Source organism: Leptodactylus fuscus, chromosome 11 (assembly GCF_031893055.1).
Source record: "Leptodactylus fuscus isolate aLepFus1 chromosome 11, aLepFus1.hap2, whole genome shotgun sequence".
NCBI classification, from domain to species: domain Eukaryota; kingdom Metazoa; phylum Chordata; class Amphibia; order Anura; family Leptodactylidae; genus Leptodactylus; species Leptodactylus fuscus.
This window is the reverse complement of record NC_134275.1, coordinates 57,998,817-58,131,647: the sequence shown is the minus strand read 5'-3', so window position 1 is coordinate 58,131,647 and position 132,831 is coordinate 57,998,817. Positions and strand designations below refer to the sequence as shown.

Sequence of the window (132,831 nt, the reverse complement as noted above, 5' to 3'; positions counted from 1 at the left end):
CCTCACAGTGCCAGGGGCCACAGCCACCTATCTCACATGAGAACGTGCAAAATCGCAGAAAGGTGTGGAGAGTAAGCAGAGAGCAGTGTAGGGTGTTATTCACACTCTGATGCGTCCCGCCCCTACCCATGGGCATACTTTAGGTGCGGTACTGCAATACTAGAGTAATGTACGAGAGGTATGTTCACATGCAGCAGATTGTGTTGCAAAAACCTATGTCCTGCATTCAAAACAAACATTCATATGAATGGAACTGATTTCTGCAAAAAGTATGCCCTGTGTGAACACAGCCTAAGACTGAGCTCTGCAGGGTGTAATGGTGAGCTGGGGGCAGATAGTGTGCCAACTAATGACACCCCAAAATACTGAAGAGGGGGCGCAGAGGTCAGATCAGGTACTGCAGAGCGGGGCCCAATCATATGACCAAGTTCTACCACAGTATAAAGGAGGGCGCTGTCTGCTGTATTCTCTGTATTAGCTGATAGCTGGGGGTGTCAGGATTCAGATCCCCCCCATATGATATACCTGATGACTAGTCCATAGGATATTCTAATTGTTAGGCTGTGTATCTAATCCTATCATGTGTGATACTGACTGCTGAGCTGTGTATCTAATCCTATCATATGTGATACTGTCTGCTGAGCTGTGTATCTAATCCTATCCTGTGTGATACTGTCTGCTGAGCTGTGTATCTAATCCTATCCTGTGTGATACTGTCTGCTGAGCTGCTGTATCTAATCCTATCATGTGTGATACTGTCTGCTGAGCTGTGTATCTAATCCTATCCTGTGTGATACTGTCTGCTGAGCTGTGTATCTAATCCTATCCTGTGTGATACTGTCTGCTGAGCTGTGTATCTAATCCTATCCTGTGTGATACTGTCTGCTGAGCTGCTGTATCTAATCCTATCGTGTGTGATACTGTCTGCTGATCTGGGTATCTAATCACTTTTTATGTATGATACTAAATTCTGTATCTAATCCTATCGTGTCACGCTGTCTACTGGCTGCTCTGTGTAATCCTTTTATGTGTGATATGGTATACTGAGCTGCTGTATCTAATCCTGTAATGTGTAATACTGGGCGCTGCGCTGTTGCATCTAATTCTATCATGGGTGATTTTATCCATTAAGCTGCTGTATCTAACCTTATCATGTGTGATACTGTCTGATAAACTGTATCTAATCCTACCATATGTGATACTGTCTGCTGAGCTGTGTATCTAATCCTATCATATGTGATACTGTCTGCTGAGCTGTGTATCTAATCCTATCATATGTGATACTGTCTGCTGAGCTGTGTATCTAATCCTATCACAGAACCAGCAGACAGTATTACATAGACGTCCTGTACTGGGGGGGGGGGGGGGGGGGTCATACCTGGGGCCTCTCTTGATGTTTTCCTGGTGACTATTGGTGAGCAGATGTGACACTTACGTCTTTGCTGTTTTTTAGACAATGCAGTATTTGGAATGTCACAGATTTGCGGCCGTTGCCTTTTATGACTCTTCTCAGTGAGGTGTTTATCACTTTTATGTGGCTGATTCTCAGTTTGTCGCCTGTGGGGACATTGTGGTGGAAGCTGCAGCAGTCAGAGGGTTAATCCTCCCTTAAATAATGAATGGAGCTTGGAGCAAAAGAATATACAACCGCCCCTGGGCTGCCATATGAGCTTATTGTCCGACAGTCTGTCCATGGCGCACCTCCACCTGGGCGACAGTTCTGGACTCCTCCATGGGCCGGTGAGGAGGTGACCTGGGGGACATTTGCCCCCATACCGGACTCTATAGAACAGCAGACTGCAGTGTCAGAATTTGGTGACAGGTGCCCTTTAAGACCCAAACAGAAGCCCCAGAGTCGTCATCTTTTGCCCCCATCTCTAATATGTGTGTGACAACCTGTGCAGCCGCCATTACAGCCTCCACAGTAGTAAAGCTGGCTCATACACCCAATGGTGGTCTCATTGTCGCAACCGAAGCCTCAACATAACTGTCTTGTGCAATGATCTGCAGGACCTGCACAGGCAATGTCACATGACCATGGTCCTGGAAAAGATTGTCAGCTGCTGTATAAGTCTATGGGCAAAAGTCTGTATTCCTTTATTCTCTACTGGGGTGTTTTAGAGATGGTGATAGGTCTGTATGTATTTTGGGGTCTGAATTCATAGATTGATAGAACTCTGCATCACATTCTCCAGTCACCAGGAAAAATCTCTCACCTACTACACCTAATACAGATCGGATTTCTCTACTAGGGTTTACTGCACCTCTAGTGGTGGGTGTGGGTACTGCTGCTCTAGAAGGAGTCATAACACAAGGACTTCAGGTTCACAGACTTGTCCTCAGTATAAACAGCCTGGAGCCCTGTCCTGTCCCGCACTGAGCAGTGACTGGACACTGGAGAGGCCGCAGCTATAACATCTGGTCTGGTGACTTTGTCTGCCTGGTGCAATAATTTATGGCGTGTGAAAAATTTACAATATAACTGCGCGCCCCAAGGCAAAGGTGTCCTGAGTACTGTCATGTGTAGGACTGACTCGCCTACAGCAGCTCACCAAATCCCTAGATAGTACTACTGTATATGTCACGTCACCCCAGATACTACCTCTACCCCTCAATACTACCTGCACCCTCCACATATTACCTCCACCCCATATTATACCTAACCCCCCCAGATACTACCTCTACCCCTCAATACTACCTGCACCCTCCACATATTACCTCCACCCCATATTATACCTAACCCCCCCCAGATACTACCTCTACCCCTCAATACTACCTGCACCCTCCACATATTACCTCCACCCCCATATTATATGTCACCCCCAGATACTACCTCTACCCCTCAATACTACCTGCACCCTCCACATATTACCTCCACCCCATATTATACCTAACCCCCCCAGATACTACCTCTACCCCTCAATACTACCTGCACCCTCCACATATTACCTCCACCCCATATTATACCTAACCCCCCCAGATACTACCTCTACCCCTCAATACTACCTGCACCCTCCACATATTACCTCCACCCCATATTATACCTAACCCCCCCAGATACTACCTCTACCCCTCAATACTACCTGCACCCTCCACATATTACCTCCACCCCATATTATACCTAACCCCCCCCAGATACTACCTCTACCCCTCAATACTACCTGCACCCTCCACATATTACCTCCACCCCATATTATACCTAACCCCCCCAGATACTACCTCTACCCCTCAATACTACCTGCACCCTCCACATATTACCTCCACCCCCATATTATATGTCACCCCCAGATACTACCTCTACCCCTCAATACTACCTGCACCCTCCACATATTACCTCCACCCCATATTATACCTAACCCCCCCAGATACTACCTCTACCCCTCAATACTACCTGCACCCTCCACATATTACCTCCACCCCATATTATACCTAACCCCCCCAGATACTACCTCTACCCCTCAATACTACCTGCACCCTCCACATATTACCTCCACCCCATATTATATGTCACCCCCAGATACTACCTCTACCCCTCAATACTACCTGCACCCTCCACATATTACCTCCACCCCATATTATACCTAACCCCCCCAGATACTACCTCTACCCCTCAATACTACCTGCACCCTCCACATATTACCTCCACCCCATATTATACCTAACCCCCCCAGATACTACCTCTACCCCTCAATACTACCTGCACCCTCCACATATTACCTCCACCCCCATATTATATGTCACCCCCAGATACTACCTCTACCCCTCAATACTACCTGCACCCTCCACATATTACCTCCACCCCATATTATACCTACCCCCCCCCCCGATGCTACCTCTACCCCTCAATACTACTTGCACCCTCCTCATATTCCCTCTACCCCCATATTCTGCATCAACACCTCCCAGATACTACCTGTTCCCCTCAATACTACCTTCACCCCCAGATCTTACCAGTAACCTCCTTATTTTTGACCCCTACCCCCAGATTTCGTCCCCCTTCCCATTCTACCGTTCCCCTGACACCTACATTCTGCTTATACTTACTATTATGGTCACATGACACAAGGTAAAGTACAATTTAAGAATAATCCTAAACCTAGAACTCCACCTGCTTCAACCCCCACATGGATGACGTCAATCCTCATTCTTTACATACTTACATAGATTTTTTGGATAATTTGAGATGAAGAAAACCTGCAAGTTTTTTCTCCATGTGACACAAGGCAGCGACTCAAGACAAGATGGCGGCGCTTAGTAATCCTCAGTAAATGCAAACCATTAAGGGTCTGGAATCTTCTTGCTGGAGTCTTGCTGACATATCTGAGAGTTTGTTACATTGTATACAGTAACATTTTTGATCTGAAGACGGCAACAGCAAAAATCTCTCCCAAGGGCTCTGGGATCTCAGCTACACTGATACATTGTAACGAATCCTCAGCTGTGTGAGCAAAGTTCCATTGAAATAATGTCAGTTATCCTTTAAAGGGGCACCCCACCTTATAAAGTCATGGTGTATCACTAGGGGGGCCTACACAGATCCTGGTCTGCAGTCCTTGTCTAGTGTTGTGGCCCCTTCACTCTTTCCACACATGCCCCCTCTGGTTATGTAGAGAACTACAACACGATCCCATTCAAGTAAATGGAGTTATCTGAAAGCTATGCAGGAAAAAATAAGCCGGGGATACAGCGCTACTTTCAGGATCAGAGGGCGAGACGCTACCAGTCTTAAAGTGACAGCATATCTATGATGTATAAAATGGGACTACCCCTTTAAGGTATATATGACTATACGGTATATACTGGTTTCCCATGCCAGGTAATCCCCATGTGAGCTGGGTGTTCGTGTCTCCTCTTTAATCCACAGATGAGTTTTAGAGTCTAATTATTTTTATGCAATATATTTATGAGGAGCAGAAAAAAGTCTCATAAGACGTCTCCTCCTGCTCCAGAAATGGAGTCAAACAAGTTCTCGCATATGCCCCAGAGCCGGAGAGAAAGAATGAAACATGTGACATACATGGGCCCTGGAGACTGCACATATGTAGTACGACACCTAATGGTGGACACTGAGCCCCAAATGTGTCTCCTGCCCCGTGATGGACCCTGAAACATTACACGTACCATTCTATTATACAAGTCATGTGATACATCCCTCCATTATTGTTCAGGAGTCCTGTATACTGGTCGCCATATTGAGGTAGGGCTGTGTGATCAGCGGGATCTGACCCCAATAGTCATGAGCATGGGAGTTGTGTGCCCCCCTCCTTTTGAATAGGGTGGAGGTCGAGCCCGTGCAGGACACTGAATGAGAATTTATTGGATGACAGGTACAGTGGAGAGCAGTACAAGGCTATCTCCGGTAGTACCCCGCTCCATTGAAAATGAGTACACAGGATCCCCATTCTCATGACCAGCGGGGCTCCCTAAAGCACTTTGCTGATTTGTATATGGATAAAATACTGTATACTTTCATAAAAATGGAGCTGCAATGAGGAACATGAAAGACATCTTTGGAAAGTGTAGAAGCCGCCCTACAAGATACTGTCATTAGTCTGATACCGATTTTCTTGCTGACAATCTCCCTTTGCAAAATCACTGCATAGATTTGCCATTCAGGTGTCTTGGAAATCTGGATTTGTCATGGCAAGACAGAAGCCAGCTGTGCTGCAGTGCTCTGTGCTGCTGTTTATAAGCCTTCAGCTCACTCCACCCAAACCTAAGCTCAGGGAGTGCGGGCGATATATTGTAGATAATGTCAGTGCGATTATAAGTCACAGCCCTGTATACATTATGTAATCCTCTGCCAGACTTGTTCTATCCGCACCGTCAGTAAGTCTGTGATTTGAACATAAAGAGTATTATGAAGCAGCCAATCACAGCTCAGACCTCGGTGTGATCGCAGATTTAAAGGGGAAGTCCATTTGATCAGGACAACATAAGTGCAGCTCCGCCCCTTCTTCTATAGTACTTGAGATTTGTGGGGACAATATTTAAAGGGGAATTTCTCCTGCAGATACCAGAAAAGTCATAAGTGACCGGAGTGAGCTGGGACGTCTTAGGGAGCAGCCAGAGGAGTTGTGTGTTATCTGTAGAGGAGTTGTATCACCTATAGAGGACTTGTATGTCACCTGCAGACTTGTGTGTTGTACCTGTAGAGGACTTGTGTGTCACCTGTTGTTGTGTGTCACCTATAGAGGAGTTGTATCACCTATAGAGGAGTTGTATCACCTATAGAGGAGTTGTATCACCTATAGAGGACTTGTGTGTCACCTGTAGAGGAGTTGGGTGCCACCTATAGATAACTTGTGTGTGACCTGTAGTTGTGTGTCACCTGTAGAGGAGTTGTATCACCTGTAGAGGACTTGTGTGTCACCTGTTGTTGTGTGTCACCTGTAGAGGAGTTGTATCACCTGTAGAGGACTTGTGTGTCACCTGTTGTTGTGTGTCACCTGTAGAGGACTTGTGTGTCACCCGCACATCCAGGTTCTTCTCACTCGATACATTTGGAATGGACACATTTATTTCTCATTGTATCTGATGTCTCTGCAGATACAATGAGATTCCCTTGTGTCCATCTGTCAGCCGCAGCCTCCGCCCTCGCACAGAATATTGTGCCCCGGGTGACATCTCGCATATTCTCACCTTCATTCACTGCATTTTTCTTTAAAGTGAAATCTCACAGGAATTTTTTTTTTCTACTCAACTGATTGTTTTGTGTGAACTTGTTTCAGGGTGGAGCAGAGAAGACTAAATCCATGTACAAGTAATGATTTATTGGCCTACAAAAGCATAAGGATATATCCGAAGTGCCCCAGAGAGGAGAAGGGACCTGTCACCGACCTCTGACAACCCCCTCGCTCCTACTGACAACAGCTGATTCATGATAAATAATATACAACAGCTTCTGTGCCAGGGCCCCTATGACAACACTTACTACCCCTAAGGAAACTGAGTTGTATACATACATGGAACCTCCTACAAAGAACCGTCAAGATCTTTCTTTTGCTCAACTTGAAGTTGAAGTTCATTAAAATCTGCAATTTTCTTCTCATCAGATTATTAAGATATTAATGTAATGAAGCGGAGAATATTTGCTGCTCGTAAATCCAGTTTATAGGTAACACTTATAACCTCCGAGGAGTGGCTGCACATTAAGGCTTATTTGGTATTTCGCTCCTCGCTGCTGTTGTTGGATTCTTGCCCTTAAAATTAAATGAGGAGAAAATTCCTGCAAGAACTTGTCCAAAGTAACAAATCAGGAGACACAAGTAACACGAGCGAAGGAAACTGGAACAAGACAATAACACTTATCGGCCTCCGCCCTGCACAATGGGAGGCCGCAACCAACCAATCACAGGAGGCGAGGAGGGGAAAGCAGCCAATCACTGAGGGCATAGACCTGGAGATACCCAGGTTATACCAGGAGGGTCTATGTCACTATATACAAGGAGATGTATAACATATATTATTATTATTATTATTATTATTATTATTTATTTATATAGCACCATTAATTCCATGGTGCTTTACATTTGGGGGTTACACACAATACACAGAATATACAGGTAGATATAATACTAACAGTGACCGACTGGCACAGTGGGGCAGAGGGTCCTGCCCGCGAGGGCTTACAATCTATGGGGGAAGGGGGGTAGAGACAGAAGGAGAGGGGGGAGACTGTACAGATGGCAGTGCGGTGATAGTGTTATTGGAGGTTGTAGGCCTTCCTGAATAGGGGAGTCTTCAGGGCCTTCTTGAAGCCTCTGATTGTGGGGGTCAGTCTTATGTGTCTTGGTAAGGAGTTCCAGAGTATGGGGGATGCACGGGAGAAATCTTGGAGACGGTTGTGTGAGAAGCAGATGAGGGCAGAGCGGAGTAGGAGGTCATTGGAGGATCTGAGGTTACGTGTGGGCAGGTAGCGGGAGATGAGGTCAGAGATATATGGAGGGGACAGGTTGTGGATGGCTTTGTATGTTAGCGTTAGTAGCTTGAACTCAATTTGCTGGGCTATAGGTAGCCAGTGGAGGGACTGGCAGAGGGGAGCAGCCGATGAAGGTGGGGGGTGAGGTGGATTAAGCGAGCAGCACAGTTTAAGGTGGACTGGAGGGGGGCGAGGGTGTTAGCTGGGAATCCATGCAGAAGGGTGTTGCAGTAGTCTAGGCGGGAGATTATGAGGGCCTGGACGAGTATCTTGGTAGTTTCCGGGGTGAGGAAGGAGCGGATTCGATGGATGTTCTTGAGCTGGAGACGGCAGGAGGTGTTGAGGGTTTGAACGAGTGACTTGAAGGATAGGTCAGAGTCCAGGGTTACCCCAAGGCATCGGGCCTGTGGGACAGGGGTAAGTGTGGTTCCGTTAACTTTGATAGATGGGTCAGGTGGAGGGGCCATGTGGGGTGAAAATGATGAAGTCTGTTTTCTCCATGTTGAGTTTGAGAAAGCGGGAGGAGAGGAAGGAGGCTACGGCCGCTAAACAATCTGGAACTCTGGCCAGCAGGGAGGTAATGTCTGGTCCAGAGATGTATATTTGGGTGTCATCGGCATAGCAATGGTATTGAAAGCCATGGGATTCTATGAGTTGGCCCAGGCCAAGGGTGTAGATGGAGAACAGGAGGGGTCCTAGGACGGAGCCCTGGGGGACACCTACAGAGAGAGGGTGAGGTGAGGAGGTGGTGTGCGAGTGGGAGACGCTGAATGTGTGGTCGGTGAGGTATGAGGAGATCCAGGAATGGTCCAGGTCTGAGATACCAAGGGATGAGAGAATTTCTAACAGGAGGGAGTAGTCAACTGTGTCAAAGGCAGAGGAGAGGTCAAGGAGGAGGACAGAGTAATGGCGCTTGGCTTTGGCGGTTAGCAGGTCATTGGTGATTTTTGTTAGGGCAGTTTCAGTGGAGTGCCGGGGTCTGAAGCCTGACTGAAGTCTTTCAAAGAGCAGGTTGGATGAGAGATAGGAGGAGAGTTCGGAGTGGACGTGTTGCTCAAGAAGTTTTTAGGCGAACGGGAGCAGTGAGATGGGACGATAGTTGGCAGGAGAGGACGGGTCAAGGGACGGTTTCTTAACCACATGAGGACCGCCGTACGTAAATTTACGGCCTAATGTGCTGGTACCTAAAGACCGGACTATTGCCGAAATACGTCCGGCCTTTAGGTACCTTTCTGGCGGGGGGAGTGGTGCGGGGGGGACAGGGGTTAGGTGTTACTAACACCTAACCCCTTCCTCCATAACGTCCAGTCGGAACTGAGTCCGACTGGACGTGTTAACCCTTTCGATCGCGCCGTCAAACATCACGGCGCGATCGAAAGGGATCCGCCGATATTTGAAAGTGATCGGCATCCCCCGCGGCGAGATCAGGGGGTGCCGATGTCAGTAGAAGGTAGTCTGGGGTCTGGCCAGTGACCCCAGACTACCGGAGCCCCCACATACCTGGTGATCCTGCCAGGCGGTGGAGGAAGTGAGCGATGTGTCTCACTTCCTCTGCAGCTTACAGGACACGAGCAGGCTCATGTCCTGCTCGTGTCCTGTCTGCTACTGTGCTGAATCAGCTGATGCTTTCATCAAAGCATCAACTGATTCAAGTGTCCTAAAGGGACACATGAAAAAGTAAAAAAAAAAGTTTTAAGAAAAAAAAAAAGTGTATGAAAAAAGTAATAAAGTTCTAAAGTCCAAAAATCCCTTTTTTCTATACAAAATGAATTATATAAAAAAAAGCACTAAAAATTAAAAAAAGCAATGCATATTTGGTATCGCCGCGTCCGTAACAACCTGTACAATAAAACTGAAATAATATTTAATGTACACGGTGAACGTCGGGAAAAAAAGACGGAAAAAACTCGCCGGAAGTAATGATTTTTCGCCATCTCACCATACAAAATATGCTATAAAAAGTGATCAAAAAGTCATATGCATCCGACAACAGTACCAATAAAAAGCACAGGTTGTCCCGCAAAAAATAAGCCCTCAACCAACACTGTCAACCGAAAAATAAAAATGTTACGCCTCTTAGAAGATGCGATGCAAAAAACATTGATTTATGTCCCCAAATGTGTTTTTCCTCTGCAGAATTAGTAACACATAAAAAAATAATATAAATGAGGTATCGCCGTAACCGTACCGACCCGCAGAATAAAGGGAACATGTTACTTATACTGTACGCTGCATGGCGCAAAATTAAAAAAGTAAAACTCAATGCCAGGATTGATTTTTTTTTTTTTAAATCCAGCAAAAAAGGGTTAATAAAATGTATTCATAAAGATGTAGACACCCAAAAATGGTGTCATTACGAAATGCATCTCATCCCGCAAAGAATAAGCCCTTATATGGCCGTGTCACCAGAAAAATAAAGAAAATATAGCATCTCACAATGTGAAGACAAAAACCCTCAAAAATCGCCAAATTATTAGAATACAACTGGCGGCGTCAGGAAGGGAATATATAAGCTGTGCAAGCGAATATCAGGGGACACCCCAGATTTACAGCTTATGAGGGAACAGACACCAGAAGTGACCCCCAGAGTGACCCCCAGAGTGACTCCCCCAATCATAGGAGCTACTGGGACATAGTAGGGAATTTGGTGTTTGCAATGTCCTCCGCACAGCTTATATATTCCCTCTTCGCCATCCGCTGTGCAGTCACGTCCGGGATACTAATACTCACTACACCCCCTGATAAATTCTTTGAGGGGTGCAGTTTTCAAAATGGGGTCACTCCTGGTACCCCATGGAATCCACTTTTCTGGTACCTTACAGGCTCTACAAACATGACATGGCGTCCAGATACCAAACATCTGAATCTGTACTCCAAAAGCCGCATAGCGCTCCTTCCCTTCTGCACCCTGCTGTACGTCCAAACTGCAGTTTATGACACATGTATGACACATGTATGACACTGGTGTACCCCGGATAATGCACGTAATGTCATATGTGGGTATAAACTGATATTAGGGCACAGCCGGACACAGAAGGGAAGAAGGGTCATTTGGTTTTTGGAGCACAGACGGTTTGGTTTTTGGATGCCATGACACTTTTGTAGAGCTGAAACGCTAGTAAAGTGGAATCCCCTGATATGAGACGTTATTTTGGAAACTACACCCCTGAAGGATTTCTCCAGGGGTACAGAGAGCATTTTTAACCCCCAAGTGTTGCTATAACTTATTATCCATAAATGAATACGAAGCGGATTGTGAGAGGTGAAAATGACCATTTTTCCAGGAATACGTCCTTTCAGTGCGTAATATGTTGTGTCCACCTTGTATCAGAGATGAACGCTCTAAAAGCTGTTGTGCCTGGGATACCCGTTTAACAGTTTTTGGAGTGTCTCTGCTGACATAAGTCGGGCACAACATGTTGCACGCTGAAATGGCAAATCTGTAAAATTTTCATTTTTAACTTCTCTATCAGTTGCGATTTCATTTCTGGAAACTAAATAAATGCAACACTCAAGGGTTAAAAATTCTCGCTACACCACTTGATAAATCCCATCAGTGGGGTAGTGTCCAAAATAGGGTGACATGTCTGCGGATTCCACTTTATTGGCAATTCAGGGGCTTTGCAAAAGTGGCATGACGTCCAAAAACCAAACTGTGCTCCAAAAACCAAAATAGCGCTCCTTCCCTTCTGTCCCCGGCTGTGCCCAAACAGCCGATTCTACCCACATATTGGTATTAAGTCCGTTATCCGGGGTACACCAGTGTCATACATGTGGGCATACACTGCTATTTGGGTACCCAGCAGGGCGCAGATGTGAAGGAGCAATATGTGCTTTTGGAGTGCAGATTTAGATTCTTCGTTTTTGGACACCATGTCACATTTGCAGAGACCCTAAAATTGCCCCTACAAAATGGGGTCACTTCTTGGTGAATTCCAGTTTACTGGCACCTCCAGGGCTCTGCAAAAACAACATGGCACCCAGAAAGTCCCTCTAAATCTGTACCCCAAAAGCTAAAACGCACAGTGGTCCTTCCCTTCTGAGCCCTGCTGTGTGCCCAAGCAGCAGTTTACACCCACATATATAATTTTTTGACCCCCGGGATGGCCCCTTAATAGTTTTAGGAGTGCAGGTCTCTGACAACACAAAGTGGGTGCAACGTATTGGGCACCGAAATGGCATATTTTTAAAAATTTCAATTTTCATTTTGTACATTAAATTTTTGGGAAGCATTTTAGGCTCAAAATGATAATACCTCTTGATACATTCCTTGACAGGTGTAGTTTCTAAAATGGGGTCACTTTTGAGGGGTTTCCAGTGTATTGATACTTTAGGGGCTCTGCAAATGCGACATGGCCCCTGAAAACTATTCCAGCAACATCTGCCCTCCAAAATCCAAATAGCGCTCTTTCCATTCTGAGCCCCACCATGTACCCATACAGCAGATTATGGCCACATATGGGGTATTGCCGTGTTCAGAAGAAATTGTGTAACAAACTGTGGGGGGCTTTTAATTCTTAAACTATTTGCAAAATTAAAACTATGGCGCTAAATGGACGATTTATTGGGAAAAAAAGTAATTTTTCATTTTCACGTCCCAATGTTAATAAAATCTGTGAAACACCTGTGAGGCCAAAATACTCACTCTACCCCTAGACAAATTCTATGAGGGGTGTAGTTTCCAAAATGGGGTCACTTATAGGGGGTTTCCACTGTATTGGTACTTTAGGGGCTCTGCAAATGCAACATGGGACCTGAAAAATATTCCAGCAAAATCTGCCCTCCAAAAGCCAAATAGCCCTCTTTCCATTCTGAGCCCCGCCATGTTCCCATACAGCAGATTATGACCACATATGGGGCATTTCTGTGTTCAGGAGAATTTGTGTAACGAACTTTAGGGAGCTTTTTCTCCTTTATCCTCTTGTGAAAATTAAAAATTTGGGGCTAAATTGACAGTTTGTTGGAAAAAAAGTAATTTTTCATTTTCATGGCCCAATGTTAATAAAATCTGTGAAACAGCTGTAGGGTCAAAATGCTCACTCTACCCTTTAATATGTTCTGTGGGGGGTGTAGTTTCCCAAATGGGGTCACTTTTAGGGGGTTTCCACTGTATTGGTTCTCTAGGGGCTCTGCTAATGCGACATGGCACCTAAAAATAATTCCAGCAAAATCTGCCATCCAAAAGCAAAATAGCGCTCCTTCCATTCTGAGCCCCGCCATGTTCCCATACAGCAGATTATAGCCACATATGGGGTTTTGCCGTGTTCAGGAGAAATTGTTTAACAAACTGTGGGGGGCTTTTACTCCTTTAACCCCTTGTGAAAATGAAAACTTTGGAGATAAAGTGACATTTTAGTAATTTTTCATTTACACATCCCAATGTTAGTAAAATCTGTGAAACAACTGTAGGGTCTAAATGCTGACTATACCCCTTGATGAATTCTGTGAGGGGTGTGGATTCTAAAATGGGGTCACTTTTGGGGGGGTTTCCATTGTTTTGGTACTCTAGGGTCTCTGCAAATAAGGCATGGCGCCTGAAAATTATTCCAGCAAAATCTGCTGTTCAAACACCCAGTGTCCCTCCTTCCCTTCCATGCACTGCCGTGTGCCCAAAAGTCAGTTTATACCCACATGTGGGGTATTTCTGTGCACGGGAGAAATTGCACAATAAACTGTCAGATGCATTTTCTCCTTTAACCCTTTGTGAATGTGTTAATTTTGGGTCTAAATGAATGTATTAGTGAAAAAAAATGAAATGTCTAAATTTCACTGCCATATTATTTTTATTCTTATGAAATGCTTAAAGGGTTAACAAACATCCCAAATGCTGTTTTGAATAATTTGAGGGGTGCAGTTTTGAAAATGGGGTAATTTATGGGGGTTTCTATTATACAGGCCTTTATAATTACTTTCAGAACTGAAGTGGTCCCTAAAAAATTGGTTTGGAGAATTTTCTTGTAAATCTGGAAAATTGCTGTTACACTTGTAAGCCTTGTGACGTCCAAAATAAATTAAAAGACAATCAAAATATGATGCCAATATAAAGCAGAGATATGGGAGATAATATTTATTCATGTATTTGGATGGTATGACTATCTGCCTGAAAAGCAGATAATTTCACATTTTGAAAATTGCAATTTTTTTCAAATTTCCATCAAATTTCCTAGTTTTTTTATAAATAAATGCAAAAATATTGATTAGTGTTTACCACTAACATGAAGTATAATGTGTTACAAGAAAACAATCTCAAATTCATTTGTGTAAGTTAAAGCGTCTCAAAGTTATTGCCATTTAAAGTGACACATGTCAGTTTTGAAAAAAGAGGCCTGGTCTTTAACATACTTTTGGGCCTGGTCCTTAACCGGTTAAGTATAGGAGTGACAGTGGCGTGTACCAGCTGTACATATATAATTATATACAGTATATACCCAGGTTATACCAGCATGGTCCATATCACTATATACAAGTAGACTTATAATCTATACCATCTATACATATATAACTATATACAGGAGATACCCAGGTTATACCGGCAGTTCATATATGGATATGATGTACATAAACATAGTAGATCGGAAGATTAGACTCTTCTGTCACTAATGTAATTTCTTCAGAGAATGAATTATATAGGATTAGATTATAATCTCCCAGTCAGGAGCTGCACTGAATATTACAAGAGGTAAAGATGGAGGGAAAATAAACCATTAACACACCCAGGATATTATGCAGGAGCCAGGACACAGCAGGAGATGCCAAATTTATCAAGGGCTGGGTGTAGCGGCGTCCTCAGCTCACATAATAACTAAGACTCTGTGCAGCGGCCAAGAACAGAGCACAAAACAAATTATCCCCAGCACAAATCTCTGATTGTTTACACCACACAGGGATGAGTCCAGCCTGGCCGGCAAGATCAGCACATTCCTCTCCTGAAATACTCTGTGCTGCTGAGACCCTGCTCCATCTCCTATGTAGCTCTCAGACTGTGATCTCCTCTATGACATCAGCACATTCCTCTCCTGAAATACTCTGTGTTGCTGGAGACCCTGCTCCTTCTCCTATGTAACCCTCAGACCCCATTCACATCTGCGTTCGGGTTTCCATTCGGGGAGTCAACTTGGGGACCCATCGAGCGGAAACCTATACACATTAAAAAGCGGTTACCTGGGAAACCTGCGGACTGTCTATGGGGTCCATGGGTTTCCTTAGGTAACCGCTTTTTAATGCATATAGGTTTATGTTTAGGGGGTCCCCAAATGGAAACGTGAATGTGGTCTCATTCTATGACCTCCAATATAAGATCAGATCAAGCCTCTCCTGAAATCCTCTGTGCTGCTGGGGACCCTGCTCCCTCCACTATGTAACTCTCAGTCTCTCATCTGCTCTGATCCTCACCAGTCTCTTTGCTGGTAGACTGGGTGGCGCAGGGTGTCGGGCTCTCACAGGAGGGCGAGGTGACAGGTGACTGGCACATGTCCAGCAACATGAATAATGTCTCTAATTTATCCTAAGTATATTCCCTCATCCAAAGTGATTATGGCTGTGATGCAGGGAGGAGTCTCACACATTGTAATGAGCAGCGGCGCTATGGAGGATGAGCGGCAAACCCCACAGCTACAAATCACCTGGACTATAACTATGTAGAGAGGAGTCCTGATCATATACTCTGTATAGAGGAATCCTAACATCACAGTCTCTGTATAGAGGAGTCCTGATATCACAGTCCTTATAGAGGAGTCCTGATATCACAGTCCTGTATAGAGTTGTCCTGATATAATAGTCCCTGTATAGAGGAGTCCTGATATCACAGTCTCTGTATAAAGGAGTCCTGATATCACAGTCTCTGTAGAGAAGAGTCCTGATATCACAGTCCTTATAGAGGAGTCCTGATATCACAGTCCTGTATAGAGGAGTCCTGATATAATAGTCCCTGTATAGAGGAGTCCTGATATCACAGTCTCTGTATAAAGGAGTCCTGATATCACAGTCTCTGTAGAGAAGAGTCCTGATATCACAGTCCTTATAGAGGAGTCCTGATATCACAGTCCTGTATAGAGGAGTCCTGATATAATAGTCCCTGTATAGAGGAGTACTGATATAATAGTCCCTGTATAGAGGAGTCCTGATATCACAGTCTGTATAGAGGAGTCCGAATATCACAGTCACTGTATAGAGGAGACCTGATATCACAGTCCCTGTAGAGAGGAGTCCTGATATCACAGTCCTTATGTAGAGGAGTCCTGATATAAAAGTCCCTGTATAGAGGAGTCCTGATATCACAGTCTCTGTATAGAAGAGTCCTGATATCACAGTCTCTGTAGAGAAGAGTCCTGATATCACAGTCCTTATAGAGGAGTCCTGATATCACAGTCCTGTATAGAGGAGTCCTGATATAATAGTCCCTGTATAGAGGAGTCCTGATATCACAGTCTGTATAGAGGAGTCCGAATATCACAGTCACTGTATAGAGGAGACCTGATATCACAGTCCCTGTAGAGAAGAGTCCTGATATCACAGTCCCTGTAGAGTTGAGTCCTGATATCACAGTCCCTGTAGAGAGGAGTCCTGATATCACAGTCCCTGTAGAGAGGAGTCCTGATATCACAGTCCCTGTAGAGAGGAATCCTGATATCACAGTTTCTGTATAGAGGAGTCCTGATATCACGGTCCTTATGTAGAGGAGTCCTGATATAAAAGTCCCTGTATAGAGGAGTCCTGATATCACAGTCTCTGTATAGAAGAGTCCTGATATCACAGTCTCTGTATAGAGGAGTCCTGATATCACAGTCCTTATAGAGGAGTCCTGATATCACAGTTTCTGTATAGAGGAGTCCTGATATCACAGTCCTGTATAGAGTTCTCCTGATATAATAGTCCCTATATAGAGGAGTCCTGATATCACAGTCTATGTGTAGAAGAGTCCTGATATCACAGTCTCTGTAGAGAGGAGTCCTGATATCACAGTCCCTGTAGAGAAGAGTCCTGATATCATAATCCCTGTAGAGAAGGGTCCTGATATCACAGTCTCTGTAGAGAGGAGTCCTTATAACACAGTCCTTATGTAGAGGAGTCTTGATATCACAGTCTCTATATAGATGAGTCCTGATATCACAGTCCCTGTAGAGAAGAGTCCTGATATCACAGTCTCTGTAGAGAGGAGTCCTGATATCACAGTCTCTGTATAGAGGAGTCCTGATATCACAGTCTCTGTAGAGAGGAGTCCTGATATCACAGTCCCTGTAGAGAGGAGTCCTGATATCACAGTCTCTGTAGAGAGGAGTCCTGATATCACAGTCTCTGTATAGAGGAGTCCTGATTTCATAGCCCCTGTAGAGAAGAGTCCTGATATCACAGTCCCTGTAGAGAGGAGTCCTGATATCACAGTCTCTGTAGAGAAGAGTCCTGATATCACAGTCTCTGTATAAAGGAGTCCTGATATCACAGTCTCTGTATAGAGGAGTTCTGATATCACAGTCCCTGTAGAGAAGAGTCCTGATATCACAGTCCCTGTAGAGAGGAGTCCTTATAACACAGTCCTTATGTAGAGGAGTCTTGATATCACAGTCTCTATATAGATGAGTCCTGATATCACAGTCCCTGTAGAGAAGAGTCCTGATATCACATTCCCTGTAGAGAAGAGTCTTGATATCACAGTCACTGTAGAGAAGAGTCCTGATATCACAGTCTCTGTATAGAGGAGTCCTGATATCACAGTCCCTGTAGAGAAGAGTCCTGATATCACAGTCCCTGTAGAGAAGGGTCCTGATATCACAGTCTCTGTAGAGAGGAGTCCTTATAACACAGTCCTTATGTAGAGGAGTCTTGATATCACAGTCTCTATATAGATGAGTCCTGATATCACAGTCCCTGTAGAGAAGAGTCCTGATATCACAGTCCCTGTAGAGAAGAGTCCTGATATCACAGTCCCTGTAGAGAAGAGTCTTGATATCACAGTCACTGTAGAGAAGAGTCCTGATATCACAGTCTCTGTATAGAGGAGTCCTGATATCACAGTCCCTGTAGAGAAGAGTCTTGATATCACAGTCACTGTAGAGAAGAGTCCTGATATCACAGTCTCTGTATAGAGGAGTCCTGATATCACAGTCTCTGTAGAGAAGAGTCCTGATATCACAGTCTCTGTATAAAGGAGTCCTGATATCACAGTCTCTGTATAGAGGAGTTCTGATATCACAGTCCCTGTAGAGAAGAGTCCTGATATCACAGTCCCTGTAGAGAAGGGTCCTGATATCACAGTCTCTGTAGAGAGGAGTCCTTATAACACAGTCCTTATGTAGAGGAGTCTTGATATCACAGTCTCTATATAGATGAGTCCTGATATCACAGTCCCTGTAGAGAAGAGTCCTGATATCACATTCCCTGTAGAGAAGAGTCTTGATATCACAGTCACTGTAGAGAAGAGTCCTGATATCACAGTCTCTGTATAGAGGAGTCCTGATATCACAGTCCCTGTAGAGAAGAGTCCTGATATCACAGTCCCTGTAGAGAAGGGTCCTGATATCACAGTCTCTGTAGAGAGGAGTCCTTATAACACAGTCCTTATGTAGAGGAGTCTTGATATCACAGTCTCTATATAGATGAGTCCTGATATCACAGTCCCTGTAGAGAAGAGTCCTGATATCACAGTCCCTGTAGAGAAGAGTCCTGATATCACAGTCCCTGTAGAGAAGAGTCTTGATATCACAGTCACTGTAGAGAAGAGTCCTGATATCACAGTCTCTGTATAGAGGAGTCCTGATATCACAGTCCCTGTAGAGAAGAGTCTTGATATCACAGTCACTGTAGAGAAGAGTCCTGATATCACAGTCTCTGTATAGAGGAGTCCTGATATCACAGTCCCTGTAGAGAAGAGTCCTGATATCACAGTCCCTGTAGAGAAGAGTCTTGATATCACAGTCACTGTAGAGAAGAGTCCTGATATCACAGTCTCTGTATAAAGGAGTCCTGATATAATAGTCCCTATATAGAGGAGTCCTGATATCACAGTCTATGTGTAGAAGAGTCCTGATATCACAGTCTCTGTAGAGAGGAGTCCTGATGTTAAAGTCTCTGTAGAGAGGAGTCCTGATATCACAGTCTCTGTAGAGAGGAGTCCTGATGTTAAAGTCTCTGTAGAGAGGAGTCCTGATATCACAGTCTCTGTAGAGAGGAGTCATGATATCACAGTCTCTGTAGAGAGGAGTCCTGATATCACAGTCTCTGTATAAAGGAGTCCTGATATCACAGTCTCTGTATAGAGGAGGCCTGATATCACAGTCTCTGTATAGAGGAGTCCTGATATCACGGTCTCTGTAGAGAGGAGTCCTGATATCACAGTCTCTGTAGAGAGGAGTCCTGATATCACAGTCTCTGTAGAGAGGAGTCCTGATATCACAATCTCTGTAGAGAGGAGTCCTGATATCACAGTCTCTGTAGAGAGGAGTCCTGATATTAAAGTCTATGTAGAGAGGAGTCCTGATATCACAGTCTCTGCAGAGAGGAGTCCTGATATCACAGTTTCTGCAGAGAGGAGTCCTGATATCACAGTCCTTGTATAGAGGAGTCCTGATATCACAGTCCCTGCAATTTCCCCCTCTCTGCAGATTATCTCTAATATCCCAAATGGTTTCTGTTGCACATCTGCAGTATGGGGGTGGGGGTGGGGCTCATTGTACAAATACTGGAGGATTGGATTGTGTCCTGTCCCTGTAGATCGCAGGAGTCACTTGAGTTACATCATGGTGTTATGGTGCAGATTTTGGATCTTTTATATGCAGTATTTTTCAGTTTATCCACTCACATATCACTACTCATATCAAAGTCCTTATATAGAGGAGTGCTGATATCACGGTCTCTGTATAGATGAGTCCTGATATCACAGTCTCTGTATAGAGTAATCCTGATATCACAGTCCCTGTAGAGAGGAGTCCTGATATCACAGTCCCTCTGTTGTGTGAAAGAGGAGTGAAAATTCAATATAAGAGAAATTGAACAGTTGCATTTTACACTGCTCATTATACCATGATAGTATTATCAGTTCTCTTCCTGCTGTGAACAGGAGTCTTATATTTACCGTGTGAAGTAAAATCCAGCTTCAACTGAAGTCCAACGAATCAGACGTACGTGGTAGAATAATATTTAACTTTTATTTTAGAAAAAAATAATAAAACCGTCACATAATGACCAGGGAGTCAATGTTACAGATAGAGCTCTGTCTGTAACATTGACTCCCAGGTCATTATGTGACGGTTTTATTATTTTTTGCTAAAATAAAAGTTACATTTTATTCTACCACGTACGTCTCATTTGTTGGACTTCAGTTGAAGCTGGATTTTACTTCACAAGAGAATATATTCTTTACCTTGGATCCAAAAAGGTTTCCCTGTCGTCCCTACCAGCGGCACAATGTGGGGTATTTCGTGCCCCTGTGTGCTGGTAGGACAGGCGGAATTTTAATTAGCCATGTATTAATTTCACATGGCTTGTTCCCTTTAAGAGGGCACAGATACCTCCCCCCTGTGCGTTTTTTTCTGTCCTGTGTAAAGGATCGGACAGGTGGGGAGGACTCTGTGTCCTCCTAAAGAGAAAGAGTAAGAAGAAGTTTCAGGTACTTACCTGCTCAGACCTGTTCAGGTGTCTTCAATGATGCACTCTGCCCCTTTGGACTTCTGTCGGTCCTGCAAAGAGAATAGGTAAGATTAAAGTTACCTATTTTGCCCACCTCCCTCACGCAATCCTACCTCCTGTTCCCCGGCATCCAGTCCTGCTGGGCTTCGGAGCCGCGCGCAGCCAGCCGGCGTGTTCGCGCGGCTCCATGAGGGGAACTTCCGGTTTTCGCGGAACCTTTCCTCTGCGTAGGAGGGTTCCGGCCGGTCGTTTAGAAGTGTAACACCGGCAACTTCCGGTTTTTCGGCATTCGCCGCTCCGGGACCACGCGAACAGCAGCGTTGGACACTGGAGGTCCTCAGGAGATTAAGGTACGTGCCAATGTAGTTGGCTCAAGGGGGGAGCGTGACTTGAAGGGCTAGGAGTGTTATGAAGGGCAAAGGAACGGAGCTTTTGACTAAGGCCACGCCCCTTCCGGATATGGGGCTGTAAAAAGGGGGCAGGTTGCATCCCTCATTGCCTGCTAGTCTAATCCCTAGCTGGTTTCTGCGCTGTGGCTTGTGGTTACCGCTTCAAACTGCATTTATTCTACTGCAAACTCTGCTGAAGGTTGGTAAGTGGTCTGCAGAAGCTGGGTGAGTCTCCTCATATGGTTCCTTGAATGTACTCCTCTGATGTTTCATATTCCATGCTTAGGTATCGCTGAAAGCTAGCTTCTATTTGTCATGTCTTCCTCTTCTACCCCTCCCGGGGATCAAGTAAGACGGAAGAAGTCTTCTAAAAGGAGACACCTGGCTTGCATTGATTGTGACGTTCCACTACCTGATGGTAGGTGCGTTTTTTTCGTCTGCTAATTCTCCCAATGGTGGGAGTATCCTGAATGTCATTGTTTTGCCTTTAGGCTATGACTGGTCATGCTGCCAGCAATGCAGGGGACCTCTGCGGGAGGAACCCGTTACCAGTGATATGGTAGCATGGGTCAAGGAGTACATGGTGAGTACGGTTGCCGCAAAGAGGGGAAGGGTCCCCTCCGGCTTCTAAGTATCCTTGTGTTTTTTGCAGGATGATTCTTTAAAGGATATCCGTACTTCACTGGCTCAGCTCACCAAGAAGCAGCGCGTGGAAAGGCGTTCTGCTTCACTGCCCTCCCTGGAGCGCCTCCAGGTGGAGGAGGTGTCCATATCATCGGACGATCAGTCCTCCTGTACCAGCAGACCAATTTTCCATCGGGAAAAGACTAATAAACTGCTGAAGGCCATCCGGTCGTGGGACCAGGTTGGCGAGGGGGAAGCCTCTGCGTCCACCTCTGGGAAGCGGAGGGTTTTCCAAGTGGACGCCTCCATGGCCAGCCTAATGGAACAAGAATGGAAGCAGCCGGAGAAGGCTTACGTCACCACCAGAGCTTTCAAAGCAGTGTATCCGATTGATCCCTCCCAGCTGGATCGCTGGGGTCCACCACCCAAGGTGGATTTAGCCATCTCTAAGCTTTCCCGTCGCACTGTCGTGCCCATCGATGACGGGTCAAATCTTCAGGATTTGCTTGATAGAAGAGTGGATTCAACGCTCAAGAAGGCGTATTCGTCTGCTTCAGCCCAGGTGACGGTGGGCATCGCCTCAACGGAAGTAGCTGATAAGCTTCAAGCCCGGCTGGACCGCCTGGAACGGGATATCGACTCCGGGGTTAACAGGGACGACATCCTGGCATCCATGGGGGAGATCCGTCTCGCTACGGATTTCCTGAGAGAATCGGCAAGACAGCAGGTGAAGCTGGCTTCCAAGGCCATGGCCCTCAATACCGCCGCCAGGAGGCCCTTGTGGCTCAAACCTTGGCGGGCTGATGTCGCCTCCAAGTTTTCTTTGTGTTCCCTCCCCTTTCAACCTGGGAAGGTTTTCGGCCAAGGGCTGGACGATCTGATGGAGGGATTGGCTGATGGTAGAGGGAGATCACTACCACAAGCAACCAGAGGAGGAAGGCCTCCCCCTTCTAGGGGTCGAGGCTCCACGTCTCAATACAGGCCTCAACAAGGAAGCCAGAGACGCCCCAGATACCGTCCGAAAGGGGCGGGTCGCGGGATCCCCAAGGAGGACCCTAAGAAGAAGGGGTTTTGAGGAGACGCCGCTCTCTGTGACCAGCTCTCCCGTAGGAGGGCGCCTTTCGAATTTCCTTGTGGCATGGCATCTTCGCATTCTGGACCCATGGGTCTTTCAAGTTGTTCAGCGAGGATACGCAATAGAGTTCTCCCATCCTCCGGTGGATCGTTTCATCACTACGCGGGTCTTACCAGCCCTACAACAAGACTGCCTGGAGGCTTCCGTCGCAGAATATCTCTTAAAGGGGGCCCTGGAAAGGGTCCCTCCTCCCGAAGTGGGTCAAGGAGTTTATTCACCCGTGTTCTTGGTTCCAAAGTCCACAGGAGGGTGGCGGATGATTATAGATCTTCGGTTCCTCAACCTCTTCATAAAGAAAAAACCTTTCAGGATGGAGTTCATAGACTCAGTAACCAGTTTCCTATTGCGCAACGAGGTCATGGTCACCCTGGACCTGAAGGATGCCTACTTACATATCCCCATCTTCCCGCCACACAGGAAATATCTACGTATAGCCGTTCTTATGGCTGGTCACAGAGAGCACCTACAGTTCACTGCTCTGCCATTCGGCATATCGTCAGCTCCGTATGTATTCACCAAGATGGTCGCACCAGTTGCCGCCGCTCTCAGACTTCAAGGCCTCTTCGTGGTTCCCTACCTCGACGACTGGCTTATAAAAGCTCAGTCTACTTCAATTCTCCATCACCACCTCCAGATAGCCATCGCCTTCCTCCAGGAGTTAGGTTGGCTGATCAATTGGGAGAAGTCAGAAATAGTGCCATCCACCCGGAAGGAATTCCTAGGGTTTGTTCTGGATTCCCAGAGCATGCAGATTTTCCTATCTCGTCCAAGGCGAGCAAAAATAGAAGCTTCGGTTCGGGGCCTCCTCAGGTCCCGATGGATCACCATTCGCACCGCCATGCGGGTCCTAGGCCTGATGTCTTCTTCAGCCAAGGCGGTCCCTTGGGCTTTATGGCACTTGCGTCCCCTTCAGATGGAAGTGTTGAGAGCCTGGAACGGATCTCCACGGGGACTGCACAGGAAGATCTGCCTTTCTCCCGGTACCCGTCTTTCCCTCAGATGGTGGAGACACCTGAAAGACGGAAGGTCCTCGGTTCAACCTCGTTGGACCCTGTTGACAACAGATGCGTCCCATTCGGGATGGGGAGCCCACCTGGACGGCAGGACTGTCCAGGGTCTGTGGAGGAATCCAGAGGTAGGAACCTCCAACCTGAAGGAGCTAAAAGCAGTGTATCTGGCGCTGAAGTACTCGCCCCCTTTCTCGAAGGGAAGGCAGTCAAGGTCCGGTCAGACAATATGACGACGGTAATATACTTGAACAAACAGGGCGGCACCAGGGTTCCAGCCCTACTGAGAGAGGCGAACTTGATCTTCACGTGGGCAGAGAAGAATCTGACCCACCTATCCGCTGTTCACATCAAGGGCTCCCTGAACATAGTAGCGGATCAGTTGAGTCGGGGTATCCCTGTATCAGGAGAATGGTCTCTCAATCAAGACATATTCCATCAGATTGTCCAAACATGGGGCCTTCCGGATGTCGACCTCATGGCAACCCGACTCAACGCCAAGGTGGAAACCTTCTGCTCTCTGTACCAGGAGGACAATGCCTTGGCAGTGGATGCCCTGTCCATCCCATGGAGGTTCAGGCTGATATACATTTTCCCTCCAGTTTCCATCATACCCAAGGTATTGATGAAAATCAGACAGGACCAAGTCTCGGGAATTGCCATAATCCCGTTCTGGCCGAAAAGGACTTGGTTTGCCCAGCTCATGTGGATGAGTCAAGGCAGGTATTGGAGGCTTCCCCCCCTCCCAGATCTGGTGACACAAGGAGAGCTGAGACACCACGATCTGAGGAGATTCAATCTGACAGCCTGGAGGTTGACCAGTCCCTATTAAGGAATAGAGGACTGTCTCAAGGCGTCCTAAGGACTTTAGCCAGCGCCAGAGCCACCTCGACCAATAAGAATTACCGTAGGATCGGTAATATTTTCCAGGCCTGGTGCACGGAACACGAAGTGGACTCCTCCGATCCCCCTGTGAGGGCGATCCTGGATTTCCTTCAGGACGGCCTAGACAGAGGGCTTGCAGCTTCTACCCTGAAGGTACATGTAGCCGCTTTGTCCGCCTATCTGGGGAGGCGGTTGTCTCAGGATCCTTTAGTGAGCACCTTTATCAAAGGGGCAACTAGGCTGAGACCAGCAGTTTCTGCTCCTGTCCACCAATGGGACCTCAGCAAGGTCCTAACGGCACTTTGTGTTGCTCCATTCGAACCTCTGGAGGAGGTGGATCTAAAGTGGCTGACCTATAAGGTATCTTTTCTCCTCGCTATCACCTCGGCAAAAAGAGTAGGGGAGCTTCAAGCACTCTCATCGGAAGCTCCTTACATTGCCTTCTTTGAAGACCGTGTTCAGTTGAGATTTCTGCCAGGATTCAGGCCGAAAGTTTCTTCTAGGGCGAATGTGAGTCAGCTCATTTGCTTGCCAACCTTTTTTCCCGTGCCCACTTCCCCTGAGGAGGAGAAGTGGCATACCCTAGATTTAGTCCGGAACCTGCAGATTTACCTTCAGCGCACACGCGCTTTCAGGAGATCTGAGAACTTGTTAATAAATTATGTAGGGGGCCATAAAGGCCGCAAGGCTTCTAAGACCACCATCTCTCGCTGGGTGAAGGAAGCAATCAAGTTGGCGTTTGTGAGTCAGAGCTTACCTCCGCCGACCGTCCTAAGGGCCCATTCGACGCGGGCAGTATCGACCTCTTGGGCAGAGGTCAAGGCTCTCACATTGGACCAGATTTGTGCAGCAGCATCCTGGTCTTCAGAATTGACCTTTGTGAAGCACTACCGACTTGATCGGTATGGCTCAGAAGCTACTGCCTTCGGGCGTACTGTATTACATTCTGCTTGTGTTTAATCTCCCACCCTTATGGGGATTACTTGCTATTTCCCCACATTGTGCCGCTGGTAGGGACGACAGGGAACAAGGGATTATGTAGATAATCTTGTTTCCCTTAGTCCTAACAGCGGCACAAGGATTCCCCCCCTATTGTTGTTTATTTTGGAATGTATGTATTATTACTTGTTATTTACGCACAGGGGGGAGGTATCTGTGCCCTCTTAAAGGGAACAAGCCATGTGAAATTAATACATGGCTAATTAAAATTCCGCCTGTCCTACCAGCACACAGGGGCACGAAATACCCCACATTGTGCCGCTGTTAGGACTAAGGGAAACAAGATTATCTACATAATCCCTTGTTCCGTGCTTGCTGGTCTTGACAATTCATATTCTTGGAGAAGGGTAAGCTGGATTTACTAGTTGGTTCTGTACTTATATTTACCGTGCCTTGTCTAAGTGGAGTGAATGCGCCCCCTGCTGGTCTGCCATTAGATGACAAGGTTTCCAGAGCTGTAGATAGAAAAGACTTCAGCGTGAAGCAGTTAGTGCTAGATGGCGGCAGTGCCAGGCAGAGGCTATATGGCCAAATATTATCCTGGGGCCAAGTTATTAATAGTGATGAAAATATAGTTAACCCTAAATGTAAAAACCCATTAAGTTACATGCAGGTAGCCCAGCCGTGACTGAACAACATGGATGACATACGTGTGTTACCCGCGCCTGCTCAGCCCCGTATACTACTCTCAATGAGTCCAGGCTGTTACATCATCTCAGTACAGTGAATATCAATGATATAATGTAATATTAATTATTTTATTTTACATGTAGGATTTAGCTGTCTGCTTGAAACATCAGACATCTTTGTGAACAGACACTTAAGGACAGACACGGACAGTAAAGGACACTCCATGATGTCCCATTTAAAATAATGCAAAATGTAACGGACACAGCTAGTGTCCCATGCTAATGTACATGCAAGATTTTACACGGACATTAGCATCGGACACTAGCTGTCAGACACCGACGGTAGTGTGAGCCCTGCTTTACTCTAAACTTTTATAAAGGCCACTCACACTTTCCCTGTGATCTGCCTTTCATGAATCCCCCTATAAAGGGCTCTCCCAGGTTCATGGCCCAGATATCAGACCTGCCCCATATATTGTGACTGTTCTCTAAGGCTCAGAGACACAGAAACAAAAACTACAACCGAAATACAAATGAAAGTGCCCGAATATTATCTGCAACTGTGGCCGTGTACAGAAGGCAAGAAAGAAATGCTGAAACCTTATTTCACATACGACCACCAGATGTCACCCGGAGATTGTGACAAGGAAATATTCAGTATATTCCCAGGAAATACGTGAGACTGCAAATATCTATACTGTGCATTATATACAGCATTACATAGGACTGCAGGTGACATCTACTGCATTACCTGTACTCAGAGAGGAGAGTTATCACTGTGTTATCTGTGGTGTTACATAGGACTGCAGGTGACATCTACTACATTATCTGTACTCAGAGAGTTATCACTGTGTTATCTGTGGTGTTACATAGGACTGCAGGTGACATCTACTACATTATCTGTACTCAGAGAGTTATCACTGTGTTATCTGTGGTGTTACATAGGACTGCAGGTGATATCTACTACATTACCTGTACTCAGAGAGTTATCACTGTGTTATCTGTAGTGTTACATAGGACTGCAGGTTACATCTACTACATTATCTGTACTCAGAGAGTTATCACTGTGTTATTCTGTGGTGTTACATAGGACTGCAGGTGACATCTACTACATTATCTGTACTCAGAGAGTTATCACTGTGTTATCTGTGGTGTTACATAGGACTGCAGGTGATATCTACTACATTACCTGTACTCAGAGAGTTATCACTGTGTTATCTGTAGTGTTACATAGGACTGCAGGTGACATCTACTACATTATCTGTACTCAGAGAGTTATCACTGTGTTACCTGTGGTGTTACATAGGACTGCAGGTGACATCTACTACATTACCTGTACTCAGAGAGTTATCACTGTGTTGTCTGTAGTGTTACATAGGACTGCAGGTGACATCTACTACATTATCTGTACTCAGAGAGTTATCACTGTGTTATCTGTAGTGTTACATAGGACTGCAGGTGACATCTACTACATTACCTGTACTCAGAGAGTTATCACTGTGTTATATATGGTGTTACATAGGACTGCAGGTGACATCTACTACATTATCTGTACTCAGAGAGTTATCACTGTATTATCTGTGGTGTTACATAGGACTGCAGGTGACATCTACTACATTACCTGTACTCCGAGAGTTATCACTGTGTTATCTGTAGTGTTACATAGGACTGCAGGTGACATCTACTACATTATTTGTACTCAGAGAGTTATCACTGTGTTATCTGTAGTGTTACATAGGACTGCAGGTGACATCTACTACATTATCTGTACTCAGAGAGATATCACTGTGTTATCTGTGGTGTTACATAGGACTGCAGGTGACATCTACTACATTATTTGTACTCAGAGAGCAGTTATCACTGTGTTATCTGTAGTGTTACATAGGACTGCAGGTGACATCTACTACATTATCTGTACTCAGAGAGTTATCACTGTGTTATCTGTGGTGTTACATAGGACTGCAGGTGACATCTACTACATTATTTGTACTCAGAGAGTTATCACTGTGTTATCTGTAGTGTTACATAGGACTGCAGGTGACATCTACTACATTATCTGTACTCAGAGAGATATCACTGTATTACCTGTAGTGTTACATGGGACTGCAGGTGACATCTACTACATTATCTGTACTCAGAGAGTTATCACTGTGTTATCTGTAGTGTTACATAGGACTGCAGGTGACATCTACTACATTATCTGTACTCAGAGAGTTATCACTGTGTTATCTGTAGTGTTACATAGGACTGCTGGTGACATCTACTACATTATCTGTACTCAGAGAGTTATCACTGTGTTATCTGTGGTGTTACATAGGACTGCAGGTGACATCTACTACATTATCTGTACTCAGAGAGTTATCACTGTGTTATTCTGTGGTGTTACATAGGACTGCAGGTGACATCTACTACATTATCTGTACTCAGAGAGTTATCACTGTGTTATCTGTGGTGTTACATAGGACTGCAGGTGACATCTACTACATTACCTGTACTCAGAGAGTTATCACTATGTTATCTGTAGTGTTACATAGGACTGCAGGTGACATCTACTACATTATCTGTACTCAGAGAGCTATCACTGTGTTATCTGTAGTGTTACATAGGACTGCAGGTGACATCTACTACATTATCTGTACTCAGAGAGTTATCACTGTGTTATCTGTAGTGTTACATAGGACTGCAGGTGACATCTACTACATTACCTGTACTCAGAGAGTTATCACTGTGTTATATATGGTGTTACATAGGACTGCAGGTGACATCTACTACATTATCTGTACTCAGAGAGTTATCACTGTATTATCTGTGGTGTTACATAGGACTGCAGGTGACATCTACTACATTACCTGTACTCCGAGAGTTATCACTGTGTTATCTGTAGTGTTACATAGGACTGCAGGTGACATCTACTACATTATTTGTACTCAGAGAGTTATCACTGTGTTATCTGTAGTGTTACATAGGACTGCAGGTGACATCTACTACATTATCTGTACTCAGAGAGATATCACTGTGTTATCTGTGGTGTTACATAGGACTGCAGGTGACATCTACTACATTATTTGTACTCAGAGAGCAGTTATCACTGTGTTATCTGTAGTGTTACATAGGACTGCAGGTGACATCTACTACATTATCTGTACTCAGAGAGTTATCACTGTGTTATCTGTGGTGTTACATAGGACTGCAGGTGACATCTACTACATTATTTGTACTCAGAGAGTTATCACTGTGTTATCTGTAGTGTTACATAGGACTGCAGGTGACATCTACTACATTACCTGTACTCAGAGAGTTATCACTGTGTTATCTGTAGTGTTACATAGGACTGCAGGTGACATCTACTACATTATCTGTACTCAGAGAGTTATCACTGTGTTATCTGTAGTGTTACATAGGACTGCAGGTGACATCTACTACATTATCTGTACTCAGAGAGTTATCACTGTGTTATCTGTAGTGTTACATAGGACTGCTGGTGACATCTACTACATTATCTGTACTCAGAGAGTTATCACTGTGTTATCTGTGGTGTTACATAGGACTGCAGGTGACATCTACTACATTATCTGTACTCAGAGAGTTATCACTGTGTTATCTGTAGTGTTACATAGGACTGCAGGTGACATCTACTACATTATTTGTACTCAGAGAGTTATCACTGTGTTATCTGTGGTGTTACATAGGACTGCAGGTGACATCTACTACATTACCTGTACTCAGAGAGTTATCACTGTGTTATCTGTGGTGTTACATAGGACTGCAGGTGACATCTACTACATTACCTGTACTCAGAGAGTTATCACTGTGTTATCTGTAGTGTTACATAGGACTGCAGGTGACATCTACTACATTATCTGTACTCAGAGAGTTATCACTGTGTGTTAACACTGTGTGGTGTTACATAGGACTGCAGGTGACATCTACTAAATTACCTGTAGTAATAATAATAATAATAATAATAGTAGTAAGAAGAAATAATAATAATAACATCACAAATAATAAAAATAATAATAATAATAATAATAATTATTATTATTATTATTATTATTATTATTATTATTTCTTTAGCACCTGATTGGAGGAATTTGTCTTTTCCCCTATCAGTACAACTGTAGGAGGGCTTGTTTTCTGTGGGATAAGTATGTATTGGTACCTTATCAGGGTACATCCAGAAGACTGCAAAAAAATGAAGCGCTGGAGCGTTGGTCCAACTTGAATAAATCTTTATTTCAAATAGGTGGAACACACAACGCACTTCGGGTGAAACCCTGCCTCAAGTGTGCTTCATAACATAAAAGGAACTTGAGACATATATATATATATATATATATATATATATATATATATATATGTATAAAATTTTTATTTTATTTTATTTTTTTCAAAGATAAATGATTGCAGCAGCACCAGCAAATCTGGGGATCATCCCACAAATTGCACAACAGAAACCCTTCTCCAGGCAAAAGGGTTTGCAATATAAAAAAACAATTTGGTCTGCCAACAACTTGTATGGATGGAAAAACATCCTTTTATTGGAAAAAGCAGTACACCACATATCAGTCCACACTGGGACCTTTCTCAAGACCTTCCCCAGCCATCAATAAAATTAAAATTAATGTGATTTTTTTAATCTCAGACATTTATTATTAATCATTATTATTATATCATGAGGAGGAAGAATAATAATAATGAAACAATAATAATAATAATAATAATAATAATGAAATAATAATAATAAACCTTATAAATATTCCATAGAATAGAATGTCATAAACAATTATTTGGTCTTTTATTATGTGACAGATACAAACGTTACAATGAAAGCAAAATATAGAAATTAAAAAAAATACTTACAGAAACATTTTTTATGTGTTTTTCATATAACTTTTTTGGGGGTACTTCTCTCATTAACCCCCCTCACACTCTCATTAACCCCTTCATGTATCGCTATTTACTTGACTGCTGCGATTATGGGAAGATTTTCGGCATCCTCAGTATTTCCTATGGACAGAGGTTTTTGTAGTGTGACATGACGTCTAGGTGGAGCCCCAGGATTACAGCACACTCGAGACTCGGTTCACACAGGGCGAATAAACTGCTGAATTTCCATCATGGACCCGAGCATCGTCTATTTGTGAAAACCATCACTGGAAAAAATATCCAAAATGGGTTGGTTTTGTGGCAGGAATCTCCAGGGTTCTTCCTCTCCTTCCAATCTTTGCATTGCTTTGAAATCCTGCAGCACAGGTGAGGAGATTTTATATATATATATATATATATATATATATATATATATATATATATATATATATATACTGCAGGTCTTAGTTGTAGGTTGTGGATGCCATCGGGCCTGGTTACGTTGCAGATTTGCTAAATGGAAGGTTCAGTTAGATGGAAAAATTCTACAACTTCTAAACTACTTTGTGGTTCTGCGGTCGGGGTCTTGGTTACGTTGAGAGTCAGACTTTCTCTTGTACGTAGCGAGTCCTGCTCGGAGGGATTGTCACGGCTGTATACAGACCACACAACGCTCTGCGAGCTAAACACAAGGATCTCATGTCACCATTTGCTGAGACTTTTCAGGTCTTGTATCTTCTGCTCATATCTCTCTGTCCTTTTCATTGGTACCATTTTGTAGGAGGAATTTTGACCATTTTTTATTCCATTTTTTGGGAGGCGGATGACTAAAGTACAAGAGGTCTGGAATTACTTTAGTTATTATTTCCTGCAGTATGCACCATGAAAGTGAATTTTATAGTTTGGGTCATTCTGGATGCAAACAGATGTTTTTTCCTTTAAATTTTTTTCGTCCAGCTATGGGACCAGACTAAGTGATAATACACCCCTGGTATAATGCACTATAATACTTCTGTATTGCATTTAGCAGGGTTCACTATGAGCACTAAGATGGCGGTCATTGTTCTGCTTCTGACTCTTAGCAAGTATTGGCATCCTGAAATTTTATCATGGGGTGACAAAGGGATCATCTTCACACATTGACCCCAGGATCTAAGGAGTTCAATGGTGGAGTTATCAGGGATCCTGGCTGTTGTAGAAGGATCAAGGATATTAGTCACAAATGGGCTCCTGCAATGAGTGCAAGGACGGCTCCTGGGGCCACATGACCACCATGACGTAAGATTATGTTAATTTATGTTAACAGGCTCCTTGCGATGAGACAAAATAAGCCATAGGCAGGAAGGTGTTAATGGTCACTTACATTGGAGTCCATTGGATCCATCATTCAGTACAGATAGGAGTGTCTTCTGGCTCATGGACATGCAGTGCCCTCAGCCACGTGTTAAACTATATCAGGATGTGGGGTCCCAACTGGCATGCAGGTCGACTTGCTATGTGCAGGAAGCCATGGCAGCCCCATAGGGCTACAGTGGGACGCACCAAGAGTCAAACCCAACTAGGGTGGCTTCTGCCACATATTAGATCCCGCACAAGTCTGGAGGAGACCTCCTTGTCTTCCCAGTGTCCTCTACACCCTAAATCCAATCACCCTTCGAAAAGTGAAGACTCTCCTCCATGTGTCACCCCAAGAAGAGCAGATTATTCACAACGATGGACGTCGCCCATCCTGGACTCTTTTGAAGATCTTTCTTGAGCGTCGTCTTCCACCACCAGACGTGAAGGAATCTTATGTGACCCCGTAGACTCTTCCACGTCCAGACGTCGTCTTCTGGAAGTTTCTCCGGAATAAAAAGTCGAGAGGAGTGAAAGTTGTAAGAAGTCGTTTGTTGAACTTTGTGTATGTGATGCAGCAATTTATTCCGGAGAATAGCAGAACGTTCCGGCACATCGTGATGTTCATACACAGACCCCAACGTCTGATAACTTCTCTTCTTCCGATAGAAAAATTTACCTGGGCGCGTTTCATTGTTTTCCATACATCACAGGAATTCATTCTGAGGACAGGGAGAAATGATACAGTCAAAATTGAAGGCGCTCATCTCTGTTCTAGCAGAAACCTTATTTATTTTCCCGGCAGTTCACAATATCGGAATGAAGTTATTCTTGGCGTCGGCCAATTGTGGAGCCGCAGCCGGCGAGGCGAGCCATCAAACACTCCGTCAAACTGGCCTCAATTGTCCCATTCTCCCGGGAGAAGCGCGCTCCGGGCCTCCGCTCAGATTAGATTGCTTCTGAAAAGAATTCCTCTCAGTAACCGGACGACTTTCTCCTTAGATCTTCCCCTGTCATCCTCCGTGACAATGGACCTGTCAGCCGCGGGAAGCCATTTTGTGGGCTGAAGCTGCACGAGAGTCATTCTTCATCATTATATTCTTCTCTGATCTCGGGAAGTCTTTTAATTTCTGAGATGTCTCCGCTAATGGTGCCTGGAGGGGTCAGCACCCAGCTTTCTATAGTCCCTGAACGTCAGTATAAATCTGCTATAGGGTTACACTCTTCCCATTTTGCCTGGGCGTCAGTAGCCCATGCCATTCTGTTTATGAACCAGGAAGCACAGGATGAACAGACCTATAGGTGACGGCCATGAATATGTCTGTAAACTCACGACAAACCAGCGGCGATATAGGTGTTTGCCCCCATTCACCCCGAGGGACACTTCCCCTTTAAGAACCTTCCTCTAGCCACGTCTGTTTCATCGTCTGGTCTCCCCACCGCTGATTCTCCGGCATATATTAATTTGGCGCAGTTTTGCCTACAGGTCTGTATGTAAATAGTGGAGACATTTGTAGCTGAATGTCAGGATCTGTCGACCATTAAACTCGCCGTTTTCTCATTACAAAAACTCAATAAACAGAAACATTTTGTAAATGAAATGAAAATGTGGAGTTAAAGGGGCAGCGCACGTCTTATGGCACCTGCACGGGAGTAGCTACGTCATACAGGACCTGTAACATAAAGGGGACCTCTAACCATAACACATCCTTCCTGGACATATAGCTGCTGCCACCATCAGCTATGAATAGTATCATGGCTGTCCATGTAATCCAAGGACATGCCAGATCTGCCACCACTATAGACTGGGGTTATTATTATTCTGCTTTCAAGTCTATTCCTTCTCCTTCCTGCATCTCCTTCTCCCTTCTCTCACAGTATCCAGACTCAGAGCCAGATATCTCCTCTCCCCTGTCACAGTATGCAATCTCATACATAGACAAATTGCCGTTGTATCTTCCCCTTTCCCATCTCGTTGTATACAGACTTATGAACAGATAAGCTGCAGCTGCATCTCATCCTCTCCCAGTATGCAGACTCTTAGCCAGATCAGGTGCATCTCCTCCTCTCCCCTCTCATAGTGTGAAGACTCATAGACAGATAAGCTGCAGCTGCATCTTCCCCTTTCCCCTCTCATAGTATGAAGACTCATAGGCAGATAAACTGCAGCTGCATCTCCTCCTCTCCCTTCTCATAGTGTGAAGACTCACAGACACACAGACAGATAAGCTGCAGCTGCATCTTCCCCTTTCCCCTCTACTAGAATGAAGAGTCATAGAAAGATAAGCTGCAGCTGCATCTCATCCTCTCCCAGTATGCAGACTCTTAGCCAGATCGGCTGCATCTCCTCCTCTCCCCTCTCATAGTGTGAAGACTCATAGACAGATAAGCTGCAGCTGCATTTTCCCCTTTCCCCTCTCATAGTATGAAGACTCATAGGTGGATAAACTGCAGCTGCATCTCCTCCTCTCCCAGTATGCAGACTCTTAGCCAGATTAGGTGCATCTCCTCCTCTCCCCTCTCATAGTGTGAAGACTCATAGACAGATAAGCTGCAGCTGCATATCCCTCCTCCTGTCTTGTCAGATTTTTTTAGGACTAGGAGGTTTGTGAACATGTAGTGGGAGGCAGCAGGCAGAGAAGGAGGATCTAGAGACTGCTGGAAGGCGAGGATTAGATATAGGTGCGCATACACACTACGGATATCTATAATAAATAGTATGCTACTACCTAATGCATTTTACTGCTAGCTGTCAATGAAGAGGAAGCTGCAGTTTGTTACATTGTATCAGTATTCATCAGACTAAACACAACTTTTTACTATATTTCCTCTCTTCCTGCAGTCTCTAGTTCCTCAAGGATTTCTATAAATATTCACAAACCTCTTCAGTCCCAGAAAAATCCACCTAGTGTAAAACAGTAACTAGTTGTCAGGAGGAGGGGGATGCAGCTGCAGCTTGTCTCTGAGACTGTGAGACTGCATGCTGCCAGAGTGATGGGCACTCTGGGAAAAATCTCTCTTCTGCGCTGATATTATGTTACAATATATCAGTCTGGAGTTCAGAGGATTGTCTAGACTGGATACAAGTGTAGCCTTGGTTGGATGCACCATATGTAGAGCCTATAGAGATGCCCCGCTGCGGTGGCACATGACTGGAGGAGGCTCTGGACAGAAGCTCTATGACCAGACCATCACTAGCTGGAGGTAGATGACAACCTGGGCATGTGCCCACATACTGGCGGGGGCACCAAAAAGCCACTTTTATAAATTTAGATACACGGTGAGCTGAACATTCATCTCAGGTGATGGAAAGCTTAGATACAGCCTTGGGAATGATATTCCCATTCACTGACGGCAAGCAGAAGTCTTACAGATGGTGTAAACTAGAAACACTAAGTGTATGAAGACTCTGCTGCTGTGAGTATTGTCAGGCGATAGAACCCGGAGGGGGGTGAATACTTTTTCTCAGCGCTGTTCATACACGTAGACCCCACATCTATCTCACATTCCTGGGATTTCGGGGGCCACCGCTTTTCATACATTAACAGCGCTGAATTCTGATCTGCGTGGCCCCGGGAAACAATCAGGAGGTTTTATTGAGAGTTGTTTGCAATTAATAATACACAACGAGACAGCGCGGAGGCACGGAGTGCGGTGACAGCGAGGGGGTCGCGGCGCCTTCTCCGCGCGTTATGTGTTTAATAAACATGGCTTAAACACTGAGATTAGAGCGGCTCATTATTATTAGCTCTCGACCCCGCTCACCTCCGCCTCAGTACTTGATTCAATATCTTCCCGGAGACGCGCAGCGCTGAATGGCGATAGAATTAAAGAAGTTTATTTCAATAGGAACCATGAAAAGAAGCGAAAGAAGGAATCGCTCGTATTATACACAGGAGACAATGCTCTGCGCGGAGAGCGGAGCGAGGGCGCCAAATCTACCGCTAATTGTCAGACGCCACCAGCTTTATAGAGCTAATTCACACATAAGCAAGACTTGTGTAATACAAAGCGGGGGCAGGGCAGGAGCAAGAGCGGGGGAGGGACAATTCCTCAATGTCTGACATAATGACAACCCGATCACGCAATGTAATGCAATTACATCATGTGACCGTAATAGGGCGGAGGTTCTCCTAGGTTATATGTAATCTGTGGTGTTACATAGGACTGCAGGAGACATCTACTACATTACCTGTACTCAGAGAGTTATCACTGTGTTATCTGTGGTGTTACATAGGACTGCAGGAGACATCTACTACATTATCTGTACTCAGAGAGTTATCACTGTGTTATCTGTGGTGTTACATAGGACTGCAGGTGACATCTACTACATTATCTGTACTCAGAGAGTTATCACTGTGTTATCTGTGCTGTTACATAGGACTGCAGGTGACATCTACTACATTACCTGTACTCAGAGAGTTATCACTGTGTTATCTGTGGTGTTACATAGGACTGCAGGTGACATCTACTACATTACCTGTACTCAGAGAGTTATCACTGTGTTATCTGTGCTGTTACATAGGACTGCAGGTGACATCTACTACATTACCTGTACTCAGAGAGTTATCACTGTGTTATCTGTGGTGTTACATAGGACTGCAGGTGACATCTACTACATTATCTGTACTCAGAGAGTTATCACTGTGTTATCTGTAGTGTTACATAGGACTGCAGGTGACATCTACTACATTACCTGTACTCAGAGAGTTATCACTGTGTTATCTGTGGTGTTACATAGGACTGCAGGTGACATCTACTACATTACCTGTACTCAGAGAGTTATCACTGTGTTATCTGTAGTGTTACATAGGACTGCAGGTGACATCTACTACATTATCTGTACTCAGAGAGTTATCACTGTGTTATCTGTAGTGTTACATAGGACTGCAGATGACATCTACTACATTATCTGTACTCAGAGAGTTATCACTGTGTTATCTGTAGTGTTACATAGTACTGCAGGTGACATCTACTACATTACCTGTACTCAGAGAGTTATCACTGTGTTATCTGTAGTGTTACATAGGACTGCAGGTGACATCTACTACATTACCTGTACTCAGAGAGTTATCACTGTGTTATCTGTAGTGTTACATAGGACTGCAGGTGACATCTACTACATTATCTGTACTCAGAGAGTTATCACTGTGTTATCTGTAGTGTTACATAGGACTGCAGGTGACATCTACTACATTATCTGTACTCAGAGAGTTATCACTGTGTTATCTGTAGTGTTACATAGGACTGCAGATGACATCTACTACATTATCTGTACTCAGAGAGTTATCACTGTGTTATCTGTAGTGTTACATAGGACTGCAGGAGACATCTACTACATTACCTGTACTCAGAGAGTTATCACTGTGTTATCTGTGCTGTTACATAGGACTGCAGGTGACATCTACTACATTATCTGTACTCAGAGAGTTATCACTGTGTTATCCGTAGTGTTACATAGGACTGCAGGTGACATCTACTACATTACCTGTACTCAGAGAGTTATCACTGTGTTATCTGTAGTGTTACATAGGACTGCAGGTGACATCTACTACATTACCTGTACTCAGAGAGTTATCACTGTGTTATCTGTAGTGTTACATAGGACTGCAGGTGACATCTACTACATTATCTGTACTCAGAGAGTTATCACTGTGTTATCTGTAGTGTTACATAGGACTGCAGGTGACATCTACTACATTATCTGTACTCAGAAAGTTATCACTGTGCTATCAGTGGTGTTACATAGGACTGCAGGTGACATCTACTACATTACCTGTACTCAGGGAGTTATCACTGTGTTACCTGTGGTGTTACATAGGACTGCAGGTGACATCTACTACATTATCTGTACTTGGAGACGTCTTTTACTTGCACACATCCTGAATTACATTGTGTTTGCTCCAGTGACATCCAGAGCTGCAGTCACAATTCTGCTGGTTGGGTGTCTGTCTAGCTGCGGCTGCGCTGCACTCTGGTAGATGTAGTGTACAATACATATTAGTTATACCACTGATAATACATTCAGTCTCTTGCTGTATATTCTCTCTATGTGGCAGCCCAGTATACATGAATATATACGGTCATCGCTCTCTGACTCCACAATATATAGAATTTCTCGGAATTATTGAGGACGATTCTTTCCCGTATCTTCCATCCTTCCGTCTGCAGCTCTGACACCGCAGCAGATGGTACTTGGGCTGTGCAGGTGAAATCAAACGCAGGCAGCAGCTGGCGCGAGCAGCGGGGAGATCTGAGGAGGACGACAGGATAGAAATTAACGTATTCCTGGATTTTCAGTAATGTCAGAAATAGCGCATGCAAATTAAGATGAATCAAGCGGCAGATCGCTCACATGATGAATGGCGCAGCGCGGCCCACGGTCGGGTGCAGGATGATTTATGCACTGTGTATTGAGCAAGGAGCTGCTGTACATCTGAGATATAATTTATGGTGTAAATTATGTTCATGCCCCTGAAGCCCCACCCACTTTCTATAAAGGTGGCAAAGGCGGCACAAAACTGTCATAAGAGTTTTGCTAAATTCCCCCCAATATCTTTATTGCAGTCAGAGCTCCAGTGATCCTAGTTACACAACACAATTCTCACTGCCAGTAGTCACCACTAGGGGGAGCTCTCATACCGTACAACAGTAAAGCCAGCTGAGGACATGTGATAGATTTCTGCATTATGGGCCGACTACAGGAAGTAACTGCTCTGAAACGTGAGGCTGCACTACTGCCGGATCCTCCTGACAACACTTCTTAATGTTTGTCAAGTTTGCACTGTCATAAAGCAAATAAGTACCCATATTGATGCTTCATTTCTTTTGGATTTTACTACCCCACAATCCTGGACACCGCAAACACCCCCGCCTATCTGATAGCGATGGCCGACCCTAAGGATTGGTCATGGACATCATTTTTTGAATTTTATGCTTAAATGTATAGCGCCATCATATTCTGCTGCGCTTTACAGACGTAGTCAGTCCTATATAGGGCTCACAATCTACATTCCCTATCAGTATGTTTATGGAGCGTGGGAGGAAACCCAGGGAGAATATACATACAAGAGGGCATGCTGGGGTTTGTAATTCCTGTCCCAGTCTGCAGGTCCTTGCACTGGATGGTACAGTCCGGTGTCTGCAGATCTCTATCCTCCGGTGTGTCTGGGCTTCCCGCAGCCCGGAATTATCTGCACAATTATTGTAATCAGCAGAGTCAGAAATTTATGAGAAATCGCCCAAAAATAACTCTTCCCCTCCCCCCTCCTGTTAATTAAATTGAGAATTTGGCGCGACGGCTGGAGAAAATTATTACTTTGTTTGTCACCTGGTCATAAATATTGAAATGTGTGGAAATCACAAGGAATCTTAATTACATCAACATTAGACTGAAATGAAACAACTTGGCGACGAGCAATCTGCCAAAAACCGTATGTGGAGGGAGCGGCGCACAATATAAGGTCACATGGTGCACAGCGGCAGCGAGCGGAGGACGCAGGAACCTATCAAAGAAATCACAGGGACCCCAGATACGAGATACAATGTAGCTAAGAGGACCCCAGAAAATCTGCACTGTACAGTGACAAAGATGGAGCCCAAAGATAGCGCACCCTATATGGGGAGCATCAAACCTTCTCTGCTCCAGCTAAGATATACCACCATACAGTACCCATAATACCCCCTAGTACCGCCACAAGGCAGCACAACAAACCTCCCTAGCCCCAAATACCAGGGCGCAGCCGAAAATATCAACCAGAAGCGCCAAACACCAAAGTGCAGCACAAACACACAGGGATAACAATGGCGCCACGCACTGCACAATTTTGTTTGTGTTAAGCCATGCCCCTGACTTCACCAACTTGAGGTGCCAAGTCCCTTGTGTCCACACAGTAACTTACCTCCACATAGTATAATGCCCCATAGTGGCGCACACACATAATGCCTCTTAAGTGGCGGACACATAGTATAATGCCCACTTAGTGGCCGACACATAGTATAATGCCCACTTAGTGGCCGACACATAGTATAATGCCCACTTAGTGGCCGACACATAGTATAATGCCCACTTAGTGGCCGACACATAGTATAATGCCCACTTAGTGGCCGACACATAGTATAATGCCCACTTAGTGGCCGACACATAGTATAATGCCCACTTACTGGCCGACATAGTATAATGCCCACTTAGTGGCCGACACATAGTATAATGCCCACTTACTGGCCGACATAGTATAATGCCCACTTAGTGGCCGACACATAGTATAATGCCCACTTAGTGGCCGACACATGGTATAATGCCCACTTAGTATCCGACACATAGTATAATGCCCACTTAGTGGCCGACACATAGTATAATGCCCACTTAGTATCCGACACATGGTATAATGCCCACTTAGTGGCCGACACATAGTATAATGCCCACTTAGTGGCCAACACATAGTATAATGCCCACTTAGTGGCCGACACATAGTATAATGCCCACTTAGTGGCCGACACATAGTATAATGCCCACTTAGTGGCCGACACATAGTATAATGCCCACTTAGTATCCGACACATGGTATAATGCCCACTTAGTGGCCGACACATGGTATAATGCCCACTTAGTATCCGACACATGGTATAATGCCCACTTAGTGGCCGACACATAGTATAGTGCCAACTTAGTAGCCCGCATAGGTTTATCACCTTTCCTGTTCTCTTCATCTACCCTCCATGCTGAAAGGAAGGTCATACATGTGCACACGCATGGTCTGACCGGTGACAGCTCACACACTTTGCGTCTACTACCTTGTTTATAGAAGAGATGGCAGGACAGTCCATTCTCCTTGTGCCCCTCTCTCTCCTCACAGATTGTAAGCTCTTGGGAGCAGGACCCTCGCTCCTCACTGAATGGCCACCTTATTAGGGACTCCCATCCGTTTACAATTGGCCTCCCTTGTATGGACATTAAAGCTGTGACCCTATAGCGCAGCATAGCATCCAGTTCTTGCAGTTCAGCTCCAGTATGAATCCACAGTAGATCGGAACGAGACCTGGTCATCGGTACGAGACCTGGTCATCGGTGCGAGACTAGCTGGGGCCAGGATTTTATACACTGTCACCTTGTGGGGTTTCCTGGTGCAGCAGTGTGGAGAGTATACGAAGAATGGTGAGATCAAAGAAAATCATTGAGCAATAGGTGATCTTGTAGATGGAGACAACTCGTGGCGAAGGGATCAGAGGAGGATGTGAGGAACGTTCTGAGGATCAGGCAAGAAACCCGCAGCCGGATACAAGGCTGGTGTCCGACTAACATGTCTGAATGTGCAACTTGCTGGACTGACTATACAAGGGAGTGAGCAGGGCGAGCGCCATTACTGTGTACGGAAACAGTAAGACTCTGTGGGGGTAACAGAGCAAAGTGGTGGCAGAGAAACAAGGCCTGGTCAGGAGGTTTCTTGGTACACCCTGGGCCCTCGGATATCTGTGTCGCCAACTACTGAGGTTCAGAGGAGGCCTAAGGCGCTAATACACAGGGGTCTCTAATAAAGTGGCCATTCAGTATAAAGATTGTTATTACTGATAACACATGCTGCATTATACAGACATCTTCACATTGATGTTATAGTTCCTACACATCTTGGCTGGTGTCGCCACCTTGGTCTCCCTTTCCATAGAGTCTGACGCCAGGAGCGCGAGAACATCATTTAATGACAGAAGTGATAAGAAAACGTTTGACACTTGTTACATTGGATGACATGAGATAATTTAAGACAAAGCAGCAAGACAAGTAGACAAGACCGTATCTTATCCCCGCCAGCCACATAAGCACAAGGCGCTGGGGGTGTCAGGCACGGATCTGGGGTCATTCCTCCTGCGGCGACTCCTCCACATCAGATACGTTTTCATGTGATGTTTCCACATTCAGGTCAACTGATGGGTTGGGCTCCTCAGGGCCCGGCTGGGCGGGTTCCCCATCATATATAATGTCTTCTGGGTTAGGAGCCGGAGGACAGAACTCCTCCTCAGGATACATCTGATGGAAGATATTCTCTGCCTGCCAAACAGAAAGAATCACGATGGATACAGAAGGTAAGTGCAGCTTGGTTATATACCAGAGGTAGTGTATATACCACTGCTCAGTTACATATATGAGGTAGTGTATATACCACTGCTCAGTTACATATATGAGGTAGTGTATATACCACTGCTCAGTTACATATATGAGGTAGTGTATATACCACTGCTCAGTTACATATATGAGGTAGTGTATATACCACTGCTCAGTTACATATATGAGGTAGTGTATATACCGCTGCTCAGTTACATATATGATGTAGTGTATATACCACTGCTCAGTTACATATATGAGGTAGTGTATATACCGCTGCTCAGTTACATATATGAGGTAGTGTATATACCGCTGCTCAGTTACATATATGAGGTAGTGTATATACCGCTGCTCAGTTACATATATGAGGTAGTGTATATACCGCTGCTCAGTTACATATATGATGTGGAGCTTCTATCACACTTCAGTATATCACATGGATGAAGAACTCCATAATGACCTCACCTGCTGGACGGCAGAATCATAACCAAAGCAGGCGTCAGGTCCGCTACACACGAACACGTTAGAGGGGAGTCCTGTATACGTTCCGCGCTCTATTCCAGATGAGTCTCTCATATTAAAGTACAGAACACACAGGGCCTGTGGCTTCTCCTGCTCCGCACCCCGATCTACAGGCAAAGAACAGTGATGTCATCAGTACTAAAGAGAGCAGAAGTGATGTCATCAGTATTAGAGGAGGAGCAGTGATGTCATCAGTAGTAGTGGACTGTTGAAGTACTGAATTTGATTAAAAATCAATGCAACTAAAACAATCCCCTTGAAATATTATCTGATGCACATGTGAACAATGTGTCCCCCTTAAAGGGGCAGACACTGTAATAATATCTGCAATAATTACAATGACTTTTCCCTTCAGATAAATCACTAAAATGTACAGACCTCAGACATGAGAAGAATTAGGAAAAGGCATAGAAGTAAAAGGCTGCCATTCAGAGACAGCAAACAGTGATCTTAAAATAATAAAGATATCAAAGAGAAAACATTTCGCGATACAATGAGGGGTTATTTACATAAAACAGTACTGGCCCTTTAATGACTAGAACAATAGATGAGCGGCCGACATGTCCACAGCGTTCCAGAGGATAAATGACTTTCATGATCAAAGACACTGCTGAGTGGAAGAAAACCTGAAGTGAGCGCAGCCTCGAGTATGAAGACACACAAAATAAACAATGTGGAAAGGATGCTTTTTTTTGTTGCAGATTTTGACGTGTTTCTTTGAGCCAAAGTCTTGAATGGAATGAGCAGAAGAAAGAAGAGAACTAGAACAACTAGCAGAATAGTGAGTGCAGCTCTGGAGTATAATACAGGATATAACTCAGGATCAGTACAGGATAAGTAATGTAATGTATGTACATAGTGACTGTACCAGCAGAATAGTGAGTGCAGCTCTGGAGTATAATACAGGATGTAACTCAGTATCAGTACAGGATAAGTAATGTAATCAGAAAAACAAAAAATAGAAGTCGGCACTCCAATTAATATGCAAAAATTAAAATATACTTTTAATGTCCATAATTAAAATGAATAAACCAACATAGAAGACCAGTGCAAAAATTTGAAAAATACAAAAAACAAACACTTACAGCATGATGAAAAAATAGACGTGCTCAAAGCATGAATGAACCAGCGTTAGTAGCCTACGCGTTTCAGGGCTTTAGCCCCTTACTCATGGCAGAATGCAAGTTTAGTGAGACACACAGTAGATGTATATATACGTCAAGCCTTCTTACGTAACATTAGATAGACAATGGGCTACATGTGTGACTCACAGAACGTGCATACAAACAAACCAACGGAATTGAAAGAGCAAACAACACACCAAATGCTGAGAGACATAAACTAGTTACATATAAAAAACATATACAAAAAGAATGCCCCCTACAACCCTACTTATGTGCAATACGTAAATAAAAACATTGTATACAAAATACATAAGGGTGTTGTTATATCCCTTGCTTGGCTCTATTCTATTTGATTATGATAAGGATAAAGATAAAGATAAATCTTCTTATTTCCTTTTATTTTTGCCAACTTGTGTTAAAGTCCTATATAAAGATAATTGAATGGATATCCATACTGCGTTAATCGGCCAAAAACCGCAAACATATGAAACAAAGCAATATTATAAACATTTTGCACCGAATTTTGGACTAGAGAACGTGAGCTTCATATATGTATTGAAAATGCTATATGCAGGCCTGTTTGGCCATATTATGATATTAAATAAAAATTAGTGAAATGAAAAACAAAAAGAAAACGTGCAGAATAATGAGCACGAAATGACACGAATAAGACACATTATTCGAAAAGAGGAGGAGCTATCATAATGAAGTTTGATGACGCTATATAAGCTAGAACCCCTTTGCAAACTAAAACAGATGGTAATAATATAATATATAATCATATAATTACTTGTAAGTAGCAAATGCTACACTACTTATGATGTAAATATCAAAAGGCTACCTATACACGGATAACTGAAAATAAACTTGTCCGTAAAACCCAAAACACAAGGATTACATGTGTGTGTATCAATGAGCCATAATGACTAAAGATGATAAATGTTGCGGTGCCTAAATCTAAAGGAAATGTGTGAAACTTGTATATGTGATATTATATGATATTGAACCTAATGTTAGGTATATTATGGCCTTCCCAATAGTGATCACAGATATTAAGAACTACATGAATGATGTTATCAGATTAAGCCGAAATGAAAAAATGTACTAATAAAAATATGAAAGATCAGTCTTATAATTAAGACCTTTTGGGAATCTGGTATCCAATTCTAAGATCCAATAGAATTCCCTTTTTAGCAACTTACGCTTCCAATTTCCTCCTCTTAAGGGTCTACTCACTCGTTCTATAGCCCAAAATTGCAATGTATCCATATTACCTTGATGCTTCTGAGAGAAGTGCTTGGAAGCTCCCGATGTATTAGTTGCAAACATTTTGATGGAATCCGCAATGTGCTCCGCTATTCTGATTTTTAATGCCCGAGTAGTGCATCCAACATAGTGCAACTGACAAGCACTGCACCATATTGTGTACACCACATGATCTGATCTGCAGTTTAAAAAACTGCGTATTTGATATTTTTTGTCGGAAAATGCATTATAAAATTCTTTAGTTTTTTTAGCATATTTACACATTTGGCACCTTGGCATACCACATTTGTGGAAGCCTTGTTTGTCCAACCACGTACTTGCAACAGGTTTACGTTGTTTGGGCATCATACTAGGAGAAAGCATGTTATTTAGACTTTGACCTTTACGAGATATAAAATTGCATCCCTCTTGAACTATCTCCCGAAGAACCGCATCTTGGTATAGTATGGGCAGATGTTTGCGTATAATTGTCGTAATCTGACTATAATTGTTGCTATAATTAGTACAAAAATATACATTGGTATTTGAATCTTGATATCTGGTTTTGTTTTTATTGTCAGGATTATCAACTAAAAGAGCTGATCTATCTCTTTTTTTGGCCAAGATTGTAGCTCTGTCCAAAGACCACTTAGGGTATCCCCTATCCTGTAGTCTACGATAAATGTTCGCGGATTCCACAGAGAAACTGTTGTCATCTGAACAAGTGCGTCTAGCCCTCATCATTTCTCCCATAGGAATGGCCTTCTTTGTATGGAAAGGGTGATTGCTGCTAGCATGTAGGACTGTATTGCCTGCGTTCGGCTTTCTGTACAGAGTACTGATGACCCTCTCATTGACACTATCTCCCTGTAGGGAAATGTCCAAAAAGTCCACTGTAGTCCTATGCACATTGTAAGTGAATTTTAAATTCAAATGATTATCATTCAAATACTGCACAAAAGCTGGCACGGCCGCTATATCACCCGACCACACCAAAAGGAGGTCGTCTATATAGCGGCCGTACCAGCAAATCTGTGATGCAAATGGATTAGTGTCAGCATACAAAAAAAGCTCCTCCCACCACGCCATGTAAATGTTAGCGAGCGATGGCGAGAAGCGGGCCCCCATGGGGGCACCACAAATTTGGAGGTAAAATTGTTCATCAAAGCAGAAAAAATTGTGTGTTAATAAATATTGGGTGACCGAAACAACAAATTCACACAATTCCTCAGAATATTCTGTGTATCGATACAAGTGATGCGATAAAGCTGATATCGCTAAATTATGAGGTATGCACGAATAAAGACTGCTTACGTCACATGTAATCCAAGCATAGTTGCTTAGCCACTTAAAATTGTCAAACCTCCTGAGAACACATTTTGAATCCTTCAAAAAACCAGGTACCCTAGCTACCAAAGGTTGGAGAAGGTTGTCTAACCATAGACATATTCTTTCATTTAGGGAATTAATCCCTGAAATGATAGGGCGTAGTGGTGGGGGAGAAATGCCTTTGTGGACCTTGGGCACCCCATAGAAAACAGGTATAACTGGATTCTCAGGAACCAAATAATTACCCTGTTTATCCAATAGGATGCCCAAGTCCACTCCCTCCTGTACCAAATTCTGTAATTTGGACTTAAAAATGTCTGTTGGGTCCGAGGACAATGATTTATATGTGGTAACATCCTGTAGAATTTTCAAAACCTCACATATATAATCTTTTCTATCCAGGACAACCACTAGGCCTCCTTTGTCTGCCATGCTAATTAGAATAGAATCATTTTGTGCTAGCTGTTGTAAAGCTAGCCGTTCTTTATGTGTAAGATTACCTTTTTTACGATTGTTTATCATTTCATTGTGTAAAGCTTTTAGTTCACATTCAATAGCATGTTGAAACTGATCCAAACATGGTACCCTAGACTTGACCGGATAAAAATATGGATTACTGGTTTGAACTCCTACTGTATGAATATGTCGAGTGGTACCTGTGTTAACCAAAGACTGGAGATTTTTTAAACATAATTGTTCCCCAAATAATAAATGAGAAAATTCATTCTGTATATTGGGGATATCTATTTGTTCCTCTTGACTTTGCTGGATAGTTAACCCCTCTCCCTCCTTATCACCTGAAAAATGACGTTTAAGTGTTAATGATCGCACAAATTTATTGACATCAATCAAAGTCTCTGTCAAATTGAAATTTTGAGAAGGAACAAAATTAAGTCCCTTGTTTAGTAATGTAATCATGTCCCCCGTGAGAGGAAAGGAAGACAAATTCAATACTGATGATTTGCTTGATGATTGTAATTTTGTTATTGATGACGTGGCATTTAATGTGACTCCTTCGTTTTGCGAGTGAAATATCTTGGATTTTTTCCTTTTATGTTTTCTGCCACCTCTGCGTTGTCGTTTTTTGACCCTCTTTTGTTATGTTTGTATTTGTCTTGAGTCGTCATATTGATGTTTTTCCTTGTACTATAAGATGCCTCCTCCATAACTTCAGATTCCGAGGAACTGAATGACACCTTTCTAGATGTAGAAGATGCATTTGAGGAATTGCCCGAATAATTGGATTTCCTCCTCTTTTTCAGTATAGGTTTAGGAGTGGAGGAAAAAGTGTTAGAAGACCGACTCCAGTTGTACACTTGATCCGCTTCATAATCAGCTTTATCCCGATTAAATTTCTTTTGTTTAGTGGAAATAATGTTGTCTTCTAGCTGTTGGATCCTGCTCTGCATAGCAGGAAACATCTCCTTGTACATAGATGAATTTTCATATTTAGATAGGTCTCCTTTGATCTTACTTAGTTCCTCTTTATACGTGTCCAATTTGCGGATTCCATCAAAATGTTTGCAACTAATACATCGGGAGCTTCCAAGCACTTCTCTCAGAAGCATCAAGGTAATATGGATACATTGCAATTTTGGGCTATAGAACGAGTGAGTAGACCCTTAAGAGGAGGAAATTGGAAGCGTAAGTTGCTAAAAAGGGAATTCTATTGGATCTTAGAATTGGATACCAGATTCCCAAAAGGTCTTAATTATAAGACTGATCTTTCATATTTTTATTAGTACATTTTTTCATTTCGGCTTAATCTGATAACATCATTCATGTAGTTCTTAATATCTGTGATCACTATTGGGAAGGCCATAATATACCTAACATTAGGTTCAATATCATATAATATCACATATACAAGTTTCACACATTTCCTTTAGATTTAGGCACCGCAACATTTATCATCTTTAGTCATTATGGCTCATTGATACACACACATGTAATCCTTGTGTTTTGGGTTTTACGGACAAGTTTATTTTCAGTTATCCGTGTATAGGTAGCCTTTTGATATTTACATCATAAGTAGTGTAGCATTTGCTACTTACAAGTAATTATATGATTATATATTATATTATTACCATCTGTTTTAGTTTGCAAAGGGGTTCTAGCTTATATAGCGTCGTCAAACTTCATTATGATAGCTCCTCCTCTTTTCGAATAATGTGTCTTATTCGTGTCATTTCGTGCTCATTATTCTGCACGTTTTCTTTTTGTTTTTCATTTCACTAATTTTTATTTAATATCATAATATGGCCAAACAGGCCTGCATATAGCATTTTCAATACATATATGAAGCTCACGTTCTCTAGTCCAAAATTCGGTGCAAAATGTTTATAATATTGCTTTGTTTCATATGTTTGCGGTTTTTGGCCGATTAACGCAGTATGGATATCCATTCAATTATCTTTATATAGGACTTTAACACAAGTTGGCAAAAATAAAAGGAAATAAGAAGATTTATCTTTATCTTTATCCTTATCATAATCAAATAGAATAGAGCCAAGCAAGGGATATAACAACACCCTTATGTATTTTGTATACAATGTTTTTATTTACGTATTGCACATAAGTAGGGTTGTAGGGGGCATTCTTTTTGTATATGTTTTTTATATGTAACTAGTTTATGTCTCTCAGCATTTGGTGTGTTGTTTGCTCTTTCAATTCCGTTGGTTTGTTTGTATGCACGTTCTGTGAGTCACACATGTAGCCCATTGTCTATCTAATGTTACGTAAGAAGGCTTGACGTATATATACATCTACTGTGTGTCTCACTAAACTTGCATTCTGCCATGAGTAAGGGGCTAAAGCCCTGAAACGCGTAGGCTACTAACGCTGGTTCATTCATGCTTTGAGCACGTCTATTTTTTCATCATGCTGTAAGTGTTTGTTTTTTGTATTTTTCAAATTTTTGCACTGGTCTTCTATGTTGGTTTATTCATTTTAATTATGGACATTAAAAGTATATTTTAATTTTTGCATATTAATTGGAGTGCCGACTTCTATTTTTTGTTTTTCTGTTTATATGGCCTGGACCGGGAGGTATGAAGCCTTGAGCACCCAAGCAGAGTATTTCTAGAGTATCGCACACTATACAAGCACTTGGCACGGGGGCTGTGTTCACTTTCCATATGTTTCTAAGTCTATCCGGTTTTTCACACGTGCCCAGTGTCAGTGCAATTAGTATGGACGTACAGATTTCCAAATATATGCAATTGTAAACTAGTGCGATTTACCAGAAGACCAGTGGCATATAGATATTTTTTTTCATTTTTTTCCTTTTTCATTTTTAAACACTACAGCACTATATAGACATCAAGACATAGTAGTTTTTTTGTCCAACTTGTGAATATACACAATTTTTGATCAATTTAGAATGGATTTGGAAGCCACAGAGGATACTAGATCTAGGAAACTTGCGGATATGTTCAACAATGTCACCAGTGATAACAATGAAAATATGGACTGCAAGGAATTGTTTAAAAAATTTGAAAAAACATGGTCCGCGGAAGTGAGAACCTGGTGGGACTATAACACGTTAAAAAAATATACGGACAAGTCAATGATCCCTAGAGGCTTAAGAATGAAAAAGTTCCCTACCACAGTGTTCAATGATGCCTTTTGTACGAAATGGGAGCAGATTCTATCTCAATGCTCCCTAGACCTAATGGGACTCATTATACAGGAGGAGAAGATCAAATTGGACACGTATAAAGAGGAACTAAGTAGGATCAAAGGAGACCTATCTAAATATGAAAATTCATCTATGTACAAGGAGATGTTTCCTGCTATGCAGAGCAGGATCCAACAGCTAGAAGACAACATTATTTCCACTAAACAAAAGAAATTTAATCGGGATAAAGCTGATTATGAAGCGGATCAAGTGTACAACTGGAGTCGGTCTTCTAACACTTTTTCCTCCACTCCTAAACCTATACTGAAAAAGAGGAGGAAATCCAATTATTCGGGCAATTCCTCAAATGCATCTTCTACATCTAGAAAGGTGTCATTCAGTTCCTCGGAATCTGAAGTTATGGAGGAGGCATCTTATAGTACAAGGAAAAACATCAATATGACGACTCAAGACAAATACAAACATAACAAAAGAGGGTCAAAAAACGACAACGCAGAGGTGGCAGAAAACATAAAAGGAAAAAATCCAAGATATTTCACTCGCAAAACGAAGGAGTCACATTAAATGCCACGTCATCAATAACAAAATTACAATCATCAAGCAAATCATCAGTATTGAATTTGTCTTCCTTTCCTCTCACGGGGGACATGATTACATTACTAAACAAGGGACTTAATTTTGTTCCTTCTCAAAATTTCAATTTGACAGAGACTTTGATTGATGTCAATAAATTTGTGCGATCATTAACACTTAAACGTCATTTTTCAGGTGATAAGGAGGGAGAGGGGTTAACTATCCAGCAAAGTCAAGAGGAACAAATAGATATCCCCAATATACAGAATGAATTTTCTCATTTATTATTTGGGGAACAATTATGTTTAAAAAATCTCCAGTCTTTGGTTAACACAGGTACCACTCGACATATTCATACAGTAGGAGTTCAAACCAGTAATCCATATTTTTATCCGGTCAAGTCTAGGGTACCATGTTTGGATCAGTTTCAACATGCTATTGAATGTGAACTAAAAGCTTTACACAATGAAATGATAAACAATCGTAAAAAAGGTAATCTTACACATAAAGAACGGCTAGCTTTACAACAGCTAGCACAAAATGATTCTATTCTAATTAGCATGGCAGACAAAGGAGGCCTAGTGGTTGTCCTGGATAGAAAAGATTATATATGTGAGGTTTTGAAAATTCTACAGGATGTTACCACATATAAATCATTGTCCTCGGACCCAACAGACATTTTTAAGTCCAAATTACAGAATTTGGTACAGGAGGGAGTGGACTTGGGCATCCTATTGGATAAACAGGGTAATTATTTGGTTCCTGAGAATCCAGTTATACCTGTTTTCTATGGGGTGCCCAAGGTCCACAAAGGCATTTCTCCCCCACCACTACGCCCTATCATTTCAGGGATTAATTCCCTAAATGAAAGAATATGTCTATGGTTAGACAACCTTCTCCAACCTTTGGTAGCTAGGGTACCTGGTTTTTTGAAGGATTCAAAATGTGTTCTCAGGAGGTTTGACAATTTTAAGTGGCTAAGCAACTATGCTTGGATTACATGTGACGTAAGCAGTCTTTATTCGTGCATACCTCATAATTTAGCGATATCAGCTTTATCGCATCACTTGTATCGATACACAGAATATTCTGAGGAATTGTGTGAATTTGTTGTTTCGGTCACCCAATATTTATTAACACACAATTTTTTCTGCTTTGATGAACAATTTTACCTCCAAATTTGTGGTGCCCCCATGGGGGCCCGCTTCTCGCCATCGCTCGCTAACATTTACATGGCGTGGTGGGAGGAGCTTTTTTTGTATGCTGACACTAATCCATTTGCATCACAGATTTGCTGGTACGGCCGCTATATAGACGACCTCCTTTTGGTGTGGTCGGGTGATATAGCGGCCGTGCCAGCTTTTGTGCAGTATTTGAATGATAATCATTTGAATTTAAAATTCACTTACAATGTGCATAGGACTACAGTGGACTTTTTGGACATTTCCCTACAGGGAGATAGTGTCAATGAGAGGGTCATCAGTACTCTGTACAGAAAGCCGAACGCAGGCAATACAGTCCTACATGCTAGCAGCAATCACCCTTTCCATACAAAGAAGGCCATTCCTATGGGAGAAATGATGAGGGCTAGACGCACTTGTTCGGATGACAACAGTTTCTCTGTGGAATCCGCGAACATTTATCGTAGACTACAGGATAGGGGATACCCTAAGTGGTCTTTGGACAGAGCTACAATCTTGGCCAAAAAAAGAGATAGATCAGCTCTTTTAGTTGATAATCCTGACAATAAAAACAAAACCAGATATCAAGATTCAAATACCAATGTATATTTTTGTACTAATTATAGCAACAATTATAGTCAGATTACGACAATTATACGCAAACATCTGCCCATACTATACCAAGATGCGGTTCTTCGGGAGATAGTTCAAGAGGGATGCAATTTTATATCTCGTAAAGGTCAAAGTCTAAATAACATGCTTTCTCCTAGTATGATGCCCAAACAACGTAAACCTGTTGCAAGTACGTGGTTGGACAAACAAGGCTTCCACAAATGTGGTATGCCAAGGTGCCAAATGTGTAAATATGCTAAAAAAACTAAAGAATTTTATAATGCATTTTCCGACAAAAAATATCAAATACGCAGTTTTTTAAACTGCAGATCAGATCATGTGGTGTACACAATATGGTGCAGTGCTTGTCAGTTGCACTATGTTGGATGCACTACTCGGGCATTAAAAATCAGAATAGCGGAGCACATTGCGGATTCCATCAAAATGTTTGCAACTAATACATCGGGAGCTTCCAAGCACTTCTCTCAGAAGCATCAAGGTAATATGGATACATTGCAATTTTGGGCTATAGAACGAGTGAGTAGACCCTTAAGAGGAGGAAATTGGAAGCGTAAGTTGCTAAAAAGGGAATTCTATTGGATCTTAGAATTGGATACCAGATTCCCAAAAGGTCTTAATTATAAGACTGATCTTTCATATTTTTATTAGTACATTTTTTCATTTCGGCTTAATCTGATAACATCATTCATGTAGTTCTTAATATCTGTGATCACTATTGGGAAGGCCATAATATACCTAACATTAGGTTCAATATCATATAATATCACATATACAAGTTTCACACATTTCCTTTAGATTTAGGCACCGCAACATTTATCATCTTTAGTCATTATGGCTCATTGATACACACACATGTAATCCTTGTGTTTTGGGTTTTACGGACAAGTTTATTTTCAGTTATCCGTGTATAGGTAGCCTTTTGATATTTACATCATAAGTAGTGTAGCATTTGCTACTTACAAGTAATTATATGATTATATATTATATTATTACCATCTGTTTTAGTTTGCAAAGGGGTTCTAGCTTATATAGCGTCGTCAAACTTCATTATGATAGCTCCTCCTCTTTTCGAATAATGTGTCTTATTCGTGTCATTTCGTGCTCATTATTCTGCACGTTTTCTTTTTGTTTTTCATTTCACTAATTTTTATTTAATATCATAATATGGCCAAACAGGCCTGCATATAGCATTTTCAATACATATATGAAGCTCACGTTCTCTAGTCCAAAATTCGGTGCAAAATGTTTATAATATTGCTTTGTTTCATATGTTTGCGGTTTTTGGCCGATTAACGCAGTATGGATATCCATTCAATTATCTTTATATAGGACTTTAACACAAGTTGGCAAAAATAAAAGGAAATAAGAAGATTTATCTTTATCTTTATCCTTATCATAATCAAATAGAATAGAGCCAAGCAAGGGATATAACAACACCCTTATGTATTTTGTATACAATGTTTTTATTTACGTATTGCACATAAGTAGGGTTGTAGGGGGCATTCTTTTTGTATATGTTTTTTATATGTAACTAGTTTATGTCTCTCAGCATTTGGTGTGTTGTTTGCTCTTTCAATTCCGTTGGTTTGTTTGTATGCACGTTCTGTGAGTCACACATGTAGCCCATTGTCTATCTAATGTTACGTAAGAAGGCTTGACGTATATATACATCTACTGTGTGTCTCACTAAACTTGCATTCTGCCATGAGTAAGGGGCTAAAGCCCTGAAACGCGTAGGCTACTAACGCTGGTTCATTCATGCTTTGAGCACGTCTATTTTTTCATCATGCTGTAAGTGTTTGTTTTTTGTATTTTTCAAATTTTTGCACTGGTCTTCTATGTTGGTTTATTCATTTTAATTATGGACATTAAAAGTATATTTTAATTTTTGCATATTAATTGGAGTGCCGACTTCTATTTTTTGTTTTTCTGTTTATATGGCCTGGACCGGGAGGTATGAAGCCTTGAGCACCCAAGCAGAGTATTTCTAGAGTATCGCACACTATACAAGCACTTGGCACGGGGGCTGTGTTCACTTTCCATATGTTTCTAAGTAATGTAATGTATGTACACAGTGACTGTACCAGCAGAATAGTGAGTGCAGCTCTGGAGTATAATACAGGATATAACTCAGGATCAGTACAGGATAAGTAATGTAATGTATGTACATAGTGACTGTACCAGCAGAATAGTGAGTGCAGCTCTGGAGTATAATACAGGATATAACTCAGGATCAGTACAGGATAAGTAATGTAATGTATGTACACAGTGACTGTACCAGCAGAATAGTGAGTGCAGCTCTGGAGTATAATACAGGATGTAACTCAGGATCAGTACAGGATAAGTAATGTAATGTATGTACACAGTGACCAGCAGAATCGTGAGTGCAGCTCTGGAAAATTCTTCCTTTACGTGACATGTCCGGCTCTCATCTTGTGTCACAGATACCCCAGGACAAGCTACTGCTGTTGATGATGATGTCCGCAGTTTTATCTCACCCCTCCCAGTCAGCAGACTATAATCCGTTCCTTGTATACAGTACAATCAGTGCTGATACACTGTAACCCCCAGAGCTGCACTCCTCGCTCTCCACACTTCATCTCCTGTCATTATCTTACAGCGGTTGTCAGATACTTCCCAGAAAACAGAAAATCTACATAAGTACTGGGTGTCAGCGAGAGCCGCCCGGATTTACACAATTACATATTTTGCAGCATCCGACAAAACTGGATTAAATCCGTTTTGTATTATTCCTGGGATGTAAAGAACGCGCCGAGTTGTCAGGCTGAAATGTCAAGGAAGTCATTAATACAAATGTCAGGGTACGGCAATAAACACGACGAGGGGGCACCGGGGCTAATGGATTCCACTAAGCAGATGAAAGGCTCCCAATATCTGGTGTAAGTGACTCTCCGCCGCTCCCACAACCTGTTTATTATGTGTCATTTCTTCATATGATAATTGCTTTCTTTTCTCTCCTTGACAAAGCAGAGTCCAGAGCAGAACTGTGTGATAGTAAAAGAACAAAGACCGAAGACGGCGGGCACGTAACGGGCGATGTCACCGCTCACAGCCGAAGCGGGTGCTCAAATGGCTGAAAGAACTTTTCAATCATCCTCATGAACACCTGACACTGCCCACAAAATTAAAGCCCCGCTCCATTAAAGGGGATGTTATCTATTGATGACCCAGGATAGGAAATCAATAAGTTATTGGCAGGGAAGTCGATACCCAGGATCCTCACAGATCAGCTCAGGCATCACGGTCATTGGTCACCTGGTACAACAGCAGCTCAGTCCTATTCAAGTAAAAGCAGTTGAGCTGCAGTACAAAGCACAGCCACAATGCAACGTATGGCGCTGTGCTTGGTATTCAGCTATGAGGATGAAGTGTTTCCATCAGATGAGTTGTGGGGTTCCTGGATGTTGGACCCCCAATGATCATATATTGCTGACCTATGTTAAGGGTAGTTGATTAATATATATATTTTTAGATTGTGAGCCCCATATAGGGATCACAATGTACATTTTTTTTCCTATCAGTATGTCTTTGTAGAACGAGAGGAAATCCATACAAACACGGAGAGAACATACAAACTCCTTGCAGATGTTGTTCCTGGCGGGATTCGAACCCAGGACTTCAGTGCTGCAAGTCTGCAGTGCTAACCACTGAGCCACCGTGTTGCCCCAGTAGTTGATAAATATTTTGTCACACAAAAACCTTTTAAAGGGGTTGTGTCAGGACTGTAGAATCACCTTTTTCCGATGGACACAGAGGTTCTGGCCTTGTCTTGACCCACAGATCACATGATCGGAAACAACGTATCAATCCAGGGGTCACTCTGAACCTCCCTTATTTCCTGCGCTATGTAGGCTGGAGCGAGGGAGCAGAGCGCTGCCTCTGATCACATGACCCAAGGATCAGGACGAGGCTGGAACCCCAGGTCCATCATCATGAGGCCCTGAACGGACTCTAGTCCTGTTCAATGGGACACTGGGAACAAGGGAGTATGCTTTTTTATTTTATCCTTACCCTGGGATTGCTGCAGAGCTTGGTCCAATTCCTGGATCACCCCTTTAAGGCTTGTAAATGTGGCTGAGCTGAGGTCAGACTGATGCTAAGTGCACACTGGCATTGCCTGTCTATTGTTCTGGTCCGTCGGAGGACTCTAGAACATAAGACAAGCAGACCAGTAAAATAGCAGTTACATACGGAGGAGACCAGCGGATCCTGTTGATCCCACAAGGTCCATCAGGAGCCCATTGTTTTAAAACTGACAATGGCGGACAAACAAGTCATGCGTGCAGGTCTTTTTCGACAGCTGATTTCAGGCGGACATTCCAATGGAGACTCTGGCGCAAATGTGAACATGGCCTAGGACAACCAACCTGCCCCATGGACTTGTGTATTCTTAAATGGGATATGATCGGTCAGCTTCTGTCTATGCTCTCCCACATAGCCGTGAGGTCGGCCATGTTATATCCTGATGCCTGTGTCTGCGTGCTTAGTGTTAGTGAATGCTGTATACACCAGGGCACCTTTACCTGCTCCTTGGAGGCAAGTCTACAGACTGAAGACCTCCCTCAGTAATGATGTCATAGACCCGCCCCTGAGGAACATAAGCACCAGACTTATCCTGCCACGAGTCAGATTATTACGATTTATGGACCATCAAATTCCAGACCTTTGCTGAACTTAGGTTTTTATGGGACAAGATGACTTTTTAGGAGGATCTTTCAGTCTAATTCGAGTGGATATCTTCTTATGGGAAGAGAAAAGTGAGCGCGGCCTATCAGTCAGCCTATGGTTGGCGGTCTGTCATTAGCGAGCCTTTTATCATGTATTTTGTAAGGTTAGGGAATCGTTTAATATGCTAATGAAATCCACCAGCCTGTGAACAAATGGTCTCCTGATAAAACGCTGCTAAGAAAAAATATCTGAAAAAGTTGCTATTACTGGAAAGTTCGGGCGACTCACTAAGCAGGAGGATGAATGAAGTTCTTTGGCGCAGGTGACTTTGTCGGACTGACCTGCCATGGGCCGCTGCTCGCCACCTCTGCTGATTCATTCTCCAGGACTCCGCCAGTATTTGTTCTGACATTTTAATTAAAATACGACCAAGGCCTCCTCGCCAGAAGATAAAAAAAAAGATGGCAGAGCGCGACGCGGGGGGCTCCAGGGGACGCTTACCACGATACGAGGAATGTGAAGAGCCAATACATCATGGCTGACCAGCCGCTCCTGACATTATAAACTCCTCCACCTCATCTATAATGTGACCGAAGATGTAACAAAACTCGGATACTCGCAAGATACATGTATCTAATCATCGGCTCACCCAATGGCCTATGGGAATTAAACATAGGGCTGGTAGAGGTGGACTGGAGAATGGGTGGGATCAATGATTTGTGGGTGTGGTCACTAGTAGACAGAAGATAGTATATATATTTATATATATATATATTGTGGGGAATCGCTCAGGTAGATGCTTGTAGCAGTGCAGGAAACAGGGACACAGACACTGCATTGCATACAAGTTCAGGCAGATAATATACAGCATAGCCTAGGAGGGTGTGGCTAATGATCAGTGGGTGCGGTCAGTGTATAGTAGATAATGAGTACAGCATAGCCTAGGTGGGTGTGGCTAATGATCAGTGGGTGTGGTCAGTGTATAGTAGATAATGAGTACAGCATAGCCTAGGTGGGTGTGGCTAATGATCAGTGGGTGTGGTCAGTGTATAGTAGATAATGAATACAGCATAGCCTAGGTGGGTGTGGCTAATGATCAGTGGGTGTGGTCAGTGTATAGTAGATAATGAGTACAGCATAGCCTAGGTGGGTGTGGCTAATGATCAGTGGGTGTGGTCAGTGTATAGTAAATAATGGGAACAGCATAGCCTAGGTGGGTGTGTCTAATAATCAGTGGGTGTGGTCAGTGTATAGTAGACAATATACAGCATAGCCTAGGTGGGTGTGGCTAATGATCAGTGGGTGTGGTTATCAGTGCAGGTTGGGGCTTATGAATACGGAGACGGCTATTATCACCAGTGATTTTCAGCTCACCTTCTGAGTCCAGTGTGAACAGCTTCCTCACCACGTCCTCCAGGTCTTCTCGCGCTGTCTTCTTTGCGGACGGACACGTCAGATGGACGAGATCTACAGTCAGACAATTAATAAGATCATGAAATGAACCCCACAACAATGAGTAACATTTATCACATTGGGTCACCCGGGTACGACCTGGGTTCTGCTACATCACTGCCTTCCATACCAAGACATTCTTAAAGGGACAGTCCAGTACAACAGGTATTTCCGTTCACTGATCCAAATCTGTTAAAAACATGTTGCCATTGTTATGGCTTAACCTTAAAGGCAGGTGACCTGAGTATGGCATGCTGTGCCTTGTAGTTCCACAAAAGGAGTCGGGACATCAAAAGAAGCCAAAAAAAATAAAAATGAATGAAGTTCTAGTTTTGGGTGTTGTTTTCCATAATGCTTGATGTGTTTCCTCATTAGGGCAACAATACTGAAAGGAACGGTGGGCACAAAGCGGGCGTAATTAATAGACGCGACGGCCGACAAATACAAACATCATTTGGTTCTACAAAGGGACTGTCTGATGCCCATTGGCAATCAAAGGACACTTTAAGTCTCCAAAGACTTTGCTCTACAACTTCCATAAACTTTTAATGAACTGGATTTTTTCATTTCTCGCAGGAGATCAAAGTCTCGGCGCAGTACAATCTCCTTTTCATGTTTAATAATAATTAGTCTCATCTGGTTTGGTGCGGTAATCCGATCACAGCCTAAAACACTGGGGCCTATGTAGTCTGCAACCTGACAATTATCTCGCCCACTGACACACACAGCCGGGGCGAACAACCCCGGGACGGGAATGGGGAGCGCCCCCCAAACCCACAGAAACACAACAAAATCCACCCCAATATACTGTTACCAAAGATGGCGACAATGTCACAGGAGATACAGCGAGGACGAGGAGTGCTGGGATGGGCCAAAGGGGATGATGTTCGGACGTTGCCTAATATATCATCATAAATATCCAATCAAGAAAAGATGGGTCATAATCTATAAGGCTGTTGTCATTCAGCTTTCCCATACTATGGACGAGCAATTCCATCACACTATATAACTGATCATGGGTCTGGCAAAGCTGAGTGGCCATAGTGGTTGTTCAGAGCTTTCCCAAGTACACACACATCAATGCTGTTCAGGATCTGTAAAGCTGGAATATCAATGGTGACATAGGAAAAGCTGTGTGCGTGTAGATATGTCAATGGATACAACTAGCACAAGGCTTGTCACCCAGCTTTCCTAGACATCTGAACAGCAAATCTGATGTAAACACAGAGATAAGGGCATGGGATGGATCACTGCACACTGACCATTTAGGCATTAAGGAAAGCTGGGTGGCCATATTGTTACTAAACCAGAAATGCAAACAACTCACGGCATTATACAACTAAGGTCGGGAGTCTGGGAAAGCCAGGAATCCATACTGCTTATCACTCAGCTTTCCTAGTCTCCTGAACAGCACCTGATTTAGCAGTGAATGACCAATGCCTCCAGTTCGGTGTGTAAGTAATCACATGCACCATTCAGGAGTTTTGGAAAAGCTGGGTAGCCATATTTCCTCTAATTTCAGTCTAATTTAGTCAATTTAGGAGTCTGGTAAAGCCAGGCATCCATATTGCTTATCACTTAGCTTTCCCAGTCTCCTGAACAGCATCTGCCTTGCGCAGTTATCCAGCCTCGCTTCTGTCAATCACTAACCAAACAGACCATGCAGGAGATTGGAAAGCTGGGTATACATAGTGCTTATCACTCAGCTTTCCCAGGCTCCTGAACAGCATCTGCCTTGCGCAATGATCCAGCCTCACTTCTCTCAATTCCTAACCAGACAGACCATTCAGGAGTTTGGAAAGCTGGGTATCCATATTGCTTCTAGCCAAGCTTTCCCTTGGTATAATTTAATCAACGTACAATTTAGGAGTCTAGGACAGCATGTGATAATCAGGAGTTTGGGAAAGTTGGGTTGCCATAGAGCTTCTAGCCCAGCATAATTTAGGCAGGAGCTGGAGAAATCCAGGCGTTCATTTTGCTTGTCACCCAACGTTCCCTTTAATGTCAGGCGGTGTTCGGTGCACCCGCCAGGGCGATTGGTTGGCATCCGTTAATGACACTACTTAGCAGATGAGGACGACGTTGTTACGAAGGGAAACATTAAGGCAAAGACTAATTGATTTAAAATAGGTTTTATAGATTTTTGCTCCAGTCGGTTATAAAATCATCAGATCCGCCGGCGTTTCATTTCAATATCGCCTTTATCATGTCATTTCGGGTCTGACGGACTCATAAAACCTCATCAGCGCGCCTCCTGATTATGTTTGATTTACTCAGGTGGAGTGGCATTAGTTACCGCGCCTGCCAGCATTTGTCTTCAGGTAATTCTCCGGGGAGAAGAGCGATGAGCTTCTCTACGCGATTCCATCATTAGCACCGGGAAATTTTTTTAGGGGCCGAGAGAACGACTTTGGTTCCGGTCAGCTGGCGCTGCCGATGATGGGACTGTCATTCCTGCGGGTGATCAAAGGCGAGAGAGATTTGTATATTTATCTTACGCAATTGTCTGACGGGGAGATCGCTCACTCGGATCTCATTTACTCGTAATGAAGTGAAAACACGATGCCAGGATTTATGGCAGGCCCAGGATCATCCCGCAAAATATTCTACAGGACAATTTTTTTTGTGCTAATACCGTGAGATGGGCACGAGACAATGGAGGGGGGGGGATGACAGGAGGTCAATAGGGTGCAGGAACTGAGATCACACGAGGATTGATGAAGGGCAGAGAAAAGCAAAAATTGGTGCAAAAATTTACAATTTTCTTCTTTGACCAATTTCTAGAAAAGTGGCAAAATAATATTGGAATTTAGTGCAAAATTTACTACAAATTCTGTCAGAAAATGGAAACATTTTTTAGCACGAATCTATGCAGGTTCATATCTAGTGCAGGTCTGATATTCTGGGGCACACATAGCTAGAGATGTGTCTCTTAAAGGGGTTGTCCAGGATCATAGAATTAAATGCAAGCAAGTCTAGTAAATACAACATGCAAAAATTCTCCGGCATCCTCTCTTCCATTCTTGCACTGGGCCGACCATCACCGTTCTGTATACAAAGGGGCTGCAAAGATGATGGAGGGCGGAGGGCCGGTCCAGTGCAGGAACAGAGGGGTGAATGCAGGTAAGTATCTGTACCTTTTTTATTGTCTAGTCCTTCCCTGCATTTAACTTTAAAGCCAAGGCCTCACGCAGCAAACTGTAGCCAAAAACATGGCGGAAATGCATCATGATCATGGACAGAATACGGGAAATAACCACGGCCGTGTGCAAAGGGCGCATGAAAATTACCCTAACAGAGATGGAAAACTATGGCACATTTTGCTATTTAAAAAAAATAACAAAAAACAAAACATGCAACGTTGAAAACAGAAACATTTTTCCTCTTTTTTTTTTTTTTACATTTTCTCAGATACAAAAATAAAAAACAAGCAAAAATAAAGCCCTAAATTATTCAAGTAACCAGAATAAAAAGATGTCCGGTCATGAACTGAGGAAAATCGCCCAGACATGAAGTGGTTTAGGGGATTGTCATGAATGTAATCTTTAGGTGACAGATTGGTGGGGTCCGAGCAGTGAGCAGATCTGTTGGTGCAGGGTTTCGGCCTCTGGATGTAAGGCTCAGTTCACATCCGCGCCCGGTCTCCATATGGGCGTTCGTTTGCCTTTCCGCATTTTTCACCCTTTTCGGGTGTAAACCAAACATAAACCATGCAGACCCTATTATAGTCTATGGGGTCTGCGGGTTTCCTAAGGTAACGGTTTTTTATGCGGATTCGGTTTCCGTCCGAGGGGGGTCCCTAAGTGAACTCCCCAAACAGAAGCCCATGTGCAGATGTGAACCAGGCCTTAGGCTGAATTCACATTACAATACATTGTCAGGAAAGTTACAGCCTATATGTCTAACATACCTATAGGTCTCTGTTCATATGATGGAGGCCAAAAGATTCTTCTCTTGGTCTTTGCGGGATGGTTACATGTTGGAATGGGAACTTCTGCACTTCTGCTATTGCAAAACTACAACTCCCAGCATGCACGCTTTCTCAGTTGTTCTCTGAACTCCCACAGAAGTGGCTGGAGCATGCTGGGAGTTGTAGTTTCACAAAAGCTGATCTAAAAGCTGATGGTCCCTTGGTATAGTGCACACAGAGACCATTGTTTTTGTAATGGGAGCCTATGGGTGACATACCTTGCTGTATACAGTGACCTACAACAACAAATCCTCCTGATGTATACCATTCGATGCAAACATATAGTGAACAGGCGCTAAACCAGATTGTTCACTTGCACTGACAACAAGCAGAGGTATTAAGAACCTGAAGAACAGATCCATAGTCTATGCCGCGGTAGATCTGTCCGTTATACATGGATTAGGGAATATTATTAGCGTTCTCCTCTAGGTTCCTGCCTAGCAATGACTGTTTCGCGGGGCGCGCGTCCAGAGAGGGGCGGCCGGCGGCTCCATTCTATGAGAGCAGAGACAGTTATAAAGTGTCGGGCGCTCTAAACAATCACATCGTGACATTATCCAGCTTAAGCAAATTGCGGTGTAAGTGGAAGTGATGTCCCTCGCAGCGATACAATCTGAGTAATAACCAGGATCTCCTTATCGCACTTGACACGGCAGCGGCCGCTACATCTATAAAGGGAGGGAGCAGCGGCGGCGGCTGCAATTGTCACGGAGAGCAGCGATCACTGCACTTAGCTGCGGCTCCAGGATGTTATTTGTGTTGAGGCAGAAAGATTGTTAGACGCCTCAATAGAGAAGATACAAGTAGAAGACGGGGAGACACAATTACACGCTCCATAGAGGCTGACCACCCTCTCCAAGACCAGAGTGGGGGGGGGGAGAGCACCTTAAATAAACCGAACGGGGTCACAGGTCAATGGAAACACTCCGAGATAAAATACACAGGGCTGATGTCATGTCGTATGAGAAGGGGTACACAACAGAAGGCTGCAGGGGTGGAGGGAGCAGGGCCACCAGCAGCACAGAGTATCTCAGGAGAGAAGACTGATGAGACTGTCTCTGTATGTTATTGGGATGAAAGAATAAAGGCGGACATTGCTACGTACATGTATGTTTCATGCAGGTGTTTGTAGAAGAGCAGAGCTCGGTCAGGTGCACGGTGGGCTGATGGTCCTCATCCGGGGGAACCGTCAGGACAGAAATCTAAAGATGAGACAGAGAAAGCATCATAGAAACATAAGTAATAAAACTGAGGACTGAGAATGCACGACAGATAGATAGATAGATAGATAAGAGATAGATAGATAGGAGAGATAGATAGATAGATAGATAGATAGATAGATATTAGATAGATAGGAGATAGATAGATAGATAGATAGATAGGAGATAGATAGATAGGAGATAGATAGATAGATAGATAGATAGATAGATAGATAGATAGATAGGAGATAGATAGATAGGAGATAGATAGATAGATAGATAGATAGATAGATAGATAGGAGATAGATAGATAGGAGATAGATAGATAGATAGATAGATAGATAGATAGATAGATAGATAGGAGATAGATAGATAGATAGATAGATAGATAGATAGATAGATAGATAGATAGATAGAGTAGGTAACAGGGCTGATACATTCTCTTCCTATGTATATATCACTGACATTCTGTACATTATCTGCAGTGAGAACTTTCCAGAACATTATCCCCTGGACCGGTGCCAGCAGAACAGGTTTCCCGTCTGAAGGATTTATCTCACATTTCAGATCCCGTTTCCCTGACACTGATTATAATGATAGAAAACAATCATTTTATAACCAGTTTAGAACTCGCAGTAGACGGCGGCGGCGGCTGCTGCGCTTTATTTTCTCCGCGCTGACAGCCTCACTATATTATTCTCAATTATTTACTAATATTTACTGCAGATTTGGTGCCAATTAAATCTCAGACGTCGTCACAACTCAAGTTGAAAATTTCCACCATCTGGTGTCTCCTTGAGAAATACAGAAAGAATTCAGGAGTCTCGATTCTAGCAGCGCCGCCGCCACGCACACAGTTGTGTATCACTACAGAGTAATGTACGGTGCAGGAGGATAATAGACAAGGGAAGAGGTCACAGCTCAACACCAGCACCCCCCAGAGGACACAGGCATAACACGTGGGCACCACCTACCTCCTGGTCCGATCTCAAGATGGAACGGTCGGTAATGAGAATTGCCCTGGAGATCTGCCTGAAGAAGAGACAACTGTGATCATTATGTCTTCTAATCTATTTAGCACCATCACTCCCATCATCCCTGTCCTCAGGAGCTCACAGTCTATTCTACCGCTGTCACACAATGTATCACTCCCATCATCCCTGTCCTCAGGAGCTCACAATCTATTCTACCGCTGTCACACAATGTATCACTCCCATCATCCCTGTCCTCAGGAGCTCACAATCTATTCTACCAATGTCACACAATGTATCACTCCCATCATCCCTGTCCTCAGGAGCTCACAATCTATTCTACCGCTGTCACACAATGTATCACTCCCATCATCCCTGTCCTAAGGAGCTCACAATCTATTCTACCACTCTCACACAATGTATCACTCCCATCATCCCTGTCCTCAGGAGCTCACAATCTATTCTACCGCTGTCACACAATGTATCACTCCCATCATCCCTGTCCTCAGGAGCTCACAATCTATTCTACCGCTGTCACACAATGTATCACTCCCATCATCCCTGTCCTCAGGAGCTCACAATCTATTCTACCACTCTCACACAATGTATCACTCCCATCATCCCAGTCCTCAGGAGCTCACAATCTATTCTACCGCTGTCATACAATGTATCACTCCCATCATCCCTGTCCTCAGGAGCTCACAATCTATTCTACCGCTGTCACACAATGTATCACTCCCATCATCCCTGTCCTCAGGAGCTCACAATCTATTCTACCTCTGTCACACAATGTATCACTCCCATCATCCCTGTCCTCAGGAGCTCACAATCTATTCTACCGCTGTCACACAATGTATCACTCCCATCATCTCTGCCTCAGGAGCTCACAATCTATTCTACCGCTGTCACACAATGTATCACTCCCATCATCCCTGTCCTCAGGAGCTCACAATCTATTCTACCGCTGTCACACAATGTATCACTCCTATCATCCCTGTCCTCAGGAGCTCACAATCTATTCTACCGCTGTCGTACAATGTATCACTCCCATCATCCCCGTCCTCAGGAGCTCACAATCTATTCTACCAATGTCACACAATGTATCACTCCCATCATCCCTGTCCTCAGGAGCTCACAATCTATTCTACCGCTGTCACACAATGTATCACTCCCATCATCCCTGTCCTAAGGAGCTCACAATCTATTCTACCGCTGTCACACAATGTATCACTCCCATCATCCCTGTCCTCAGGAGCTCACAATCTATTCTACCGCTGTCACACAATGTATCACTCCCATCATCCCTGTCCTCAGGAGCTCACAATCTATTCTACCTCTGTCACACAATGTATCACTCCCATCATCCCTGTCCTCAGGAGCTCACAATCTATTCTACCGCTGTCACACAATGTATCACTCCCATCATCTCTGTCCTCAGGAGCTCACAATCTATTCTACCTCTGTCACACAATGTATCACTCCCATCATCCCTGTCCTCAGGAGCTCACAATCTATTCTACCGCTGTCACACAATGTATCACTCCCATCATCCCTGTCCTCAGGAGCTCACAATCTATTCTACCTCTGTCACACAATGTATCACTCCCATAATCCCTGTCCTCAGGAGCTCACAATCTATTCTACCGCTGTCACACAATGTATCACTCCCATCATCCCTGTCCTCAGGAGCTCACAATCTATTCTACCTCTGTCACACAATGTATCACTCCCATCATCCCTGTCCTCAGGAGCTCACAATCTATTCTACCGCTGTCACACAATGTATCACTCCCATCATCTCTGCCTCAGGAGCTCACAATCTATTCTACCGCTGTCACACAATGTATCACTCCCATCATCCCTGTCCTCAGGAGCTCACAATCTATTCTACCGCTGTCACACAATGTATCACTCCTATCATCCCTGTCCTCAGGAGCTCACAATCTATTCTACCGCTGTCGTACAATGTATCACTCCCATCATCCCCGTCCTCAGGAGCTCACAATCTATTCTACCAATGTCACACAATGTATCACTCCCATCATCCCTGTCCTCAGGAGCTCACAATCTATTCTACCGCTGTCACACAATGTATCACTCCCATCATCCCTGTCCTAAGGAGCTCACAATCTATTCTACCGCTGTCACACAATGTATCACTCCCATCATCCCTGTCCTCAGGAGCTCACAATCTATTCTACCGCTGTCACACAATGTATCACTCCCATCATCCCTGTCCTCAGGAGCCCACAATCTATTCTACCGCTGTCACACAATGTATCACTCCCATCATACCTGTCCTCAGGAGCTCACAATCTATTCTACCGCTGTCACACAATGTATCACTCCCATCATCCCTGTCTTCAGGAGCTCACAATCTATTCTACCGCTGTCATACAATGTATCACTCCCATCATCCCTGTCCTCAGGAGCTCACAATCTATTCTACCGCTGTCACACAATGTATCACTCCCATCATCCCTGTCCTCAGGAGCTCACAATCTATTCTACCGCTGTCACACAATGTATCACTCCCATAATCCCTGTCCTCAGGAGCTCACAATCTATTCTACCGCTGTCACACAATGTATCACTCCCATCATCCCAGTCCTCAGGAGCTCACAATCTATTCTACCGCTGTCACACAATGTATCACTCCCATCATCCCTGTCCTCAGGAGCTCACAATCTATTCTACCGCTGTCACACAATGTATCACTCCCATCATCCCTGTGCTCAGGAGCTCACAATCTATTCTACCACTGTCACACAATGTATCACTCCCATCATCCCTGTCCTCAGGAGCTCACAATCTATTCTACCGCTGTCACACAATGTATCACTCCCATCATCCCTGTCCTCAGGAGCTCACAATCTATTCTACCGCTGTCGTACAATGTATCACTCCTATCATCCCAGTCCTCAGGAGCTCACAATCTATTCTACCGCTGTCACACAATGTATCACTCCCATCATCCCTGTCCTCAGGAGCTCACAATCTATTCTACCGCTGTCACACAATGTATCACTCCCATCATCCCTGTGCTCAGGAGCTCACAATCTATTCTACCACTGTCACACAATGTATCACTCCCATCATCCCTGTCCTCAGGAGCTCACAATCTATTCTACCGCTGTCACACAATGTATCACTCCCATCATCCCTGTCCTCAGGAGCTCACAATCTATTTTACCAATGTCACACAATGTATCACTCCCATCATCCCTGTCCTCAGGAGCTCACAATCTATTCTACTGCTGTCACACAATGTATCACTCCCATCATCCCTGTCCTCAGGAGCTCACAATCTATTCTACTGCTGTCACACAATGTATCACTCCCATCATCCCTGTCCTCAGGAGCTCACAGTCTATTCTACCGCTGTCATACAATGTATCACTCCCATCATCCCTGTCCTCAGGAGCTCACAATCTATTCTACCGCTGTCACACAATGTATCACTCCCATCATCCCTGTCCTCAGGAGCTCACAATCTATTCTACCGCTGTCATACAATGTATCACTCCCATCATCCCTGTCCTCAGGAGCTCACAATCTATTCTACCGCTGTCACACAATGTATCACTCCCATCATCCCTGTCCTCAGGAGCTCACAATCTATTCTACTGCTGTCACACAATGTATCACTCCCATCATCCCTGTCCTCAGGAGCTCACAGTCTATTCTACCGCTGTCATACAATGTATCACTCCCATCATCCCTGTCCTCAGGAGCTCACAATCTATTCTACCGCTGTCACACAATGTATCACTCCCATCATCTCTGCCTCAGGAGCTCACAATCTATTCTACCGCTGTCACACAATGTATCACTCCCATCATCTCTGCCTCAGGAGCTCACAATCTATTCTACCAATGTCATACAATGTATCACTCCCATCATCCCTGTCCTCAGGAGCTCACAATCTATTCTACCGCTGTCACACAATGTATTACTCCCATCATCCCTGTCCTCAGGAGCTCACAATCCATTCTTCTTGTGTTGCGTTATATATCACTCCCATCATCCTTGTCCATAGAGCTCACAATCCAATCTCCGTATCTTACAAATTCTGCTGCTGACAGATGCCCCCTCCTCTGATATATTGCACTTTCCTGCAGTGTATTGTGGGACTTGTAGTGTTTTCTGCATGTGCTTACTGTAAGTACAGCTCACTATACTACATCTACCACAATCCACTGCAACAAAGCAGACAGTGACCAGCAAGGGGCGCCGCTGAGCTCAGGTGAATAACCACATACCGTTATATACTCCTGTGTTATATCCTCCATACCTGTAGCAGACCTGTGTGCACACGCTCTCCGGCAGGTAACTGTCCTCTATGACCACATAGCGGCAGCGGATCCGTTTACCTCTGCTGTCGACAACCGCCTTACACCTAGAAAACACAACGCACAAGAGTCGGAAAGAAATCAGCGATAAAAACAAGTACATACAAGAAAAGACAAGCACATGGAGAAGATTTACTCAGCTAAACGCACCAGAATATTGACTGATCTTACGTAAAAAAAACAGTCCTATATGTCACGCACCACATTTCTTAGGTGTTGAGACCCATTTCTTGTCAAAGGGGTGTGGCTTAGTGTGGAAGGGCGGTGGCCTGCCTAAAGGGGCGTGGTTTAAAATGAAACAATGTGTATCAAACAGTTGGTGCAACAATGTATGCTCCAGTATCCGCCACGGTGATACGTTGTATGTTCTGTAAGTGCGGTTGTCTCCAGGGGGCAGTAATGGCGGACACCCTCCTTATAACATTGCCATGATTAAATCAGACAGTGCTGCGGGGGTCTTGGGGGTCTCCCATCGCTCAGCACAGTCGGGGGTCACCCGGTGGTTGCAATTCTCCTAAATGGCTGTTCCTTTAATTGGATGAAGCCCCTGCAGTCGCCCCTGACACACCTCATATGTTCAGAGCGCGGCCTCCTAACCCCGCCATTAACCCTTCCTGTCACGGTTAAGCACCGCATTGATCCACAGATAGATCATCTCCTCCTGCAGTCAGGGGGTCCGCTGCCACCATCGGGGGCCGGCATGGACACATCGCTGTCACTCCAAGTGACATTTCCATATAAATGAGCCGCTGTCATCAATCCCCCAGTGGAAGATTCCATTAATTTCCCATAAAACGTAATCTGCTAAACGTTACGTCCTCCTCCAATATTAATAAACCCGTCCCATAGAAAGATAAATTATGGGATAAACTGGGGCTGAGCACCCAAAAATGACCATAAAAAAAGGGGAAAGTTCTCAGGATTTATAAAAGGATCTTCTCTATACAGAATAATAACACAGGCATCATTATGTCACAGCAGCAATATCTTCTCTTATTAATATCTAAGGCCATATTCACACTAACATGACAAGTGGCCCTGTGACAGAGGTTTTGGTAACGGCCAACATGGGGACGATATTAGAACAAAGTCAGTTCATTGGGGCCTAACCGCACAGTCGTACATATCACGGATAGATAGGAGATAGATAGATAGATAGATAGATAGATAGATAGATAGACAGGAGATAGATAGGTAGATAGATAGATAGATAGATAGATATTAGATAGATATGGGATAGATAGATAGATAGATAGATAGATAGATAGATAGATAGATAGATATTAGATAGATAGATAGATAGATAGATATTAGATAGATAGATAGATAGATAGATAGATAGATAGATATTAGATAGATAGGAGATAGATGATAGATAGATAGATAGATAGATAGATAGATAGATAGATTATATATAGATAGGAGATAGATAAATAGAAAGATAGATATGAGATAGATATTAGATAGATAGATAGATAGATAGATAGATAGATAGATAGAAGATAGATAGATATGAGAGAGATAGATAGATAGATAGATAGATAGATAGATAGAAGATAGATGATAGATAGATAGATAGATAGATAGATAGATAGATAGATAGATAGATAGATAGATAGATAAATAGATAGATAGATAGACAGACGTCTCCAAGTGACCAGTTGTGGTAATATATGACGATATATATATGTGGTAATATATGACGATATTGCTTCTTTTCTTCTATACGTTTATTTGAAGTTCTAGATAATTCCATAGATCTTTCTATCTTTACACCTTTTGCTTTCTGACATACAGAGGCTGTGTCCCCTCATGTCAGGCCCCTGAGCTGGCGGTGACCCGTGTGCGGTGACTTCAGCCGCTCGGTGCCATGGGGTGCTGGGCCCATGAATCACGCTCAGCCCTCCATTGACCTTCCTTCAATGTGTCTAGTGCGGTGAGTGCAGCCCCATCCATCTCCCGCTCCGCCATGAGTTATAAAGGTTCTTTATGGACCTCATTATCCAAACTAATGGACTAGGGGCAGCATCCTTGAGACAGACCTGCCCGCCACCGCCACGGCCCTCGCTGCAATATTTCAGCACAAATATGTAAATTTCCTCACAATTTTCCATCTTTTTTTATTAAAGAAATATAAATTTATTGGATTTTTGCATGAGTTTGAGGGACGTATTTTGGGGGGGAGGTTGTGTCCTAAGTGGTCGCGGGCAAGAAAATTATGTACAGCGATATATTTTATATGGGAAGAAGTCTTCAAAGTTAAGGACTTGAGAAGTTTCCTTCATGTTTACTTCTAAAGCGATTATAGATGGCGTCGCTGCCTGACATTATTGCCATGGACGGGGAAAGTTCTGTAACTTTCTATCAGACTTTGTGCTTCAGATTTCTCTGCTACATTGTCACAATGTATCTGTCGATGAAGAGAACACCAAGATCATTGGGGTCCCCAATCTTTCATGATCAGCGACTTGCGGACGGATGACGGAACTAATTCACAATGGTGGTGTCACACTACTGAGGACTGGGACAACAAACAGGCCGACTCAGGCAGAGCACATGGGATCCCACTGACTATAATAAGGTCCATTGGATAGATGGATAGATATGAGGGAGATAAATAAATAGATAGATAGGAGATAGATAGATAGATAGGAGATAGATACATAGATAGGAGATAGATAGATAGATAGATAGATAGATAGATAGATAGATAGATAGATAGGAGATAGAAAGATAGATAGATAGATAGATAGATAGATAGGAGATAGAAAGATAGATAGATAGATAGATGATAGATAGATAGATAGATAGGAGATAGATAGATAGATAGATAGATAGGAGATAGATAGATAGATAGATAGATAGATAGATAGATAGATAGATAGATAGATAGGAGATAGATAGATAGATAGATAGGAGATAGATAGATAGATAGATAGATAGATAGATAGATAGGAGATAGATAGATAGATAGATAGATAGGAGATAGATAGATAGGAGATAGATAGGAGATAGATAGATAGGAGATAGATAGATAGATAGATAGATAGATAGATAGATAGATAGGAGATAGATAGATAGATAGATAGATAGATAGGAGATAGATAGATAGATATGAGATAGATAGATAGGAGATAGATAGGAGATAGATAGATAGATAGATAGGAGATAGATAGATAGATAGATAGATAGATAGATAGGAGATAGATAGATAGATAGATAGGAGATAGATAGGAGATAGATAGATAGATAGATAGATAGATAGGAGATAGATAGATAGGAGATAGATAGATAGGAGATAGATAGGAGATAGATAGATAGATAGATAGATAGATAGATAGATAGATAGGAGATAGATAGATAGATAGATAGATAGATAGATAGATAGATAGATAGATAGGAGATAGATAGATAGGAGATAGATAGGAGATAGATAGATAGATAGATAGATAGATAGATAGATAGGAGATAGATAGATAGATAGATAGATAGATAGGAGATAGATAGATAGGAGATAGATAGGAGATAGATAGATAGATAGATAGATAGATAGATAGATAGATAGATAGATAGATAGGAGATAGATAGATAGATAGATAGATAGGAGATAGATAGATAGGAGATAGATAGGAGATAGATAGATAGGAGATAGATAGATAGATAAATAGATAGATAGATATAGATAGATAGATAGATAGATAGATAGATAGATAGATAGATAGATAGATAGATAGATAGGAGATAGATAGATAGATAGATAGATAGATAGGTAGATAGATAGGAGATAGATAGATAGGAGATAGATAGATAGATAGATAGATAGATAGATAGATAGACAGTATTATTTTTATTAATTTTTTCGGTGATGACCTCCCCTCCCCCATCTCTATAGGTGATATTTGGCAGATAAATGGACGTTTTTATTCCCTGTCAATGTTTCCATGTATGTGGTAAATAACATAGGATGAATCCCTGGTGGTAATGTTGCGGCGCCTTATTATAATGTCTCTGGAGCGGAGAGAACACCAATAACCCTCATATTACATACGCCATGCTCTACTTTACATAATGCATTTACGTCTGCTGTAAAGCGCAGGTTCCCTTTAAATGGCGAATCCGTGTAATCCTGACTTGTATATGACAGTATATACTCAGCCGGGTCTGTTGGGTGTTAAGGACGATTTTCTTAACCTGCTCACACAGGTGACAATTGCGCGGTGGGGAGCCATTAACCTTCCGTTATTACGGCGAACTATAACTCAATCACCCGTCACCGTGATGGATCTCATTCAGTAAAACATTGCGGCTGATCCTAATCCTTAAGAAATAAAATGTAAATCCCTTCGTCTTATATCGAGAGCCCTGAACGCGAGAAGACAAAACACCGGAGAAAACCTAGGCTGACACCGAATGTAGAGAGTGAATGGATTAACCCCATCCTGGCTGCAGGGTGAAGAAGTTCACCGAGAACCAGAAGAGAAGAAGAACCAGAGGCGGCGTCCAAGTCAGGGAAAGCGGATACGTGGAGGAAGCGGGACGTTATATACAGGTGTGGGCCATAATTATATACAGGAGACAAGGTGCGCAAGTCCTGGCCTTAACCCCGGATGCCATGACATGCCCTGTAGAGGGCGCTCCACACAAGGCATCCCGAAATACTAAGATCCGACACATATTTGCAGGAGGAACTATCCAGATTTTCTCCATAATGTTGCAAAAAAAAATCTTATTTGCAGAAACAAGGAGATTATTAAAGTCAAGGGTTCACTTACTTTTCAATAATAGACATGACCAGTACAAGTGTGTGTGTATTATTACTTCCCCAGGAGCTTCATTATAAATGCATGCTTGCCAGTGTTGTCGGCGGGGCCAGACAGAAGTGCTTGGCGGGCCGCATGTGGCCCTCGGGCCGCAGTTTGAGGACCCCTGCACTAGATGCACCACAATTATTAAAGGGATATTCCAGGAAAATAAAGATCATCAGTGGCCCAGCAAGAGGCTGAGACCTCCTCACTACTTACCAAGCACAGCGCCATACATTGCATAGTGGCTGTGCTTGGTATTGCAGCTCAGCCCATTCACTTGAATGGGACTGAGCTGTCATCAGGCCATGTAATTGATGAACATGATATCACATGACCCGTTCCCCCATTGATCTGCAACTGATGTCCCATCCTAAGCATAGCTCATCAATTGAAATGTTTTTTTTTTTTTTTAATAATTCTGGCACATTATGAGCGATTTTGCGGTTCAAGTTATAGTAAATTTGCCAAGTTTTTCGTTTTTTTGTGGTCAATTTGATGTTTCTGAAGAAATGGAGAGGATGGCTGATTTACACAAAAAAATTGTGACTTTTCCATGCCAGAAAAATGGCGTCTGCGCCAGAATGGAAACCTATGGCAGGTAGGAACTGGCGTATAATAAATATGTCGGAACAAGGCGCGGACGTCCCAACATTTGCACAGTGTGGCAGGTGCGACACTGTGCACCCCGATATCTCCCCCCCACTCCAGGTTTCTAATATAGAGGGAATGATGAATTTGCCCCATTGTGTGCATAATAGAGAAATCCTAATGGCTCATGTGATGGGGCAAATAATAAGTGCAGGATGTGTCGCTGCCCCCGATATAATCCCCATATATGTGAGCTCCGCCACAGACACCGGGGCCTCAACCACACAATCTACAGTGTTACAGCTTAATGCATCCAGCAGGAAATGAAATTGTCTGGAATTTTATCCATTTGTCACAATGTTGCAGAAGTCACCACGTCCCCCCCACATATTACACAGAGCGGGCTGTGATTTACTCCCTGGACAGAATAATACACCTTTACAGAAGAGAGCAGCGAGGTTTGCACCTTTCCCTCCCGCTCTCTGTATCTGCCGGCTGAACATTACGGCCATAACTCAGGGACAGAACAGTCGTTCAAAGGACATGAAAGGAGCTGAAAAACATAATGTGTAAATGGCTCTATTCTGTGAACATGAAAGGCTGCGCAACGCCGACTCTGCCGACCTCATCAAAGGCGAGAGCGTGCGGTCGTCTGACTGAAAGCACGACTCTACTTACCGTACAAACAGCACATAACAGGTTAAATCTATATAAAACATGTATATCCTTTGCCTTACCTTAATCACGTCCTATACTCCAGCCACACCCAAAGCTGCATTCAAAATATTACAGTTTTGTCCCTAACCTTAGTTGAAAAGGCATTATCCTGCTTGTTCAGTGTCTGCATAGATAAAGCGTGCCTTATGTGGTGCATTCTGGGAGATGTACTGCGTAAATTAGGGGTACTGATGGGAGACCATGTGACAGTCAGACGGTACAATATTTACTATAGACTTCCATAATAAATCTGTTGGACTGAGGCACAAAAACCTCAGCCCTCCCTGATCCCGGCCCCACACTACCCACAATCGGATCAGGGCTTGAAGTACCCCGAGTGAAGTGAAGTTCTCTGGCATAGAGGGAATGATGAATTTTCCCCACTATCTTCAAAGCAGTAGCAGCAAATTACTCACCCATGAGTCATACTACATGTCTCTACTGTTCGTGCATGCTGTGTGCAGAATCTGCAGTGTATCCTATGGAAATAAAGCATCACACTGCCTGTCTGTGCGTGCCATGTGTATAATCTCAAGTTTATCCTATGGAATGCAGCATCATACTGCTGTCTCCAAACTCACACTGCCTGTGTATATCCTATGAGATGCAGCTTCACACTGCTCTCTGCTAACTTACACTGCTAGTCTGTACTATATGTGAATGCTGTGTGCAGAATCTCCAGTGTATCCTATGAAATGTAGTATTACACTACTCCCGATCATACTGCCTGTATATACACTATCTATGTTTGTTGTGTACAGAATCTCCAGTGTATCCTAGGAAATGCAGTATTACACTACTCTCTCCCAGTCATACTGCCTGTATATACTATCTGTGAGTGCCATGTGTATAATCTCAAGTTTATCCTATGGGATGCAGTATCATACTGCTGTCTGGTAACTCACACTGCCTGTGTATAGTATGTGTTGTGTGTAGAAGGTCCAGTATGTCCTATAAGATGCAGCATCAGACTGCTCTCTCCTAACTTACACTGCTTGTCTATACTATACATGAATGCTGTGTGCAGAATCTCCAGTGTATCGTATGAAAGGCAGAATTACACTACTCATGGTCATACTGCCTGTATATATTATCTGTGTGTGCTGTGTGCAGAATCTCTAGTGTATCGTATGAAATGCAGCATTACACTACTCCTGGTCATACTGCCTGTATATATTATCTGTGTGTGCTGTGTGCAGAATCTCTAGTGTATCGTATGAAATGCAGCATTACACTACTCCTGGTCATACTGCCTGTATATATTATCTGTGTGTGCTGTGTGCAGAATCTCTAGTGTATCGTATGAAATGCAGCATTACACTACTCCTGGTCATACTGCCTGTATATATTATCTGTGTATGCTGTGTGCAGAATCTCTAGTGTATCGTATGAAATGCAGAATTACACTACTTCTGGTCATACCGCCTGTATATACTATCTGTGTGTGCGGTGTACAGAATCTCCAGTGTATCCTAGTAAATGCAGTATCACACTACTCTCTCCTGACCCATACTGCCTGTATATATTAGCTGTGCATGCTGTGTGCAGAATATCCAGTTTATCATATGATACGCAATCCCGTAGCTCATACTGCCCGTCTATACAACAGAAAGCAATTACCTCATAACATATTCAAAGAAACAACATTCTATAAAGATTTAGACTTTGTAATAATTCAAAGCCGCAGCTCTGGAAGTGACTGGAGTGTAAGACACGATGACATTCAAGATAAGTATCAATGCCAAATTGAAGAAAAGTCACTCATCTCTCGTCGCCCCTATAGGATTACACCGCAAAATGAGGTTCAAAAGTTAAGCAAGTCTTCCAGCTAGCCAGGGATGGAGGGGTTAAGTCAACCTTCAGGGATAGAAAGGGCAGGGTAGTTTATGACAACAATCTACCTAGAACTCATTAAAGTCTTTTCTCTTGGAGTGACATGCATTATCAGCAAAGATTAATCTGATGAGTCTTTAGGTGAGCTCCATCTAGAAAAAAACAAAAAACCCCGCAATAACAGGAGCTTTGTGTCATCTGATGAAAATCAATTAGACTGGTAAGGCCAGAAGAAAAACTAACATCAGTCATCGCCAGCCCCCCGGCAGCTCAAATGATTTGTCTTCCAAGCCTGGATGATCAGGAGCTGTAGTAATATCACTGGGGAAAATTAATTTATTTTCTATACTGTGGGCCCGACTTCCCTCATTGTGGACGACCAATACACAGATTACTTTTAATCAAGGCTGATATGTCATTAATACCGCCGCGCTCTTTGAAGTTTTTTTTTTTTTTGCCCCTTAATCGACTGCAGCATTTTTCTTGTGCTCTTTGTCTGTAAATAAAGGAAGGTTAAAAGGAAAGGACTGAAGGACTCTTACTCTGAAGATTGGGTGTCCACCAGCAGACCCCGCAGGGAGTGATGCAGACAGTAGATCCCCCCAAACACGGCGCTCATCCTGCAAAAAACAGAGACAAAGATCTGTTAGATAGAATCCTATGGGAATCTAGTAACATGTAAGAGATCTGCTGCGGTTTATTACATCGTATCCAAGATGGCAAATAAGATACATAATATCTACAAATAACCTTATTATAGATGGGGGGGGGGGCAGCAGAATGCAATAAATCATCTGGGGTCTGAAACTGCTTCACTATTAAAACTGAACTTCAGGTTTGGAGTAAATGGTAAATGGTTTCAGTCCAGGTCAGCTCATACACTGTGGTCAGCTGTGTCATGTGATACCCAGTGTGACCACTAGTCCAGATATTGCTTTCCTGTATAGGCAAGTTGTCAGTCTGCCCCATATGAGGGGCATCATAACCTATAAAATTGCAGACATGCCCCCTGTTCACCAAGCCCAGCCATTCTTGCTTCCCTATATGTCCCTCCAGTGCGGCTGAAGTCAATAAAATCGATAACTGAAAAATGCTAAAACTATCCTGATTTACACAGCCTATCTACACAATCTGGGTGTGCTGTGTGCAGAATTTCCAGTGTATGCAATAAGATGCAGCATCACTATGCTCTCCCCTGATTCCCATTGCCCATCTATGCCATCTGTGTGTGCTGTGTGCAGAATCTACAGTGTAGCCTATGAGATGCAGCTTCAGACTGCTATCCCGTAAGTCAGACTGCCTTCCCCTAAGTCAGACTGCCCGCCTATAGTATCTATGAGTGCTCTGTGCAGATTCTCCAGAGTATTCTGAGATGTAACTTCAGACTGATCTACTCTAACTCACACTGCCTGTCTATATTACTTCTATGAGCAGTGTAAAGAAAATCCAGTACATCTATTATATGCAGCGTCACACTGCTTCCACTGTCTGTCTATATTACCTGTTTTCTGCACAGAATCTTCAGTGTATCTTATGAAATGCAGTCTGCCTTCTCTACTCATACTGCCAATCTATACTATCTGTGTGCAGAATCTCCAGTGTATTTCTATGAGACGTAGCTTCACACTGTGTGTGCTGTGTGCAGACTCTAGAGAGCTGTAGCATCACATTGCTCTCCACTGCCTATTAACCATAAGAACTGACAGGGAGTAATCTATAACAAGTAGGGTGCAGGAATATCGGTATGAGTCGAGTATGATATCAGTTCTAACACCTCCTATCTATGATATGGGTGCGTGTTCTATGCAGCATCTACAATGTATTTCTATGAGATGAAGCTTTACACTGATCTCCCATCTCTCCTGCTTGTAAGAGGTGACAGAGAGAAATTCATTACCAGCAGGAGGCAGAGGAGACAGCCTGAAGCTGTATCACATTGGATACACTATATACAAGAAAAATGATGGAATTTTTCTCTAAATGCTCATTTTATTTTTTTACAAAGAAAATTGAAAAGTTACAAAGACCCTCAATTGATCCCGGAACCTTTCCATGTGCCATAAGAAATACTTACATTGGAAGAGCCTGTGCCTGTGTTCATCCAGAACTATAATCAATACAAGCATGTCACCAGTCATGCTCATAGAAAGAGCCCAAAAACAGTTACTAAGTACCCGGCAGTGAACAGAGGGTCAGACCTGATTGTGGGGAGAGCGGCTGAGCATGTGTGTCCATCTGCACTCAGCCCAGCAGGTGGACGTACATATTGCTATACACTCCTAACACCAGGTGGTGCCATACTATGTCAAGAACTGTCAGACATTCACAACAGATACATGAAAATTGCAAATATTTTTTTTCTGATCTATACAATAATTGTATAATATTTACCGGTGGAAAACCCCTTTAAGAAAATGAACACTACAGGTGAATTAGGCAATCTGTTTGTCGATTTTGCTGACAATCCCCAAAATAATAATAATATCAAATCTTCCTGAAGGTTCATTCTATGTACAAGTCACCACAGATGATAACCCAGAATGTAAAGGATCCCAATGATTCCATATTAAAGGAATTTTATTACATAAACTCCAGTTACCCGCCTGTAGTCCTGCTCAATTCTGCCCATGTTGTGGTCGGAAAAGTGCGTGGTTAGCGATTTGTGCGAACTAGAACACGAACATTATAAAGCGGAATGTGATTTATTCTGTAGCCTGTCCGCGCTGCTTGGATGCTCCTAGCGGAACGTTGCAAGACGCTGGAGGACGCCGCGCTGACAGCACAATCGTGTAATGCTCTGCAAACGTGAGGAACATGCGATGGTTATCAGGGTGATGGGTGGGAGACTTCCAGGGAGGGTTCCTATGGGATAAATGGGGATATATAGTATTTCTGGGTCCTGTTCTGTCCATGGTACAGCCTTGACTTAGCGGCGGCGCAGGTCTGGTGCTGTTAACCCCCTAATGACAGACGGTTAAAGTGATATTCCCCCCTCTAATTAACTTGCTCCTGTCACAGCAATAAGCGGACTTCTGCTGACAGACGCTCGCAGGATGCACTCGGCTTCAACTTTGCCCTGCTGACTTCAAATCATATTACGGCGAAATTAACAGTTGTGAAAATCTCTGGCCCGACCGTCCCGTCCTGCGCAGCCTTTAAATGCCATTTCAGCTTCTATCAAAGCAAGAATCAGCACTTGTAATTTTTTAATACAGCTGCAAAACAATAGGCCCCATTAATAGCGGGGGCCCTGACAGCGCGGCTCACCGTGATTTATGAGGCTGTGTATAATTTGATTATTTTATTAATTCTGCTGATTACGGTTTCGGTTAATACGGTGAAGGTCACTCCCAGAATAAATCTTCATTACGTTTCACAGAGAAGCTAAACGCCTGCAATGAGTTGTTTGCTTTAATTAAACACTAATGTAACAGGAAAAGAAAAGAAGCTGGAGGCTCGTCGCATCTGCCGCGGTCGGGGGAGTCGCGGGGACCGCAGACAATGTGCTCAGACGCCAATCACACGCCAAATAAAGTGATAAAGTAATAAAACAGATACAATGCAGGAGAGCGACTGCCTGAAATGTGACCTGGGCGCTTCACAATCATCACCATTTTCAGGGAAATCAATATTAATAATCTTTATAATCTGCTGCAGATTACATATAAACCAGGAAACTACAACATAAACCCCTCCATAGACCAGAGCATCAGTCCGCTCACCGTACAGATCCTACCTACAGAGATATCAGCATATTATGCCCTGCTGCTAAGGCCACTTTTGCAAGAGAGTCAACAGGTCAAGAGTCAAGTGCAGCCATATTGGTGTCACCTTTGAAACCTTATTATTCTGGTGAGATTGGATGATCATATAATGCGTATTAGGGCTCTTGGCTATGCCAAGGAGGGGGAAGAAAGAAGTCTGGAGGAGGATAGAAAACTTAAAGAGCAATGGAGGTGTCTGGAGGGTACTGAGAGGAGTCTGAAAGGAGTCTGGAGGGGGCTGAAAGAAGGCTCGAGGGAAGTGAGAGGAGTCTTGGAGAATAGAAAGGAGCCTGGAATAAAAAAAAAGAGCCTGAACAGGAGAGAAGAGAAGAGTCTGGAGGGGAGAAAAGAGTCCGAAGGGGAGAGAAGAATCTACAGGGGAGAAAAGAGTCTGGACAAAGGAGAAGATTTTGGAGGGGAGAGAAGAGTCTGGAGGGGAGAGAAGAATCTGCAGGGGAGAGAAGAGTCTGCAGGGGAGAGAAGAGTCTGCAGGGGAGAGAAGAATCTGCAGGGGAAAGAAGAGTCTGCAGGGGAGAGAAGAGTCTCAGGATCATGCATTCAGGATCAGTACAGGATAAGTAGTGTAATGTATGTACACAGTGACTGTACCAGCAGAATAGTGAGCACAGCTCTGGAGTATAATACAGGATGTAACTCAGGATCAGTACAGGATAAGTAATGTAATGTATGTACACAGTGACTGTACCAGCAGAATAGTGAGTGCAGCTCTGGAGTATAATACAGGATGTAACTCAGGATCAGTACAGGATAAGTAATGTAATGTATGTACACAGTGACTGCACCAGCAGAATAGTGAGCGCAGCTCTGGAGTATAATACAGGATGTAACTCAGGATCAGTACAGGATAAGTAATGTAATGTATGTACACAGTGACTGTACCAGCAGAATAGTGAGTGCAGCTCTGGAGTATAATACAGGATGTAATTTGGAATCAGTACATTTTTGCATATACTTAGAATAGATCCACTGAAAAAGATACAAATGGATACCTATTCATTTTTTTTTTTTTTTGTTAAACATTGAATACTATACAAGCAGATTCCTTTCCGCGCGGATCAGTTTGTATCTCTTCTCAGGTAATCTATCGTCATTTCTCATTCTATGAATCCTTATCTGTCGCCTTCTATTCATCTTCCCTTGTTCGTCTGATAATTTGGAGTCTTTAGTGATCTGTTTCCTCTGGTATTGCCCCTCCATGCCGCTCTGATGTGATCCAGTATTACAGCCTGATCTGCTCTTTCTTTATTCCTCGTGATTTCCTGAAGTTCAGCACAATTGACCATCAGTAGATGACGGAGGGCAGAGTCACCCAAGTCCTGTCCTGCCACGTTGTTAATGTAATATATTGAGTCAGTGCATCGCTCGCCTTCCGGCATCTGTCTCCTCTGATCTCTCCCTGAAGCTTCCAGCACTCTTGTGTAAGATTCATCTCCAGCAAAAATCTATATCTATCTATAGAGACAGTGAAGTGTCACTCGGGCGGGCGATGGAAGGCGGGAAATGGATTGAGTCTTGGATATCAGAGCTGCAAATTCATCTAGTGAGCAATTTCATTATAAAATCCCGAGTGTTGCTGTAGAATTCTTGTAATTCGGTAATATTGGGACCTTGGAGTTTCTGGATTTTCCAGGGTTCTGAAACGCCCATATAATGAATTGAGCATGCTGGGAGTTTTAGTGTCACAACACCCAGAGTGCCAAAGGTCTGCGACCCCTAGTCTACTGCTACTTATAGTGTGGGTTACTGTGCCCCCAAAATGTGGTGTATCAAAAGACTAGATGATCAGAGGCCAAATTAAAGAACTTCTAGATGTTCATAATCCATCCTGTGAATCACTTAATAGGTTCTGTATCAGAAGTTTTCCAAACTCACTGGCCAGATTGGATATTCTCTTCAGTTCCAGCTTTCTTCAATGTCCTGATGGTTCCTGGGGCCCCATTGTGGGAGCCTCACAATGTGCTGCTGACATCACGTACGTTCGTCTTTGCAAGGAGTTGCGGCATTACTTGGGACCCCTAGAGACTCACAACCATCTGGGCCATATGAGGACATGGGGGATTCTACAAAAGGGAGAATCTTTGCCCTGACTAAAGCTTGTAATGCACTTTAGTTAAAAGTCATTTTTTTCTCACAATACGGGCCAAGTGTGCATGTGTTCTAAACAGGAAGAGAGATGGAAGCTGCAAGACTACTCGGTCCCCTCAAGACTTCTCTTTGACCTCTAAACCCCCATGTTCTATGCAGACTCCTCTGTCTGCTTGAAACTCCTATGTCCTTCTGTCTCCTCCAGACTCTTCTCCTTTGTCCAGACTCTTTTCTCCCCTCCAGACTCTTCTCTCCTGTTCAGGCTCTTTTTTTTTTCCATTCCAGGCTCATTTCTTTCCTCCAGACTCTTCTCCTTTGTCCAGGCTCTTCTCTCCCCTGCAGACTCTTCTCTCCCCTGCAGATTCTTCTCTCCCCTGCAGACTCTTCTCTCCCCTGCAGACTCTTCTCTCCCCTGCAGACTCTTCTCTCCCCTGCAGACTCTTCTCTCCCCTGCAGACTCTTCCCTCCCCTGCAGACTCTTCCCTCCCCTGCAGATTCTTCCCTCCCCTGCAGATTCTTTTCTCCCCTGCAGACTCTTCTCTCCCCTGCAGATTCATTATTATTATTATATTATTATTATTATTATTCTGCAGATGCATTACATGTACTGATCCTGAGTTACATCCTGTATTATACTCCAGAGCTGCACTCACTATTCTGCTGGTGCAGTCACTGTGTACATACATTACATTACTTATCCTGTACTGATCCTGAGTTACATCCTGTATTATACTCCAGAGCTGCGCTCACTATTCTGCTGGTGCAGTCACTGTGTACATACATTACATTACTTATCCTGTACTGATCCTGAGTTACATCCTGTATTATACTCCAGAGCTGCGCTCACTATTCTGCTGGTACAGTCACTGTGTACATACATTACGTTACTTATCCTGTACTGATCCTGAGTTACATCCTGTATTATACCCCAGAGCTGCGCTCACTATTCTGCTGGTGCAGTCAGTGTATACATACATTACATTACGTATCCTGTACTGATCCTGAGTTACATCCTGTATTATACTCCAGAGCTGCGCTCACTATTCTGCTGGTGCAGTCACTGTGTACATACATTACATTACTTATCCTGTACTGATCCTGAGTTACATCCTGTATTATACTCCAGAGCTGCGCTCACTATTCTGCTGGTGCAGTCAGTGTATACATACATTACATTACGTATCCTGTACTGATCCTGAGTTACATCCTGTATTATACTCCAGAGCTGCGCTCACTATTCTGCTGGTGCAGTCACTGTGTACATACATTACATTACTTATCCTGTACTGATCCTGAGTTACATCCTGTATTATACTCCAGAGCTGCACTCACTATTCCGCTGATACAGTCACTGTGTACATACATTACATTACTTATCCTGCACTGATCCTGTGTTACATCCTGTATTATACTCCAGAGCTGCGCTCACTATTCTGCTGGTACAGTCACTGTGTACATACATTACATTACTGATCCTGAGTTACATCCTGTATTATCTACCAGAGCAGCAATCACAATTCTGCCAGTCTTTGTAGGAAATTGTGAACAATCTTGGCTTCTTGTATTACACTAGGGATAGTTTGTACATCCTCCGATGAATGTATAAAGCTTTGTTATAATACAGATCTCCAGAACAAATTCTGTGCAGACATTGAACAAGCTGGGAATTCTGGGAGAATTCATTTCACCTTTCTCAAACTGAACCAGTGGGTGTTGCCGTGTTTTTGGGTCGGACGCCGGGCCCCTCTGATTGCACACTTTATAAGCACAGTAGAAAAATAATAATAGAATAAGATCACCCAAAGAATCTGCACCAGAATGTGCGAGGTTTGCGGCGCCTGCGACCCCCAGAGGTGATACAAGCAGAAGATACATCCCTGTAAGTACATGCAGAGCTGGTCGCGGTGTAGGCGGGTTACTGTATGATTACAATGACTTTTCCTGCAGCGCCAGCACCAAGGGCACAGGCGCTTTATTAACGATAATGCTCAATGATCTGTGAATAACCTGCAAAGAAAATGAAGATTATTGAGTTACTTTCTCTATCTATCCATCCATCACGGCAGAGCAGGCTTCACAATGATAGATCGTCCCTCCCGCTGTTATCCCTGGCGCATCCTCCAGCGAGGAAACAAACTCAGGTCTACCAGACTTGTGCCGCCCTGTAATCCGGAAGAACATAGGAACTGTACCCACCTGTCGTTATACAGACATGCCAATATGTAACAGAAGGAGATGAAGCAACCACATGGGGGCAGTCTGGAGATCCAGTGGCGTCATACTGAGCATGTCCAAATCAGGCGCACCCCCAGGTATCTCTGTCCCCCTCCGTTTTAATATACGGCTTACAGATCTAGATCTCTGCTGGCTGACAATGAATGGAAGCGCTGCTGTTACCTCCAGAGGCTGAAATATTTCTCATCTTTAAGTTTTCTACAATCGCCTCGAGATTCCCGCAGATAAACAAGTTTCCGTTCAGAGACAGCAGCAGAGATTCTGAGGATGGAAAGTTGTAGCAGCTCCTATTCCGGCCCTGCTTTATAATTCTTCATTTTGTCTATCAATATGGCGGCCACAAGATCCAAAGGTTCTCACAGCACCACGCATGGCCGCCACGTCACAAGATGAGCGCTCTCTTCCTCTTCTTGGTTTGTCTTCCTCTCTTCTCAGTCTCCTGCTTTCTCATTCTCTCTTTTAATTCTTGGTTTTTTTTTCTCTCTCTTTGACGTCTTGGTCTTTGTCTCTATTTACTCTCTAAGTCTCTCTTTCATTCTATCTCTTTTTCCTCTGGCTGTCTCTTCCTCACTTTCTTTTTCTTCTCACACTGTCTCTCTCTTACTTGCTCCCTTTTTTCTTTTCTCAGTCTGTCAATTTCTCTCTTTTTCTTCTTAGGGTGTCTCTTTCTCTTTTTGTTTTCCATCGGTCTCTTTCTCTAGCCTTCTCTCTTTTTCCTTGGTCGTGCTCTCATTTCTCTCAGTTTCTCTCCTTCCCCTCAGCCCATCTTCTTCTCCTTCTCTCTCCGTCTCTTCTCTCTCCTCCTCTGTCTGTCTCTTCCTCCTCTGTCTGTCTCTTCCTCCTCTGTCTGTCTCTTTGTTTCTTTCCTTCTCTTTAGCCTGTCTCTTTCTCTCTTCTTCCACTCCATCTGTCTCTTTCTCTCTCCTTCCCCTCGCCTGTCTCTTTCACTCTCATTCTCCTCCGTCTCTTTCTCTCTTGTTCCACTCCATCTGTCTCTTTCTCTTTCCATCCCCTCGTCCATCTCTTTCTCTCTCCATCCTCTTGCCCATCTCTTTCTCCTTCCCCTTGCCTGTCTGTCTCTTTCTCCGTCCCATTGCCTGTCTGTCTCTTTCCTTCCCCTCGCCCGTCTCTTTCTCAGACTACTGACTGACGCGGAGACCATTTTTCCTGCGATCTAATCCCATCCACCCAGGTCTGCTCCACCTGTGTCCCAGAGAGTGAGAAGCATTTCCTTCATGTCCATCTAAATGGCGCGGAGTGTAAAGGTTGCGGCGGCATTTCCGATAAAGTGACATTTGTGGTGTGGGTTTATGCAGCCTAGCCGCCGATCAGAGGAAGGATGTGACTTCCAAATGTCTTTGGATCATTCCCATAAATATGTATGCGCGCCATATATAACAGTAGCCTTGATGAGAACACGCGGAGTAACCGGCCGCCAGAATCGCTTAAGAGGTTTACATTAAAATGGAATGTGGGATGGCGGCTAGAAATCACCCGCAAAACGACACCTTATTCTGATAAGCTGCAGATAACGGCAGTGAGGGATGATGTATGGACGCCGCGCTCACCACTTTACTATACATACTAAACAATCGGCCGGAAATATTCTTCATTACCGCGTGGTGATAAAACGCTCGCAAGTGTCACATCTGCAACTTCAAAATATAATTCTGCGGTGAAATCAGAGCCGGGGGGGGATGGGTTTAATGCTGGGAGCAGCAGTCCGCCCCGCGTGCTATTTACAATTTTCACCTCCCGGTGATGGACGGATTCGACTTTTAATCAGACGGGAGATAAAACGGAGAAATAACCTGCGAGAACGAAGAGGACAGAGACGGACGCCAAGGCCTCCGCTCAATGGCCAGACAACGGCCCATAAACCGCAGCGGCCTCATGGGTGAGATCTGCATATGGCAGTCTGCTTCAATCTTCCACTGATCATCGTCGGGTGCAGCTTTGGTGGTGACTGTAGTTAGTTCAAAAGCTGCAAGACATCCCAGAAGCTACTGCAAATTTTAGATCTGTACTAAGTATGACACCACATCTGTCAGAATGCAACGTAGCAAACTACACTGCACCGTGTGAGCTCTGCTATGCTGTGAGGAGGAAGGAAAGCAAGTGTAAGGCCAAGAAGATAATAAGAAAGAGGGAGAATTCTGTGTGCAGCTCTAGGGGTGACTAGAGTTGATTTATCGCAAGATCAGTACTAAAACCAATAAATGAATGTAAACCTAACACGACCTTGTGTATACGGCAGTGTTCACATGACAGATCTTTTATATATTTATAGTAGAATCCGCAGCAGAAATCACAATTCTGCTACTGAGTTGCACAAAGATTATCCCCTATCTGAGGGACTCATTTGTATATGGCTACAGGCTGTGAATTTGGTGCAGAATCCACTATTTTTTCCCCTATTATGCAAATCTTAAAGAGATATCCTTAGGATAGGTCATCAATATATGATTGGTGGGGGTCTAACACCCAACACCAGCTGTTTAAAGTGGACGTGAGGCTCACATGTGCTGCGGTCTCTATCCTGTGCCGATGACGCCACATTCATAGGTTACACGGGACAGCTTCACCTTAGTCACATTCAAGTGAAGGGGGCTGAGCTGCAAAACCAAGCACGACCACTACGATATACACTCACCGGCCACTTTATTAGGTACACCATGCTAGTAACGGGTTGGACCCCCTTTTGCCTTCAGAACTGCCTCAATTCTTCGTGGCATAGATACAACAAGGTGCTGGAAGCATTCCTCAGAGATTTTGGTCCATATTGACATGATGGCATCACACAGTTGCCGCAGATTTGTCGGCTGCACATCCATGATGCGAATCTCCCGTTCCACCACATCCCAAAGATGCTCTATTGGATTGAGATCTGGTGACTGTGGAGGCCATTGGAGTACAGTGAACTCATTGTCATGTTCAAGAAACCAGTCTGAGATGATTCCAGCTTTATGACATGGCGCATTATCCTGCTGAAAGTAGCCATCAGATGTTGGGTACATTGTGGTCATAAAGGGATGGACATGGTCAGCAACAATACTCAGGTAGGCTTTGGCGTTGCAACGATGCTCAATTGGTACCAAGGGGCCCAAAGAGTGCCAAGAAAATATTCCCCACACCATGACACCACCACCACCAGCCTGAACCGTTGATACAAGGCAGGATGGATCCATGCTTTCATGTTGTTGACGCCAAATTCTGACCCTACCATCCGAATGTCGCAGCAGAAATCGAGACTCATCAGACCAGGCAACGTTTTTCCAATCTTCAATTGTCCAATTTCGATGAGCTTGTGCAAATTGTAGCCTCAGTTTCCTGTTCTTAGCTGAAAGGAGTGGCACCCGGTGTGGTCTTCTGCTGCTGTAGCCCATCTGCCTCAAAGTTCGACGTACTGTGCGTTCAGAGATGCTCTTCTGGCTACCTTGGTTGTAACGGGTGGCTATTTGAGTCACTCTTGCCTTTCTATCAGCTCGAACCAGTCTGGCCATTCTCCTCTGACCTCTGGCATCAACAACGCATTTCCGCCCACAGAACTGCCGCTCACTGGAGGTTTTTTCTTTTTCGGACCATTCTCTGTAAACCCTAGAGATGGTTGTGCGTGAAAATCGCAGTAGATCAGCAGTTTCTGAAATACTCAGACCAGCCCTTCTGGCACCAACAACCATGCCACGTTCAAAGGCACTCAAATCACCTTTCTTCCCCATACTGATGCTCGGTTTGAACTGCAGGAGATTGTCTTGACCATGTCTACATGCCTAAATGCACTGAGTTGCCACCATGTGATTGGCTGATTGGAAATTAAGTGTTAACGAGCAGTTGGACAGGTGTACCTAATAAAGTGGCCGGTGAGTGTATATGGCACTGTGCTTGGTATTCAGTGACAAGGTTGCAGTGCTCACCCAAATGATGTGGCCTTTATAACCAGCCGATCACATAGTATTGACCTATCCTAAGGATCGGGCATCAGTAGGCAAGTCCTAGAAAACCGCTTTAACTTTGTAGCATCACTGATCCTTACTGTATACTATGTGGGGCAGACAAACAGTGTAGAATAAACCCCAAAATCTGCGTGAGAATTCTGGTGAACATATCCTGAGTCTGCCTAAAGGGGTTACTTTTATACTTTACCATAGTTCCCAATTCTGCAAGCTTCAGAGCTGAAATCTGCCATATCCCCTTCTTGCTCAGTGTCTATGCAAAGCTTGATCGGAACTCAACAGAAATGCAGAGGAGTTGCAGTACCACATACAACCTGTGGACAAGTGTGGCGCTGGTTTGGAAGAAAGCAGATATATATTTATTAATCCTAGACAATCCCTTTAAAACAAAATCCAGATTCTGGAACTGATAGTGTGTTCTGCTCCACGTGGCGTTACCTCCGGCATGCACTTTGTCACAGATTTCTATCCAGTTTTTCTGTACCCCTGAACGGCGATTCTACTGTACTGTGTGTGCAGCGTATCTGGAGTTAACTGACCGCTTCTGATTCCCAGGACACCACACAGATACTCCAATGTTTTGGTCCGTCCACCTCAGGACGTCACCGAGAAGGAATTTCACCCCTCTGACTCGGCTGTACAGAAGACGCCGCTGTTCCCGCATTAATCTCTGACACTTCCCGTCCATCCATCAGCGGCTCACACAGACTTTCCCATGCCGGAGCAGCAGAGCGAAGGAGAAATATTTCCCATTAACCTGGAGCGGGTATTACCAGAGCACCTGCCGTTGTGCACGGTTATTACACCTGCTGACGGCGCACCGAAAATACATCTCAAACCCATCATAGAAGAGGAAACGACACTGAAGTAAAATGTACAGAAAATCCTCAGCAACTTTGTAAATATATCACTATATTTATGTTACTCCAATCACCTCCAGAGCTGCATTCACTATTCTGCTACAATGCTTCATTTACTACAATGTAGTTTACAGAATCTTCTAGATTGAACACGTTGTAGAAACCCCCCAGCTGTGAACAGTACCGAGTCTGCACATCTTACTATTACACTGCTTGTTTTAAGAGCATTGGATGCAACGGTCAGACGTGACTCTGCTGCTGCAGCTTTGGTTAGTACTAGAGTTGAGGCAGCCATAAGTTTTGCTAGTCTTTTGGACTCACCTGCAGAAACACTGAGGGATCTCTCCCAGGCCGTACATGTGAAACAGGAAAGGGGTATTGCCGTAGCGGCCGAGACAGCGCAGGAAATGTTGTGTCGCTTTCAGCCCGTCTACAGTGTTGGTGGATTTTGTCACCATTGCGATGGAGCAGAGGACGAAATGCTGGAGACTGGGAGACAAGCGCTTCGACTGGAGGAACTCCGAAAACGTGCCATCCTGGTGATCTGTAACAGGAAACAACAGCGCACCTTACTACAACCACAGAGTGATACAAACTATTATTTATATCCTTTGTACCCCTGCAAACATCACACCCCAATCATGTCACCCCAAGAATCCCACCCCAAGAATCCCACCCCAATCATCACACCCCAATCATCTCACCCCAATCGTCCCACCAAGAATGCGCATCTGGCATATTTTCTGACCTAAACATTCAGCAACGTCTACATAAATGAACAGTACACTACGTGTTTCCCCTCTGCTGGCTGGAGCTTGTAGTCCTCCCTGAGCTAATAGGTGGAGAATGGTTTCCATACACGACAGACAGTAAGGCTATATTCACACATCTGCGCTGATTCTGTCGGGCTTTTCACAGCCAAGTCAGAACTTTCAATGAAAGGTCCTGACTATGAAAATGGAGAAGTGAGGACAGCATGGTTTACGCCTTCACGGATCATAGACATAATCGCTCAGGAGTCCAGTTGTGTATATATATATATATATATATATATATATATATATGAATAAAGTGCATTGGTTGTGCCAGAAAGCTTTGATTTAGCCACCGGACCCATCTATGCCTGCCTCTCTTATCTCCTGCTCACTCCTCCCTCTCCATAGTCTTGTATAGACACAAGTAATCTCAGTAATGTGATCTTTAATTTGTCTCCAGACAGATACAGCAGAGATTTTATGAGTGAAAGTCATTTTAGAAAAAGGGAGGTTGAGCAGAGAAACAAATGGATAAGTTGGAGTATCGGGTGTATAAACTATAGGGTATTGTCCCAGAAAAGTTTTATAACAAGTCTTGATAGATAGATAGATAGATAGATAGATAGATAGATAGATAGACATGAGATAGATAGATATGTGATAGATAGATAGGAGATAGATAGATAGATAGATAGATAGATAGATAGATAGGAGATAGATAGATAGATAGATAGATAGATAGATAGATAGATAGGAGATAGATAGATAGATAAATAGATAGGTAGATAGATAGATAGATAGATAGATAAATAGATAGGCAGATAGATAGATAGATAGATAAATAGATAGATAGATAGATAGATAGATAGATAGATAAATAGATAGGCAGATAGATAGATAGATAAATAGATAGATAGATAGATAGATAGATAGATAGATAGATAGATAGATAGATAGATAGATAGATAGATAGGAGATAGATAGATAGATATGTGATAGATAGATAGATGCTTCTGGTTGTCCTGATGTCGGCTGTTACACGTGCAGACAGATAACTCTAGACAGTAGTTGCCACCTTGATATTCTTCTGGATGCTGCTCATAATCCGCACAGAAGGTCAGGAATTTCATCAGCGTCCTCTTCTCGATCATGGATAACTGTTTGCTGGAGAAGACGTCAGCGCGAGAACACGGCACCTGCCGAAGGACAGAACATTCTGCTTACTTTATCTCATTACCACAAGTCTTCCCCCCACCGGTGACCAGACTCCCACTGCCCCCAATAACCCACCTGCTCAATCCGGCCATCGTGGTAGGTGAGGATTCGGGTGACGTTCTTAAACTCTGTGTAGCGGCTGACATTGGATTTTATGAGTAGATCAATTAACAGTCCACGGGAATAGAGGAACTGTGAGGAGACAAAGCGGCGGATATGTACTACATGGCGGAATATGTCAGCGCTACATACACAGTAATCATGAAGAAAGTATGCCATGTCCAATAATCTAGAATATTCAGTAATCCCAGATAATCAGAAATGTCCTGTATGTTATACTATATATATTCCAGAGCTGCACTCTGTCTTCAAGTGAGCGCTGCTCTGAAGTATGCACATCTATAGTATGTACAGTAAGTGACAGCTGTGCAGTTTGCTATATAGAGTGTATCACACCCTGCTCAGGGTAAAGGGGTCGTGCAGGATTAGAAAATAATTTTAATTTCAGGAAGTGACATCACATCTGTAGGTCACATGACCATGCCGCAGCTCAGGCTCAATCATTTTAATGATCAGCATCCGTGATGTCACTTCCTGGGAGGAGACATGAGACTCAGCCATGTTCTCTAACTCTTTAAAGGGGTGACAGCGGGGCTCAGAATAAAAGTAGCATCACACACTGGACCGATCCCCCCGAATCTCCCTCTGATCTCAACTTCCTGGCCCTCTTGCGTTGCTCAGAAAAGCAAAATGTTGCACATTTTTGTGCAATAATGGATTTGTGCAAAAATTTGCAAGACTTTAATGCAAAAAAAAAAAAAAAAAGGGGCGTAGAGAAATGAATAGATTTGTTGCTGCAATGTCTGATTTTGATGCTGGGAGCTCAAGGTGGTGCAGGTGTCAGATTGGCACCATTCAGGTGTGATGTGGCATTTGGTCTCTGGGGTATAGCGCATGATCTAGCGCCGGTCAGTGGCCAAGACGGATACTTCATTGTGTGCAAAGAAACTTATACAGGCCTCAGGTGTCAGGGCACGCAGGGAGTGGTAGTATTATGATAGTAGATAGTAGACAGTGTGTTAGGTATGGGCTTGTCAGGGATTTCTGGGTCCTCTAGTTCCCCTACATGCAGCAGAGCACTCGCCCCTTCACCAAGCCCTCCGAGTCCTGCCATTCTGCTAAATGTGCCCGCAGTAAATGATTCCTCCGCCTAATCCATCCTCAGGAACTCAATTATGTCTTTGATTTGCAGCAAGACAGAGAGACTGATCAGGGTGATGAATCGTGGAGGCCGCCGATCCTCTCGCTCCGAAGACGACATTTCTCCTCAGTTCACATCTATATTACCAGATGAAACGTGCGGCCGGGATCATTAATATTCATCTCCTTTACAAGGTCTAATTATTCTACGGGAAAAAACGGATTTATAGGAAAATAAACCATAAAGGCTAATTACGTGGATGAGATCGGCGGGCTGTAACCGAAGGCGACCGCAGGAAGGTAAATATTAGATGTAATGGAGGAGATAACAAGTCTATGGTGACAGAATCATCTGGAAACTCGGTCACATGTATGGAGGATACATCGCCAACAACATGGCGGTGGCAGCTGGACGACTGGGATAAAGAAAGCGACCCCAGCATATAATCTGTTATAAGGACCCCAAAACGTAATAATGAGTGCAGCTCTGGAGTATAATACAGGATGTAACTCAGGATCAGTACAGGATAAGTAATGTAATGTATGTACACAGTGACTGCACCAGCAGAATAGTGAGTGCAGCTCTGGAGTATAATACAGGATGTAACTCAGGATCAGTACAGGATAAGTAATGTAATGTATGTACACAGTGACTGCACAAGCAGAATAGTGAGCGCAGCTCTGGAGTATAATACAGGATGTAACTCAGGATCAGTACAGGATAAGTAATGTATGTACACAGTGACTGCACCAGCAGAATAGTGAGTGCAGCTCTGGAGTATAATACAGGATGTACCTCAGGATCAGTACAGGATAAGTAATGTAATGTATGTACACAGTGACTGCACCAGCAGAATAGTGAGTGCAGCTCTGGAGTATAATACAGGATGTAACTCAGGTTCAGTACAGGATAAGTAATGTAATGTATGTACACAGTGACTGTACCAGCAGAATAGTGAGCGCTGCTCTGGAATATAATACAGGATGTAACTCAGGATCAGTACAGGATAAGTAATGTAATGTATGTACACAGTGACTGCACCAGCAGAATAGTGAGCGCAGCTCTGGAGTATAATACAGGATGTAACCCAGGATCAGTAAAAGGATAAGTAATGTATGTACACAGTGACTGCACCAGCAGAATAGTGAGTGCAGCTCTGGAGTATAATACAGGATATAACTCAGGATCAGTACAGGATAAGTAATGTAATGTATGTACACAGTGACTGTACCCGAAGAATAGTGAGCGCAGCTCTGGAGTATAATACAGGATGTAACTCAGGATCAGTACAGGATAAGTAATGTAATGTATGTACACAGTGACTGCACCAGCAGAATAGTGAGTACAGCTGTGGAGTATAATACAGGATGTAACTCAGGATCAGTACAGGATAAGTAATGTAATGTATGTACACAGTGACTGTACCAGCAGAATAGTGAGTGCAGCTCTGGAGTATAATACAGGATGTAACTCAGGATCAGTACAGGATAAGTAATGTAATGTATGTACACAGTGACTGTACCAGCAGAATAGTGAGTGCAGCTCTGGAGTATAATACAGGATGTAACTCAGGATCAGTACAGGATAAGTAATGTAATGTATGTGCACAGTGACTGTACCCGGAGAACAGTGAGCACAGCTCTGGGGTATAATACAGGATGTAACTCAGGATCAGTACAGGATAAGTAATGTATGTACACAGTGACTGTACCAGGAGAATAGTGAGTGCAGCTCTGAAGTATAATAAAGGATGTAACTCAGGTTAAAGTTCAGGCAAATTGGTGAAGTGGTGAAGACACTTTTTGTATTCATAATATTTTCTAGCTTACTTTTTGGAATCAGTTTCTATACATAAAATGTGTATTGGTGAATTGACTATTCACAATTGCAGTAGTATATAAATCCACATTGTACAGACTGACCTTTGAGACCAGATCGATATTGAATCTCCTTCCTTCTCTGACAATATCAGAGTATGTGATGGTTTTCTGGGGCTCTGTTTGATTCACAGCAGGTGGGGAATGTTCTGTGTCACTGACATCGGCTGGTACTTGGTCACTTTCTGCAGACTCCTCACAGTCAGCCGTGGCTGTGCTCTCTGACTGCACTGGGTCCTGAGACTCTGCTGCAATGTTTGGCTGCTCAGCGGAGCTGATGTTCTGAGTGGAGGCTTCAGAGGGGAAGTCTGAATCTTTGGACTCAGTGGTTAAAAGGTCTGGATTTACACCAAGTGCCCCAACCTCCTGAACATTCACTGAATCTTCATTTCTAAAGAGAATGAAAAAAAAGACAAAATGTAATAAAGGACAAATGTAAATGAATATATATACACTACTTAGCATCTAATACTGCAACTGTCATAGGAAGTAGTCAGTTGCTTCGTACTAGAGATTCCTGACCAGAACTGAATATGAAGTAAAGCAAACATCCACTGTACACCATAAAATCAATAATTCTGTACTGATTCTGAGTTACATCCTGTATTATACTCCAGAGCTGCGCTCACTATTGTGCTGGTACAGTCACTGTGTACATACATTACTTATCCTGTACTGATCCTGAATTACATCCTGTATTATACTCCAGAGCTGCACTCACTATTCTGCTGGTGCAGTCACTGTGTACTACATTACATTACTTATCCTGTACTGATCCTGAGTTACATTCTGTATTATACTCCAGAGCTGCACTCACTATTCTGCTGGTGCAGTCACTGTGTACATACATTACATTACTTATCCTGTACTGATCCTGAGTTACATCCTGTATTATACACCAGAGCTGCGCTCACTATTCTGCTGGTACAGTCACTGTGTACATACATTACATTACTTAACCTGTACTGATCCTGAGTTATATCCTGTATTATACTCCAGAGCTGCACTCACTATTCTGCTGGTACAGTCACTGTGTACATACATTACATTACTTACCCTGTACTGAACCTGAATTACATCCTATATTATACCCCAGAGCTGCACTCACTATTCTGCTGGTACACTCACTGTGTACATACATTACATTACTTATCCTGTACTGATCCTGAGTTACATCCTGTATTATACTCCAGAGCTACGCTCACTATTCTGCTGGTACAGTCACTGTGTACATACATTACATTACTTATCCTGTATTGATCCTGAGTTACATCCTGTATTATATTCCAGAGCTGCACTCACTATTCTGCTGGTGCAGTCACTGTGTACATACATTACATTACTTATCCTGTATTGATCCTGAGTTACATCCTGTATTATATTCCAGAGCAGCGCTCACTATTCTGCTGGTACAGTCACTGTGTACATACATTACATTACTTATCCTGTACTGAACCTGAGTTACATCCTGTATTATACTCCAGAGCTGCACTCACTATTCTGCTGGTACAGTCACTGTGTACATACATTACATTACTTATCCTGTACTAATCCTGAGTTACACCCTGTATTATACTCCAGAGCTGCGCTCACTATTCTGCTGGTACAGTCACTGTGTACATACATTACATTACTTATCCTGTACTGATTCTGAGTTACATCCTGTATTATACTCCAGAGCTGCACTCACTATTCTGCTGGTACAGTCACTGTGTACATACATTACATTACTTATCCTGTACTGATCCTGAGTTACATCCTGTATTATACTCCAGAGCTGCGCTCACTATTCTGCTGATGCAGTCACTGTGTACATACATTACATTACTTATCCTGTACTGATCCTGAGTTACATCCTGTATTATACTCCAGAGCTGCGCTCACTATTCTGCTGGTACAGTCACTGTGTACATACATTACTTATCCTGTACTGATCCTGAGTTACATCCTGTATTATACTCCAGAGCTGCACTCACTATTCTGCTGGTACAGTCACTGTGTACATACATTACATTACTTATCCTGTAATGATCCTGAGTTACATCCTGTATTATACTCCAGAGCTGCACTCACTATTCTGCTGGAGGAGTTATACATTATGCGATTGGTATGTATGATATATCCGTAGATATACAGACCAGTCACCTGATCTATAAACAATCTGTTGTCAGTCTGATGTTTACCACCCACACCAGGTAAGGACAGAAGCGGCTGCAGAGAACACATGGTGCCCGGGGGGTGACGGCCGTGCTTATTCACTTTGGCAATCCTTGACAACAACAACAGGACACCAGACCGTTTAGAAGGAGCAGTGGTGGTGACAGAGTGAGCGCCTCCTGCAGGGTGTCGCCATCATCACGGGGATGAAGGGAGTTGATGCAGATGAGGGTTTGTATTTAGGTTAATGCTGTCGGGTTAATGATGATTCCCGGCTGATATCACGCTCCGTGCACATTTTGTGCTGAACACGCTCAGAAAGACGCTGGAGCTTCGCTTTCTGCCTCGCTGGACAATCACTTTTCGTGTGTAATAACCGGTGATGTGCGACAGAAAATAAAGAAAAAAATGACCTTATAAAGAAGAGTCACGGGGGGAGGAGATGGGGCGATCGGAGGGGGCGGGGGGGATTGTTTGGGGGGACGGGGAGGGCGTCTTCAGTCTGAAAAGCCTTGTTAGTGATTTTCATTATTGGGACCTGACACAAAACACTAATAAAGAATCTTTTATAGAAGCAGAAGGATAAGATGATGTGATCTTGTGTGACTGGCCGATAATCCAGTATATAATCCTACTGGTGCCGGACTACAGGAGGTCTAATACGTGTGACCAGAAAAGTCTATGAAACTGGAATCACTCATAACGCTTATGTGGCAATCCAATAATCCAGAATGTAATCCCAGGAGGTCTACGCTATGTGGATAGAAAAGTCCAAAAGACTTTAATCACAGTCCAATAATCCAGAATATAATCCCACCGCTGCAGAATTATATGATGTCTATCAAACTAGAACAGCACATTAGGTTAAAAACGTGATCTTTTACAGTCACTTCCGGGTGGAGAGTATTCTAGTGATTCCCATTCATACCTTGTGGAGAAATGTGGGCAGCAGGCACGATGTGATTTCCAAAACTATCATGATGGTTTCCTTATAGGTATAATGGAAGCAGAAAGTCCATAAAGGAAACCTCTGTGCACTGTCCATGAAAAGTGATATGAAGGGGCCACACGGTGGCTCAGTACACTGCAGCGCTGGCTCCTGGTGTTCAAATCCCGCCACGGGCAAAAAAACATCTGCAAGGAGTTTGTATGTTCTCCCCGTGTTTGCATGGATCTCCATCCCATATTCCAAAAAAAAAGACATACTGATAGGGGAAAAAAATGAACATTGTGATCTCTATGTGGGGCTCACAATCTACATTAAGAAAAAAGGAAAAAAGAAAAGTCATACGAAAAAAAACCCAAAATGCATTGTTGCCACAGGTTTTCCCGCAGCACTTCTTTGCTACGAGGGGCCTTAACTCACTTGTAAGGACCGGATCCTAAACATACCGGAGCTGATTTATTATGCACAAAGATATTGTGACTTGTTTTCTTGCAACCTCTCTTGCTACTTTCCCGAAAAAGAGGGCATGTTCAGGGCGTGCAGTGGTGGGGTCATCAACCCCGTCAGTTATTATCTGTTACACCAGAAATCTGGCGTAAATGTTGGAAATTTACGCCAGCTTTAAAATGGTCTAGATCTCCCTGCAGGCGCATGGACCGACAAACAGTGCACCTTGTTATATTTAAGGTGCGCCCTCTGCAGGTGATGGGGTTATGACAATTGGCATTAGTAATACCACTCCTTATAATCCTCACCAAATGTGCATAGAAAGCAGCTCTGGGATAGTGATAGGCATAACGTGAAGATTCTGGGCCGAGTGCAACATCGGTAATGGGGTGCTTAAAACACTATGTGCCATACAGAAATGTGGCAGAGGGACCATTGGGGTTCCTCTCAGGTTAAAGGGCCCAATAGAATCTACAACCTCTGCACCCCCTAGAGCTACGCTTCTGAGCTATCCACAGGATAGGTCACCAGTATCTGATCTGTGGGGGTACCACACATGGACCCCCCACAGATCAGCTGTTCTGATATCCTCCATATGTCAGAAGCTGCTGCAGTGGACGGGGAGTGGAAACTGCTCTGTTCTTTTTCCAGTAAAGCTAAATTCACATATGCAGCCAAGTCTCCATTGTCGACACACCTGAACAACAGAGTAGCGACATTAGTGTGACCCTAGCGCAATAGGAGCCGACCTACAGCCCCATCCATTGGATAGCAGTGACGCCGGGTATTGTCGCCCTGCTCCTATTATTTGGGTAAGAGCAAAGCTGTTTCCACTCCCCAACTACTACATCTTGTCCTGCATAAAAAGGCGCCATATCCAGCTCCATGCACATAAATATGAAAAACTTACAGGGTCAGAACATGGAGACACAAATGTATTTTTCTATTCTACAATGTTTTTAATTTTTTTTAAAGGCATCAAAACATTACAAACACTACAGTGTTGGCCAAAAGTATTGCCCCCCCTGCAATTCTGTCAGATAATACTCCTGTTCTTCCAGAAAATGATTGCAAGTACAAACTCTTTGGTAATATCTTCATTTATTTTGCTTGCAATGAAAAAACACAAAAGAGAATGAAAAAAAAGTCAAATCATTGATCATTTTACACAAAACTCCAAAAATGGGTCGGACAAAAGTATTGGCCCCCTCAGCCTAATACTTGGTAGCACAACCTTTAGACACAATAACTGTGCACAACCGCTTCCGGTAACCAGCAATGAGTTTCTTACAAGGCTCTGCTGGAATCTTAGACCATTCTTCTTTGGCAAACTGCTCCAGGTCCCCCCTGAGATGTGAAGGGGGCCTTCTCCAATCTGCCATCAAGAGATCTCTCCTCCCCCACAGGTGTTCTATGGGATTCAGGTCTGGACTCATTGCCGGCCACTTTACAAGTCTCCAGTGCTTTCTCTCAAACCATTTTCTAGTGCTGACCTGAAGTGTGTTTTGGGTCATTGTCCTGCTGGAAGACCCATGACCTCTGAGGGAGACCCAGCTTTCTCACACTGGGCCCTACATTATGCTGCACAATGTGTTGGTAGTCTTCAGACTTCATAATGCCATGCACACGGTCAAGCAGTCCAGTGCCAGAGGCAGCAAAGCAACCCCAAAACATCAGGGAACCTCCTCCATGTCTGACTGTAGGGACCGTGTTCTTTTCTTTGAAGGCCTCTTTTTTTTCCTGTAAACTCTATGTTGATGCCTTTTCCTACTTTTGTCTCATCTGACCAGAGAACATTCTTCCAAAACATTTTTGGCTTTCTCCGGTAAGTTTTGGCAAACTCCAGCCTGGCTTTTTTATGTCTCTGGGTAAGAAGTGGGGTCTTCCTGGGTCTCCTACCATACAGTCCCTTTTCATTCAGACGCTGACGGATAGTACGGGGTGACACTGTTGTACCCTCAGACTGCAGGGCAGCTTGAACTTGTTTGGATGTTAGTCGAGGTTCTTTATCCACCATCCGCACAATCTTGCGTTGAAATCTCTCGTCAATTTTACTTTTCCGTCCACCTCTAGGGAGGTTAGCCACAGTGCCATGGGCTTTACACTTCTTGATGACACTGCGCACGGTAGACACAGGAACATTCAGGTCTTTGGAGATGGACTTGTAGCCTTGAGATTGCTCATGCTTCCTCACAATTTTGCTTTTCAAGTCCTCAGACAGTTCTTTGGTCTTCTTTCTTTTCTCCATGCTCAATGTGGTACATACAAGGACACAGGACAGAGGTTGAGTCAACTTTAATCCATTTCAACTGGCTGCAAGTGTGATTTAGTTATTGCCACCACCCGTTAGGTGCCTCAGGTAAGTAACAGGTGCTGTTAATTACACAAATTAGAGAAGCATCACATGATTTTTAAAACAGTGCCAATACTTTTGCCCACCCCCTTTTTTATGTTTGCTGTGGAATTATATCCAATTTGGCTTTTTGACAATTCTTTTTGTGGTTTTCCATTGAAGACAAATTAAATGAAGATAATAATACCAAAGAATTTGTGATTGCAATCATTTTCTGGAAGAAAATGAGTATTATCTGACAAAATTGCAAGGATGCCAATACTTTTGGCCAACACTGTATATAAATTTGGTATCGCCATGATTGTACTGACCCACAAGATACAGGTAACATGTCATTTGAACCACATAGTGAATGCCATAAGAAATTTGCGCAAATGCATTTTTTATATAGGATCTAATGGATTACACTGCTGCCCGGACATTGTGCCGCCATCCTCCAGTCTGGCTGTCTGCATTACACATCCCTGGATACATCTGATGCCATAGAAGTTACTACCACCTATAAGATGCCCGGGCTCCAGACACCGCTCAGCAGTTCTTCTTCCTCCTCATCTTCTTCCTCACCTCACTTTCTCCAGTGACACATTACACCTCACAGGAGATTGATAGTTTACATAAAAAAACAAATTCGGTGTTTGTTTCAGGAGGTCCGCCGCCTTCTCTGCAGGTACCTGGGCTGCCTGCTTTATGTGGAGCGGTCATAATATTTATGAGCAAATTTCCTCAAGGACTCTCCAGCCCCGCAGCTCGGAGAGAATATTACAGAGAGTAAACAACGGCCGTAACGATTTCCCCCTGTTTCACTGCGCTAATAAATATACACGCCTTGTAATGTGAAGTTTACAGGATGCCGTCACTTGTGGAGAACAGAGACAGAAGGTGTGTTATATAGAGCAATGAGAGGGGAAAAAGAACCGTCATATACTGACTATAGAAGGAATATAGCCCAAGGTAACGGAGATCACCAGGATATAGTATATGAGAGTACACAAGAGGATGGATCACTGTATATATACTAAATTACTTATCACATAGTGCTGCGCTCACTATTCTGCTGGTACAGTCACTGTGTACATACATTACATTACATTTCATGTACTGATCCTGAGTTACATCCTGTATTATATTCCGGAGCTGCACTCACTATTCTGCTGGTACAGTCACTGTGTACATACATTACATCACTTATCCTGTACTGATCCTGAGTTATATCCTGTATTATACTCCAGAGCTGCGCTCACTATTCTGCTGGTACAGTCACTGTGTACATACATTACATTACTTATCCTGTACTGATCCTGAGTTATATCCTGTATTATACTCCAGAGCTGCGCTCACTATTCTGCTGGTACAGTCACTGTGTACATTACATTACTTATCCTGTACTGATCCTGAGTTACATCCTGTATTATACTCCAGAGCTGCACTCACTATTCTGCTGGTGCAGTCACTGTGTACATACATTACATTACTTATCCTGTACTGATCCTGAGTTACATCCTGTATTATACTCCAGAGCTGCGCTCACTATTCTACTGGTACAATCACTGTGTACATACATTACATTACTTATCCTGTACTGATCCTGATTTACATCCTGTATTATACTCCAGAGCTGCGCTCACTATTCTACTGGTACAGTCACTGTGTACATACATTACATTGCTTATCCTGTACTGATCCTGAGTTATATCCTGTATTATACTCCAGAGCTGCGCTCACTATTCTACTGGTACAGTCACTGTGTACATACATTACAATACTTATCCTGTACTGATCCTGAGTTACATCCTGTATTATATTCCAGAGCTGCGCTCACTATTCTGCTGGTGCAGTCACTGTGTACATACATTACAATACTTATCCTGTACTGATCCTGAGTTACATCCTGTATTATACTCCAGAGCTGCGCTCACTATTCTGCTGGTGCAGTCACTGTGTACATACATTACATTGCTTATCCTGTACTGATCCTGAGTTACATCCTGTATTATACTCCAGAGTTGTGCTCACTATTCTGCTGGTGCAGTCACTGTGTACATACATTACATTGCTTATCCTGTACTGATCCTGAGTTACATCCTGTATTATACTCCAGAGCTGCGCTCACTATTCTGCTGGTGCAGTCACTGTGTACATACATTACATTACTTATCCTGTACTGATCCTGAGTTACATCCTGTATTATACTCCAGAGTTGTGCTCACTATTCTGCTGGTGCAGTCACTGTGTACATACATTACATTACTTATCCTGTACTGATCCTGAGTTACATCCTGTATTATACTCCAGAGCTGCGCTCACTATTCTGCAGGTGCAGTCACTGTGTACATACATTACATTACTTATCCTGTACTGATCCTGAGTTACATCCTGTATTATACTCTACAGCTGCGCTCACTATTTTGCAAGCCATAGAGCTGAAATTTCCTGGCATTCCTTGCTTGTTCAGTCTGTGTACAGATTGATTTGCTTTCTAAGAAATGCCTGTATACCTTATAAGATATAGGTAAAACTGTGAGGTCAAAGGTCAGTTTTGGGAGGGTAAAAAATTACCAACTCAGATTTGTCAATATAAAATTATTATTTATTTAAAATCATATTTTACCATTATCAGTATTATATAATTACAGGCATACTTTTCTGCACATTTGCATGAAATAAATCACTAGTGAATTTATTAGTGAATTAGGGGGGGGGCTTTCTTGTGTCTGTCTGATCAGGCTGTAGCCATTTATTACAGAGTCAGAGTAGTAGTAAATATGGGAGTTGCAGTTGGTGCTATGACCTATGACTCCACAGCCCTGCTGAAACAATCTGCCTCCCTTGCTGACGGTTTCCAGCGTCTTTCTATTACTGGAGCTGCCTCTGCTGTTCTCTGACCCCATTATATCAGGGTTCTGTCCATTTTCTTACCTGGAATAGGTATAAACCTCAATGTTTGTTATGGTCTTATCCCGCTGGTTCAGGAGAAGCGGCTCCTCATTTTCCAGTATGTCTTCTTTATTTATCTCTGGTTCTTCTGTGGTGACATCTTCTTTCTGGTAGGAGATTAAATAAGATGAAAAATATAGAACGTATTGACCGTATGAGTAAACAGAGTGTATAGAAACACATTGCACATATGTATGTGAGTGTACATAATGCATATCATATACATCTACCTAAAAACAAATATACTGTACTTATGTGGATGCACTGTACACAGGGGTGTAATATGTATGCGAGTGTATATAATGTACTATATATCATACTGCTGTTGCCTATGACAATATGGTGTACGTCTGTATATACACTAAATACAGAGGTGTAATATATGTATAGGAGTGAGTATGTAATGTATATGATATAGATGTACCTATAACAAACATACTGCACCTCTGTGGATACACTGTGCACAGGAGTGTAATATAATGTATGTATACGAGTGTATATAATGCACTGTATATCATACTGCTGTGCCTATGACAATATGGTGTACCTCTGTATATACACTAAATACAGAGGTGTAATATATGTATATGAGTAGGTGTATATAATGTATATGATATAGATGTACCTATAACAAACATACCGTACTTATGTGGATACACTGTACATAGGGGTGTGATATATGAATATGAGTGTATATAATGTATATCATATAGATCTGCCTATGAGAATATACTGTACCTCTGTATAAATACAGATGTGTAATATATGCATGAGTGTATATAATGTATATAGAAGAGAATGTTTGTTTTTGTACTGTGTTAGCCAGTGGGTATGAAATATAAAAAACTAAAAACTTGAGAGTATTCAGTAGGTGATACCATTTTTAATGGCTAACTCATAATGATGACAGAATATAACGTTTCGAAGCTCTTTGGCTTCTTCTTCAGATATAACTAAGAACAATTTCTGAAGGCTCCATATTTATGTACAATCGGACACATAGGGATAGGATTTCAGGAGGGAGGGGGATGAGGAGAAGAGGCTTATTAGTATATACATGTAAACAATTCACAGTTCCCAGGTTCTTATCTTTATGGCTGTCTTAGTTCAGTGATTTCTATAGCATGACATGAACCCATTCAACACAACAACACATTCATTCCATTCTCCAGAGTGTTAAATAGGGTCATGTACTTGTATTCATGAATTTGTCTGTGTTTCCTTGATTTAAAGTTCCCTCTTAAAATAAAAATTTTCATGTCACTGGTAATATTATGATCTTCACTGCAGAAATGTTTTGGCACGGGAAGGTCCAGTCTTTGTTCTCTAATTGAATGTCGATGTGCGTTCATTCTTATTCTGAGCCTCTGGCCGGTCTCTCCAACATACAGATTTACAGTGGAACATTTGGTGCATATTATTAAATACACTACATTAGGTGTGTTACAGGTGAACGTACCTGGGATTTTATATTCCCTGTTAGAGTTTGGTATCTCTATCCTGTCAGTGGTCAGTATGTGCGGACAGGTTTTGCACCTTTTATGTCCGCATGGAAATGTTCCTGTGTTAGTTGGAGGTGACAGTGAGCTGCTAATAACCATATTCCTGAGGTTTGGTGGTTGTCTGTAGCACAGGAGAGGGGGGTCTGGAAATATGGATTTTAGACGGTCGTCTTTTTGCAGTACTGGATGTAATTTGCATGCGATTCCTCTCAGCATCTCCAGGTGTGGCTTATATGTGACGACCAGGGGCACCCGATTGTTTTCCTGTTTTGTATTGTATTTTAATAAATCCGATCTTGGTATTCTGGTGGCCCTGGTGATTTGGTTTTTAACTGTTCTTGGATGGTAACCCTGCCTCAAGAACTAAGACAGCCATAAAGAACCTGGGAACTGTGAATTGTTTACATGTATATACTAATAAGCCTCTTCTCCTCATCCCCTCCCTCCTGAAATCCTATCCCTATGTGTCCTGTTGTACATAAATATGCAGCCTTCAGAAATTGTTCTTAGTTATACTGTGTTTCCCCGAAAGTAAGACAGTGTCTTACATTCTTTTTATCCCCAAAAGTCCCACTATGTCTTACTTTCGGGGTATGTCTAATATTGGGAAAACCAACCACCCTCCCCCCCCCCCCATCATCATCATCATCAATCATATGGATTTAAGCGGCGGCACACGAGGAGTTAAGCGGCGGCCGCCGGCAAAGTCTGCGTGCCGCTTCCATACATTGCAATGGGAGCGCGCTATTCAAATAGTATTCGTTCATCTCTAACTTCAATTGTAACTTCTTACAATTGAAGTTAGAGATGCACGAATACTATTTGAATAGCACGCTCCTATTGCAATGTATGGAAGCGGCAGGCAGACTTTGCCGGTGGCCGCCGCTTAACGGGATTCTACCATTAAAAGAAGTTCTTTCCACTGACCACGTCGGAGTAGCCTTAAAAAAGGCTATTCATCTCCTACCTGTTGCCGTAGCCAGCGCCGCCTTCTTCCTCAGCTGCGTCCGCCCCATCTATGTCCCCGTCGGGCCTCATGGATGACGCATGCGCAGTCGGCTCTAACAGGCTCTCGCAGCCAGAGCCGACTGTGCATGCGTCAGCCATGAGGCCCGACGGGGACATAGACAGGGCGGACGCAGCTGAGGAAGACGGCGGCGCTGGCTACGGCAACAGGTAGGAGACGAATAGCCTTTAAAGGCTATTCCGACGTGGTCAGTGGAAAGAACTTCTTTTAATGGAAGAATCCCTTTAACTCCTCGCGTGCTGAGCGCTTCCATTCATTTCAATGGAAGCGTGCCATTGAAATGAATAGAAGCGGCTGGCACGCGGGGGGTTAAGCGGCCGCCGGCAAAGTCCTTCTTCACAGCACTGTGCTGTGAGAGCCGGGGGGAACGCCCCCTCCCTCTCCGGGGAGTTCCCCCCGGCTCTCACAGCACAGCGGAGCCCCGTGTTTTCCCGATACAGTAACACAGTAACACCCCCCCGAAAGTAAGACAGTGTCTTACATTCTTTTTACCCCGAAAGTCCCACTATGTCTTACTTTCGGGGTATGTCTTACATTAGCTGACCTCCCTAAAACCCCCGCTACGTCTTACTATCGGGGGTGTCTTACTATCGGGGAAACACGGTATCTGAAAAAGAAGCCAAAGAGCTTCGAAACGTTATATATTGTCATCATTATGAGTTAGCCATTAAAAAAGGTATCATCAACTGAAGACTCTCAAGTTTTTTGTTTTTTATATAAAGTATATCATATAGATGTACCTATAACAAATATACTGTACCTATGCGGATACACTGTATACAGAGGTGCAATATATGTATATGAGTAAGTGAACATATTATCATTTACCATTTATCATATACATGTAGCTATTACAAACATACTGTACCTATGTGGACACACTGTATACAGGGGTGTAATATGTATACGAGTGAATGTATTTAATGTATAGTATATTGGTGTGCCTTTGAGAGTATACTGCACCACTGAATATACACTAAATACAGAGGTGTAATATGTATACAAGTGAATGTATATAATGTATATCATCCGCGTGTACCTATGAGAACATATTGCAACTCTGTATATACACTGCCTACAGAGATGTAATATATGAGTGAGTGTATATAAGGTATAGTATATGTATGTGCAGGATATTATACCATGAGAGGTAGGACACGTACCTGACACTCCGCAATCCATGTCTGTAACCCGGAAAATGTAAAACTGGCCCAGTTACCGCCATAATAATTTTTCCTACAAAGTAAAAAAAAAAAAAAAAAAAAAAACAGTCAGAGAAAGAATGAAAGACAAAAAGAGAGAAAGAAATAGAGAACGGAAGAGACAGAAGTGGGAAAAGGAAGAGAGATATAAGAAAGGAAGAAAAAGAGAGAAAAACTATAGAAAAAAAAGAGAGAAAGAGATAAAGGTAAAACGAGGAAGTGAGAAAAAGAGGAAAGAAAAAAGAAAAACAAGAAAATAGCAAGAAAAAGAAAAGAGAGAGAAAGGAAGAGGAAGAAAGCCAAGCAAAGAGACAAAGGAGAGAAAGAGACAAAGGAGAGAAAGGAAGGAGAAAGGAAAATACAGGAAACAAGAGAGCAAGATAAAGGAAGAGGGAAAGGGTGTCAAGAAAGAGAAAGACAGAAAAAAGACAGAATGAATAGAGGGAAGAGTAGAGAGCAGCGCGTGGCGGGTGTATAGGAATATCGGGGGGGTCATGAATTCCCGCCTGTCTCGGAGGTGACGGTATCTGGGTGATTTGTATCTGGGAAGATTTATCAGTGATCACACTAAGGATGGGAGGACAATCCATCTCTCGCCCGCTCAGGGTAACACTACTGCTCTGTATACCTCTGCAAGTGGACACCCCAAGTATAGTGCACACACCCCAAAGTACCAATTACTGCTAATACGGTGGCCTAATGACGTGTCAGAGTGATGAGACAGCAGGAGGGAGGTATGAAAGTGCCGAACTGTCCACCAAATACGAACACAGATCTGGTGATTCTGCCAATGAACATAGTAGTGTTTTCATCCAGCCCGAAAATCCGTATTCTGTTCCTACCCCATCCCCCCACAACATCTGCCCTATCCAGGGTAGCGGGTCAGTATATAGTGTGGAGTTGTCTGAATCAGACCTGATAACAGGGGACAATAGATCATACCCAACTACCTAACAGCTTTTAGAAATCCCGTCCCCATCTCATTACAAGCGGCGGCCGCAGTGATGGAGCCGGACAGCTGGCAGCGGGCACACACCGACCTCCTTCAATTACATTTTGGCATCGGACAGCTCCGGCTTCTGATCCGTCTGCGGGAATTAATGACAAACGGCCAATCAACGGCTTCTCCCGGATAGGACGGGAGCGGGGCGCATAAATCACCTGAGGTGCCACTCAATGCTTTTTAATGGAGCTCTCCTGAAACGTTCGTTATTGTGATTTGGCGCCATGTACGTCCCGGATTGTAAGCAGAAATGATATATGGGCTGCAAAGTGGCAGCGGGTCGGCACAGGCTTAAAAAAAAAGTGTTATAACGGGAAATCACGTGTCCGCTGACCGCGACGCCATTCTTCTTCATAAAAGGGATATTAAACATGTCCTGCTCAGCTATTTTTAGTCAGATCTGTTCCTAGAAAAGCTGGGTCATAAGCAATAGCAATACCCTGTCCTACTCACTGGAAAATCTACCAATCAGGGTTTGAGAAAGTTGGGTGATAAACACTATATTGCACATTATGCATGTAGTCCATATGCAGAGCCTACTACACCTACAGGACGGGGCACATGCATACAATAATATCACAGCGGGCACTTTACCGGCCCATCTACGGCCGCTGCATATGGAATACTTTATTATTAGGACCCCCAGAACTCGTCAGGTCCTCTACAGGACTCCCCCCCCCCCCATCATACAATCCAATAATTTGGCATGGGAATAGGATCTATATGGATGGATCACATGGCGCCCTCTGACTTTCAGGTGCCCTAATAATGATGGCTACTGGAGTGTGTGTCCCTGCATAAACAATGAAGGGGATTCATTAGTGTGTGGCTCCACCTCCAGCGACTGTTAGTATTAGGCTCCACCTCCAGCGACTGTTAGTATTAGGCTACACCTCCAGAGACTGTTACTATTAGGCTCCACCTCAAGTGACTGTTAGTATTAGGCACTAGAGATGAGCAAACACTGTTCGGATCAGCCGATCCAAACAGCACGCTCCCATAGAAATGAATGGAGGCACCTGTGATGCTGACTTTGCCGGCGGCCGGCCGGCGTCACAGGTGCTTCCATTCATTTCTATGGGAGCGTGCTGTTCGGATCGGCTGATCCGAACAGTGTTTGCCCATCTCTATTAGGCACCACACCGGCAACTGTTAGTATTAGGCACCACCTCCAGAGGCTGTTACTATTACAGTAGGCACCACCGCCAAAGACTGTTAGTATTAGGCTCCACCTCCAGCAACTGTTACTATTAGGCACCAACTTCAGAGACTGTTAGTATTAGGCTCCACCTCCAGAGAGTGTTACTATTAGGCACCACCGCCAAAGACTGTTAGTATTAGGCTCCACCTCCAGCAACTGTTACTATTAGGCACCAACTCCGGAGACTGTTAGTATTAGGCTCCACCTCCAGAGACTGTTAGTATTAGTCACCATCTCTGGAGACTGTTAGTATTAGGCACCATCTCCGGCGACTGATAGTATTAGGCTCCACCTCCAGAGAGTGTTACTATTAGACACCACCTCCGGCGACTGATAGTATTAGTCACCATCTCTGGAGACTGTTAGTATTAGGCACCACCTCCGGCGACTGATAGTATTAGTCACCATCTCTGGAGACTGTTAGTATTAGGCACCACCTCCGGCGACTGATAGTATTAGGCTCCACCTCCAGAGACTGTTACTATTAGGCACCACCTCCGGCGACTGATAGTATTAGTCACCATCTATGGAGACTGTTAGTATTAGGCACCACCTCCGGCGACTGATAGTATTAGGCTCCACCTCCAGAGACTGTTACTATTAGGCACCACCTCCGGCGACTGATAGTATTAGTCACCATCTCTGGAGACTGTTAGTATTAGGCTCCATCTCTGGAGACTGTTAGTATTAGTCACCATCTCTGGAGACTGTTAGTATTAGTCACCATCTCTGGAGACTGTTAGTATTAGTCACCATCTCTGGAGACTGTTAGTATTAGGCACCACCTCCAAAGACTGTTACTATTAGGCACCAACTCCTGTGCCCACATCATACCAGGCGGGTTAGGGGTATATTTAGTTACTGTGACTTGGACAATGCTGCAACATCAAATACGCCAGACAGCACAGCTAACACACCCGGAGAACCACCTGCAGGATTCACACCACACTAAGCAGAGCCTATGTCTAACCACTCCATTCTAGCATCAGATTGGTAACAACTTACGAGTCAAGATGGAGGACGCGCTGTCCAATCCGAGAACAGGCAGCAGCGATGATGGATTCCTGCAGACCTGTGGAGAGAAAGACATTCTCAGCACATGGAAGACAAAATGATGGAACCCAGTATTGAACACCCCATCATCATCCACTTTAATTATTCCTCAGAGCTAAAACCATCCCCTATTCTGCCAGTAATGGGATTCTACAGCTACAGAATCGCAACACCTTACAGGGGTCCTCACAACTACCAGCTGTATACTCCCAGAACCCTTCTCTATCTAGACATTCAGATATGTAGCATTGCATAGCACCCCATGGTGCTATACATTATTATATTAATTCCATGGTGCTTTATATTATTATATTAATTCCATGGTGCTATACATTATTATATTAATTCCATGGCCCTGTACATTATTATATTAATTCCATGGTGCTATACATTATTATATTAATTCCATGGTGCTTTACATTTGGGGGTTACATACAGTACATAAAAAATACAAAACAAACAATACTAACAATGACTGACTGGCACAGTGGGGTAGAGGGCCCTGCCCACGAGGTCTTACAATCTATGAGGGGAGAGGGATAGAGACAGAAGGTGAGGGGGAGACTGTACAGATGGCGATGTGGTGACAATAGTGTTATTGGAGGTTGTAGCCCTTCCTGAATAGGGGAGTCTTCAGGGCCTTCTTGAATCCTGTGATTGTGGGGGTCAGTCTTATGTGTCTTGGTAAGGAGTTCCAGAGTATGGGGGATGCGCGGGAGAAATCTTGGAGACGGTTGTGTGAGGAGCGGATGAGAGCAGAGCGGAGTAGGAGGTCATTGGAGGATCCGAGGTTACGTGTGGGCAGGTAGCGGGAGATTAGGTCAGAGATATATGGAGGGGACATGTTGTGGATGGCTTTAGTGACAGGTCAGCACCACATTATACAGTGAGAACTACCTGATGGCTACTTACAGGGTTCATACACCTGCCCGATATTATGTGCTATACTGTGTGTTCTACTACATTTAGGTCTCATGCGCACGGCTGAGCGTCCAGGTCGAGGAACTTCTGAAGAAGGGTCCGTTGCTCCGTTACAATGATCGTAGAACAGGCCCCATCCCAGTATGTAGAGTATCTTGTATGTTATATTTCTTATATCCCATCTATTACACTGATCCAGGCATACCCCAGCATTATTAGATCGCCCATCAAAGCTCTAATGCAGCAGAAATTTAGATTTGTGGCACTTAAATAATAAACCGAAATCTTATATTTTCTTCTCTCCAGCTCTGATCTTACCTTGTGGTACAAAGTACCTGGCAGCGATCCCCCTCCCGCTATGACCTGACTATGGAGTCGCTGGTCCCAAAAAACAAAGGACTACGTTACTCTGTGCCCAGAACGTCCCTAACAGACTCGTGACAGTGGCTTTCATAGCGTCCCTCCTAGAACGTCCACCCCACGTCCACTGCAGGTGGTCACACATGCTCAGTAGCTCAGTGTTAGGAAAGCTCCTGTAAGCTACAAAGGATATGTCTTAAAGACTAGCTGAAGAATTTCATCTCCATTTCTGCTATGGATAAAATCCGCGCAACTTCTGGAGATTGCTTCTACCTGACACAAAGTGGATTGAAGATCTAAACAAGAAAAATCTGTGACATCTGAACTGTCACTTGGGCTGCAAAAATAACAACTGGGAGTTGGCTTTGGAGAAGGATTTTATGCAAAACCAAATATGCACTGAAAATACACTAAATAAATAAGTGAACCCATCAGCACATATTGATAGCAAGTCTGCCCTGAGATAAAAGTTGTCTTCTGAATCAGACTATCGCAATGTGACTGCACCAGTAGAATAGTGAGCGCAGCTCTGGAGTATAACACAGGATGTAACTCAGGATCAGTACAGGATAAGTAATGTAATGTATGTACACAGTGACTGTACCAGCAGAATAGTGAGTGCAGCTCTGGAGTATAACACAGGATAAGTAATGTAACATATGTACACAGTGACTGCACCAGCAGAATAGTGAGCGCAGCTCTGGAGTATAATACAGAATGTAACTCAGGATCAGTACAAGATAAGTAATGTAATGTATGTACACAGTGACTGTACCAGCAGAATAGTGAGTGCAGCTCTGGAGTATAATACAGGATGTAACTCAGGATCAGTACAGGATAAGTAATGTAATGTATGTACACAGTGACTGTACCAGCAGAATAGTGAGCGCAGCTCTGGAGTATAATACAGGATGTAACTCAGGATCAGTACAGGATAAGTAATGTAATGTATGTACACATTGACTGCACCAAAAGAATAGTGAGTGCAGCTTTGGAGTATAACATATGTGCAGTAAACCGTGTCTATGTATTCCATTATGTAGATGTAATAATAAACCTGCCATGATTATGTAGAACCATTGGTTTTATTTAGCGATAGAATGTGTGTAAACTGACGACATTGTAGAATGGATGATAGTAATATAAGTACAGGGCTTGTCCAGTGTAACGGATAGAGATGGCACAGCTCTGCAGGAAGTGGTCTTGGGGGGGGGGGGGGGGGGGGGTCACACCTCTGTCATTGCTCTGGTCTGATCCCCTGTGGATAAACCTGTGCAGATTGAGTACTCGGGGATGGCTGGACATAATGGTGCAACCTGATGAATGCTCGCCGTCCTCTGACAAGATGAAGGAAACAAACTTTCCAAAAGTTTCCGTCATTTTCCGATGGTTTCTGGAGCCAGGCGCATTTATTTTTATCATTGTGAAATAGAAATCAATGGACGACGGCAAATGAAAAATCAGAGGCAGAAATGAAGATAAGTCTTAAAGCTGTGAGTATGAGGGGATAAGGAGCCTATCGACACCACTGGAGGAGGAATAGATCTTACTTTACGAGGAGCGCGAGGCTGGAGGGCTCCCACATGCGCCATTACCAGTTATTGATGGGCAGGACGCCGGATTGTCGGCCAGATGGAATTTTACACATTTTTCAAGGGTAGTGAAAGAATCCAGTGACCTTTATAAACGGCCTCACCCTCTCCGATCTCTATCAGTGGCACCAGGAGAGATCTGCAGCAGATTTATACAGCACCAAATACAGCGACCGTATCTAATCCATACCTTGTATCCAAGAATACATCATCTGCAGCATCACATGATCTGCAGGGGCTCTTTCATGGCATTTCTGCTCATCTTGAGCTTTTTTTCATCATGTTTTCTCCATTTGCAATTGAAGCTGCTTTAAAAATGAATCAGATGCTCAGCGCTGACAACGCAACACTCTCAGCTAACAGGGGGACAGGGAAGATTTCGCTGCAGCTCTGGATGTGACTGGAGAGTTTAACAAAATCTAAACCAGTTGGAGTCAAAGAAAAGTCAAAATCCATTTTTCAGTCACCTGTATCCAAAGCGAGAAGGAAGGATATAGTGAGCTTAGGGCAAGTGACCCTAAAGACCAAAGCTTATATCAGTGCTGGAGTTTTGTAAGAGGAGGACAGATATCCTGCTGAGATGCCGGAACAATCACAGGCACGGCGTAAGGAACAGCAGCAGCAGGACAGTTTAAGAGCTGCCAAAACGTCAGAGCGGGGGCCACACGGTCGCTCAGTGGTTAGCACTGCAGCGCTGGGTCCTGGTGTTCAAATCCCGCCAAGGGCAAAAAAAAAAACATCTGCAAGGAGTTTGTATGTTCTCCCAGTGTTTGCATGGGTTTCCATCCCATATTCCAAAAAAGACATACTGATAGAGAAAAATGTACATTGTGAGCGCTATGTGGGGCTTACAATCTACATTTAAATGAAAAAAATATGCCAGAGCAGGCGAACCATCGATGGCAGCAATTTGCTGAATATAGGCGGATCATCAACGCCAACAACACGCAGATGAAGTCGCGGGCAGAGGCTAGTCAATCATATATGATGTATATGTCTTTGGGGGTTATATTGATACTGGAGTGTTAAAAGAGGAGGACTGATATCAGTCACATATGATATAAATGTCTCTCATATTATATAAATATCTATCAGTACTTATAAGAGGAGGACGAATATCACTCATATATGATGTACACTAACCAGAAAAAGGGTAACAATGTTTAGACCTTGTGTCTTTCAGGCTCCATATCTCACCATCCAGTACAGCTTGGAACATGAGAATACCATCAATTTATAGACAATCACCTTGGTTGTCTTATACTTAAATGTGACTTGTAACTAGTGTACGATTAGCTCTGCAGATTCTTGGCATTGTTACTGTTTTGCTCCTGGTGGTGGAAAAATCTATTTCTTCTTGTATACTACACATTACAACCCCTATAGCTCAGGGTGTTATTAGGAGATTCCCATATGAAAGGTGACAGGTTCATATTGAGGATCAGCCATGAAGAAGATTTCCCAAGAAAAGAGAAACAATATCGTCCAGCTCATGAAGAATATTACCAAACTGCATCATGTGAGCGCCATGGCAGATGGAGGAATAGGAAATGAAGTCCATCCATCGAAAAAGCCAAGAGGTGGTATCCCGGCAAAATACCGGAGTCAACAAGTCGCTCATTATAAGGTCTATCCAGGGTGGCTCATATACAAGCCCTGTGCAATGTTCATTACACAAATCCAAAATGGTGACCTCAGTTCCAGTATAAATCGGAGCAACACTATATAAGGGCCACAGTGCCAGTATATTACTGTATAGCACATATGGGAGGACCCCTATATAAGCGCTATCATACCAGTATATTACTGTATAGTATACATGAAGAACCACAGTATTAGTTTATTGCTGTATAGCACATATGGGAGGACCACTATATACAGGCCATTTTGCCATGATATTATTGTATAGTATATCTGATAGGACCTCTATATAAGGATCACAGTACCGATATTTTACTGTATCTTATATTAAGTCTATATTACTGTATAGTATATATGGGAGGACCACTATATACAGGCCACAATGCCAATATATTACTATATATATGGGAAGGCCAATATATAAGGACACCACATTACCAGTATATTACTGTATAGCATATATGGGAGAACCACTATATGGGCTAGTTCACACGTGAAAACCGCCTGGCTTATTTTGGTCCCGAAAAAACCCGCTTCCTAATTAGGAAGCGGGTTTTTTGACATTGAGGCGTTTTTTGGAGCTTCAGAAAACGACAGGCGGTTTTCCCCTCTCCTAAAGTGAATGGACTGTAAAAAAAAATGCTAGGCGTTTTCGGTCGCGTTTTTCGCCTCCCATTCACTTCTATTGCTTTCCTCAGGTGGAATACGCCAGAAGAATGGTCATGTCGCTTCTTTTTTCTGCTAGCAGCAACAAACTGGTACCAGAAAAACGAAATCTAGCAGTCTCCATAGACCACTATTGTATGGAGGTGGATTTTGAGGTGAAATCTGCTGTAAAAATCTGCCTCATTGCCCCCGTGTGAACTAGCCCTATAAGGACCATAGTACCAGTATAATACAGTATAGTATATATGGGAGGACCACTATATAAGGACCATAGTACCAGTATAATACAGTATATGGGAGGACCACTATATAAGGACCATAGTACCAGTATAATACAGTATATGGGAGGACCACTATAAAAAGACCATAGTACCAGTATAATACAGTATAGTATATATGGGAGGACCACTATATAAGGACCATAGTACCAGTATAATACAGTATACTATATATGGGAGGACCACTATAAAAAAAAACATAGTACCAGTAGATTACTGTATAGTATATATGCGAGAACCAGTATATAAAAATCATAGTACCAGTATATTACTGTATAGTATATATGGGAGGACTACAATATAAGAACTACAGCACCAGTATATTTCAGTATAGTATACATGGGAGGACCACAGTATAAGTATATTACTTTATAGTAACTATGGAAGGACTACAATATAATTGCACAGTACCAGTATATTGCTGTATAGTATACATTAGAGGACCACTATATAAGTACTACAGTACCAGTATATTACTGTATAGTATACATGGGAGGACCACTATATAAGTACTACAGTACCAGTATATTTCAGTATAGTATACATGGGAGGACCACAGTATAAGTATATTACTTTATAGTAACTATGGAAGGACTACAATATAATTGCACAGTACCAGTATATTACTGTATAGTATACAAGGCAGGACCACTATATAAGTACTACAGTACCAGTATATTACTATATAGTATACATGGGAGGACCACAGTATAAGTATATTACTTTATAGTAACTATGGAAGGACTACAATATAATTGCACAGTACCAGTATATTACTGTATAGTATACAAGGCAGGACCACTATATAAGTACTACAGTACCAGTATATTACTATATAGTAAACAAGGGAGGACCACTATATAAGGACCATAGTGCCAGTATATATTTGTATAATATACAAGGGAGGACCACTATATAAGGACAATAGTACCAGTATATTACTGTATAGTATACATGGGAGGACCACTATATAAGTACTACAATGCCAGTATATACTGTATAGTAACAATAATATTAATACATTTTATTTATATAGCGCCAACATATTCTGCAGCGCTGTACAATTTGTAGGGTTCAAATATAGACAGATACATTACAAAGAAAGTCATTTCACACAATGGGACTGAGGGCCCTGCTCGCAAGAGCTTACAATGTATGAGGTAGAGGGGGTGACACAAGAGGTAGCAGGGGCGGTATCGGAGTACCATTGCTTATACAGAGGTCAGACAATTTTGTAATAGTGGTGACTGTCATTACACAAAGATAAAACTTTATGAGCCATCACTAGTGGTGTCCTGTAACATGTGGATGGAGCTTGGACCTATAAAGTTAGCCTGAAATGGCATCATATCATGTGGGGAAATGTGGGAGCAGACAGACAAGTATATTACTGTATAGTATACATGAGAGGACCACTATATATACCAGTATATTACTGTATAGTATACATGAGAGGACCACTATATATACCAGTATATTACTGTATAGTATACATGAGAGGACCACTATATATACCAGTATATTACTGTATAGTATACATGAGAGGACCACTATATATACCAGTATATTACTGTATAGTATACATGAGAGGACCACTATATATACCAGTATATTACTGTATAGTATACATGAGAGGACCACTATATATACCAGTATATTACTGTATAGTATACATGAGAGGACCACTATATATACCAGTATATTACTGTATAGTATACATGAGAGGACCACTATATATACCAGTATATTACTGTATAGTATACAAGGGAGGACCACAATATAAGGACCATAGTACCAGTATATTACTGTATAGTATACATGAGAGGACCACTATATATACCAGTATATTACTGTATAGTATACATGAGAGGACCACTATATATACCAGTATATTACTGTATAGTATACAAGGGAGGACCACTATATAAGGACCATAGTACCAGTATATTACTGTATAGTATACAAGGGGGGGGGGGGCACTTCTCGCACAAGCCTTGGGGCTCCCAGGGGCCCCACCTTGACTTCCTGTCACTCTCAGGCTGCAGAATGAATCATCAATAAAGAACACTATATGTCTATCAGACCGGGCCAGCCCTCTTACTCCGCCCCTCGTCGGGTCACCTCTTTCTACGCCCCCTCCGGGCCACACGCACGCTGATAACACGTATTCCTACTATCACGACATGATCATCTTTCCTAACCTGTGCCCAGAATTACCACATCCAGCTCAGAAGGCAGGTCGTCAGCCATCTTGCCGAGGCAGAGCGATCATGTGATCAAGACAGCCGGAAGATCTAACCAATGAGGGCTGGCGACAGCCGGGCGGCCATCTTTACTGTGGGCAAATGCCCGATCATCAAGGCAGGAGGTAAGTAAAATACCCGGGGCAGTTACCTTCTCAGTGAGTATAATAACTCCCACCATCTCCTGCACACTGGACTACTCAGCCCTGCCTGCTACAAAGACATCATCATCACTAGGCAAGAACGAAGAGATGCGTTACCATAATAACTAATGACATCACTCTTCTCAGTCTACCCATGCAGGAGAGAAAATGAAAGCAACGATCTGATTGGTTATTCATAAAATAGAACAGTTCTGTCAGGGTCCTAATGTCTGTAGCCCCCACCTCCAAATATAAAGTGTACACCTGAACTGTATAGCCATAAGCGGACCTCATCCCCACCAACTGACCTGTATAGCGCCCCCTAGTGGTCCTCATGTAGCATAATGCCTTCTTGGTGGACACATACACTATAATACCCCTCAGTGATATCACACATTACCCATACCTCCCAACCGTCCTAGATTAAGGGGGACAGTCCCAGATTCTGGGAGATATGTCCCTGATTCAATTCATCTGGAGAGGACATAGATGAGTTGAATACAGTTGTGAAGCAGGAGCCGATAGCCCCTGCCTCAGTACTGTGCCCCAGTTTAAAGGGGTTGTCCCATCACAAGGATCCCATCTATACTGCTTGTTAATGTGAATGTAAGACTTTTCCTAAATACATTGCTTCAGCAAAACTGCTTTGTTTGTCCACTATCTTACTTTATTCATTTTTTTTTTTACACATCCCTTGACTTATCTTGTCATAAGCCAAGTGATGTATCTGCCTGCTCTGAGGGGGAGGGAGGAGGGGCTAAGTGCACGGGAGCGCACCTACACTTTGGGGGGGGGGGGGGGGGGCACCAATACAGACCCGGCATCCGCTGTAATAGAGAGGCGGATGCCGGGGAGTGTAGACGCCGGCACAGGTGAAGCCAGCAGCGGCAGGAGTGATGCTGATATTCCGGAGGGGCGGAGGAGTGGAATAGCAGCATCGCTCCTGCCGCTGCTGGCTTCACCTGTGCCAGCGTCTACACTCCCCGGCATCCGCCTCTCTATTACAGCTCGCTCCCGTGCACTTAGCCCGGCATCCGCTGTAATAGAGAGGCGGATGCCGGGTCTGTATTACATTGTGAAGGCTGTACATCTGATGCCTAGTGCATCGGCAGCGCACACGCAGGGCCAGCAGCATAGAAGCGATGACTTCTCGCCGCTGGCTTTGCATATGTAACCCCGCCCACCAATGACACAACAAAGCCGGAAGATAGAAGAATTTACTGCAGCGAAGAGAGGTGAGTATGCGACGTGGGAATACCCCTTTAATGTCCCCTGTAGTTGCCCCCAATTTAATGTCTCCCTCCAGCTGCCCCAGTTTAATGTTCCCCTCTAGTTTCCCCCAGTTTAAATTGGGGAAGCTGGAAAGGGACATTAAACTATGGGGGCCTATAATATTAGGGTGACTGCAGGAGCATTATACTGTGTGGGGAGCACAAAGAGAAATGGATGGGAATGGGCAGAGTCATTTTAAAAATGGGTGGTGCTAAATTTGCTGCTTCCTCACATTTTAGCCCTCTCTTTCCATTGAAAATTGGGAGGTATGCTATCCAGGTTGCCCCCATAATTTCATGTCCCTCTCCAGTTGCTCCCACAGTTACATGTCCCTCTTCCAGGTTGTCCCCATAATTTCATGTCCCTCCCCCTAGGTTGCCCAACCATGTTTCATGTCCTCCTTCTGGTGGCGCCTATAGATTCATATCCCCCTCCAGTTGTCGCCACAGTTCCATGTCCTTGTTTGTCCCCACTATTTCATTTTCCCCTTCAGTTTCCCCCAAAGTATGTATGAAATACCTTACCCCATTTTCCTGCAGTTCTCTTCAGTCTCTGGTTTTGGACTCTTCAGGGAGCAGCAGGCATGATGTGTCAGGGGCAGGGCTGCAGCCTCCGCGGCACCATGCAGTGCTGCCGGCCCTGCTCTTCCTGCACTCCCTGGTCCCTCACTTTCCAGGTCTCGGGAGGCAGGCCAGATCCTCCGCAACGTTTTGTGGGAGTTGCCGGCCTCCTCCTGAGCTGGACAGGGGACTTCTGGATTTCAGAAGTTTTCAGTGTGCCAAAGTCTATTTAAGGTGAGCTCTGACTCCATCCTGTTGCTGCCTATTCAGTTGAACTAGTATCCTAGTAGTCAGCATTCTCCTGCTATCTGATTGCCTGTGACCTCTGACCTTGCCTTTGTCTCCTGATATTGTACTGTCCCTGCTCCTGTTTATGACCACGGCTTGCCTCTAGACTTCTGCTTCCTAAATTTCCATTTTGTACTGATTGACCATTCCTGTTACCGACTCGGCCTGCCTGAGGTTCCGATTGGATTACCCACTGTACTGCGTTTCCCTCTTGGTGACAACACTGGACTGCACGACTACGCTTTACGCTCTGATGACCACCTGACACAACTTTCTGGATCCTAGGACCTTCACTGCTTCCGAAAACGTCTGCTGGTAAGAGATCTCAGTGTCTTATTTATGGTGATATGTGGTGCACTGTGTGTTTGGCATTTCATGTCCAGCCCAGCAGTTCAGCCAAGTCAATCCACACCATCTGGGGCTCTGGCGAACACCCTTGTGGGATTGGAGTTGGTGTGGCCCGAGATGTGTTGAACACACAGCGCCGTGTTTACCATAGTTCTCACCATTAGCTCAGATCTGAATCTATTATCCTAACACAATGTAAGTGACATCACCACATCACATCTACTACTCTGAATAAACGGGGGCAGAAACATGGCCGAATGGTGAAGCTGGAAGCATAAGGCTGCACCATTACATTTAACTGGTGTATGGAGATACTGGGGCAGTCTGGACCAACTGCTCAGGGCAGCACTATAAATGGTGAACTGACCCACTGTCCCAAGGGGGGCCCCTGCTACCATAGGGCTTGGTGGAAGTGCACTAGTTGCCCTATGGCTAAAGCGGCCCCGATCAAGCAGTATCACATATGACAGAATTAGATAAACAGCTCAGCAAATGGTATCTCGCTTGATAGGATTAGATACACTGCTCAGTAGACAGTATCCCACATGATAGGATTAGATACACAGCTCAGGGCTTGTTCACATCAGCGTTCTCCTCTCCGTAGTTCAGGTTTCCGTTTCCTGCATAAAACAGAGCAGGAGATGGAAACCTGCAGGAGTCTTTTTCACCCATTCATTTGAATGGGTGAGAAAGCTGTCCGGCCGTGAGCGGCAGTGAGTGTTTTGCGCTCTCCGCCGCGAAACCGGGTTTTTTAATCCGGACACAGAGTCGGACATGCAGTACTCTGTGTCCGGATTAAAAAATCCGGTTTTGCGGCGGAGAGCATAAAACGCTCACTGCCGCTCACAGCCGGACCCGGTCTGTGCTTTCCGTCTTCTGGCATGCAGAAGACGGAAAACACAGAACGGAGACCCGAACACAGGTGTGAACCTAGCGTCATCAGACAGTATCTCACGTGATAGGATTATATACACAGCGCAACAGAACCTATCTTACATGATATGTTTAGATACAGCACCTCAGAATTTTTTTTTTTTTTTACCCGATAAGGTTAGATACGACAGACAGAATTACACATATAAGGATTAGATACTGCTGACAATATTACACATATTTAGATACGATACAACAGACAGCAGTATCATTAGATACAGCAATATTATGTATAACAGGATTGGATACAGAAGCTTGGAAGATAATATTGCATGTGATACTGGTTAGATACAAAATTTCAGTATCACATATAATAGGATTACATACACAGTTCAGCAAACTGTATCACACGTGAATGGCTTAGATATAGCATCTCAGTGTGCGGTGTGATTCTATAAGGCAATATAGTAGTAAGGAACATGCTTGCATTGTGCAGAGAATCTCGGTATTGAAATGGTTAATTTTATATTTTGTCTCCCCGTATCAAGTAAAAGCACAAACTAAGATATGAATCATAAAATAATAATTAGACTCAATTTTCAGTTTAATTTCCTCATCGTTTCCGCTGCATCCAATGGTAAGAATAGATAGGACTTGAAATGTTATGATATTGAGTCATTAAAGATGTATCGCTGCTCGCAGTCCGCGCAGTTTCTGAACATTTTAATCATAAAATGCAAAACTAACCTGACTGTCCCGTTAATTATTCAGCAGTTCCAGAAAACAAACTGTGCCGAAGATGAGCGCTCAAAACATGGAAAGTGTTATAGGGGCTCTGTACAACCTCATGTCAACATCGACAAATTGAAAATCAAATCCTGTACAGAGTAAGGGGAGGGGGAGAGATAACAACTGCTCCCCTCTACTGGCGGAGACATAACTACTATAATACTGCTCCTAAGTACAGGAATATAACTACTATAATACTGCTCCTTATACAAGAATATAACTACTATAATACTGCTCCTAAGTACAAGAATATATCTATTATAATACTGCTCCCATATACAAGAATATAACTACTATAATATTGCTCCTATGTACAAGAATATAACTACTATAATACTGCTCGTATGTACAAGATTATAACTACTATAATACTACTCCTATGTACAAGAATATAACTACTGTAATACTACTCCTATGTACAAGAATATAACTACTATAATACTACCTCCTATATACAAGAATATAACTACTATAATACTACTCCTATGTACAAGAATATAACTACTATAATACTGCTCCTATGTACAAGAATATAACTACTATAATACTACTCCTATGTACAAGACTATAACTACTATAATACCACTCCTATGTACAAGAATATAACTACTATAATACTGCTCCTATGTACAAGAATATAACTACTATAATACTACTCCTATGTACAAGACTATAACTACTATAATACCACTCCTATGTACAAGAATATAACTACTATAATACTGCCTCCTATATACAAGAATATAACTACTATAATACTACTCCTATGTACAAGAATATAACTACTATAATACTGCTCCTATGTACAAGAATCTAACTACTATAATACTATTCCTATGTACAAGAATATAACTACTATAATACTGCTCCTATGTACAAGAATATAACTACTATAATACAGCTCCTATGTACAAGAATATAACTACTATAATACTACTCCTATGTACAAGAATATAACTACTATAATACTACCTCCTATATACAAGAATATAACTACTATAATACTGTCCTATGTACAAGAATATAACTACTATAATACTGCTCCTATGTACAAGAATATAACTACTATAATACTGCTCCTATGTACAAGAATATAACTACTATAATACTACCTGCTATGTACAAGAATATAACTACTATAATACTACTCCTATGTACAAGAATATAACTACTATAATACTACCTCCTATGTACAAGAATATAACTACTATAATACTACCTGCTATGTACAAGAATATAACTACTATAATACTACTCCTATGTACAAGAATATAACTACTATAATACTGCTCCTATGTACAAGAATATAACTACTATAATACTACCTGCTATGTACAAGAATATAACTACTATAATACTGCTCCTATGTACAAGAATATAACTACTATAATACTGCTCCTATGTACAAGAATATAACTACTATAATACTACTCCTATGTACAAGAATATAACTACTATAATACTACTCCTATGTACAAGAATATAACTACTATAATACTGCTCCTATGTACAAGAATATAACTACTATAATACTGCTCCTATGTACAAGAATATAACTACTATAATACTACCTCCTATGTACAAGAATATAACTACTATAATACTGCTCCTATGTACAAGAATATAGCTACTATAATACTGTCTCCTATGTACAAGAATATAACTACTATAATACTGCTCCTATGTACAAGAATATAACTACTATAATACTGCTCCTATGTACAAGAATATAACTACTATAATACTACCTGCTATGTACAAGAATATAACTACTATAATACTGCTCCTATGTACAAGAATATAACTACTATAATACTGCTCCTATGTACAAGAATATAACTATTATAATACTACTCCTATGTACAAGAATATAACTACTATAATACTACTCCTATGTACAAGAATATAACTACTATAATACTGCTCCTATGTACAAGAATATAACTACTATAATACTGCTCCTATGTACAAGAATATAACTACTATAATACTGCTCCTATGTACAAGAATATAACTACTATAATACTACCTGCTATGTACAAGAATATAACTACTATAATACTGCTCCTATGTACAAGAATATAACTACTATAATACTGCTCCTATGTACAAGAATATAACTACTATAATACTACTCCTATGTACAAGAATATAACTACTATAATACTACTCCTATGTACAAGAATATAACTACTATAATACTGCTCCTATGTACAAGAATATAACTACTATAATACTGCTCCTATGTACAAGAATATAACTACTATAATACTACCTCCTATGTACAAGAATATAACTACTATAATACTGCTCCTATGTACAAGAATATAGCTACTATAATACTGTCTCCTATGTACAAGAATATAACTACTATAATACTGCTCCTATGTACAAGAATATAACTACTATAATACTGCTCCTATGTACAGGAATATAACTACTATAATACTACTCCTATGTACAAGAATATAACTACTATAATACTACTCCTATGTACAAGAATATAACTACTATAATACTGCTCCTATGTACAAGAATATAACTACTATAATACTACCTGCTATGTACAAGAATATAACTACTATAATACTGCTCCTATGTACAAGAATATAACTACTATAATACTGCTCCTATGTACAAGAATATAACTACTATTATACTACCTCCTATGTACAAGAATATAACTACTATAATACTGCTCCTATGTACAAGAATATAACTACTATAATACTGCTCCTATGTACAAGACTATAACTACTATAATACTACCTGCTATGTACAAGAATATAACTACTATAATACTGCTCCTATGTACAAGAATATAACTACTATAATACTGCTCCTATGTACAAGAATATAGCTACTATAATACTGCTCCAATGTACAAGAATATAACTACTATAATACTGTTCCTGTATACAAGACTATAACTACTATAATACTACCTGCTATGTACATAATGTACCGCTCCAATCCAGCAGTATGTGATTATAATGACTGAGCAGCAGGATGATATTTCTCGTTTCCTCCGCGGTTGAGCGATCACGTTCAGTAAAGGAGATGTAATAGAGTGAATCCGTCTCTGGATTAGATATTTTCTGCATAACAGACCACATAATACGGCTTCTTGTTTCCAGTGGTTTCTCAGCCCTTGCTCTGTATATAATTACAGCACTTGCTTAGCGGCCGCTGCTCATCTTTGTCATGACAATTTGGAAGTTTATTGCTGTAGACACACACGAGGACAGTTGCAGCAGTGATGATCAGTGATATCCAGCCATGCTAGAAAGTTTGTGAACCCATCAGAATTTTATTCCTTCATAAATTTGACCTAAAAGTACTTCAAATTCTGAACAGTAGGTAAAGAGAAGCAAATGAGACAAAAATCACATTTATTTATGCAAGAAAATGATCCTTTACATATCTGTGAGTGGCAAAAGTAAGTGAACCCTTAGGATTAGCAATCAATTTGAGGGTATTTTCAATGAATGCAATCTCAGATACGAGTTGGTGACCTGTTTTGTTTAGGCTCATGCTACACTGTCACTTTGGCTGTAGCTAAAAGCTTACAGACCCTTGTACAAAAGCTCCAGTTCCCCTGTATAACCTTTCCACATGACTGTAGCTCCTCTCATAAGAACCCTCAATCCTTCTCGTTTTGAACCCACAAGACTTGTTAACATTGTGTCCATACACACAAGTTAACCATCCCTTGTTGGTGCCCTCCATATGGTAATCTTACCGCTTTTGTGTCTCAGTCTTCCCTATAGACTCCCTCCTATGTGGTGACCACCTACAACTTGGCATTGAAGTTTACATTTTCTCCTTTCTGACAGTGGATGTCTGTGCATCATAAATCTTCTTCCCCTGTCTACACAGCAGTGCCAGCCATCAATGGAAATCTGAAAGGAGATCAAAGAAGTTTTACCAGTCCTAGTTTGGTGAGGGGACCTGTGGGCCCTCCTGGCTTCTGGGCCAGGTGGCAGCTTCTGTAGTTATGCCAGTCTTTATGGGTCGCCTAAAGCTCCTAGGCCCAGTTGCAACTGTTCACTCTTAAATTATGCCTCTGCCTGACATTACACCTCCTTTCTTTCAGCAACCATTAAGGGTTCCCTCCAAACAGGAATTGATGGCAAATCTTAGCGATATATCCCATCACCCTATGGTGGGAGACCCCTTTAATTCTAAACAATATAATGTGCTGCAACTTTCTAACCCTCTTTGGGTTTCAGTCCCCGCCTATGAGATCTGCTTGAAACATTCTATTTCACATCTAGAATCTAAAAGCCCTTGCAGACCTATTGCCTCCACAGCTGAGGTTCTGTTACAGTTGTACAAGGCCAAGATTTGGTTCTGATGGGTCTTTATTCGTGGGTGTAGATGGGAATAATCCCATCCTGTGATCGCAGTGTAATAGGTAAGCAAGACCTGGACACATTAAAGTGGCACAGGAAACGGGAGGTGAACCCTCCGGGCCCCGGGACAGAGAGGATATCCACAGATTGGGGCAATTTAGACAACAAAGTTTACAAGAGAGTCTCCTAATGTACTACTTTACTAGATGTATACAGTATGGCAGCACGAAGCGAGGCTCTAAAATGTTTACTGAGTCTTCTTTTCTCACTTTGCTTAATGGACTGATGGACTTTCGACTCCGAGGATGAGGTGAGATCATGCTCATATGGGTCAAGGACGGGGCAGGAAGATGAGGGTGGCAGTGCAGTCAGCAGGATGATGGGCTCCGGTCGGCCATGGGTCAGGACAGACAAGGACAGGTCATGAGAGCAAGGACGATCACAAGTCAAAGCTGCTAGAACAGAAGGACGTCACAAGTTGGCGAGGCGGATCTATCGCCTATCATATTTAATCAGGTGTTAGTGACTCAAGGCGTGAACCTCGCCACTACATATACACACATATACCTGCCTACAATCACAGCAAAATCTGCAGCGAAACAATAGTCACCATTACATTTGTAGTAAAAATGTACATAGAATACATAACTTACATTACTTCTACTGATCATACATATGTGACTTATATAATCTATATGCAGCTCTGAAGTATAATACAGGATATAACTCAGGATCAGTACAGGATAAGTAATGTAATGTATGTACACAGTGACTGCACCAGCAGAATAGTGAGTGCAGCTCTGGAGTATAATACAGGATGTAACTCAGGATCAGTACAGGATAAGTAATGTAATGTATGTACACAGTGACTGTACCAGCAGAATAGTGAGCGCAGCTCTGGAGTATAATACAGGATGTAACTCAGGATCAGTACAGGATAAGTAATGTAATATATGTACACAGTGACTGTACCAGCAGAATAGTGAGCGCAGCTCTGGAGTATAATACAGGATGTAACTCAGGATCAGTACAGGATAAGTAATGTAATGTATGTACACAGTGACTGTACCAGCAGAATAGTGAGCGCAGCTCTGGAGTATAATGCAGGATGTAACTCAGGATCAGTACAGGATAAGTAATGTAATGTATGTACACAGTGACTGTACCAGCAGAATAGTGAGCGCAGCTCTGGAGTATAATACAGGATGTAACTCAGGATCAGTACAGGATAAGTAATGTAATGTATGTACACAGTGACTGCACCAGCAGAATAATGATTGCAGCTCTGGAGTATAATACAGGTGCACCACTTGGGAGTGTTATTCATCCGGGGGGGGGGGGGGGGATCTATCATATGTTTTGTAATTGGGTGTAGCAGTAGAGTGGACACTCTTTCTGTTCAGTTGTAGAGGACAATGTTGGTCTGGTGCCTGGGTTATTACCACCCAAATTCCCCACCATTTTCCAATACAGAGGCACAGCGGCTGCCAAGCAGAGGCAGGCATTAGAATCTGTGGGGCCAGGGTTAAGGATCCAGGTCTTCTCAACAGCAGCGGGTAGTCTGTGCTCAATAGGCAAGTAGTTTCTGATCTATGATCTGATGAATGAAAAATGCTGGTCGGAAACCAAAAGAAGCTCAAGACCCTTAAAACGTTTCGTGTATCTGCCCAGGTGCCCCCCACAAGCGCAATGATTTGCTTGGCGCACATAGCATGCGAGTTTTTCTTTCCAGCATGAGATTGGGAGCCACCTAATAGGTGATTTCGGGTAATGTAGACTAGGGTATAGGACACTGCTGCGGTAACTTATAACCACCGCTATTAAATAGACGGTGAGTGAGTATTGCAGCTTGTAAACAAAGTCCAGTGAAAATCGGATTAGAGGGGGAAAGTAAGTTCACTGCCAATCTAAAGTTAATGATCTGTCTTAAGAATAGCCTATCTATTTAATTGAAGTGTATAATTCCTTGAAGTCCTGGGGAGGGTATTAAAGGGAATCTGTCAGATTGATATGAGACATTAAACCACTCACAGGTCCTTATGGACTGGGGGCTTAGTGACTCATATAGACCAGTAGCAATGCCATCTGTGTCCACCTTATAAAACACAAACATCTATACTTACCTATAGGTGAGTCGTGTCAGACACTTCTCTGGTGCTCTCGGTGCCCGCACAGTTTTTAGTGAAGCCAGATGAGTACACCCCGGTTTAGCTGCACTTGGACCCAAGGTCTGGCGCATGCGCACTGAAGCCAAGATATACTCATCACTGAAGGTTTTTTATACTGCGAGCACTGTATCAAATAATTTTGCAACCTGCAAACCACATGTGACTGTAGTGTGACAGCGACACGTTCACATCTATTGGACTTTGCAATCATACACTGCATACAATGACATATGATATGATACTTGCATATAACATGGTTACGTTCTGCGGTATGTTGCAGCCAATTTGCAGTTCTAGTCTTAAAGTTGTACAGCACATCGCTTAGCTTTTATTTCTGCTTTGTCTTGTCTTCTTGCTTTTCATGTTTCTTAAACAAACTCTGATGTGGAGCAGCGGGGGCATGCGGAGGGTTAATACACGGAGTGGTTTCTGTAACAGATGACACCTGAGCATTGGGATTCTCTGTACCCGCTCTCATCTGGATATTGAACATATGTTAAGCACATAAATGCAAATCAGATGTTGTGCCTGCCAGGTATTAGAATAACAAAGAGAATTGATAATATTCTGCCATCCGGGGATACCTGAGCGGGAGGGGTGTATCACACATGTATCATGTATCACAGGTACATCATATGGTCATATTTTGATATTGTTCCATATCCTCAAGCATAAACCATTGTGGACAGCTAGCTTTTTATTTTGTTCATTCCGCAAGCAGAGATCTTGCAGCTAAGCATCATGGGTAATATTTCTAAGAAAGCGAACTGCTTGGAATTTCTTGCATTTCTGCATCGATCGCTAGTAGGGTTGAGCCGATCTTGACTTTTCAGGATCGATTTTGAAATCCGATTTCCGTTCATTTTTCATTCGAACCTGATCTCGATCCCAATTCCGATCCCAATGCAAGTCAATGGGATTTTTTTACTAATCGGAGATCGGATTTTAAAAATAATCCTATTCACTATACAGCATGGAATTTAACAATTGAACGCTTTAATTGTTAGAATCCACGCTGTGTAGTGATTTTTTTTAATCACTAAGTAGCCAGAGGATTTTTTTTTAATCCTCTGGCTACTTAGTCCCCCCTGGTGTCTACTTACCTGCAGAGATGGCTGGTCCGGTGCCTCGTTCTTCTTCGCCTCGCTAACCCCTGCCTCCCAGGTTAGTAGAGTGTGGGCAGGTACTGGGAGGGGAGACGTGACGTCTCCCCTCCCAGTACCCGCCCACACTCTCCTAAGCCACAAGCGTCACCTTCTTCCTAGCTCTTTAACACTAACCTGGGAGGCGGGGGCAGCGAGGCGAAGAAGAACGAGAACACCGGACACCGGACCAGCCATCTCTGCAGGTAAGTAGCTACTAGAGATGTTAGATAGTCTCCCATTAGAATGAATAGACGCAGCCGGCGCGCAGGGGGTTAAGGCTGTGTGCCGGCTGCTTCCATTCATTCTTATGGAACTGCAGCGGAGTCTTCACACTGAGTGTACACTCCGCTCAGAATGAGAAGGCTAACATTCTTAGCTTTTCCCACAATGCTTGGCCAGTAGCAAAGCATTGTGGGATATAATCACCGATCTCGATCCCACCTAAAAAGATCGTGTTCGAAATTTTCTTGATCCGATCTTTTCCGAACGCGATCGCTCAACCCTAATCGCTAGTGCATTGTAGTCTGATTGAAGTCGCAGGTCTAGACAAACACAATGGATGAGGTTTATGAAAACTGCCATTATCAACCCGTCTCCATAAGCCTATTGCCTTCATATAGGATGAAGCTTGTGCTGATAGCTGACGTACATTTCCAGTATCATTGAAGCCAAGGTTTTTGATGCAAATTATAATAAATCTGGAAATACCGATGAGACCGCCCCCACATGCCCATGCCACACCCCCTTTTGGGGAAAATGTCGAAACCAGAGTAAAAAAGGAAAAGTTGCAGATTTTCTTGTGCAGACTTTTTATGTCTTGTACACCAAAGTACTGGGGTAAAAGGCATAATAAATGTAAGTAGTGTGCCGTACCCGCTTCACCATGTGTCCCAGCCTCTCTATAGGGTTAAAAGGGTTCTACAGGAATTGGGTCAGGGATCGGTAAATAGGGCCAAGGCAAGAATATTTGCTGGGACTGGAGTCTCTGCTAATAGGCGAAGAAGGAAATATATTTCTTTAATAAGGTATATGACAAAATTTCTTATATTCACCTGTAGTATCCATTGATGCAGGGGCGTAACTACCGGGGAAGCAGCGGACACAGCTGCCACAGGGCCCGGGACATTAGGGGCCTGGCGACAGCCGCTACCGCTGCGTTTTTTTTTGTTTTTTTTTTAATAGGCCGTTACCGGCTGGAGTTACTCCAGCTGGTAACGGGCCCTATATACTTACCGATCCTGGCAGGAGCCGGGATAGATAAGTGACGGTGCGGGCCCCACAGGCACGATTATATTGGGGTCTTTTCGGACCCCCCGAGTATAACGATTGGAGGCCCGGGAGAGGTAAGATAACATAAAAAACTGTGTTACTTACCTCTCCAAGCTCCGGGTAGGCTTCGGCCTACTTGCGTGACGTCATATGACCCGCGACGCAGGGCTCCGGTCACATGACGTCCCGGAAGATGGCTGACAGCGACGGAGAATGCAGGGGAGTTGGGAGATAGGTAAGTAACAGTAGTTTGTTATGTTTGTATCCCTCTGGGTCTCCAATTATTATACCCTGGGGTCTGAAAAGACCCCAGAGTATAATAATTGTTCATGGGTGTCCACAGTGGGACATAATACTGTGTACTGGGGCCACTATGGGGACATAATACTGTGTGCAGGGGCCAATATGGGGTATTGCAGTGTGCGCAGAAATGCGCGGGGGGGGGGGGGGCAGCTGCGGTAGGGGTCAATTGGTCGAGGTCTTCGGCGTCGGTTGGGGGGGGGGGTTCCCATGTCAAAAGTTTGCCATGGGGCCCCGCCATTCCTAGTTACTCCACTGCATTGATGAAAACTTGTCTTATACCTGGAGGGTCACTCTAATGACCCCAAACCTGAGGCTGTATGGCTGAGAGGAGGTTTGGGTGTTGGGGTGCAGTGTTATTGCTGTGTGTTTGTTCCACTTTCCTCTGGATATGATCACTTCATGTGGCCGGCTACTCTGTGGCTAATTTCGTCCGATTAGTCATATTTAAGTGAAGCTTTTGTTTAACCTTAAAATCAGAAACCGCACAAAAAAGTGAT

General features: G+C 43.2%; 1 protein-coding gene across 1 annotated transcript; it reads right to left on the bottom strand.

The window, feature by feature from the left end:
• Positions 1–42,094: 42,094 nt before the first annotated feature.
• CHM (CHM Rab escort protein) lies at positions 42,095–118,840 on the bottom strand. The gene is made up of 15 exons (XM_075259262.1): positions 118,780–118,840; positions 111,073–111,139; positions 107,825–107,897; positions 104,115–104,239; positions 95,341–95,686; positions 92,293–92,409; positions 92,078–92,198; positions 90,569–90,791; positions 77,872–77,949; positions 69,329–69,433; positions 65,038–65,095; positions 63,970–64,066; positions 58,817–58,909; positions 42,972–43,135; positions 42,095–42,452 (listed from the first exon to the last, which is right to left on the bottom strand). Exons 1-15 carry the CDS (start codon positions 118,826–118,828, stop codon positions 42,261–42,263), a joined length of 1,908 nt encoding a protein of 635 aa, XP_075115363.1. The 5' UTR covers positions 118,829–118,840; the 3' UTR covers positions 42,095–42,260.
• Between the last annotated feature and the right edge of the window lie 13,991 nt (positions 118,841–132,831).

Coding starts and splice junctions, on each gene's coding strand:
- CHM (XM_075259262.1), bottom strand. CDS start 118,828: ATGGCTGACGACCTGCCTTCTGAGCTGGATGTGGTAATTCTGGGCACA. Junction 111,140..118,779: donor TGTGGTAATTCTGGGCACAG/GTTAGGAAAGAT, acceptor TTCTCTCCACAG/GTCTGCAGGAATCCATCATC. Junction 104,240..107,824: donor CATGGATTGCGGAGTGTCAG/GTACGTGTCCTA, acceptor ATCTCCTACCAG/AAAGAAGATGTCACCACAGA.